This window comes from Doryrhamphus excisus, chromosome 12 (genome assembly GCF_030265055.1).
Source record: "Doryrhamphus excisus isolate RoL2022-K1 chromosome 12, RoL_Dexc_1.0, whole genome shotgun sequence".
Classification (NCBI taxonomy): domain Eukaryota; kingdom Metazoa; phylum Chordata; class Actinopteri; order Syngnathiformes; family Syngnathidae; genus Doryrhamphus; species Doryrhamphus excisus.
Genome location: NC_080477.1, coordinates 6,389,528 through 6,511,139, shown reverse-complemented (window position 1 = coordinate 6,511,139; position 121,612 = coordinate 6,389,528). Strand labels below are relative to the sequence as shown.

General features: G+C 40.3%; 5 protein-coding genes across 8 annotated transcripts; 3 read left to right on the top strand and 2 right to left on the bottom strand.

The window, feature by feature from the left end:
• Nucleotides 1-659: 659 nt before the first annotated feature.
• On the top strand, nucleotides 660-28,755 carry slc22a31 (solute carrier family 22 member 31). Of its 2 annotated transcripts, XR_009132220.1 has the most exons (10): nucleotides 660-1,131; nucleotides 4,352-4,455; nucleotides 4,534-4,688; nucleotides 8,001-8,169; nucleotides 8,305-8,450; nucleotides 10,547-10,655; nucleotides 10,776-10,990; nucleotides 12,317-12,428; nucleotides 15,004-16,105; nucleotides 28,591-28,755. XR_009132220.1 is itself a non-coding variant. In XM_058088762.1 (9 exons), exons 1-9 carry the CDS (start codon nucleotides 742-744, stop codon nucleotides 15,428-15,430), a joined length of 1,827 nt encoding a protein of 608 aa, XP_057944745.1. In that variant the 5' UTR covers nucleotides 660-741; the 3' UTR covers nucleotides 15,431-20,862. The 2 variants fall into 2 exon arrangements, 1 of the variants encoding a protein (XP_057944745.1); XM_058088762.1 differs by lacking the exon at nucleotides 28,591-28,755 and having other exon boundaries at nucleotides 15,004-20,862.
• Nucleotides 21,269-34,888, bottom strand: dpep1 (dipeptidase 1). The gene is made up of 12 exons (XM_058088767.1): nucleotides 34,812-34,888; nucleotides 34,271-34,506; nucleotides 28,113-28,356; nucleotides 27,897-28,023; nucleotides 25,896-26,028; nucleotides 25,673-25,823; nucleotides 25,503-25,572; nucleotides 23,429-23,605; nucleotides 23,247-23,331; nucleotides 23,104-23,179; nucleotides 22,900-23,035; nucleotides 21,269-22,617 (listed from the first exon to the last, which is right to left on the bottom strand). The coding sequence occupies exons 3-12, from the start codon at nucleotides 28,223-28,225 to the stop codon at nucleotides 22,429-22,431; spliced, it is 1,257 nt and encodes a 418-aa protein (XP_057944750.1). The 5' UTR covers nucleotides 28,226-28,356; nucleotides 34,271-34,506; nucleotides 34,812-34,888; the 3' UTR covers nucleotides 21,269-22,428.
• Nucleotides 31,355-35,747, top strand: sult5a1 (sulfotransferase family 5A, member 1). Its single transcript, XM_058089773.1, has 6 exons — nucleotides 31,355-31,493; nucleotides 32,553-32,761; nucleotides 32,839-32,965; nucleotides 33,028-33,125; nucleotides 35,240-35,420; nucleotides 35,608-35,747. Exons 1-6 carry the CDS (start codon nucleotides 31,355-31,357, stop codon nucleotides 35,745-35,747), a joined length of 894 nt encoding a protein of 297 aa, XP_057945756.1.
• A 14,440-nt stretch (nucleotides 35,748-50,187) lies between these two features.
• On the top strand, nucleotides 50,188-62,688 carry LOC131139487 (adenosine receptor A3-like). 3 transcript variants are annotated; one of them, XM_058089150.1, is made up of 5 exons: nucleotides 50,188-50,393; nucleotides 54,748-54,813; nucleotides 56,863-57,010; nucleotides 59,712-60,075; nucleotides 61,756-62,688. In XM_058089150.1, the coding sequence occupies exons 4-5, from the start codon at nucleotides 59,790-59,792 to the stop codon at nucleotides 62,646-62,648; spliced, it is 1,179 nt and encodes a 392-aa protein (XP_057945133.1). In that variant the 5' UTR covers nucleotides 50,188-50,393; nucleotides 54,748-54,813; nucleotides 56,863-57,010; nucleotides 59,712-59,789; the 3' UTR covers nucleotides 62,649-62,688. The 3 variants fall into 3 exon arrangements, with proteins under 3 accessions (XP_057945133.1, XP_057945132.1, XP_057945131.1); XM_058089149.1 differs by having other exon boundaries at nucleotides 56,829-57,010; XM_058089148.1 differs by lacking the exon at nucleotides 56,863-57,010.
• Nucleotides 62,689-84,263: 21,575 nt separating this feature from the next.
• dhodh (dihydroorotate dehydrogenase) lies at nucleotides 84,264-96,904 on the bottom strand. Its single transcript, XM_058089743.1, has 9 exons — nucleotides 96,602-96,904; nucleotides 94,605-94,817; nucleotides 94,339-94,538; nucleotides 91,838-91,920; nucleotides 91,465-91,652; nucleotides 90,246-90,359; nucleotides 88,196-88,349; nucleotides 87,962-88,121; nucleotides 84,264-85,164 (listed from the first exon to the last, which is right to left on the bottom strand). The coding sequence occupies exons 1-9, from the start codon at nucleotides 96,617-96,619 to the stop codon at nucleotides 85,092-85,094; spliced, it is 1,203 nt and encodes a 400-aa protein (XP_057945726.1). The 5' UTR covers nucleotides 96,620-96,904; the 3' UTR covers nucleotides 84,264-85,091.
• Between the last annotated feature and the right edge of the window lie 24,708 nt (nucleotides 96,905-121,612).

Sequence of the window (121,612 nt, the reverse complement as noted above, 5' to 3'; positions counted from 1 at the left end):
TTTGTTATATATATATAGGCATCTAACCACTGACTTAGTTTATCCATAATTGAAAGAAAAATGAAAAATATATTCAGAAATAAGCCATGCTGTTTTGCTGTTCAGTCAAAAAAAAACATATTTAATCATGTTTTTCCAAGCTTCATAGTTAAATAAAGTAAAATTAAAGAAATGATGAAATGTAGTATTCTACATTGGCCACTAGGTGTCAGTAATGTTCTATAATGTTCATGAGACACATGGGAATCAAACTTGATCACCAGAAAAACAGGCTTTAATCATGTCACAACTAGTCCTGAATAAAAATTCCAAATAAAAACACGAGGTGTTTACCCACACAAAGCTGAAACTCAAGTCGGAACCATTGACGTCATTTCCCGTTTGCCTCTCTTTCAGGTCCCGTAGGAAACACATTAATAGCAATACACACAAGCATGAGTCATATCTCATTTTATTGACTATATTGGGTATTATCAGTGTAAAGGTGATAATTAGGTGATTTATTATCATTTATAATAAATGAATGATCTGCCCACAATGTCGCTGATTGATCCAAAATAATACAGAGTTAAATACAAAGTTGTATTCCCGAGCACGATCGGGATCCAGCCCCGTGTCGTGACGTCATCGCCCTCCTCTGACTTCCGGCGCCTGTCACCTGTACTCAGCAAGTGTCTGACAGGCGGCGTGTGCGATGCTCGACGCTCCCCGCTGCGGTCAGTCAGTCAGTCAGTCCTTCCGATGGATTACGACGCCAAGGTGTTCCCTTACTCGGGCGGCTATGGACGCTACAACCGAATCGTGGTCACGTGCAGCTGGTTCCCCAGTTTCGCCGTCATGGTGAACCTGTTCAGCGACGTCTTTTATACCGTCATCCCGGACACGTACTACTGCAAACCGGACCCGCAGCTTCTTCCGTCCTCGTTCCACCTTAGTAACTTCTCCAAGTCCGCTTACTTGAACCTGACGGTCCCCTGGGTCAACGGTACCGGGCTCAGCCATTGTGAACTTTACAAGTACCCGCCAAACTCCTCGGACTTTTCCGAAAGTGTACCCCGGGAGAGGGTGAGCTGTACCCGGGGGTGGGAATACGCGCATGTGTCTGGGCTCCGAAGCAACTTTGTAACCGAGGTAAGACTTGAGAAATAATCTAAATAATTACTTTTTTTTTTTTTTTTAGACTTTTTAGACTGTTTCCACTGGATGTGGAGATAGCTAGAAAACGCTTCTATCAATATTTGCTCTGGTTGAACAGTTCCAACTGTTTACAAACTATTAAAATACACCTTTTAGTCAATTATTTACTTAGAATTCGTACTAAAACATTTTGGACAATTGTATGCTTCAATCATGGGAGCACTTTGAGGCAGGTCCCTGTTTCTTTTCCAGCCATGTTGTGTAAATACACTGTAACTGTAAATAAACAATGTAGCAAACATGACGTCAGCACGGCTACAACTGCAGTCAGTCCTGAGCGATATTTTTTGTCAATATTATAGAGAAACTGATTGACCTATATCAGGGGCCTCAAACACGCGGTCCGTGGGCCAAATGTGGCCCGCAGGACACTAGTTTGAGGCCCCCGCCTTGATATGAAAGTTTAATGTTAGTGCGGCCCCCGCAAGTTTGATATGGATGCTGTATGGTATCATGTACCCAGAAAAAAATATTACGTTTGATTCATGTTCATGTTAAAGGTTAAATAACTGTTAATAGTTATCCTCCCTATCTGTGTGGAAGTGGTTAAGTTTTTGGCTTTTTAAGTTTAAAGGAAATAACTTGAAGGCTACCGTTTAGGTCGCTAGCTCTCTAGTTTGCGAGTTAGCATGTGTCTCAAGACCCTGCAGTTGCGCAATATGTTGTAAATAAAAAGAGTATAAATGTGACTATAGTCGTGTTTTGTCATGTCTACAGGGCTCTAATAATGCTTTGTTCATTTTAATCTGAAAAAAATAATTTGTCTACCCACCAACTATATGTGGTTTCTTAAGTTTTTATTATTTGCCGTTTTATTATTATTATTATATTTATTTATTTATTACTGATTGATTGATTTATTTTTTTGATTTATTCTTGATTTTTTTATTTATTTTTCATCTTATTTTGTGTAGAAAAATAAAAATTAAGATATTTGAGAACAGTGGAATGTTTTATCAGAGCTTTTCTTGTAGAAAATCGAAACCAAAGCAAAGTTTATTCATTTTTCTGTTTTTAATAAATGCGTTTTTTGTTGTTGTTTTTTTTTTTGGAAAACCTGATGCGGCCCAGTCACGCCCAGACCCTAACTCCAGTGGCCCCCAAGTAAATTGAGTTTGAGACCCCTGACCTAGATGAAGCTTACTAGTCGAGGTCTGACTCCCCTGGTAGCCTCGCACACCTACATTTTGTTTCAGTGAATTTGAAGCATTTCTCCATCACAGTCATTTTTGGGGGTTTGCATGTGTTTTGACATTTGGTGCATTTTTGTACTTCAGTACAAGGTGCATTATTAAAAAAAAACACCAAAAAACCCTAAACTGTATTATGGAAAGCAGGAAGTGAACAAATGTAACAGTTACTGATTGTAAAAGTACCAGATGGAGGGGTAGGATTTAATAAGCTTTGCTTCTTCCTACTCCTTTTGGACATGTGGAACTGTGAACTGATTATGTGATGCACTCAATTGTAATCTGATGCATGTTCAAATGAAATTAATCCATTACCATTACCATTACCATTAAATGCACTTTTTAAATGAAACCTGGCTTAAGGAAGGGCATCAACTGTCTGGAACTGATGGCCATTTTTCCCACTTCCCTTGTCATCCACCCCATCTGATTCATTCATTCAAATGAAATAAAACCATTACCATTACCAAATATCGTCACATCATTAACCAACTCTTATATGTCTGACAAAATAGGGGATGTGTTCTCTTCTCAAGCCTTTCCCCCTGAGTGATGTTGTCTGGTTGCGTAATAAGCAAATAAGCAGCATGTTTACTGTCTCCGCCATCTTTTTCACTGATGTTGTGTTTCTCAAGTGTACGCCCCAGACTGTAAATATTGATTTAGACTTCTGTCACCTGACAAAAAGGCCACTAAAAAGCTTTTTGCAGTATTCGCCAAAGTCCATGTCCTGTCCATGTGTCTGATGTTTTTATCATCATAGTTTTAGCCAACATCCTTTCCTATACTACTTTAACTCCAGCTAGAACCCATAAAAGACACAGCAATGTAAAAGGACTCATTTCCAAGAATGAAATGAGTAGAAAAAACAAACATTTTCAAGCTTTTTATTGAAAAGAATACAAATAGTTAATCTTCAAATGTCATCCAATACTTCTCTACAAGAGAGGAGAAATATGATCTCAGGGAAGAACTACATTTGAAACACTTCTATGCTAGGACTACTTTAAAAAGCCATAGCATTTCAGTATGTGGAATCAAACTATGGAATGGATTGAGTAAGGACCTCAAAAATGCACAACGATGAGCCAATTCAAGAAACAATACAAGCAGTTGATGTTTGCTAAATACAAGGATGAAGAGTCTTGAACCAGTCATGATGTGCTATATATATCACTATATTGACACTTACTATGGTACCCATTATGTCATTGGATGCTCATATCACCTTGTACTTCGGTACGAGGTACATTATTAAAAAAAAAAACAAAAAAAAAACCTTAAACTATATTATGGAAAGCAGGAAGTGAACAAATATAACAATTACTGATTGTAAAAGTACCAAATGGAGGGGTAGAATTTAATAAGCTTTGCTTCTTCCTACTCCTTTCGGACATGTGGAACTGTGAACTGATTATGGGATGCACTCAATTGTAATCTGATGCATGTTCAAATGAAATAAAACCATTACCATTACAACCAGAAGGTCCAATGACATGTGACGGCGAATGTTTTTCATTTTTCTCCCCCATTTTCCATATTTTGGTCCACCAGCCAGCTTCCAATCTCCAGTTTGTAATCAGCTGGCTTAAAGCATAATGATTGTTTGAGCTTCCTTGTAGTACTTCTCCAGATATACTTTTGTAGTACTATGAGGGCGATCGGAGGGTAAAGAATGAGTGGGAAAGAATTTCATGGCAGGCTCTATTTTGAAGACTACCGCGATGTAATGTAATAATACCATCAGCAGGCATCTTGATTCAATTAGGGTGGACATGATCTACATTCCCGTCTGCTTGCACACCGAGAGCCCTGATGGTGTCTTTGCAGGGAGTCTGTTATGTAGCTTATGATGGAGTTCAACTATGATGCAACATGCACATGTTTACATCATGCTGACAATACATGTCCATTTCATGGCAATAACCTTCACCGCTGTTCATTTTGTGTGGAACTCCCCTCAGTGGGACGTGGTTTGCAATGACTACTGGAAAATTCCCCTTCAACACATCTGCTTCATGACGGGATGGATCCTGGGATACATCTTCATCGGTTCTTTGTGTGACTGGTAACTAATCTTTTGGGTTTTGTACATTTTCATGAGACTTCAATCAATACCAATGCATGATTTTGTGTATTTTTCTAGGTTAGGTCGTCGACAGAGTTTTCTCCTGTCCATCAGTCTATCCAGTCTGTTTGGGGTGGCCGTGTGTTTCTCCAACAGTTCTGTTGTGTTTCTGCTGCTGCGTCTCTCGCAGGGTGTGATGTTAGCTGGAGTCTTTTTATCATCCTACATTGCGAGTGAGTATCACTAAGCTTCTATCTTGTATCGCTTATTGTTGTTTTCTTATGGTTGCATCTGTTAGCAGAAGCAGTCCACACATGAATGTAACATATCCTGTCATATGTGCTATAATGTATACATACGTATTACACATAACTTACCATCCATCCACTTTATATGCCGCTTAACCTCAATAGGGTCACAGGTATGCTGGAGCCTATCACAGTTGACTTTGGGCAAGAGGTGTGTTACACCCTGGACCGGTCGCCAGCCAATCACAGGGCACATATAGACAAACAACCATTCACACTCACATTCATACCTATGGACAATTTGGAGTCGCCAATTAACCTAGCATGTTTTTGGAATGTGGGAGGAAACCGGAGTACCCGGAGAAAACCCACGCATGCACGAGGAGAACATGCAAACTCCACACAGAGATGGCAGAGGGTGGAATTGAACTCGGGTCTCCTAGCCGTGAGGCCTGCGTGCTAACCACTTTCCACCATGCAGCCTGAAAAATAACATTCCACCAAAAAAACATGATGGGCTTCTGGTCATGCAAACTCCGATGGTGGAATTGAACCCTGGTCTCCTCGCTGTGCCGCCCCCTTGCGAAATTAGTATTTTAGTATCAGTGTAAATTAGTATTAGTACTAGTATTGTTTATATACCTTTTGAGTATTAAGTTGCAGTGTGATGAATCGAGTGCTGTTGGCTGAGTACCTGAAGAAAACCCACGCATGCACGGGGAGAACATGCAAACTCCACACAGGGATGGCAGAGGGTGGAATTGAACTCGGGTCTCCTAGCCGTGAGGCCTGCGTGCTAACCACTTTCCACCATGCAGCCTGAAAAATAACATTCCACCAAAAAAACATGATGGGCTTCTGGTCATGCAAACTCCGATGGTGGAATTGAACCCTGGTCTCCTCGCTGTGCCGCCCCCTTGCGAAATTAGTATTTTAGTATCAGTGTAAATTAGTATTAGTACTAGTATTGTTTATATACCTTTTGAGTATTAAGTTGCAGTGTGATGAATCAAGTGCTGTTAGCTGAGTTCCTTGAAGAAAACCCACGCATGCACGGGGAGAACATGCAAGAAAGCTGCGAGTGCCAGCAATTTAACAAAGACGGTGAGAAACACTATTTAATCCAGGAAACAATTCATGGTCAAAATGATCTTTCATGTTCAATTAGCCATTCTACATTTCACATTGTGTGTAAAATTGTCATTATTCTCGCTAAAATGTATTTGAAAATTGCTTCGGTTTTCAACATTTTGGAATTAATTAATAACAAAAATGGATGGCACAGTATTTTTATTTTTTTTTAATTTCTGAATTATCGCACCATCAGTGGCCTTTTTTTTGTTGACCAAGTTTCTTGATGAAAGGATAGGACTAATTTGTGTACTTCATGGCCCTTAGCTGTGGATCCAATGCTTCTTTTCCACTGACAACAGCAACTGTAAGAGCAACTAGGCACATGGTTAGAACACATGGTACGAGAGCATGCTGTAACAGGATCACATCAGCTGTGACGTCAGTCAGCATGCTTGTGTTCACTGTGAACTCATGAAAAGAAGTTGGTAGAAACAGTGTCATCAACATGTATCACAGTAACGGTAATTCATTGTAATCACCTGATGAACAATATGGATTCATGAAAAGGATTTCCTTTAGGATTTTTTGAATAATTGCTGTTAACGCAGGCGGTACAGTGGTCGAGTGGTTAGCGCGCAGACCTCACAGCTAGGAGACCATGGTTCAATTCCACCCTCGGCCATCTCTGTGTGGAGTTTGCATGTTCTCCCCGTGCATGCGTGGGTTTTCTCCGGGTACTCCGGTTTCCTCCCACATTCCAAAAACATGCTAGGTGAATTGGTGACTCCAAATTGTCCATAGGTATGAATGTTTAATAATATTAATAATAATAATAATATAAGTGGATCTGTCTTTTTCCAGGCGGAGTTTTCCCTTCTACGAAATTAGAGCCCAAGGTTTCTTCTGTATTGGAAAAAAAATATTGTAAGAAAACAACAGCTCTCTTTTCAAATCTTACTGGAAAAAAGAAAAACATAAATGAAATAATATTAGCCATATTAGCAAACATATCAGCTTATCCAGCTTAAAAATAGCACAAAAATTATGATGTCAGGATATTACTTCAATAAACAAAAAATATCAATATGTTTACCGGGCGGCACGGCAGTCGATTTAAAACATTTTAATTTTAATTTTAATTTTAATTTTAATTTTAATTTTAATTTTAATTTTAATTTTAATTTTAATTTTAATTTTAATTTTAATTTTAATTTTAATTTTAATTTTAATTTTAATTTTAATTTTAATTTTAATTTTAATTTTAATTTTAGGGCGGCACGGCGGACCAGTGGTTAGCGCACAGACCTCACAGCTAGGAGACCAGGGTTCAATTCCACCCTCGGCCATCTCTGTGTGGAGTTTGCATGTTCTCCCCGTGCTTGCGTGGGTTTTCTCCGGGTACTCCGGTTTCCTCCGACATTCCAAAAACATGCTAGGTTAAAACATGGCGACTCCAACTTGTCCATAGGTGAGTGTGAATGGTTGTTTGTCTATATGTGCACTGTGATTGGCTGGGGACCTGTCCAGGGTGTACCCCGCCTCTCGCCCGAAGACAGCTGGGATAGGCTCCAAAGCGAAAAGCGATAGAAATGAATGAATGAATGCCGTTAGCTCTTCACTCATGGTCTTCCATCACTGTGCTAAAATGTCTCAGGCTGGTAAGCGTATGGGGCCTGCATGGGAATGTACTGTAATATTAGCCTATGTAGTAGTACAGGGTGTTACGGGGTAGACTTTTATTAGACTTCTAATATAATCCACCCTTCTGTTTTGACATCCACACATTCCGACGAGGTCAGGCCCAGATGGAGTCCAGACTTTTGCAAGATAGTTCATGTTGGCCTCCCACAAATGTCCATGTGATGTCCTGCGGATGCAGTTTCTCCACTGGGATTTTGGAACAATAGCAGATCCAAAGAGTAAGCAGGAAGGGGGCTTTTGTCCCCATACTCACAAGAGGGGAAGAGGAAATGGAACACGAATGCAGACACTGAGGGGGGGAAAGAGGTTAAAGGTTACATACTACACAAACAAGTCAAGATACATTATCTAGTTATTGAACAGTGGATTTGTAACCACAAAGTACATGTATTAGTATTGACAGTACACAGTAGCTGTCTATGCCTCTATGGATATTGACCCGAGTTTGCTCCATGCTTGAATCACGCAGACAGTATTAGTTAATAAATACGTGATCTGTGTTGTTGTCCTCTACTCTCATAGGGTTGGAGCTATGCGACCCTCCCCGTCGTCTCATGGTTGCCATGGTCGGCGGCTTCTTCGCCATCTTTGCAGAGCTGCTGTTGCCAGGCGTCGCAGTTCTGTGTCGCGATTGGCCGGTTCTCCAGGCTGTTACCACGTTACCTCTGCTCCTGCTCGTTTCCTATTGGTGGTGAGTCTCTTAGACAGCCATGTTTAGGAGAAAATGGACAATATTGAAACGTTATTATTTCACGACACTTAAATAAAACCTGGTAGAAGCTTTCGTCAATAGCCAAATATATTAAATCATAATTGTTTTCTTCAGTTGTGCGTCACTTTTTCCTGAATCCCCTCGTTGGCTGCTGGCCACAGCTCAGATTCCTCAAGCAAAAAGGAGCCTCCAGGAATTTTCGACGAGGAATGGGGTGTGTTTGCCAGATGAGCTTTTTCCTGGTGAAACTCTGCTGTCAGGTACCGTGTGTACTCCCACCCGCACCCAGCACCACTTATACACTTATACACACACGCACACACACAGACGTCAGCGGCATGGCGATGGAGTGGTCGTCTCCCAACCTGAAGGTTGCTTGTTCGATCCTCTGTTCTCCAGTGATCATGTCAAAGTATCCTTGGGCAAGACACTCATGTAGTACAAGAATTAAACACTACTGTACCAATTTGGTGTTATCCTAAGTTCACAACAATGTACAAGATCTGATACAAAGATAATAATCATGACCTTTGCCAGCTCTCATTATGATGTATTTATGTTGCCATGCAGTTCACATAACGGTAATGGTAATGGTAATGGTTTTATTTCATTTGAACATGCATCAGATTACAATTGAATGCATCCCATAATCAGTTCACAGTTCCACATGTCCAAAAGGAGTAGGAAGAAGCAAAGCTTATTAAATCCTACCCCTCCATCTGGTACTTTTACAATCAGTAACTGTTACATTTGTTCACTTCCTGCTTTCCATAATACAGTTTAAGGTTTTTTTTGTTTTTTTTTAATAATGTACCTCGTACAGAAGTACAAGGTGATATGACCATACAATGACATAATGGGTACCATAGTAAGTGTCAATATAGTGATATATACGTATAGCACAGGGGTCTCAAACTCAATTTACCTGGGGGCCCCCGGAGCTAGGTTCTGGGTGAAGCCGGGCCGCATCAGGTTTTAAAAAAAAAAAAAACCCAAAACGCATTTATTAAAAACTGGAGAAAAAAAAATCAATAAAAAAACTATCTTCAATGCTTTTGCTTCTGCTATACCCTACACTTTTTCAGTACTTTGGTTCCGGTTTTCCACACCAAAATATCTGATAAAACATTCCACTGTTCTCAAATATCTTAATTTTTATTTTTCTATACACAAAATAAGATAAAAAAATAAATAAACAAATTAAGAATGAAGACAATAAATCAATCAATCAGTAATAAATAAGTAAAATAATAATAAAACAGCAAATAAGAAAAAGGTAAGAAACCACATACAGTTGGTAGAGAAATTATTTTTTTCAGATTCAAATGTACAGTATTAACAGTTATTTAACCTTTAACATGAACATTAATGAAACTTACTAATTTGACCCAATTAGCAAGTTAGCATCGTACTCAGTTCCATCTGGGAGCAGCGTCGTAACTTTAACAACATGTTTGATGAGATGCTTCATCTTGACGTGTATTTTCTTTTTTATTCCAAATCATTTCCTGCATTTATTTGTACCCAGCGTCATAAGCCTTTAGCTTCATTGCTAATCCAAAGCAAAACAGGGCGGGGTAACAGGGTAGGGTAACAGTATGGGCGGGGCAAAATCATGTTAATTGTGTCCGGTGTGCACACAGCTTTAAGCTGTCATTTCAACATTAAACTTTGGTATCAAGGTGGGGGTCTCAAACTCGTGGCCCGCAGGCCAAATGCGGCCCGCGAGACGCTAGTTTGAGGCCCCTGATATAGCACATCATGACTGGTTCAAGACTCTTCATCCTTGTATTTAGCAAACATCAACTGCTTGTATTGTTTCTTGAATTGGCTCATCGTTGTGCATTGTTTGAGGTCCTTACTCAATCCATTCCATAGTTTGATTCCACATACTGAAATGCTATGGCTAGCATAACGTAGTCCTAGCATAGAAGTGTTTCAAATGTACTTCTTCCCTGAGATCATATTTCTCCTCTCTTGTAGAGAAGTATTGGTTGACATTTTTAGCTAATTGGTTGTTTTTAGCCTTATGCATTATTTTAGATGTTTGAAGATGAACTATATCAGCAAGTTGAAGTATTTGTGATTTTAGAAATAAGGAGTTAGTATGTTCTCTGTAGGCGTACATGTATGGAATTTGGCTAAATATAGCAATAAACCCGACTCGGTCTTATGCAGTCCTGTTATGGAATCTTCTGTACTGCTGCAAATTACATCAATGAAGTGTTTTGTTTGGTCCAGCTACTATGGACCAAACAAATTACATTAAAGACAAATTAAATCTCATTACATTATTTATGTCTACATAAAGTTCTGACTGGTAAATGTGGTTTATTTCATTTTTTTCTGTGTGCAGAGGTAGACTCTGTATTCGAAGACGTATGCCAACCGAGGTATTATTCCATTTTGGCGCTGCGTCGGACTCGTGTCATCTGGAAGAACTGCCTCATTCTCAGCTTCACTCTGTGAGTTTCCATAGCACATATCACATGAATCCTGTTATGTCCTATTTAGCGATGAAAGGCAGAGCCGTGCTTTTGTCTGCCTGCTTGTTTCTCGGACTTGACCAAGTTTCTTCCCTCCAGTTTAATTGGAACAGGCATCCAGTACTGCTTCACCAGAAACCTGCACATGTATACCACCAACTTCTACTTCAGCTACTTTGTCAGAGTTGCCACGGGAGCCCTGGCTTGCGTTTTTATCTGCTTCACCGTCAATCATTTTGGTCGACGTGGTATGCTTCTTCTGTCCGCCATCATCACTGGACTGTCATCGCTGCTGCTGCTGGCCCTCACTCAGTGTACGTCGGACCCAGTTCTATGACACGGCACGTTTTTTTACATTGGAAAACATCTAAGTCTATAGGAGGAACGAGCTAGGTGTTGCCACACGGACCAATATTACATTGCTCTGCCAGTCTTTACACCACAGACACTCCACAGTAGCCACGTTTTTACATCACCACTTTTTCTCTTTCCGAATGACTTTTCCGAAAACAATGGTATCCATAGAAAGGAATATTCCAATCTCTTGTCTACATGCGTCGCTATAGTCAACCAGAATAGTCAATAGGGCATGCCCAGTAAAAAGTAAACATCAACATCACGTGATACCGGCTTCCCCAAGTTTTTCTTTCACTTGTTGGAATAACTCCGTATTGGCAGTTTTTCATTTTTCCAGTCTTGAAATTTAGTTTGAATCAAAAACAAACTTTCCGTAGCAGTCCGGTGCCGATTGCTGGCCTCCATTTTTAAAACTGAAGAACATCTGGAGCTGCGTGTAACGTCATATCCGAGCACGCGATATGATAAATTTAACCAGGAAAGGATCAAATTCAATCTTGCTAATATTTTATAATTCAACTCGGTACATGTTTTATATAGATATATATTTTCTTTTGACTTATGGACTTATGAATGGCGTATAGAAGGGTTTAGATTCTGTTCCAAAGATGGCGCTAATGCACACGAAAGCTGCTTGCCAACCGCCAATAAACAAGAAAAACGCACCCTGACAACTTTCCGTTTGAGCGGCTACAAGATACCTCAATCGGATTGGTTAAAGGAATATTCCACCGCTGTTAATCCGATTATATATTAATTCAGATTGGCACTATTCTTTCGGAATGAGGCGTATACAAAGGTTAACTTCTTTGAGCAAATAAACCAAATGCAATTGGAATATTTGGGTCCACGTATACGTGGATATTGACATAATATTTGCAAATGATGATTAATAAATGTTAATTATAAAAAGTGATATTGGATAATTCCTCACGGCACACCTGACAATTTCTCAAGGCACACTAGTGTGCCGCGGCACAGTGGTTGAAAATCACTGGGTTAAGAAGTGTTGAGGCGCATCTACAACAACTATTATTGCAGCATTACACACTAGCTGACCTTGTCCAGACATTCAACACTTCATGGATGAAAAACATGACTAAAATAAATACACCATAGACACTCCTCACATATTTCCACTATCATAAATTGAACATGAAGTGATCAATGTTGGGATGGGGGGAGATACTGGGGATCGCAAGGACTTGTGACTTACAGTATTTCAGCTGTCAGCACTCTATATGTTATCATTGGACTTGATGACTTTATTCTTGTGTTGTCAGACTTGCAAGGAGGCCTGGTGATGGTGCTCTCTATCTTGGGTCTGCTGTTTTCTCAGGCTCTCGCTCTGCTCAGTGTCTTCTTTGCCTGTGAGGTGATGCCCACGGTGGTGCGGTAAGTCTTTCCACGACTGCGTTAAATGTCCAGCAACCCATCCGTGGAATTGTCTGAAGTCAATCAATCAGTGTGCAATATGGTGGAAAAAATCTTAGCCACCAACCGCTATCTTTGTGTGTATTGTCATTCATATAAGTCATTGTGGGGCAGCACGGCGGTCAAGTGGCTAGCGTGCAGACCTCACAGCTAGGAGGACCAGGGTTCGATTCCACCCTCGGCCATCTCTATGTGGAGTTTGCATGTTCTCCCTGTGCATGCGTGGGTTTTCTCCGGGTACTCCGGTTTCCTCCCACATTCCAAAAAACATGCTAGGTTAATTGGCGACTCCAAATTGTCCATAGGTATGAATGTGAGTGTGAATGGTTGTTTGTCTATATGTGCCCTGTGATTGGCTGGCCACCAGTCCAGGGTGTACCCCGCCCGAAGACAGCTGGGATAGGCTCCAGCACCCCCGCGACCCTTGTGAATAAAAGCGGTAGAAAATGAATGAATGAATAAGTCATTGTATTGTCAGGGCATTGAATCAGTCTCTCCTGGACTGGTCAGGTGGTCTTAGAAGATCGGAGTAGGCTTCATCAGTTTATTGTTGGACTGGTAGGACAGCGCTAGCTAATGAAGCCTGCTTGGATTGGGGGCAAAAGCCCTGACAGTAGCCACCACTGGCGTTGTTCTCTTACCTAGAATGTGCCATGTATACAGGATTATCCCGAACACACATTTATTTCCTGTTTTATGTGCATTATAACAAGAGAAAACCACTTAGTAGGAATGAGCAAGCTAATAATGGACGTCATGGGAGGTACCTATTGTAGCAGCTAACAATAAAAAACTATATTTATCTGCCGGACGCCTTGCTAGCCGCTCCTCTCAGATGAGGATTCCGCTACAAAGATACAACAAGATGCTAGTTTGCTGTCAGCAGTTTTACCTGAGGATCGGAAAATAATCTTCTTGTGCTGGAAGACACAGCCAATGAGAGCGGACATTGTTAGTGTTGTTTCTACGCTGTTGTTGTTCACGGTAGTAGCTTAAGCTTGATGATACTGATACTAAAAGTATCACATGTTGTCAGTGTACTTGTTATGCTCATTTTCGGTCCTTTGACTCGAGTTGTGGACTCCTATAGAGCAGCTACACGCGATAACCTGCTGAGAAAGCTTTCAAGATCTTCCAGAACATGCACCCTATTCCAGCTGTATTTCCTTGAATTTACAAAACGGTGTGTTTTAATTTATTCCACCCACGGCCTGCCTCCGAGCACAGGCTTGGCTGTGATTGATCAAATTCCCAAGAGCTCCTGAGGACTTCCGGACTCCTGCCGAACCCCACTCTTTAATTGTAAATGTCGGTATAAATGAATAAACGAATAAACCTTTTGGAGAGCTACTTGAACAGTAGCTCATGAGCTCCTGGTTCTCCGGAGATCTTTGACTTAGCGTGTATGAACCCAAAGAGCGCTAACCTAGGTCCGCGTTTATTGAGTGCAGACAATCTTGGCACAACATCGGCAGTGGAAATATCGTCATTACATGTTTTTAGCGGGACTCCCTGTGTTTATAATACAGTAAACCTCGGATATATCGGACTCGGATATATCGGAAATTCGCTCACAACGGACAGATAAAAAAGAACAAATTTTTCTGTAATGCATTTCCAATAAAAATTCATTGCATATATCGGATTTTTTATAACGGATTTCGCCTATTTCGGACAAAATCTCCAGTCCCGTTCCAATGCATTTCCATTAAATTTCCCTCGCATATATCGGATGGCCGCATCGTGGCGCTCCGATTCGCTGAATCGTGACAGGCCGCCATACGACGTCATTTGCAGCGTTTGCAGCGTTGCCTGCGCGTCCAGGTACATTGGAAACATAGTCAAGGAAGTGCCTTTTATAACGGATAAAATCCGATTTACGCATATACCGGATATAAATCCGATATATGCGTAAAACGGACATTTTCCGGTATACGCATATAACGGATTTCGCTTATATCGGACAAAACCAGTGGGAACAATTGAATCCGATATATCCGAGGTTTACTGTACTCAAATAGATCTACCGATTGTGGTGGAAAAGGACATTAGCAACCCGAGACATCTTGTTTAACACAAGATACAACATTCTAACAACATTTATAGGTCAGAAAAGTGGAAAAAGCATCATAGATTCCCTTCAATGTATGACCACAGCATGTATATCAAACAGTAAAACGTTAAGGGTTTTCATAGTAAATGACGTGCATTGTAAGCTAGCTCATATTAACTTGTTATAATGCTCAGAACAGGGTAATAAATATGTGTTCATGTTTCACATAATTATTGTGGATGATGGGCAAAATTCCCAAAAAGATTTCTATTAATGAAGATCTGGATAAATGTGCATATGCAGTCATTTACCCCCCCCCCCCACGTCCATAATGATAATTGTTTTCATCAGGAAGTAACCTGCCCCGCAAGTTGATTGGACTTTTGTGAACAGTTCAACATGACATCTAGTGTAGTTTATGTGATACCGTATGATTATATGTCCTTGAAATGACTTTCATTTTTCCATCCATGTCTGCGCCAGAGGGGGATGCCTCGGCCTGGTGCTGGCGGCAGGCTGCGTCGGCATGGGCGCCTCCTCCCTGATGGAGCTCCAGAACAACGGCGGCTACTTCCTCCATCATGTGATCTTCGCCTCTTTCGCCGTCCTCTCCGTACTCAGCATCATGCTTCTGCCAGAGAGCAAGCGCAAGCCGCTCCCGGACTCCATAAAAGAGGGCGAGAACCAACGCCGGCCTCCGCTCTTCGTGTCTCAACCTGACAGGGTCAGCTTGCCGTTACTGCGCCAACGACCCCCGCTGTCGGAGTACAACCCGGACAACTACTCCCGCCTAGTCAGTGCCACCAGGAGAATGTTGACGAAAGACAGTTTGCCTTACAGGATAGCGATGCCGACTCATCGTTTGCTGTCTGACAGTGAAACGCAGGGACAGGACAGGGACGCATCTTAAATCATCATCAAAACCTCCTAAGACATTTGCCCCCCCCCTCACTTATTCTATGATACCCTCCAATTTGACAGCAGTTTGTTGCGTGACAAAGACGTGTGTAGCTAACAAGCACATAACCATGGATGTGCTGTTCGTCATGTGAGCTGCAGCGCTTTGTCCATTTATGTTTGGAACTCATGCACTTTTCATTAAGTGGGACAGTGTGACTCGCCACTGGCTCCATCACAGCCCTCACTCTTGTTTCCCAAAAGCATCTGAAGAGGCCAGCGAACACACAATGGGCCTCAAGAAGACGACTTCGCCAGTTCAAGCCGGGAACACTAGAGGGCGCCAAAGATGCACTTATATACATAAGATAGTTTACCCAGATACCTGATTCAATACACCTTGTTTTTTTTCCTCCACTAGATGGCGCACTAGCCTTCAATGCCACTAGTTTGCCTCAATGTGGAAACACAACAAACTGGATCACTTTTGATCACTTCATGTACTTGTGGAAGTGGCAAATATTCTATAAGGTTATCAGCGGGATGATGGTGCGCAAAGATACTGATAAAAGAAGAAAGAGTGGGAAATCCACACCGTCCTAACCATAGCTCATCCTACATGGGATCATGGGAACATCATCATGGGAACATCATCAGGTTTATTGCTGCTCAGAACGTCACATATGTGGTGAGTAGTCTCCATGGCATCAAACATCAGGACATTCCATAGCTAAGTCATTGCACTACATGACCATACGTGCTGCAAATATGCTTGATGGATCACCCTATTGAATAATTTATGTTATATTATGAGCATCATATAGAATTACAGATTGGAGACTCTGATGTTACATATCTGTTTTACACGATGTGACTTGATGGAGTTTTATGAAGCTGCAGTCCAGCACTGAAGAGCACAGAACTGCATTTTATGAAAACAAAAAAACGTTTTTTTAATAAGAGAATTTGCAGGTGCGTGAATACTGGATCATGATTGTTTGTGGAACCTTTGTATTCCTAGCATGCTCTTTACACATTGTGTACAGCAGCATTAACTAGTGTTTAAAATCATACGTCATATATTATATGTTACGTTTAAATGCTAACTAAATTGTCAATAGGTATGAATGTGAGTATGAATGGTTGGCGACTCTCCTCTTGCATGAATTCAGCTGGGATAGGCTCCTGCATACAACCACAACGCTAGTCAGGATACAGTAAGTGGCATAGAATATGACTGAATGTTATCTTTAAAGGCTGAATTCATTGATTCTGACTTCCTAGAATGTCAGAGTAAACATACAAATTATACTAATTATAATTATACTAACTATACAAATATCAGTTATTCAGGACGTAAGGGAGACACCCAAACACAAAAAAAGTCGGAAACAAAATTTTACATCAAACACTAATCTCCAAATCAGACCAGGTGAAAGTACGAAGGTGCTGTGGAAAATTGCTGTGGGTCCTTTGCTAAAATGCATACATGGAAAAGGTCAATAGGTCATACTGAGACAGAGTACCTACTAAATTAGAGCAATGTCAGGCCCTCAATGGTTAGCACGCAGGCCTCACAGCTAAGAGACTAGCTAGTTCTATTCCGCCCTCGGGCATCTCTTTGTGGAATTTGCATGTTCTCCCCATGCATGCGTGGGTTTTCTTCAGGTACTCAGCTAACAGCACTCGATTCATCACACTGCAACTTAATACTCAAAAGGTGTATAAACAATACTAATACTAATTTATACTGATACTAAAATACTAATTTCGCAAAGGGGCGGCACAGCGAGGAGACCAGGGTTCAATTCCACCATCGGAGTTTGCATGACCAGAAGGTTTTTTGGTAGAATGTTATTTTTCCGGCTGCGCGGTGGAAAGTGGTTGGCACGCAGGCTTCACGGCTAGGAGACCCGAGTTCAATTCCACCCTCTGCCATCTCTGTGTGGAGTTTGCATGTTCTCCTCGTGCATGCGTGGGTTTTCTCCGGGTACTCCGGTTTCCTCCCACATTCCAAAAACATGCTAGGTTAATTGTTAATTGTCCATAGGTATGAATGTGAGTGTGAATGGTTGTTTGTCTATATGTGCCCTGTGATTGGCTGGCCACCAGTCCAGGGTGTACCCCGCCTCTCGCCTGAAGTCAACTGGGATAGGCTCCAGCACACTCCGCGACCCTTGTGAGGATAAGCGGTAGAAAATGAATAAATGAATTAATTAATCAAGCCCTCAAAAAACACAATTAGTCACAATTAGTCACAATTAGTCACAATGGCTTGCTGAAAGAAACAATAAAACAGCTTTAAAAACGGGCTAAATAGGGCAGCTGTACACAGTAACTGCTAGTGGTGTGTTTATGGGAGCTGTGGGACTCTAACCCTTCTAAACTAAACCACCCTGTTACACGTGTGTCAAGCTCAGGCCCGGTTACCAAATCCTGCAAAATGTGTAATTTTCCCATTCTATAGTTCCAAACGATATAAGATACTGTAGCTTTTACTGGGAGGTGGTCCATCAAAAAATCACTTTACCGAAACAAACAACCACGGCAAATGTCAAGTTCGGCCATCAAAGTACACATTGAGTTTTTCAGTTTGACACCCCTGCTCTAGTAAATCTGATACCTGTGAGATCTCAACAGGAATGTCCCTTCCTCTCCTCAGCACAAAGTACACCACCCACAAAATCATGACTACAACGTACCTAACCTTGGCTGCTGGTAGCAAACATGGAAGGGGGTCAAAGGTTAATGTCTGTCATGACATAAGTGTCTTCCCGCTCACAAATCACATCCTTAACCCAGGATTATGGTACCAATTGACTGCACTGATACACCCCCGAATGGCACCGGCACCAATAAAATACATGACAACACAATAGTACATAATAAGGACCAAAAAACTACAATTGTGGTTCCTTTTATTTAACTGAAACAATCATGGCAACACGGTGGGCGAGTGGTTAGCACACGCAGACCTCACAGCTAGGAGACCAGGGTTCAATTCCAACCTGGGCCATCTCTGTGTGGAGTTTGCATGTTCTCCCTGTGCATGCGTGGGTTTTCTCCGGGTACTCCGGTTTCCTCCCACATTCCAAAAACATGCTAGGTTAATTGGTGACTCCAAATTGTCCATAGGTATGAATGTTTAATAATAATAATAATAATAATATGAGTGGATCTGTCTTGTCTTTTTCCAGGCGGAAAATTAGAGCCCACGGTTTCTTCTGTATTGGAAAAAAATATTGTAAGAAAACAACAGCTCTCTTTTCAAATCTTACTGGATAAAAGAAAAACATAAATGAAATAATATTAGCCATATTAGCAAACATATCAGCTTATCCAGCTTAAAAATAGCACAAAAATTATAATGTCAGGAATGAAGATATTACCTCAATAAACAAAAAATATCAATATGTTTACCGGGCAGCACGGCGGTCGATTTAAAACGGTTTAATTTTAATTTTAATTTTAATTTTAATTTTAATTTTAATTTTAATTTTAATTTTAATTTTAATTTTAATTTTAATTTTAATTTTAATTTTAATTTTAATTTTAATTTTAATTTTAGGGCGGCACGGCGGTCGAGTGGTTAGTGCACAGACCTCACAGCTAGGAGACCAGGGTTCAATTACACCCTCGGCCATGCGTGGGTTTTCTCCGGGTACTCCGGTTTCCTCCCACATTCCAAAAAAAAAACATGCTAGGTTAATTAGCGACTCCAAATTGTCCATAGGTATGAATATGCGAGTGTGAATGGTTGTTTGTCTATATGTGCCCTGTGATTGGCTGGCGACCAGTCCAGGGTGTACCCCGCCTCTCGCCCGAAGACAGCTGTAGAAAATGAATGAATGAATGAATGAAACAATCATAAAAGTCAAGCAAATATTTAAAAAATATATTATATTACTTTGTATATATACAAATATAATATAACATATAATATAAATATTTACTTTGGCCAGACATTTAAATCAAAATTCCATTTGCTTATTTGATAATCTTGGAATACGGAATGCCACATCAACGGATGACCTTTCCTTTACTTCCATTAACAAAACATCAAGAAAACCAGAAAATTCCTGCCACTACCAGATGTGACCTCCAGGTTGGATTATTGTAACTCAGTTAATAGGTTACCCGAAGAAATCTTTACAGATCCTTCAGTTAGTCCATAAATACCAAATATTTCAGAAGTCGTATTTTGCTGTTCTTCATGAAGTGAACAGGAGGTGACATGGCAAAGATTTCACTCATCAATGAACGGCGTTTAAAGTCTCAGCTAACATTTCTTTACGTTTTCACAAACGATTCCTCGGTGCCTCTAAACTGCAGTTTTAGCAATAATCGTCAGTGATATAGTCAAGTCGTCTCTGATTATAGCTTTGGATGTCATAAACTGCACAGTAGCTTAACTTCCTGACTACGTCTGCAGCTGTAAAACAATACATGTTGGTTAATGTTTAGCGATGCTTTGGGCTAAATGACCCATTTGAGGACATAAGGACAGACAAGGATCTCACATAACAACATCCGTCTGTTACAACCACTCAAATACTGATTAAGCTCCTTTTTCATGGAAACAAATTTGCCCTGGAACCAGGAACTACCTGTGCATATGAGGTCCCCGGCCGCATTGGTGGAACCAAATTTTACCCAGTTCTAAGTTCCTGGAGTCTTCAGGTGGGGTTTGCAGTGTTGAACATATCTGATTGGATGACTACTTTGATATGTGCAACTGCAGACCAAAATAGGTTTCAGGAAATATTGTATAGCAGAAAAGGGCTTTGGTCTTAACATCCTGGCCCAATAGTACCAATATTCAATGAGACCATAATTTCATAATTTCAGACCATAATTCAATGACAACACTACAGATTACTACAGAAAGTTTAACTTTTTAGAAGGTGTGTGTGCCAACTACAATTGGTGTAAAAGTAATGCCACATTGTAACAAAAAAGTCAACCAACAGTAAAATATGGTGGTGGTAGTGTGATGGTCTGAAGTTGTTTTGCTGCTGTCAGGACCAGTAAGACTTGCTGTGATAAATGGAACCATGAATTCTGATGCTTACCAAAAAACCCTGAAAAAGAATGTCCTGTCCTGTCCTGCCATACTGTTTGTGACCTCAAGCTGAAACCAACTTGGGTTCTGAAGCAGGACAATGATCCAAAACCAGGAAGTCCACATCTGAATGACTGAAGAAAAAGAAATGAAGACTTTGGAGTGACCTAGTCAAAGTCCTGACCTTGAAAAGGTGGTTCATGCTGGAAAACCCTCCAATGTGGCCGAATGACAACAATTCTACAGTTAAGTGGGCCAAAATAAGAGACTCGTTGCAAGTTATAGCAAATGCTTGATTGCAGTTGTTGCTGCTGAGGGTGGCCCAACCAGTTGTTAGGTTTGAGGGACTTTTTTCCACACAGTGCCATGTAAGTCTTTTATTATTTCCCCCTTAATAATAAAAGGTTTCATTTAAAAACTGCCTTTTGTGTTCATTTGTGTTGTCATTGGCTAATATTAAAATTTGTTTGGTGATGAAACATTTGTGTGCAAAAAATGTGCTAAAAATCAGGAAGGCCTGTACTGGCGACCAGCCCAGGGTGTACCCCGCTTCTCGCCCAAAGACAGCTGGGGTAGGCTCCAGCACCCCGTGACCCTTGTGAGATTAAGCGGTAGAAAATGAATGAATGAATGAAAATTAGGAAGGGGGCAAACACTTTTGTAGTTTTGTAGTTTTGTAGTTCCGTCTCATTTATACTCTACCATACTATGCAACACAATCAATCAAGTAACTTTGTGGATCATTCATGATTATGACATTTATTATTTTATACCTTTTACAATTTCAGCACAAAGTTGGTTCTGTCACAGACACGAGTTCTAAAGTTCTAAAGTGATAACAACATCATATTTACTTTGTAGGCTGTTGCTGCCAGACATTTAAATCACCTACCTTAGGTATTTGGTAATGGTAATTATTTATTTTATTTGAACATGCATATAAGTTATGTTGAAACACTTCACATAATTTGATTCACAGTTCCATGTGTCCAAAAGGAGGAGGAAGAAGCAAAGTTGATTTAATCCCCTTATTTACCCCTTTACTTAATCTGTTCCATAATCTGAGTCAGATCAGGTCAAGTCTTGCAAGTCAAATCAAGTCATGCAAGTCAAGTCATACAAGTCATGTCAATGTCAATACAAGTCAAGTCATGCAAGTCAATACATGCAACTCAAGCCAAGTCATGCAACTCAAGTCATACAAGTCATGTCAATGTCAATACAACTCAAGCCAAGGCAAGTCATGCAACCCAAGTTAAGTCAAGTCATACAAGTCATGTCAATGTCAATACAAGTCAAGTCATGCAACTCAAGTCAAGTAATGTCAATGTCAATACAAGTCAAGTCATGCTAGTCAAGTCATTGAAGTCAATTCCTGCAAATCAATTCATGCAAGTCAAGACAAGTCATACAAGTCATGTCAATGTCAATCAAGTCATGCAATTCAAGTCATGCAACTCAAGCAAAGTCATGCAACTCAAGCAAAGTCATGCAACTCAAGCCATACGAGTCATGTCAATGCAAGTCAGGTCACGCAAGTCAAGTCATGCAACTCAAGCCAAGACAAGTCATGCAACTCAAGTCAAGTCATACAAGTCATGTCAATGTCAATACAAGTCATACAAGTCATGTCAATGTCAATACAAGCCAAGTCATGCAAGTCAAGTGCAACTCAAGCCAAGCCAAGTCATGCAACTCAAGTCAAGCCAAGACATGTCCATGTCAATACAAGTTGAGTCAAGTCATGCAACTCAAGTCAAGTCAAGTCATGCAATTCAAGTCTAGTCAATTCATACCGCTGAAGCTGGCTTGGCTTCATCAGTGTTCTAAGCCAACCTGAACATTCCAGTTGCGATTGATTCACTGCCCTGAGAAGATACTTAAAGCAGCCAAACAAAATTGACCACTTTTCATCAATTCAACTTGTCCTTGTGGAAGTGACAAACATGCTATGGGGTTATCAGTGGGACGATAGTGTGCAAAGCCACTGATAAAAGAAGAGACATAACGCTCAGTGAGTGGGCAATTCCATTGTTTCCATCGTCGTCATAACCGTAGCTTGTCCTACATGGGTTCTTCACCTCACTATTTGGGATCGGGACATCATCAGGTTTATTGCTGCTCAGAATGTCACGGACCTGGTGAGGGATAATCGGGGTGTTAGTCTCCATGGCATCAAACTTCAGGACATTCCATAACTAAGTCATTGCACTCCACGACCATTCCTGCTGCATATATGCTTGATGGATCACCTCCTTGCATGTTTTATGTTATATTATGAGCATCATATAGAATTACATTTACATAAGTTACATACGTGTTTTACACAATATGACTTTTTGGACTTTTATGAAGCTGCGCTTCTGCTGACGGTCCAAAACATGACATTTCCATTTTTTCAATATTCATCCATCACAAACCTCTTCAGCTCGTTTGAGTACACGTAGCAAGTTGTTTCCAAGAGCGGCTTTGACCTCATCATCAGACCAGCCTCTTCTGAGCAGCTCAGCTACCAGATTGGGTACCTTGGACACGTCCTCAAGACCCTCTGGAAGTCTGACATGATGGGTTGGACAACTCATTTTGACTCATGTGAGATCTACTCTGAAGTGCGCGTGAACTACCTGGTAACGCCATCATAGTCCCCACCGAAACCGATGATGCCGGCCCCGCCCACTTTCCTGATGTGGTCAAAATGATCTAGATGAAACGATATTTTTAAACAGAATAATAAAGCTTGTGGTTGCATGATTGTATTATATTATACCGGCAACATTGGACATGGTGGCGGTCTGGCTACAGGTCACGTAGTCGTTGTAGAAGTTCACCATGACTATTCCTCCACTTTCATTCTGGACACACAAAGGATGTCACATGACAATAAAACTTTGGTCCGTATCATGTCCATGGTATCTCTCCGTGGATACATTTTCCTGTTCTCACACTCACCACTCTTCTGAGAACATCATCAGGAACGTTCCTCTTGTGTGGACAGATACTGAATGCGGAGGAGTGGCTGAAGATGACGGGTGCCTTTGACATGTCCAACACTTGGTTCATCACTCGTACAGTCACATGAGCCAAGTCGATCAGCATTCCCAGACGGTTCATTTCTGCAATCACTTGCTGGAGGTGCACAAAATTATTTTTCATTTTACTATCGATTCATTCATTCATTTTCTACCGCTTATCTTCACGAGGTGCTGGAGCCTATCCCAGCTGTCTTCGGGCGAGAGGCGGGGTACACCCTGGACTGGTGGCCAGCCAATCACAGGGCACATATAGACAAACAACCATTCACACTCACATTCATACCTATGGACAATTTGGAGTCGCTAATTAACCTAGCATGTTTTTGGAATGTGGGAGGAAACCCACGCATGCACGAGGAGAACATGCAAACTCTGATGTTGGAATTGAACCCTGGTCTCCTCGCTGTGCCACCCCCTTGCGAAATTAGTATTTTAGTATCAGTATAAATTAGTATTAGTATTGTTTATACACCTTTTGAGTATTAAGTTGCAGTGTGATGAATCGAGTGCTGTTAGCTGAGTACCTGAAGAAAACCCACACATGCACGGGGAGAACATGCAAATTCCACAAAGAGATGCCCAAGAGCGGAACAGAACTAGCTAGTCTCTTAGCTGTGAGGCCTGCGTGCTAACCATTGAGGGCCTGACATTGCTCTAATTTAGTAGGTACTCTGTCTCAGTATGACCTATTGACCTCTTCCGTGTATGCATTTTAGCAAAGGACTCACAGCAATTTTCCACAGCACCTTCGTACTTTCACCTGGTCTGATTTGGAGGTTAGTGTTTGATGTAAAATTTTGTTTCGGACTTTTTTTGTGTTTGGACAATTTGGAGTCGCCAATTAACCTAGCATGTTTTTGGAATGTGGGAGGAAACCGGAGTACCCGGAGAAAACCCACGCATGCACGGGGAGAACATGCAAACTCCACACAGAGATGGACGAGGGTGGAATTGAACCCTGGTCTCCTAGCTGTGAGGTATGCGTGCTAACCACTCGTCCGCCGTGCCGCCCACATGAGCTACCAGTAGCTCCTAAACACTTTCCAATTAGCTTTATTAAGACTTTATTCATTTACTATCAAAGCTTATACCCACTAAATTATAAAGTGTTGTTCGTAGTTGTCAGAAAGTACTTTGGGTGTGTGACCAATCACAGCAGAGTAGGCGTGTCTGGAGGCGGGCTGTTGGTGGAATAAATTAAAACAGACTGTTTTGGTGGGAAGCACAAATCCAAGGAAATACAGCTGGAAAAGGTGCAGATTCTGAAAGATCTAGAAAGTTTTATGTGTGGGTTATTGTGTGTAGCTGCTCTATAGGAGTCCACAACTCAATAATACAAAAGGGCTGAAAAATGATAATGTAATATTTTTAATATTTTTTTAAAACTAAAAAAAATATTCAAAAAAATATCTTTCTAAAAAATGTATTTTCATAATATCAAAATAACTAAATAATATGATGATAATATAATAATGTAATATTTAGATTTCTTTCATTTTAATTAGTTTTTCAAATTTAATTAAGTTATTTATTTTTATTTCAATAATCATTTTTCCCGATAATGTTATGACTTTAGTCTTGCAAAAAAATTCTGATAATGTGACTTTATTGTCCTAACTATTTTTTAAAAATTAGTGTTATTTTTTTTCATTTTGTCTCTTTTTTATAGAATGTACTTTTTCGTTCAATTATATTTTCAGAATATAAATAAACAAAATTGTATTGTATCGTTTTCAGGTCAAAACAGCAAAGTATTTTGTCGTTCTTAGTTAGGATAAAATTGCAGGACACACATCCACTCACACACACATTGACACATACACATAATTTATAGTAATTATTTATAGTAATTAGCAATCAGTATTAACCAAACATGCATGTTTTAAGACAGTGGGAGGAAACCAGAGTTCCCCATACCTCTTCTATATGTAGGAACATAGAAAACTAGATCTTTACATGTACCTTATACAGTATATTCCCTGTAGACTGACCTTGCCAAATGGAGATAGGCCATTGTGTTGAGATGGTTCGACTCCAGTGTCCACACGCCAGTTATCGGCCCTGATAGTGAAACCATTTCCAACATGTAAAAGCAAAGCAGCCAATGAATGGAGAAGATGAGACCAGACAAATAAGTCCATACATGATATTTCCAACCTACCAGGGTGTGTTGCAGGAGTGTGTGAGTGTAAGGTAGCGGACCCCCAACTGGTACATGGTACGCAGTGTGCCCAGACTGCTGTCAATGGAGTGGCCCCCCTCGACCCCGATCAGACTGGCCGTCTTGTTGAGCTTGAAAGCTTCCATGATGTCTGCATGTAAGAAAGAAAACAGACTAATTTTCCATGTGGATTGTCATGAAAGTTGAGGACAACGTTCCGAACCTTGGCTGCTGGTGGCAAACATGAACTGGTTGGGGTATCTGTGACACATCCTGTGGATCACATCAATCTGCTCCAGTGTTTGTCTGACGGCGTCTTTGTACTGAGTGTCACAGGGTACATAAGCCGACCAGAACTGGAAGAGGGTCAAAGGTTGATGTCATTATGGGCAATCATATTCCGTCATGACATAAGTCTTCCCGCTCACAATCACATCCTTAATCCAGGATTATGGTACCAATTTACCGCACTGATACACCCCAAGTAGCACCGGCACCAATAAAGTACAACACAAAGTACACAATAAGGACCAAAACTGTAGTTTCAATGATAAAGGTCAACATCCCCATGAAAGTGGCCATGAAACTTATTTCACTCAGTTTTGATTGACACATTAGTTTCATATGTTTAATATTCATTTTTCATTTTCTACTGCTTTTCCTCACGAGGGTCGCGGAGGGGTGCTGGAGCCTATCCCAGCTGTCTTTGGGCGAGAGGCGGGGGTACACCCTGGACTGGTCACCAGCCAATCGAGTGGTTAGCGCCTCACAGCTAGGAGACCAGGGTTCAATTCCACCCTTAGCCATCTCTTTGTGGAATTTGCATGTTCTCCCCTTGCATGCGTGGGTTTTCTTCAGGTACTCAGCTAACAGCACTCCATTCATTACACTGCAACTTAATACTCAAAAGGTGTATAAACAATACTAATACTAATACTAATTTATACTGATACTGAAATACTAATTTCACAAGCGAGGAGACCAGGGTTCAATTCCACCATCGGAGTTTGCATGTTCTCCTCGTGCATGCGTGAGTTTTCTCCGGGTACTCCGGTTTCCCCCCACATTCCAAAAACATGCTAGGTTAATTGGCGACTCCAAATTGTCCATAGGTATGAATGTGAGTATGAATGGTTGTTTGTCTATATGTGCCCTGTGATTGGCTGGCGACCAGTCCAGGGTGTACCCCGCCTCTCGCCCAAAGACAGCTGGGATAGGCACCAGCACCCCCGCGACCCTCGTGAGGAAAAGCGGTAGAAAATGAATGAATGAATGAATACATTTTATTTGTATAGCGCTTTTCAAAATACTCAAAGACACTTTACAGAAGAATGGAGTTGAATAAAAGCAAGTAAACAGAGTAAAAGATGCATTAAAATACAGCATTCATTCATTAATACACAGTTAAAACATGCGAAAAAGCAGGGCGGGGCCAGCAGTCAGGCATAAAAAGTTAGACATAAAAAAAATAAATAAATTATATTATACCGTCCAGGGTTCAATTCCACCCTCTTGCATCTCTGTGTGGAGTTTGCATGTTCTCCCCGTGCATGCGTGGGTTTTCTCTGGGTACTCCGGTTTCCTCCCACATTCCAAAAACATGCTAGGTTAATTGGCCACTCCAAATTGTCCATAGGTATGAATGTGAGTGTGAATGGTTGTTTGTCTATATGTGCCCTGTGATTGGCTGGCGACCAGTCCAGGGTGTACCGCGTCTCTCGCCCGAAGATATGAGGAAAAGCGGTAGAAAATGAATGAATGAATATTATGAATATTATGAATATTATGAATATTATGAATATTATGAATATTATGAATATTATGAATATTATGAATACTATGAATATTATGAATATTATGAATATTATACCGTAGATACCAGCGAGAGGTATTACATAAATTATAAGTAAAAAAAACACAGATTGTTATGAAACTTTGTGGGTAGGTAGTACATGTGTACAGGAAGTACACATAAAATTTTTGTGCACATTAAAATGACAATATGGATAAAGTAGTTTCAATGTTTGTGTGGTACCTTAGTAGGTTTTTTGTGTACTTTTTACCGCCACCCACGCACACATGTGGAGAACATGCAAATTCCACACTGAGATTCAAATCCAGTGTTTCCCTGATCTGGTGAACGGATGGATGGCCAACATGCTAACCACTCCTCCACTGTGCGGCCAATGAAGTACAGTTAAAAATAGTAAATATTAGAATATACCTGCGCTCCCAGACGTCCTTTCTTTATCTTTGGGATGTTGGTGTGTGTTGTTTCCAGAGTGTTTAGATCGACTTGGTTGAGTTGGTTGTTGAATAGTTTCCGAAGTTGCCAAGGCAGGTCGTTGTGGCTGCAAAATAAGAAGAAAAAACAAATAACTTCATGTGTGTATGAATATATATTTCATAACAGCGCTGACATGGAAAACAAAGATCTCACCCATCGATGAGCGGTATTTCCGACATCAACTTCAAAGCTCTGCTCATGTACAAGTCCTCGGCCGAGGTGACGACCCAACACATGAGAACCAAGACCAGTGACTCGGCGAACATCTTTTTTTACTTTGAGTTTCCGCTACCAAGCTGGTCGGCGATTGATTTCTGTGTTTTTCTCGCATGTACTCATGTTATAACCTTTAAGTATGGCCTCACTGCAAAGCTCCTCCTCGGGTTTGTCTTGTCAGCTGTTAAACGCCACATGTTGGTTAATGTACAGTGAAGCTGCTGGCTGAACCAAATACATGAATTTGAACCAATGAACCTGACACACCCGCGGAAATAAACATCTTGTCAACATCATGTGATCTTGATAACAATACACATTTCTGGACTTGTTTATTTTTAAATGATGAATTGAAAATCAATTGATTTGTATCCAAGTATTCAAGATATTTAACAATATTATTTTACATCACCAGGCCACCTCCTCCAGTTCCAAGGCGTTCCCAAGTCAGTTGTGAGACATAATCCCTCCAGGGTGTCCTAGGACGGCCTTTTCCCCGGGTGGGAATACCCGGAAAACATCACCAGGAAGGCGTCTCGAGGTCTAGACGGGATGCCGAACAACCTCAACTGGCTTCTCTCGATTCTGAAGGAAAGATGTCTCGACTCTGAGCCCCGCCCACACGACCGAGCTCCTCATCTCTTAAGGTTAACCATATTTTAGTAGAATGTTTTGTTTAGAATGTTTGATGCCGCCTTTGTGCGGCACTTTTATATTTTTCCTTTACATTTCCTCCTAATAGTCAAAGCAGAACAGAGTCAAAAGTCAAATGATTTCAGGGGTTCATTTCATACCAAAAGGCCTTTTAAGGACTTTTTTATTTGCTGACTAGGGTGTGACGCCAGTAGTTTACAATATTCAACTGCAGTACTTGAATTAGCAGTTATTCCAGTCATTACATTAAATCATTATCATAGAACTACTATATGAAAAAAATTGTGATATTTTCACTCTTTGGGAAGTAAATCTATATTCATATATATATCTACATATCTATAGTCAATGTTCACTACCCTAATTTACTTTATTTGATCACTTTAATGCCTGATACAACTCAAGGTACATTTGTTAGGACAGCTGTAATAATGGGTTGCACGGCGACCAAGTGGTTAGCGCGCAATTCTCAGTTCAATTCCACCCTCGGCCATCATTCTACCCGTGCATGCGTGGGTTTTCTCCGGGTACTCTGGGTTTCCTCCCACATTCCAAAAACATGCTAGGTTAATTGGCGACTCCAAATTGTCCATAGGTATGAATGTGAGTGTGAATGGTTGTTTGTCTATATGTGCCCTGCGATTGGCTGGCGACCAGTCCGGGGTGTACCCCGCCTCTTGCCCGAAGACAGCTGGGATAGGCTCCAGCACCCCCGCGACCCTCGTGAGAAAAAAGCGGTAGAAAATGAATGAATGAATGAATGGATATGATTACCTTGAAAAATGTTTATCAGGTTCTAAAAACAAAACATACACAAATGAAGCCCTCTAAAAATATGTATGTATATACTTGTTGTGATCATGCATTAACACGTACACTCATGATAACATGTAATAGTTGTAGTATCTTGCCCTATTTTGATGATTTAAAACACTACCCAAACCTATTTTCTGAACGTATTGATACATATACTTATGCTAGTTCAACAATAGCATAGCATAAATACATTGACAACATTTACGATGTCCTCTCTCCTTGGGATGGTTGTGTCTTCCAGCACAAGACCAGTCCTCAGGTAAAAAATGCTGACGGCAAACCAGCATCCTGTTGAGTCTTTGCAGTGAAATAGAGAGCTAGGTGTCCACTCTTTGGTATGTAGCGCTGAGACTCACGATTTCATGTTAGCTGCTACAATAATAATATTGCTGCAGCTTGGTTAATATACAAGTTAGTTATGTAAATGGAACACTGTTGCCATTTTTTAGGGTTTTTTTTAGGGTAATTGTGTCAAATTAGGTATTTCCCAGGACGTCCATTGTTAGCTAGCTCATATTAACTTGTTTTGTCATGCTACAATGCACAGAAAAGGGAAAGAAATATAGAGGATTGTGAATGATGGGACAAAATTCCCCCAAAAGTGTAGTTCCCCTTAAAAGGGCTAAATACGTTTGGCTTCACTGTTAATGTGAATTTGAGTATTTTAGTATTTTTAGTATACACGATCTGACCACCAAATTTCTCACAGACCTGCTCCATCCACAAAATCCCCCGTGTACCCTTCGCTCCTCAGACTCCAACCTCCTGGCACTCCCCTGTAAGACCAAGCTCCGAGCCTGGGGAGACAGAGCCTTCTCCATCGCTGCCCCCACCCTCTGGAACTCTTTGCCCCATTCACTCCGTGCTTGCCCTGACCTTCCCAGTTTCAAAAAACAACTAAAAACCCACCTCTTTAAATTTGTTTTTAATGTCTAACTTTTTATACCTGACTGCTGTGCCCCGCCCCGCTTTTACTCATGTTTTAACTGTGTATTAATGAATGAATGTTGTATTTTAACGTATCTTTTACTCTGTTTACTTGTTTTTATTCAACTCATTTTTTTTGTAAAGTGTCTTTGAGTATTTTGAAAAGCGCTATACAAATAAAAATGTATTATTATAATGATTATTGTATGGTCATATCACCTCGTACTTCAGTACGAGGTACATTATTTAAAAAAAACAGAAAACAAAACCTTAAACTGTATTATGGAAAGCAGGAAGTGAACAAATGTAACAGTTACTGATTGTAAAAGTACCAGATGGAGGGGTAGGATTTAATAAGCTTTGCTTCTTCCTACTCCTTTTGGACATGTGGAACTGTGAACTGATTATGGGATGCACTCAATTGTAATCTGATGCATGTTCAAATGAAATAAAACCGTAATTACCATTACCATTACCATTATCATTACCATTACCATTATTAGTATTTGTCAGCTGTAATACACTGTAGTATTGACATCCTAAGTTGGGGATAATCACACCTAAAGTTCGTGTCAGGTACTTGAATTTCATTGGTGATTTCAGGAACTACCACTTTGTGTTTCATTCACACTTCCTCCTTTGTTTGGTTTATGTAGTCCTTTGGCAGTCTCTCTGAGTCGCACACAGAGAGAGAGAGAGAGGAGTGAACGCACAGCATCAAGACAGTAAGAACTAGTAAGCTAAGAAGAGTAGTTGACAGTAGATCAGTCATGGAGTCAGATATGTCCAGGTTGGAAGTCACAGAGACATTTCATGGAGTAATATATCCTGGATATCTACACAACCAGGAGTCTTTGCAACACGCTGTCACGTTCAGTTTTCAGGACACTGATATCCTCATTGTCTCCTATCCAAAATCAGGTAAGGACACACGAAACCTGAAATTGATGTAGGAACCAGCGTTGTGTAGTACTCATGTCTTTTACTGGTGTACTTTTTATGGTGGCACAGAAGTGCAAAACAGTTTAACAAACTGTAAAACACTTAAAAAATTTACATTTCCGAAAATAAATTGAAATTAAATCATCAACAAAAGGAAAAAAAATGAGAAAATATTAACAAAATAAGTGGGAAAAAATATAATGAATATATTAAAAAGATGGTTTAATAAAAGTAGATGATACTTGAACCTAAATAAAACTAAAATAATGAAAATACTGACATTCATTCATTCATTTTCTACCGATTTTTCCTCACAAGGGTCGCAAGGGTGCTGGAGCCTATCCCAGCCCACTTCGGGCGAGAAGCACCCTGGACTGGTCGCCAGCCAATCACAGGGCACATATAGACAAACAACCATTCACACTCACATTCATACCTATGGACAATTTGGAGTGGCCAATTAACCTAGCATGTTTTTGGAATGTGGGAGGAAACCGGAGTACCCGGAGAAAACCCACGCATGCACGGGGAGAACATGCAAACTCCACACAGAGATGGCCGAGGGTGGAATTGTACCCTGGTCTCCTAGCTGTGAGGTCTTAGCGCTAACCACTCGACCGCCGTGCCGCCCGAAAATATTGACATGTACGAGAAAATACAACTAGATGGAGTGAACATTGAAAAATTGAATGCAAATACATTATTGGGGATCATAATAGATAAAAAAATATGAGCTGGAATACTTCAATATTAAATAAAGTAAAGTTTGTTCTTGATGAAAAAACATTCCATACTCTTTACTGCTGTTTTGTTTTACCATAACAAACTTATTACTACTAACTATGTCGTAAAATTATTAAGTATTTCACTGTAACTTGTATGCATGTTCAAATAAAATACAACCAAATACGATGGTCACAAATATGTATCCTTGCAGATAGACAGATATACTAGCACTATACTTTTGATCATAATCATTTATATATGTCTTTTCCAACATTTTGGTTGAATAATTTGTGTGAATGTCTTCACTCCCAGGCACCACATGGATGCAGCAAATGGTAACTCTAATCTCCAACAGAGGAGATCCACACGTGTCCCAAACGGTCCCAAATTGGGCTCGTACTCCCTGGCTGGAGCATCATTACAGCGCTGATCTTCTCCAGACTTTAAGCGGACCTCGTATTATCACTACACACCTCTTTCATGACATGCTGGGCCACGCCCTCCAGGGCTCCAAAACCAAGGTGTGGTTAACATTTATACACCAATTTGAAGAATAAATCACACAATGTGTACAGTTTGACTTTGTGTCACTCCACAGGTGATTTATGTAAGCAGAAACCCAAAGGATACTGTGGTGTCTTTTTACCACTTCCACAAATTGGCCAACTTCCTACCTGATGGTGGCTCCTTTCAAGAGTTTTTAAACCAATTTCTGGAAGGCACAGGTAAGATCCTATTTGTGTCCTACTGGGAGTAGTTGACGCTGACGATCTGTCAACTGTTTCAGTGCACTTTGGCTCCTGGTTTGATCATTTTAAAGGATGGACGAGCCAGTTAGGAGCCATGACTAATCTACTTCATGTCACCTATGAAGAGATGTCAAAGGTAAATCCATCATTGTCTTAACCCTTAGATTAGCACGAGTGACTGGACCCTACACTCTTCCATAAGTGGGTCAAAAATGACCCATATTAGAATCAATCAATCAATTTTTAAGCCATTTTTGCCATTTTGGTTAGGAATAATCACTTGTATGATATTTAGTATTATAATTAGGACAGGGGTCTCAGACTTGCGGCCCGCGGGCCAAATGCGGCCCGCGAGACGCTAGTTTGAGGCCCCCACCTTGATACCAAAGTTTAATGTTGAAATGACAACTTAAAGCTGTGTGCACACCGGACACAATTAACATGATTTTGCCCCGCCCATTACCCTACCCTGTTACCCCGCCCTGTTTTGCTTTGGATTAGCAATGAAGCTAAAGGCTTATGACGCTGGGTACAAATAAATATCTGATAAAACATTCCACTGTTCTCAAATATCTTAATTTTTATTTTTCTATACACAAAATAAGATAAAAAAATTAAACAAATTAAGAATAAAGACAATAAATCAATCAATCAGTAATAAATAAGTAAAATAATAATAAAACAGCAAATAAGAAAAATGTAAGAAACCACATACAGTTGGTAGAGAAATATTTTTTTTCAGATTCAAATGTACAGTATTCACAGTTATTTAACCTTTAACATGAACATTAATGAATGTATTAATAATAATTAATAATTTGACCCAATTAGCAAGTTAGCATCGTACTCAGTTCCATCTGGGAGCAGCGTCGTAACTTTAACAACATGTTTGATGAGATGCTTTATCTTGACGTGTATTTTCCCTTTTATTCCAAATCATTTCCTGCATTCATTTGTACCCAGCGTCATAAGCCTTTCGCTTCATTGCTAATCCAAAGCAAAACAGGGCGGGGTAACAGGGTAGGGTAACAGTATGGGCGGGGCAAAATCATGTTAATTGTGTCCGGTGTGCACACAGCTTTAAGCTGTCCTTTCAACGTTAAACTTTGGTATCAAGGTGGGGGCCTCAAACTAGTGTCTCGCGGGCCGCATTTGGCCCGTGGGCCGCGAGTTTGAGACCCCTGATTTATTGCATAGGGGAAGCGTGCATCACAAACCCAGAAGATCTTTAGGGTATACTTGGCTGGCTTCCTTGGCAATATAAAAAAAACTTGCACCTACCCCTGAATGGCACATGTTGTCACTGTCACTGTCCACAGTGACACAATCACTAGTTGACCAGGAACAGGTCCCACACATAGCGGAAGGCCACGTGGTCTCTTTCTAGTCAGAAGGCTCTGGTCCGCTTCTCATCGAAGCACAAGGTACGACGAATGTCTTCAAATCTTCCAACAGCCACAGAGGCCTTCTACAAGGGATTATGTAGAGGACTGATACGTCCTAGTTCTTCTAACTTCCTGGAAGCAGGATTAATGGAATAAATGAAGGCCATGAATTCTTCTTTGATGACATTTTTCCATTCTTTTCCTCCAGCTTTTGCTACTCTCCGTCCTTCCAAGTTTGTGCGCTTACCTATACTGCATATAATATTTTACGAAAACTGTGCTAGTGTTAGCTATTGATAAAGTATGTCCAACAATACATAGTATAGCAATGTTAGCTAGCTAGTGTCAGCTAGTTATAAAGTAGGCTAATTTGTTGATAACTTATGCTAACAGTCATGAAGGACACGCACACAATATCATAAGAAGATAATACTTACATGTATTAGCACTTGAAGTGTAAAATAATCTTTCTGAGGGGTGACACTTCTGATATAGTCTGTGTGGTACAGTTAATTTATTCCTGACAGACAAAGTTGATAGGAATCAAAGGTTCCTATTGGATTCCATAGAAAATGCATGCGGGTCATTTTTGACCCACTTATGGAAGGTTGGGGTAGGAACAAAAAACAAAAATTTCTTAAAATGTATAAAAGTTAAAAATTTGAATGGCATGATATCAAAAACATGTATTTTGAGGAATACCTGGAATATGAAATAATAACAAATTTTCATTACGAACATATTTCAAGAAAACAACCTGACCGGGTCATTTTTGACCCACTTATGCATCTAAGGGTTAAGATGGATTTGGAGGCAACGATGGCTTATTTAAATGCTCCTTTGCTGACTTCATGCTGTCTGTTAGGATCTGCATGGTGCCATCAAGAAGGTGAGCTCTTTTCTCCAGTGCCCCCTAGTGGAGGAGGAGGTGAACAGCTGTGTAAGGCACTGCCACTTCAGCAGCATGAAGGAGAACAACATGATCAACTACACCCTCATTCCTCATGAGATCATGGACCACAGCAAAGGCTTCTTCATGAGGAGGGGTGAGACTTTAAGAGAGACAAATGCTTTAGTGAGATGAATTGCCCAAGAAATACATCCAATGGGGTCCCTAAATGTAACAGGTACCATGCACATATGCCCTCTAGTGGACAATATGAGCATGATGTCACCTGGATGCTAATAGTTGCTTTGAGTCTTCATCCTGTTTATACATACTGTATCTTCTAGGTGAGGTTGGGGACTGGAGGAGCATGTTCACAGAGGAGATGAATCAACAGTTTGACAAGGTTCTGCAGGAGAAGTTGAAAGGTTGCTGTATTGCGTTTGTATGGGAAGTGGAAGAAGAAGAAATTGATGAACATCATTAAGTTTGGCATTTTGAGCTTTTAGCTGACATTTCTCTAAACCTTTGATTGCACATTGTCCAACTATTCAGTCTTTTAGTACTTTTTGTACAACTTGTTCTCTATTAAGGAGCTGAACAGATGCATATATATATATATATATATATATATATATATATATATATATATATATATATATATATATATATATATATATATATATATATATATATATATATATATATATATACACATATATATATTAATATAATTTATAATTAATAATAACAATAATAAATTTTATTTGTATAGCGCTCCACCCTCGGCCATCTCTGTATAGAGTTTGCATGTTCTCCCCGTGCATGCGTGGGTTTTCTCCGGGTACTCCGGTTTCCTCCCACATTCCAAAAACATGCTAGGTTAATTGGCCGATTAATTGTCCAAATATTCCGTCTTTTAGTACTTTTTGTACAACTTGTTCTCTATTAAGGAGCTGAACAGATGCATAATAATAATAATAAAATATATATTAATATTATTTATAATAATAATAATAATAATAATAATAATAATAATAATAATACATTTTATTTGTATAGCGCTCCACCCTCGGCCATCTGCGTGGGTTTAACTCCGAGTACTCCGGTTTCCTCCCACATTCCAAAAACATGCTAGGTTAATTGGCGACTCCAAATTGTCCATAGGTATGAATGTGAGTGTGAATGGTTGTTTGTCTATATGTGCCCTGTGATTGGCTGGTGACCAGTCCAGGGTGTACCCCGCCTCTCGCCCAAAGACAGCTGGGATAGGCTCCAGCACCTCCGCGACCCTCGTGAGGAAAAAGCGATAGAAAATGAATGAATGAATGAATGAATGTATAGCGCTTTTCAAAATACTCAAAGACACTTTACAGAAGAATGGAGTTGAATAAAAACAAGTAAACAGTAGAAGTTACATTAAAATACAACATTCATTCATTAATACACAGTTAAAACATGAGTAAAAGTGGGGCGGGGCACAGCAGTCAGGTATAAAAAGTTAGACATTAAAAACAGATTTAAAGAGGTGGGTTTTTAGTTGTTTTTTGAAACTGGGAAGGTCAGGGCAAGCACGGAGTGAATGGGGCAAAGAGTTCCAGAGGGTGGGGGCAGCGATGGAGAAGGCTCTGTCTCCCCAGGTTCGTAGCTTGATCTTACAGGGGAGTGCCAGGAGGTTGGAGTCTGAGGAGCGAAGGGGACGCGGGGGATTTTGTGGATGGAGCAGGTCTGTGAGATATGGGGGGGTCAGATCGTGGAGGGCTTTGTAGGTTATGAGAAGAACTTTGAAGTGAATGCCTTGGGGAACGGGAAGCCAGTGGAGATTTTGGAGGACAGGGGTGATGTGTTGACGGGAGCGGGTGGAGGTGAGGAGGCGGGCAGCGGAGTTCTGAATATATTGTAGTTTGTTGAGGGTTTTGGAAGGTGTACCGTAGAGAATACTGTTGCAGTAGTCCATTCTGTTTGATGTGGGGTTCAAATGAAAGGGTGGGGTCCAGGCGGATACCAAGGTTGCGGATGAGCGGAGATGGAGTGTCAAATTGAAGATAGAAGTTATGGTGGGTGTTGTGATGTTTTTGGGACCGATGATGATAATATCTGTTTTGTCACTATTAAGTTTAAGAACATTTTCTTCCATCCAAGATGATCCACGAATGGTAATAAATGTTCTGGTATGTTCATAATCGGTATTTAACAGTCCTCTTCATCATGCTGTTCACATTTTAACATCATGAGAACAACAATTGATCAACAGTACCTCACCATTGCCAGGTTTCAGATAGGGAAGGGGCCACTGAGTAAACATATGAGCTCATTCATCCATCTATTTTCTCCAGCGTTTGCCCTCACTGGGGTCAGGGGTATGTTGGAACCTTTCATGTCTTAAGGCAGGAGGCGGGGCAGACTCTAGACCCATCTATTTCCTAAACAAATATAATGAGGATATAAGAAAAGTGGCTCTATTATACGAGGGGAGAGGTCGCATCACTTAGTGGCAAATTTGAAACAAATGCAGCCATGTTGAAAATAAGGTATTAGGGCAGGAGTGTCCCAAATGTGGCTAATTTGCCACCAGTACATTTTTTAAATAAAATGAAACACTAAATAGAGAGAAAATAGAGTACAAAGGCACAACTTCAAGAAAAAAGCTGAAATGTTGATAGAGGCGGGGTACACCCTAGACTGGTCGCCAGCCAATCACAGGGCACATATAGACAAACAACCATTCACACTCACAGTCATACCTATGGACAATTTGGAGTCGCCAATTAACCTAGCATGTTTTTGGAATGTGGGAGGAAACCGGAGTACCCGGAGAAAACCCACGCATGCACGGGGAGAACATGCAAACTCCACACAGAGATGGCCAAGGGTGGAATTGAACCCTTGTCTCCTAGCTGTGAGGTCTGCACGCTAACCACTCGAACGCCGTGCCGCCCTACCATATACTATCACCATATTGACACTTACTATGGTACCCATTATGTCATTGTATGGTCATATCACCTCGTACTTCGGTACGGGGTGCATTATTAAAAAAACAACAAAAAAACCTTAAACTGTATTATGGAAAGCAGGAAGTGAACAAATGTAACATTTACTGATTGTAAAAGTACCAGATGGAGGGGTAGGATTTAATAAGCTTTGCTTCTTCCTACTCCTTTTGGACATGTGGAACTGTGAACTGATTATGGGATGCATTCAATTGTAATCTGATTCATGTTCAAATGAAATAGAACCATTACCATTACCATTACCATTACCATTACCATTACCATTACCATTACCATTACCATTACCATTACATTTATATTAGGGCATACTTGCTGTATTACCCCCTCCCCCAACTCACACATAAACAAGTGAGAAGCCACTTTACACCTTGATGTACGTATATCAGGGTTCTGCTGAAGGGAAGGGGACAAGAGGGTAAGTGTTACGTAAGTGTTAGTGTTAATTTGAGAGAGAAAAACAGATGGTGGAGCTTGTGTTTTTGTTTAGAAGGTCAAGCTCGGAGGAGGGAATCAGCATCAAGCAGGAGGTTTGGAGGGCTTACATCACATTTTATGTAAAAGGGTATACATTTCGGAAATAGGGGCCATTATTTAAAACAATATAGTCAGCAAACATATTTTTGTATGACTATTTTTCTTTACTCCAAATTGTCCATAGGTATGAATGTGAGTGTGAATGGTTGTTTGTCTATATGTGCCCTGTGATTGGCTGGCGACCAGTCCAGGGTGTACCCCGCCTCTCGCCTGAAGACAGCTGGGATAGGCTCCAGCATACCCCGCGATCCTTGTGAGGAAAAAGTGGTAGAAAATGAATGAATGAATATTTTTCTTTATTATTACCATATTGGGGGCTGCACGTTGGTGATTAGCATGCAGGCCACACAGCTAGAAGAGCCGAGTTCGATTCCACCCTCAGCCATCTTTGTGTGGAGTTAGGTTAATTGGTGACTCCAAATTGTCCATAGGTATGAATGTGAGTGTGAATGGTTGTTTGTCTATATGTGCCCTGTGATTGGCTGGCGACCAGTCCAGGGTGTACCCCGCCTCTCGCCCGAAGACAGCTGGGATAGGCTCCAGCACCCCCGCGACCCTTGTGAGGAAAAAGCGGTGGAAAATGAATGAATGAATGAATAAATATTTTTCTTTATTATTAGCATATTGGGGACTGCACGGTGGACAAGTGATTAGCATGCAGGCCACACAGCTAGGAGAGCCGAGTTCGATTCCACCCTCAGCCATCTTTGTGTGGAGTTTGCATGTTCTCCCCGAGCATGCGTGGGTTTTCTCCGGGTATTCCGGTTTCCTCCCACATCCCAAAAACATGCTAGGTTAATTGGTGACTCCAAATTGTCCATAGGTATGAATGTGAGTGTGAATGGTTGTTTGTCTATATGTGCCCTGTGATTGGCTGGCGACCAGTCTAGGGTGTACCCCGCCTCTCGCCCGAAGACAGCTGGGGTAGGCTCCAGCACCCCCGCACTCCTCCTAAACTCGACTTTGGCATCGTTTAACACGAGAATACAACATTCTAACTACATTTATAGGCCAGAGAAGTAAAAAAAGCATAAAAGGTCCCCTTTAATGAATCAATTCATCAATACAGTTCTGAAGTTGTTGTTTTGATTTGGCAGATTTCTATCAATTGCTATATGATCTAAAAGGAGATTTTTGTAAAGGGCCTTCTTGTTTCTTTTGAAATACATTTAACATGTGATCATCTATGCAACAGTCCATTTTTAGGTAGATGTTGTTAATTTCGACATTGCCATGAAGGTTGACAGGCTGACAGTTCCCAGCCATCGGTCATGCGTCCTAATGAGCCCCAGAGAGTTGAAGGTTGTTATGACAGCCAGAGAAAGTGTGACCAGCATCCATTTGCATCCTTTTATTACCTCCATCACAGCCGTGTCATTCATACACGTTGTGTGAAAATCTTACATGAGACTGTGTTGAAAGAATATTATATTAGAATTATTAGACAAAAAAATAACCATCAGAGCAACTTGGTAAATATTGGACCAAAACTGGAAGAAGATATTCCAATTATTCTGCACAATGGAGAAAAGGAATGAAATTATAGACAGGAATCCAAATTCCATGTTTCTCACTGATGAGACAAAACATGAAATCATCGATATTGTCAACAATTGTAAAGCAAAAACATCAACTGACTGTAATGGAATTCAAATGGGATCGATAAGATGGCGCCCCCTCACAGTCCATTATTGCTCCTTTTGGCCAAAACTCCCAGCCGGATCCTTCTTCTGGTTTGGCCCCCACCTGGAAGTCAAGATGCAGGGGTTGCTGTAACAATACACACAAGACACAGTCTCTTCTGCTGCTTCATTGCTGTCACATCAGGTGGACGAGACACCAGCTCCTTGTTCAAGTCACTTCCTGCCACTACTCCATGCCACGCCAACCAGAAGCCCATGCTTCTTCCTACTCCTTTTCAACATGCGGAACTGTGAATTGTACTACATATGTGATGTATTCCAATGTAAAATTCAACCATTACCCTTTTTCCATGTTGTTCTGTTGCCACAACAGCACATGTACATCTTGACTTTACATTTCAGGCAAAGTAATAAAAAACATTTTTTTTTCTCGAATGAAACCAATATTCAAAAGGTAAGTATTATTTATTTATTATTATTTATTTATTTTAACCCTACACTACATAATTCTGCTTTCAACAGCAGCAAGAGACTGTCAGTGTTGAACGCTCTACAGGAGTGATGGAGCCACAAAAGTCCACTCTGAAACTGGTCCAAAGTAATGGCCTTTGACAGGAGTATTAATATTTTAGGAGCCGTGGAGGCAAACCTCCTACGCTCTGATGTAGAGCTGTTAAAAGACGACTTCTTACTTCTTTATTGGTTCTGGAAACTGATCTAGAAACGTCAATAGATCCAATAATATTGACGGCCTTTAAGCAGCAGCACGACTTGTAAGTCATAAAGTCACCTATGTTGAAAAGATATATATATATGTAGTTTTTATATTTTTATTTCAACGGCAGATGAGTAGTTAGGGCGAAGGCCTCACAACTAGGAGACCCAAGTTCAATTCCACCCTTCCATGCCATCTCTGTGTGGAGTTTGCATGTTCAATGTGAGTGTGAATGGTTGTTTGTCTATATGTGCCCTGTGATTGGCTGGCGACCAGTCCAGGGTGTACCCCGCCTTTCGCCCGAAGACAGCTGGGATAGGCTCCAGCATACCCCTGCTCCCCTGGTGAGGATAAGCGGTAGAAAATGAATTAATTTATAGGGCTGCACGGCGGATGAGTGGTTAAGGCAAAGGCTAGGAGACCAGGGTTCAATTCCACCCTCGGCCATCTCTGTGTGGAGTTTGCATGTTCTCCCCGTGCATGCGTGGGTTTTCTCGGGGTACTCCGGTTTCCTCCCACATTCCAAAAACATGCTAGGTTAATTGGCAACTCCAAATTGTCCATAGGTATGAATGTGAGTGTGAATGGTTGTTTGTCTATATGTGCCCTGTGATTGGCTGGCCACCAGTCCAGGGTGTACACTGCATCTCGCCCGAAGACAGCTGGGATAGGCTCCAGCATCCCCTGCGACTCTCGTGTGGAAAAGCGGTAGAAAATGAATGAATGAATGAATTTATAGGGCTGCACGGTGGTCTAGTGGTTAGGGCAAAGGCCTCATAGCTAGGATACCCGAGTTCAATTCCACCCTTCCATGCCATCTCTGTGTGGAGTTTGCATGTTCTCCCCGTGCATGCGTGGGTTTTCTCCGGGTACTCCGGTTTCCTCCCACATTCCAAAAACATGCTAGGTTAATTGGCCACTCCAAATTGTCCATAGGTATGAATGTGAGTGTGAATGGTTGTTTGTCTATATGTGCCCTGTGATTGGCTGGCGACCAGTCCAGGGTGTACCCCGTCTCTCGTCCGAAGACAGCTGGGATAGGCTCCAGCACCCCCGCGACCCTCGTGAGGAAAAGCGGTAGAAAATGAAACGAGTGGTTAAGGCGAACGCCTCACAGCTAGGAGACCCGAGTTCAATTCCACCCCTTCATGCCATCTCTGTGTGGAGTTTGCATGTTCTCCCCGTGCATGCGTGGGTTTTCTCCCGGTTTCCTCCCACATTCCAAAAACATGCTAGGTTAATTGGCGACTCCAAATTGTCCATAGGCATGAATGTGAGTGTGAATGGTTGTTTGTCTATATGTGCCCTGTGATTGGCTGGCGACCAGTCCAGGGTGTACCCCGCCTCTCGCCCAAAGACAGCTGGGATAGGCTCCAGCACCCCCCGCGACCCTCGTGAGGAAAAAGCGGCAGATGGACTCGTTGGACATGTTAGCAGTTAGCACAGCAGCGTACTTCCTGGTGGCTATTGTCTCATCAGTGTAATGTAAACAAGATAGCTGCTATGCTTGCATTGACACGAACAAAGAAAGTAGTTGTGATTTTTTTCAATATTGCATTAATTTGCTGAAAGAACAAATGTGCTCATATCAAGACTTCCATATCTTATGGTATTTATTATGCGGAATTACTTACTGTGCATATTAAGATGTAACATCTACTGCAGAGCCACTGAACTCAATGAATAAATCAATCGACAAGAATCTCCAAGGAGCTTTAGTTTGCAAGGCAAACCTCTCGGGGTCTCGGCGTCACAAATTTAATCAGCCGCCTTCTTTGGTTGAACCCAATCATTTTCCAACTTTCAACAATGTTTACAACATTTGAAGGACAGAATTAATCAGCATGGCGATGTGTCATCGAACAGCCTCAGCGTATAATGAAGGGGTTATATCTTTTTTTCGTTAGTTGTTTTCAAGCTTTTAAATGTCATCTCATCTGATTTCCCGAGTTCCTTATTTGCCACATTTTTATGACTGATTTCCGCATTGTCAGTTATATTGTTTATCTCGCTAATCTATCTCTTTTGCTTATGGCAACGTGGCGCCATGCCACATGGAAGATTAAGGTCTTCAGAAAAAAAAAAAACGTCCTGTCTTCTGTTAATTAAATGCACCAGTGGAGCTTTTATGGCGTCTTCTATCACAGAGTCTCCACTTGCAGATCTTGTCACTACATGATTAAAAATATTCAACAGCGTTAGAACAACACGTGCGAGAATTTGGATGCAGAGCAAAAAGCTAGTGAGCTTCACTTTCCTCATTATGAAGTCAGTAGCAGTCGGACGGATATTGAACACTTTTCAGTTAAGTTGGCTTGGCTTCCAAGTGTGGGAAGCGGGGGTGTATCAATCCGTTACAGTATGTCATTCATTCAAAATCAAAGACTGTATAGATCTTTGTGGTAATTGATGCCCTGAGACATATAGGCTACTGTATGTTTCCATATGACATGTTCTGACAACCTGCAGAGATCTTTATTGAGGTATTGTGACGATCAGATGAATATTGCATAACATTGTAATGCTGTTTTCTTGATTGGTGATTTTACCCCTGCAAAAAGTACACAAAAAACTTTATTGAGTGCCCTCGATAGTAATTGTAATTTGCCATGGAGGTCATTGTTGATGTTCCGGAAAATACGAACACAATTTCTGCTAAATGTTGATAAAGTACGTTGGAATCCAAAAAAAAAAAAAACAGTCACCACCACCATGCTTATTAATTAGCGTGGGATGGGGCCAAATTACTCCATGTAGGTAAAACGTCATTAAGTTCATTCATTTTTTACTGCTTTTCCTCACAAGGGTCGCGGGGGTGCTGGAGCCTATCCCAGCTGTCTTTGGGCAAGAGGTGGGGTACACTCTGGACTGGTCACCAGCCAATCACAGGGCACATATAGACAAACAACCATTCACACTCACATTCATACCTATGGACAATTTGGAGTGGCCAATTAACCTAGCATGTTTTTGGAATGTGGGAGGAAACCGGAGTACCCGGAGAAAACCCACACATGCACAGGGAGAACATGCAAACTCCACATAGAGATGGAATGGAAGGGTGGAATTGAACTTGTGTCTCCTAGGCTGTGAGGCCTTTGCCTTAACCACTCGATCACCGCGCAGCCCTATAAATTCATTCATTCATTCATTTTCTACCGCTTTTCCTCACGAGGGTCGTGGAGGGTGCTGGAGCCTATCCCAGCTGTCTTCGGGCGAGAGGCGGGGTACACCCTGGACTGGTGGCCAGCCAATCACAGGGCACATATAGACAAACAACCATTCACACTCACATTCATACCTATGGACAATTTGGATTCGCCAATTAACCTAGCATGTTTTTGGAATGTGGGAGGAAACCGGAGTACCCAGAGAAAACCCACGCATGCACGGGGAGAACATGCAAACTCCACACAGAGATGGCCGAGGGTGGAATTGAACCCTGGTCTCCTAGCTGTGAGGTCTGCGCGCTAACCACTCGTTCGCCGTGCCGCCCCGTCATTAAGTTAATTATCTATTAATATCTAAAAATGATGCACTGTCCAATTATTATGATGGTCATCACTGACGTACAGTCAAGGGAAAAATTATTATTATTTTAATGACTGCTACTACTACAAGTGTGTTACCTGAAGAATACAATGAACACGACAACATGGAATCCTTAAAAGCACTAGTTTTTGCAGCACAATGTTCTAGCTGTTGATGTAAGAACTTACTTGGTTTTGGTTCACACAGAGCTGAAGCGCATGCTTCGCAACGTGCAATTGGGAAGTTTAAAAAGACACAGTGTTTGTCACAACACCTCCACTTTATTGGGTTTTCTTCGGCTCATCGCTAGTTTTGTTTATAGACAGTGTGGACATTGAAAGGGTGAACAAAAATACATTTCTGGGGATCACAATAGATGAAAATATCAGCTGGAAACATCATATTACAAATATACAACATAAGGTGGCCAGAAATATTTCAGTATTGAACAAAGCAAAATTTGTTCTCAATCAGAAATCACTCCACACTCTTTATTGCTCTCTGGTTCTACCATATCTTACTTATTGTGTGGAAATATGGGCTAATAACTATAAAAGCAATCTTCACTCGCTAAATGTACTGCAAAAAAAGGTCAGTAAGGATAATTCATAATGCCGCCTACAGAGAACATACTAACTCCTTATTTCTAAAATCACAAATACTTCAACTTGCTGATATAGTTCATCTTCAAACAGCTAAAATAATGCATAAGGCTAAAAATAACCAATTAGCTAAAAATGTCATCCAATACTTCTCTACAAGAGAGGAGAAATATGATCTCAGGGAAGAAGTACATTTGAAACACTTCTATGCTAGGACTACGTTATGCTAGCCATAGCATTTCAGTATGTGGAATCAAACTATGGAATGGATTGAGTAAGGACCTCAAACAATGCACAACGATGAGCCAATTCAAGAAACAATACAAGCAGTTGATGTTTGCTAAATACAAGGATGAAGAGTCTTGAACCAGTCATGATGTGCTATATATATCACTATATTGACACTTACTATGGTACCCATTATGTCATTGGATGCTCATATCACCTTGTACTTCGGTACGAGGTACATTATTAAAAAATATATAAAAAAAACACGTAAACTGTATTATGGAAAGCAGGAAGTGAACAAATGTAACAGTTACTGATTGTAAAAGTACCAGATGGAGGGGTAGGATTTAATAAGCTTTGCTTCTTCCTACTCCTTTTGGACATGTGGAACTGTGAACTGATTATGTGATGCATTCAATTGTAATCTGATGCATGTTCAAATGAAGTAAAACCATTACCATTACCATTACCAGACCTGCATTGACTGGCCATAACATTAGGTACAGGGCTGCATTAAAGCATTCTACATTTATGGCTAAAATATTACACAGCTCTCAATACTTTGCAGTATGCACCTTGCAATCTTAAACTAATTTCATCATGTTTTTAGCAGGACAGCGGGCACGATTGTGCATCAGTCACAGACGGCGTTATTTTTTTTGTCTGCTTGTTTTAGGTGGTGGCTGGTTATATAAAGTCAGCTCAAAAACCGCTTGTAATACTGAACGCTGTGTTTTTTTATTGTAATTTTGCCCATCATTTACAATTTTTTGTCTCAAATGCGCCTACCTCATTATCTTAAACTTTGGCATCGTTTAACACGATAATACAACTTTCTAACTACATTTATAGGTCAGAAAAAGAATTATAGGTCTCTTTTAATATTGTATAGTTATTTGTTTACATGTTTTCTATGATGTGTGCACCTACACTTTGAATTTTGACTCCCTTGTCAGGTTTTTAGTCAGCAAAGGTTTGGAAAATCAACATATACTAATGTCTACCACACCTTCACATTTTTAACTCACCAAAGATACCACTACAAATGAAGCTGTCAGTGAAAGCATCATGTTTGCAATATGACAGACGTACCATGCTGATTTTAACAACGTACTGCTAGGAGTCCGAGACGTATGTCAAGAGGGGCTGTGCTGTTTTTTTGGGATCATTCATAAGCTGCATTCGGCTCCCGGGCCACCAGTTGAACGTGGGTGATTTTTATACTTCTTTCAACTTTTTACATATTACTATCAAAATGTCATCATAACATGGGTGATCGCGCCTGAACGCTTTGCAGACTTTTTGATCATGTTGGCATTTATGGTGTGCACTGAAACCTTTCAAAGAAAACAGGAACAAACACACTGACCTTTTCTTTACCCTGATCTATTTACATACCATTCAAATTCACTTCTCTTCATTGAAGATTGTGGAATTTACGCTGTGGTTTTACTGATGGCACACATGCCTATCATTTATTGATTTAAGGCTTCTATCTTTGTTGTTCAAATAAAGTTTTAATGTCATGATTAAATGACAGAACTTATTAAAATGTTTATTAAGCACTATACTATAATATATATATATTTGTAAATGTACTTTCTTGAATTTTGATATTGTGCCATTCATAGAAAAAAAAATTAATTAAGTAGACCTCACAGCTAGGAGACCAGGGTTCAATTCCACCCTCGGCCATCTCTGTGTGTTTGCATGTTCTCCCTGTGCATGCGTGGGTTTTCTCCGGGTACTCCGGTTTCCTCCCGCATTCCAAAAACATGCTAGGTTAATTGGCGACTCCAAATTGTCCATAGGTATGAATGTGAGTGTGAATCGTTGTTTGTCTATATGTGCCCTGTGATTGGCTGGCCACCAGTCCAGGGTGTACCTCGCCTCTTGTCTGAAGACAGCTGGGATAGGCTCCAGCGGTAGAAAATGAATGAACGAATGAATGAATGAATGGATTTGGATGAAATTTTCCGGAATTGGGAATGGGATTTTGAAGAAGTGATTCAATCACTGATTAAAATCACTGAATGTGAGTATGAATGTGAGTGTGAATGGTTGTTTGTCTATATGTGCCCTGTGATTGGCTGGCAACCAGTCCAGGGTGTACCCCGCCTCTCGCTGGGATAGGCTCCAGCACCCCCGCGACCCTTGTGAGGATAAGCGGTAGAAAATGAATGAATTAATGAATGTTAAAATGACGGGCGGCACGGCGGTCTAGTGGTTAGCGCGCAGTCCTCACAGCTAGGAGAACAGGGTTCAATTCCACCCTTTGTGGAATTTGCATGTTCTCCCCGTGCATGCGTGGGTTTTCCTCCCACATTCCAAAAAACATGCTAGGTTAATTGGCGACTCCAAATTGTCCATAGGTATGAATGTGAGTGTGAATGGTTGTTTGTCTATATGTGCCCTGTGATTCCAGGATGTGAGTCCAGGATGTACCCCGCCTCTTGCCCGAAGACAGCTGGGATAGGCTCCAGCACCCCCGCGACCCTTGTGAGGATAAGCGGTAGAAAATGAATGAATGAATGATTTTTCTATACTGCTGGAGCCTACCCCAGCTGTCGTTTATTGAGAGGCGGGGTACACCCTGGACTGGTCGCCAGCCAATCACAGGGCACATTTAGACAAACAACCATTCACACTCGCATATTTTTGGAATGTGGGAGGAGTTAAATGCCAGAGAAAAGCCATGCACGCATCAGGCAGACATAGAAACCCATAGCTTCCAGATCTTCTGTGCTAACATGCTAACCACTAGGCCACAATTAAAATTAATTAAATTATGTTAAAATGACACTTAATAACCAAAAGGTTACCAATCCCTGGTAGAAAGGTTTTGATTCAAAAACAAATAAAATGTGACTGTGATTTCCTATACTTTTATTGCTATTTTTTTATGACTCTGCTGGGTTTCGATTGGGTCGTTGATGAGGAGACGCACCTATAATTAATTAATCCTCAGGTCTTCTTAAGCCTGTCTTTTGTTCTTTTTCCTTGCAAGTTCCTCCTCCTCAGAACTATTGGCTCTACCAAGGTATTCCTCATTTCCAGTAGCGTTATTCCTTTTGTCTCCAGGCGCTTTTTATTTTCCTTTTGTGTGACAATTTTTATCAGGCCCGTCACCTCACCCTTTTTTGCCTCGCCCTGCTGTGGACTGTTTTCCCACATCTGCCTCAAGCTTTTTGGGTTCCACCTTCACTGAAGATACAGTAACAGTGACATACGATATGGCCTTAAACCTCACCAACTAGTATTGCTGAAAATGGATTCTAAATTGCAATCTATTGGGCACTGAGGCTGCTTTTCGGAGCCATGATTCTATCGCATAGATTTAGCTTCATTCCAACATACAGTAGATGCGTTTGAGTTTCATTTGAACAGCAGGTGGCAGTAGTGAGTGTTCCGGTACTGGTGGTGTCAATCAAAACTAAACCTTATCATTAGGACTGTCAAAAATATATTATTGTATTGTTTTAAATAATAGCCCATAGTTCTGAAATTGATAAAATTTGATGGAATTATCGTTGTAGTTTTGCTTACCTCAATGAGATTTCCTCTACTTATTATAGAGAAAAACTTATTCTATTAATTTATTCATTCATTCATTCATTATCTACCGCTTTTCCTCACGAGGGTCGTGGAGGTGCTGGAGCCTATCCCAGCTGTCTTCGGCCGAGAGGCGGGGTACACCCTGGACTGGTGGCCAGCCAATCACAGGGCACATATAGACAAACAACCATTCACACTCACATTCATACCTATGGACAATTTGGTGTCACCAATTAACCTAGCATGTTTTTGGAATGTGGGAGGAAACCATCATCAACAAAAGGAAACAATTTAGGAAAATATTAACAAAATAAGTGGGAAAAAAAATTATAATGAATATATTAAAAAGATGGTTTAATAAAAGTAGATGATACGTGAACCTAAATAAAACTAAAATAATGAAAATATTGACATTCATTCATTCATTTTCTACCAATTTTTCCTCATGAGGGTCGCAGGGGTGCTGGAGCCTATCCCAGCCCACTTCGGGTGAGAGGCGGGGTACACCCTGGACTGGTCGCCAGCCAATCACAGGGCACATATAGACAAACAACCATTCACACTCACATTCATACCTATGGACAATTTGGAGTTGCCAATTAACCTAGCATGTTTTTGGAATGTGGGAGGAAACCGGAGTACCGGAGTACAGGAGTAGTAAATGGTCTTGCACTTAATTAATTAAATGGGAACTGACTTTTTTCTTGTGTTTGGGAGGCGAGACTCTTTCCATCAGCACAAAACACATGGTACGTTCCTTTTCTTTCATTTTTTATGTCAACTTCTGCTTGTATGGTTATTGTTCTGGCCTCCTTCTGTGGTGGCATAAAAGACATCATAAAGTCTTGCGAGATGTTCACTGAGCTGAGGTCTCATAAGATATGCTGAATAGGCATATTTTCCCTGCAATGTGTTTGTTTTAATTGAAGTGCACCAGATTTGGAGATTGCATTGCCTGGAGAGGCGAGGAGGGGGGCTGGGAAGGAGGAGGCACGTCGGAGAGCAAGTGCGGCTTTTGAACTCGGGAGCTGTGCTGTAAGAGCTGTGTGAATGCGTTACGCCACGCTGAGCCGGGCTGAGTGGAAAAGAGAGGGCGTCTGTGGAGTACGGACATGCATGCACCAGCACATCGAGCGAGCGAGCGAGGATGGATGGAGAGGGGGAGAGAGAGGGAGAGATGCTTTGCACTTCAAGAGTGTTTTTCAGGCGCTCCGACCGCGGCGCCATTCACTGCTTCAGTGGAGCTGCTTTTTTTCCCAATGTTCGATTCTTTTTCTCATTTTTCTGTGCTTCATACCAGTCAAAATGCAGGTAAGAAAATATTTTTTTTATTAATTAATTTTTTTAATTAGTTAATTGGGAGGATTTTTATTTAGTGTAATTATCAATTGAAAATAAATTAGGAATGATTTGAACTCATCATTTACTCTTTCTTTAAACAAATCAAGTATCTTTGGGGTAGTTATAGTGAATAGTGAATTATTGAAGCTACTTTGTTTATTATTTTTAATTAAATAAGGAAAACACAAAATAAAATTTACTTACTAGGAATTTATCTATATATTACTTAGTATCATGATTTGCATCTATATACATGTTTAAAAGTCTCTACAGTTTCTATTGATGGTATTGTTTCAGTCTTATTATACATAAAGTAGGCAGTACTTCTGAACAAGTAGGAATTATTTCCAGAAGTGACATATAGAAAGCATGATTTTTTACTATGGTATTATTAGTGTGATGGACACAAACGTTCTGTGCATGAGATGACGTCCTGCAGCTTTAAAATCCTCCAAACATGCTCCATCAAGTCAATCATTGACCAAAGGCCAGTTGTTTTGTACTAGCCAGTACTAGAAGTACATAACACGTACATATACGTATACAGCGCTATACAGTAGTGGTACAACATGACAGCTCCTCACTTCACAAAGCAAGGTCCATAGACCAAGGCGGGCTTGGTGTGGTTTGGTGTTGAAGGACCTGAGAGCCCTCACCTCAACGCCATAAGGCAGGTGACAGGCCTTCTCGTGTGTAATAATTATGAATTTTAATCTTTGCTTTTCTGTTACATTTTTTAAAAAATTGTGTTTTCCAAATGTTTCAACTTTCTTCTCGCAAATAGTATATTTATTCCTATAATATTTTGACTTTATTCCCATAATGTCATGACTTTTCCCCTACCTAATTTTCGAAAATTTATATTTTTTCTTAGTTTTGTTTGTTTTTCATGACATTATGATGACAATATTATTATTTAACATTTCTACTCTATGCTACTGCAATAACATTATTTTAATTACATTATTAGTATTACAAGTTCATTTTTTAAAATGCTTTTAAATGGCAACTTTCTTCTTTAAAAAATATTTTGACTTCATTTCCATAATATTATGACTTTTCCCCTACCTAATTTTTGAAAATTTATTTTTTTTTCTTTGTTTGGTTTGTTTTTCATTACATTATGATGACAATATTATAACATTATTCAACATTTCCACTGTATGCTACTGCAATTACATTATTTTAATTACATTATTAGTATTATAAGTTCATTTTTTTAATGTTTTTAAATGGCAACTTTCTTCTTCTAGAATACTATTTAAAAAATATTTTGACTTTATTTCCATATTATTATGACTTTTCCCTTACCTAATTTTTGAAAATTAGTTTTTTTCTTTGTTTTGTTTGTTTTTTATTACATTATGATGACAATATTATAACATTATTTAACATTTCCACTCTATGCTACTGAAATTACATTTTTTTAATTACATTATTAGTATTACAAGTTCATTCTTTTAAAATGGCAACTTTCTTATTCTAGAATACTACTTTAAAAAATATTTTGACTTTATTATTGTAAAATGACAGCTGTTTTAGTTCCACTTCCGTTTTTGATTTCCAAATTGTTTCTTGTTAATTTTAAAACCTTGTAAATAAATTGAATTCCCATAATATTTGGCTTTATTCTCATTACAGTACAACTTTTTGCCTGAACCTAATTTTCCAGAAATTCCAACCTTATTTGTTGTTTTGTATGTTTCTCGTCTACATTAAGGTTTGGCAATATGGACCTCAGCATATATCACAATATTTTGGGTCTGATGATATAAAATGATACAACATTTAAATAAGTCTCGTATAAAAAGCTACAAACCTTAAGAAATACACTTGGCTAACTTTTAAGGCCGGGGGTTGGTACACTCTAGAACGGGGAGATGCGTGTAGCGGCGTAGGTGAGTGTGTTGTGGGAGGTTCAGGGACCACAATGCAGGCTGCTGGTGGCAGACGCAGCGGATGGCGGCCTCTAGGTCCCGGTTGGCCCGCTCCGGGCCATTCGACTGAGGGTGATATCCATATGATACGCTGGGGGAGGCTCCCAGGGCCTCGCAGAACGCCTTCGTTCAACGGCAGAGGAGAACTGTGGCGCCCTGTCTGAGACCACAACCGCAACCGAAAGACATGAAGTACCAGTAGATGGGCCGTCTTAAGAGCCAAGAGCAGCTTGGCTGATCTTGACCACGGACTTTAAGTTGCCCTGCTTCCACTATAAACCCAAGGAAGGGGACAGAGGTTTCTCCGCTTTGACAAAGACCCCATTTTCTTGGAGGCTTTGGAGGACCAGCCTGACTTGCTGGATGTGCTCTTCCAGCGTGCAAGAGAAAATTTGAATGTCATCCAATGAAACAAACACAAAGAGACCAAGCATGTCATGAAGGATGTCATTGACTCTGAAAAACCGGTGCGTTGGTGAGCCCGAAAGGCATGACCAAGTACTCGAGATGGCACAAAAAAGGCACCATGAGCAGTTGAAGCCGTGGGTGCATCACCTGGAAGATGCTGGCAAAGGCTAGTCCACGATCGGAGGGGAGAGGTTAGACCAGGCGAGAGGTGGGGTACACCCTGGACTGGTCGCCAGCCAATCACAGGGCACATATAGACAAACAACCATTCACACTCACATTCAAACCTATGGACAATTTGGAGTGGCTAATTAACCTAGCATGTTTTTGGAATGTGGGAGGAAACCGGAGTACCCGGAGAAAACCCACGCATGCACGGGGAGAACATGCAAACTCCACACAGAGATGGCCGAGGGTGGAATTGAACTCTGGTCTCCTAATCTGTGAGGTCTGCATGCTAACCACTCGACCACCGTGCTGCCCCCAGTATTTTATTCATTCATTCATTTTCTACCGCTTTTCCTCACAAGGGTCGCAGGAGATGCTGGAACCTATCCCAGCTGTCTTCGGGCGAGAGGCGGGGTACACCCTGGACCGGTCGCCAGCCAATCACAGGGCACATATAGACAAACAACCATTCACACTCACATTCATACCTATGGACAATTTGGAGTGGCCAATTAACCTAGCATGTTTTTGGAATGTGGGAGGAAACCGGAGTACCCGGAGAAAACCCACGCATGCACGGGGAGAACATGCAAACTCCACACAGAGATGGCATGGAAGGGTGGAATTGAACTCGATTCTCCTAGCTGTGAGGCCTTCGCCCTAACCACTCATCCGCCGTGCAGCCCTATAAATTCATTGAAATAAAAATATAAAAACAACATATATATATATATATATATATATATATATATATATATATATATATATATATAGTCAACATAGGTGACTTTATGACTTACAAGTCGTGCTGCTGCTTAAAGACCGTCAATGTTATTGGATCGTTTGAAATCTCCAGATCAGTTACTCGAACCAAATCGTCGGCAAATAACCTAGCATGTTTTTGGAATGTTGGGAGGAAACCGGAGTACCCGGAGAAAACCCACGCATGCACGGGGAGAACATGCAAACTCCACACAGAGATGGCCCAGGGCGGAATTGAACCCTGGTCTTCTCGCTGTGAGGTCTGCGCGCTAAATACTCGTCCGCCGTGCCACCACTAATAAATGATAATGTAACATAATCAATGAACAGATGGAATCGGAGTCACGGTATGAATTTTACATATCAATTTTATTTATGAGTATCACAGGAACTATGGACTGCCCAGCAAAGTGAGAAATTGCAGCAATGAAGCATAAAGACATTTTTTTTAACAGTAGTACATGAACACTGTACCCAAATGAAGATAAGCGGCATAGAAAATGAATGGATGCATGAAGTCTGTACATTTTACCCCCCATATTAATGAAGTATTACTGACTGAAACACAGCCTATTTTTGAATCACAAATAAGGGCATGCACTGTAAGTTATATTTGTACCCTTATAAATCATATATAGAGTATGTATTGATTACACACTGTTATAATTATGCATTCATTTTTGGGTTTTTTTGCCCATAGCTGCCTCTTGACCAAGTTATCATTACAGATTATACTTTGTTCTCATTTTACTTGGAAAAAAAAGGTTAAATATTTTTTTTTTTTAAACAAGCTGGTTTGTGCGAGATTGTGTACTTTCCCTCCTTGCTATGTCTGACATGAATGCACTTCATACACATAATTCATAAACACCCAGAGATGAACCTACACATGTAGTGCAAAGGTGTGAACAGAATTTAAATTGATCAACACACAAGGGAACTCCTTTAGCATGCATATTTTTAACAACAGTGTTTGTGTGTGTGTGTGTGTGTGTGTGTGTGTGTGTGTGTGTGTGTGTGTGTGTGTGTGTGTGTGTGTGTGATTTCAGCTGCTGGTCTCACTGAACTGGAGGTCTCGCCAAAGGGAGGACTTTGACCTGTCATCTTCACTAAAGGTAAAAAGCCCTCTAATGAGTTGTTTTGTCCCTGTAGTAAAGGTCCAAGTCTGTAATTGTCATTTCATCTGTATACAATGTACACAGTGGAATACATGAACAGGCTGGATTATTGTACAAGGGCTTGAAGTGACAAACTTAATGCAAGATCACATGAAAAATGTAATCATAAAAAGGGCAGTCACGGTACTTTAGTGTGTGGGCAGCATGAGAGAAGAAAGCAGTTAATTGGAAATTGTTTTGTTCCCTTCATGTTTTTTTTTTTTTGCTTTTTAAAATTAATTATGCATTTAATGTATTAATGTTAAGTGATGCTAGACATGAAGAAGAAAGAATGGAACTGCCGACTGTATTTGCAGTAAATAATAAGACATGAACTGTGGAGGAAAAATATTAAATAAATACAATGTCATGTCACGCGTGATTGAACATAATTTCAAAAAACAAAGATAATTGAAAAAAAATGTAAATACATGGGGGTGAAATAATTATGTTGGCGGCATTTCTATGTTTGTGTTGTTTTTGTTGAAAATAATTTGGAAAGGATTGGATTTAGGGCTGCACGGCAACCAAGTGGTTAGCGCACAGGCCTCACTGCTAGGAGACCAGGGTTCAATTCCAACCTCGGCCATCTCTATGTGGAGTTTGCATGTTCTCCCCGTGCATGCGTGGGTTTTCTCCCGGTACTCCGGTTTCCTCCCACATTCCAAAAACATGCTAGGTTAATTGGTGACTCCAAATTGTCCATAGGTATGAATGTGAGTGTGAATGGTTGTTTGTCTATATGTGCCCTGTGATTGGCTGGCCAACAGTCCAGGGTGTACCCCGCCTCTCGCCCCAAGACAACTGGGATAGGCTCCAGCACCCCCTTGAACCTCGTGAGGAAAAAGCGGTAGAAAACGAATGAATGAATGGATTGGGGCTGCACGGCAACCAAGTGGTTAGCGCACAGGCCTCACAGCTAGGAGACCCGAGTTCAATTCCACCCTCGACCATTTCTGTGTGGAGTTTGCATGTTCTCCCCGTGCATGCGTGGGTTTTCTCCGGGTACTCCGGTTTCCTCCCACATTCCAAAAACATGCTAGGTTAATTGGCGACTCCAAATTGTCCATAGGTATGAATGTGAGTGTGAATGGTTGTCTGGGATAGGCTCCAGCGGTCGAAAATGAATGAACAAAAGAATGAATGAATGAATGGATTTGGATAAAATTTCCCAGAATTGTCGGTAATGGGATTTTGAAGAAGTGAATCAATCTCTGATTAAAATCATCGTCTGGATTCAGGAATTTTTACACAGCTTTTTTAACATTGCGAGGATCGTTTTTTGTATTTGTGCTTAAAACTCCACAAAAATTGTTCAGAGCACTTGGAAAAATGACATAAGACAAATTTCCAACAGGTTCTAAAAATATCAAAGACTGATCCAAAAAATGTAGGATTATTATTTTAGTACAAATCACAATATTGGGAGAACTATGACTAATTATTTTCTTATTATTGACATATCCTGGTTCCTGTGGTTGTTTTGAAGGAAATGGTGCACCTGATGGAAAAATGGAAGGTTCGATATCGGTCTGTAGTAGGCAAAGACATGTGGATCAAGGTTTTTTTAAAAAAAAAAAAAAAGACGAGTGAGGATGAAACACTGAATATATTAGCTCAACCTCAAATGGAGGCGACGTCTTAATAACATACATTTAAATGAACAATGTCAGCACTTGATCAAGGCTCACGGGAGTCTTGATCAATGCGGTTAATCAAATGTAATTGTAGCTTCCGCCTCGTGTACGCAGACGGCCGTGAAAGCAGAATTAATTTGTGTGAATTCAACAAAAACAGCCTCATCAATCCTGTAAATGTTCAATACGCTAACGAACACATTAAAAATACCAACCGATAGTGTGGTTTCAGCAGGTTGAAACGTCCATGTTTTACCGTATCTGCGCCTGCAGCGACATAAAAACATTGTTTTTTACCGTTTTTTTTTTTATGTGTCCCTTTTTTTGCTTTTTCAGTGAATGTCGTAAATGATTGAAGCCTTGTTGTCAGCCCACAGAACAGAACTTAAGATGTTCTGAATAGGGCATGACAGCACTGAGGCACTCCAAACAATGTCAGACAACAAGAACCGTACGGCGAGGACACGCTGATTAAATAAAGGAAGGCAGGTTGTACCCTGGATGGAAATATTTCAAAGGTGGGTTGTTTGTGTGTCTATGATTGCATAAAAAGAATAACATACACGGTGTAGAAGCTGCATCATTTACACACCACCTCTTTGTCTGTACTGCATTTCGTACATTTCGTACATTTTTTTTCCTGTTCAAGTAGTACCGGCAAACAACATTATACTGCATTATACTGAGAGGTGCCTCTTATGTCTCTTATGTAGTTACATTGAAAAAATAACACAAACACATCTCAGTATACTGCGGTGTGCTTCTAAACCATTCCAAACTACTACCACACAAAAATATGCCTGAATATAAAGTATAAATTATAAATAATATATAAAATATATAATAATATGAAAACATTTCTGTGCATTGCAACAACAGAAAACAAGTTAGAATGAGCTAGCTAACAATGTACCTATCTACGCGTTAGTTCCAATCAATGGGCTCTGTGAAATGAATGCAAAGTTATGGCAACGTTTTAAATAATCAAAATAGAGTAATATACTGTAAGTATTACATGTTATCATCACTGTACTTGTCAACACATGATCACACCATATACGTATATAAATATAAAATCATAAAATGTTGGTGGAGGTTATTTTTCGAGGGCTTTATAGTCCCAATCGTGTGCATTGTTTGCTAGCTCATTCTAACTCTTTTTCTGTCATTGCTATGCACAGAAAAGTTGTGTTCAGGTTTCATGTTGTGTTCATGTGCGGCACGGCGGATGAGTGGTTAACGCGCAGACCTCACAGCTAAGGAGACCTGGGTTCAATTCCACCCTCGGCATCTCTGTGTGGAGTTTGCATGTTCTCTCCGGGTACTCCGGTTTCCTCCCACATTCCAAAAACATGCTAGGTTAATTGGCGACTCCAAATTGTCCATAGGTATGAATGTGAGTGTGAATGGTTGTTTGTCTATATGTGCCCTGTGATTGGCTGGCCACCAGTCCAGGGTGTACCCCGCCTCTTGCCCAAAAGACAGCTGGGATAGGCTCCAGCACCCCCACGACCCTTGTGAGGAAAAGCGGTAGAAAATGAATGAATGAATAAAATATTAGGTGCGGCACGGTGGTCGAGTGGTTAACATGCAAAACTCACAGCTAGGAGACCTGGGTTCAATTCCACCCTTGGCCATCTCTGTGTGGAGTTTGCATGTTCTCCCCGTGCATGCGTGGGTTTTCTCCGGGTACTCCGGTTTCCTCCCACATTCCAAAAACATGCTTGCCCAAAAGACAGCTGGGATAGGCTCCAGCACCCCCTGCGACCCTCGTGAGAAAAAAGCGGTAGAAAATGAATGAATGAATATAAAATATTAGGGCTGCCAAAATAACTAAATTGTTTTCTTACTTATGCTAACATGTTTTAGGAAACCACATTTTTCTGTTATGATGACAGATGGAGGCACAGTGTGGCATCCTGACAGAGGCACAGAGTCTGATGCTCTTTTATAACCAGTGGTGGACTTTTAGAGGCAATTTAGAGGTCAAAGGTGAACACAGCCAGGAGCCCTCTTCATATGTTCTCCATCCATCCATCTACTGGACTGGCCCACATCATTTCCTGGCTGCTTGGCTTTTTGCCATCATGGAACAGTCCATTGCAGTGTGTGGAGATAGGGGGGCAGATAATTATAATAATTTAATTTTCGGATTTAGCTTTAGCTTTTCTTCTTCTGTTATTTGTTTGTTTAGTATGCTAACATAATCATACATGAATATGAGGTGCTGCTGGCTGTGCTGGGCCTGGTCCTTACTGGTTGGAGTGGCGACTTCTGGTGCTTATCCCAGCTGTCTTAGGATGAGAAGACACTAGTGTTGAGCAAATACAGTTTCAGACTTGATTAAAATTTTCAGTTCATTTGGAGCTGTGAATACATATAAAAATATATAATCATATCATGTAATTTATCTTTCTGTTGATAAAATATAGTAATAATGGGCAAATGTTGTATTTTATTCATTCATTTTCTACCGCTTATCCTCACAAGGGTCGCAGGGGTGCTGGAGCCTATCCCAGCTGAAAACAGTCCTCGCAATGTTAAAAAAGCTGTGTAAAAATTCCTGAATCCAAACAATGATTTTAATCAGTAATTGAATCACTTTTTCAAAATCCCATTTCCGACAATTCCCGGGAAATTTCATCCAAATCCAGTCATTCATTCCTTCATTCATTCATTCGTTCATTCATTTTCAGGCGAGAGGCGGGGTACACCCTGGACTGGTTGCCAGCCAATCACAGGGCACATATAGACAAACAACCATTCACACTCACATTCATACCTATGGACAATTTGGAGTCGCCAATTAACCTAGCATGTTTTTGGAATGTGGGAGGAAACCGGAGTACCCGGAGAAAACCCACGCATGCACGGGGAGAACATGCAAACTCCACACAGAGCTGGCCGAGGGTGGAATTGAACTCAGGTCTTCTAGCTACGATGCCTGTGCGCTAACCACTTGGTTGCCGTGCAGCCCCAAATCCATTCAGAACTTTCCAAATTATTTTCAACAAAAACAAAACATAATTATCCCCCCCCCCCCCCCCCCCCCGTATTTACATTTTTGTTCAATTATCTTTGTTTTTTGAAATTATGTTCTATCACGAATGACATTGTATTTATTTAGATGGCCGAGGGTGGCATTGAACCCTGGTCTCCTAGCTGTGAGATATTGTATTTTAATCATGATGAATTAATTGTAAAACTTTTTCCCAACAGGATTATCTCTGAGCTCAGGAGATGGTCTCCTGACTGACCCCACCACACATCAAATTGAACATCGGAACATCCTGGGCAATGACTGCTCTCCTGACCCAAACCGCTACTGCTGGAACTGCAGCGTTTCTGCTGGCGAGCACAGACTCGCCCTTTAACCTGACTCTCACCTCGACACGGACAGAATTCGCATCAGGCCGCCCGCTGGCACCTCTTTGTACCGTCTGCTGCTGCGGATTTCTCAATCGCACCTTTGCGGTGGTCTTCATGGTCAGCCTGGCTTTTGCTATCGTGGTCGGGAATGTGATCACTCTGACCGTGTTTGTGCAGACGAGACAGTCCAGAACACCGCAAGGCTACCTGAAAGGTAACTGATACTAAATGAATGCATTAAGGTGCTTTATAATATTGTGTGCTGTGTTCAATCAATATTGGTGAATCAAATCAAATCAACTTTATTTGTATAGCACTTTTCCTGCAAAGACATGCGACATAAAGTGCTTTACAGAATTAAAAACAATTACCACAATAATTCTTCCCTGAGATCATATTTCTCCTCTCTTGTAGAGAAGTATTGGATGACATTTTTAGCTAATTGGTTGTTTTTAGCCTTATGCATTATTTTAGCTGTTTGAAGATGAACTATATCAGCAAGTTGAAGTATTTGTGATTTTAGAAATAAGGAGTTAGTATTTTCTCTGTAGGCGGCATTATGAATTATCCTTACTGGCCTTTTTTGCAGTACATTTAGCGAGTGAAGATTGCCTTTATAGTTATTAGCCCATATTTCCACACAATAAGTAAGATATGGTAGAACCAGAGAGCAATAAAGAGTGTGGAGTGATTTGTGATTGAGAACAGATTTTGCTTTGTTTAACACTGAAATATTTCTGGCCACCTTATGTTGTATATTTGTAATATGAGGTTTCCAGCTCATATTTTCATCTATTGTTATCCCCAGAAATTTATTTTTGTTCACCTTTTCAATGTCTACACCGTCTATTTGTATTTGCTGGTGTGTGTCCTTTCTGCTGTTACCAAACAACATGATTTTAGTTTTATTTAGGTTTAAGAACAATCTATTATCATCAAACCATCTTTTTAGTGTGACCATTTCTTATCTGACCTTTCTAATGATTTCGTCTGTACTCCCTCTAGAACAGGGGTGGGCAAACTACGGCCCGGGGGCCACATCCGGCCCGCCAAGTGTTTGAATACGGCCCGCCCAATCTTTCAAAAGTATTTAATTTAAACTCAACATACAACCTGGCATCATGGCCTGAGCCAACCTTTTGATGGTTGTATCAATTTCGTTGTTTGACATGGTCTGTTGTTTACAAAGTGCTCCTGAAAAAAGAGACACAAGCACATAATAATAATAAAAATTAAAATAATAATTATTATATTATTATTATAACTATTATGATTATTATATTTATTATATTAATGCTAATTATTATATTAATTATATATAATAATATTGTTATATTTGCATATTTTACATAATAATAATATAATAATTATTATTTTAATTTTATTTTAATTATTATAATATTTTATTATTTTTAAAATATTTAAATATAAATATAAAATTATAAATAATAATTGCATGACAATTTTACAGATACAATAATACCAGGTGGACTTTTACGTGTAAAATATATAGTCTGCCCCCCCCCCCCCTGGAAATTTTGTTTGCCCACCCCTGCTCTAGAACAAAAAGCAGTGGTATCATCCGCAAATAATACCAACTTTAAGTCTTTCGTTACTTTGGAGATATGATTGATGTACAAGTTGAACAATTTTGGCCCCAGTATTGACCCCTGGGGAACTCCGGGTTTTGGTATTGTTAAAAGGATAGTGCCGGAGGACCGCAGGGTCCGCGGGAGTTGATATGGTAAAAACACAGTGAAAAACATGGTGAACACAGCAAGCATACATCATTGGCGACACTCACAGCAATTGGTCAAAACAATCAAACCCCACGGCACACCAATATCTTCCAAAGAATATTTTTCCTGTTCCTAATATTCCTCTTGTTTGACAGTGTCTCTGGCCATAGCGGACATGATGGTTGGCGTCCTTGTGGTCCCTTTCTCCATCTACACCGAGATCACATTGATGGTCACCGCGGTGCCTCCCATTTGGTATCAGGGGGGTTCTACGTCTGCATCCTTTGGAGCGCTGGGAAGCTCATTCCAGCCGTGCATGCTGATCGGACCCGTGTTTGCCGGCTGCACCTTTGTCTCCATCAGCACCATCTTTCTCATGACACTGGAGCGAAGCGTAGCCATCTTGCGACCGCTTCACAAGGACGCCTTGGTGACACGGAGAAGAACTCTGCTTCTCATTCTGCTCTCCTGGGCCACCAGCTTCCTGCTGGCGCTTTCTCCACTCATCTTCAGCAGGAATTTCACTTTGGAGTACAACGAGTGCAGCCGAATGTGCAACTACACCCCGCGGATGCTCGGAAAACAGCTGCCGCTTGAATCCAACATCTTGCTGTTGTTTCCGGCATTTGACTTCACTCTTCTTGGTGGAACCCTCGTAGTTAACATTGTGTCTTTCACAAGCATCAGGGAGTACTCCAGGAAACGCAAACTGCTCGCAGAGGGCAGTTTGAGTGATGGAGGTGGAGGTGGAGGTGGAGGAGGAATGGCTTGCCCACACAGACCCTCATTTTCGGACATAAAGGCCGCTAAGACAATAAGCATATTAACATTTGCCTTCACCGCCTCCTTTTCCCCCATTGCGGTGTTTGTGCTCGGGAATGTGGTCGGATATACTTGGTGCAACTTCTCCTTTGTTGCCTTCTGGATTCTAACAGGAAACAGCTGCTGCAACGTCATCATCTACAGTGTCAGGGACCACCGCTTTCGGAAGGGAATGACCCTTCTCTTTCAGCGTGAACACTTCCCCCCACAGGGGGAAAAAACATGAGGCATATTGTGTTATGTATGGGAGATTTCTTGATGTTGTCATACAGCCGTAGATAGGCTAGATCAGGGGTGGGCAAACTTTTTGACTCGCGGGCCGCATTGATATGACAAAATTTACGGGGGGGGGGGGGGGGGGGGGGGCAGACTATATATTTTACACGTAAAAGTCCACCTGGTATTATTGTATCTGTAAAATTGTCATGCAATCTGCTATTATTATTTATTATTTTATATTTATATTTAAATATTTTAAAAATAATAAAATATTATAATAATTACAATAAAATTAAAATAATAATTATTATATTATTATTATGTAAAATATGCAAATATAACAATAATATTATATATAATTAATATAATAATTAACATTAATATAATAATTATAATAATCATAATAGTTCTAATAATTATTATAATAATCTAATAATAATAATAATAATTATTATTATTATTATTATGTGCTTGTGTCCCTTTTTTCAGGAGCACTTTGTAAACAACAGACCATGTCAAAAAACGAAATTGATAAAACCATCAAAAGGTTGGCTCAGGCCATGATGCCAGGTTGTATGTTGAGTTTAAATTAAATACTTTGGAAAGATTGGGCGGGCCGTATTCAAACACTTGGCGGGCCGGATGTGGCCCCCGGGCCGTAGTTTGCCCACCCCTGGGCTAGATGTTCCTATGTTCCTCTCTGTATGCAGCGTATAGTAGACCAAGTCAGTCAAGATTCTTTTCTATGCATGTTTTGGCTTTGTACAGACAGGACAGACACACTTACTGTAGATCCCGACGGAGAACCATCCTGAATATTTATCAGTTTCTGCTTTACTGCCACATTGAGATGGCCTTGACTTCTTCTGCTGCCCACATCTCAGGAACAAAACCTGGAAAGGCCACAGTGGGATCAAGTGAACAACAAGGCATGTCTTCTAAACATAAATAATAAGCTTGTTATTTGTTGTATTTCTGATTCTAGTACTTATAAACATCAATTATGTAGCTATTGTTACTAGCCTTGGTACATGAATTAAAGGGATGGTTGGGATTTTTTGACATGAAGTTGTATGACACCCCCGTAAGCAGTGAAGTCCGTCAACAGCGACTTACTCCCCACTTTCTGTCCTGAGCTGAGTTTTGGTCAGATTTCGGTGCTGAGGAAAGTAATGGTAATGGTAATGGTAATGGTAATGGTAATGGTAATGGTAATGGTAATGGTAATGGTAATGGTTTTATTTCATTTGAACATGCATCAGATTACAATTGAATGCATCACATAATCAGTTCACAGTTCCACATGTCCAAAAGGAGTAGGAAGAAGCAAAGCTTATTAAATCCTACCCCTCCATCTGGTACTTTTACAATCAGTAACTGTTACATTTGTTCACTTCCTGCTTTCCATAATGCAGTTTAAGATTTTTTTTTTTTTTTTTTTTTTAATAATGTACTTCATACCGAAGTACGAGGTGATATGAGCATCCAATGACATAATGGGTACCATAGTAAGTGTCAATATAGTGATATATATAGCACATCATGACTGGTTCAAGACTCTTCATCCTTGTATTTAGCAAACATCAACTGCTTGTATTGTTTCTTGAATTGGCTCATCGTTGTGCATTGTTTGAGGTCCTTACTCAATCCATTCCATAGTTTGATTCCACATACTGAAATGCTATGGCTTTTTAACGTAGTCCTAGCATAGAAGTGTTTCAAATGTACTTCTTCCCTGAGATCATATTTCTCCTCTCTTGTAGAGAAGTATTGGATGACATTTTTAGCTAATTGTTTGTTTTCAGCCTTATGCATTATTTTAGCTGTTTAAAAATTAACTATATCAGCAAGTTGAAGTATTTGTGATTTTAGAAAAAGTAGTTCTAGCTAGTTGCTGGGGACAGTTAAGTAAAGAGTTTGGCTTCTCAAAAGCATAATACATTTGCATCAGAAAAAAAATCATATCTCACAAATCGCTCAGCGTTATTTTCTCTTTGAGCTCCCGCCTGTCCATTGTTATGCACATTTGCTTCAATCGTTTTGCAGTGTTTACTGCTGGGATAGTGAAAGTAAACATGGCTACGAAACAAGTGATGATGACAATCCTTTTAGCACAAAGTCAAAGGGATGTCGAACTTCGTCAAAAATTCTTACCCGTGGTACTGGAACACCGAAATCTGACCAGAACTCGGCTCAGGACACTTAAGTGGGGAGTGAGTCGCTGTTGACGGACTTCACTTTTTACGGGGGGGTCATACAACTTCATATCAAAAATCCCAAGTCTCCCTTTAAGGATAGTTTTATCCCTTTTTAAGGATATGTTCATAATTTTCCTGCCCTTTGAGAAACATTATACACATAGTGAGTCTTGCCACAACACACTCCCCAAATACACAAAATACTATATTTGGCAACAATTTTTATAACAGGTAGATTTGTACCGTTATTATTATTTTTTTTTACAGCAGGCTCTAAATTGATATAAGGAAAGATTGAAAAAGGGATTTTGCCCAATAGAAATCAAATATAATAAATAGAATCTGCGCAATTTACAATTTGTATCAACATACAACTCCATATATGAAGATAATTATATGCCTCACGTATCAGAAATACAATTAGGTTCAATGTTCCATCATACTGAATAATGTAAAAACAAGTGTTTTTGTATATGTAATAAACAGATACATACTATGAATGAAATGGCAGCACAGTGGAGTAGAGGTTAGCGTCTGCCAACATGGTCAGGAGATCCAGGCTCAAATCCCTGGTGCATGTTTTACCTGTGCTTGTGTGGGTTTAATATTCTCCCACGTTACAAAAATAAGATGTGAGTGAGTAGTGGATGGATAAATAAGATGGCAACAACAGACTTTCTATATAAACATTGAAACATACCTCAGACTGCATATGTTTTTCATTTTGTGTATTGATTATTCTTTTAAATTTTGATAAATTCAATTCTTTCAACTTTAATTGTGGATTATTCATGGAAATTCCACATGGACAGCAGCTCATTCGATCTATGTGACCTGTGCGAACACATTTACTTTATGTACAACAGATATTATGTGATCTTTTCATTGTATTTCATAGCAATTATGTTATTAAATCTACAAGATTATTATTCATTGTGAGAAAATGGGCTGTATGCTATAGGCATAAAAAGAAATGTAAAGGCTGAAAGGTGTGAGAACTGCTGTTGCAATGATTACCTCTTCTTTGAAGGCCCTTGTGGTATTTTCATGTTTTTAGAATGTCAAAAATGGCATATTAAAAAAAAAAAGTGTTTTAGTGCTTCTGTTGGCATGTCAACATAAAAAAAAGAAATGTGTCGCAATAGATGCACAAATGGAAAACATAATTGTTGGTTGTTTGAATAAACGTGATTGATATTATTATGCTGCCACTTATGGCAATTGATGTACAGTGTAATAATAAATGTGATTTGTAATATTTCACGTGTGAACTTGATACGGTTCAGCTCCTGCTAAGCAATGGAAGTCATTTTGATTTGTTTAGTTTTTACTTACAGGAACCAGTGGATTTCAGGGGCAGCACAGCAGCCTGAAAAAACAAAGCAAAAATTCATTTTTAAGATTAAGCGTTTTGGGGATTAAGGGTTCCCCCATTGTATTATGCTCCAAAAATATATAAATGCAACAATATAAATGTTTTTGCTCCCATCTTTCATGAGCTGAACAAAGTAAACTTTATTATAATAATAATTATATCATATAATAATTATATCATATCATTAAATATATCATATAGCAGACAAACACACTGATAGATGAGAAGTGAAATTAAGTTTATAGGATTTACAGAAAGTGTGCAATAATTATTTATTAACTGAAGTAGGCAGGTGCATAAATGTGGACACCCCAACAAAAAAAAAATGACATTAATATTTACTAGATCCTCCTTTTGCAGAAATAAATGCTTCCTATTGCTTCCAATGAGGGTCTAGATTCCTGGATCATTCCTTTTTCCAAAACATCTCCAGTTGAGTCAGGTTTGATGGTTTCCAAGCATGGACAGCCTACTTTAAATCACACACCACAAATATTATATAATAATAATAATAATAATAATAATAATAATAATAATAATAATAATAATAATAATAATAATAATAATAATAATAATAATAATAATAATAATAATAATCATTAAAATAAAAATAAAAATAAAAATAAAAATAAAAATAAAAATAAAAATAAAAATAAAAATAAAAATAAAAATAAAAATAAAAATAAAAATAAAAATAAAAATAAAAATAAAAATAAAAATAAAAATAAAAATAAAAATAATATATTTAGAGGGCTGCACGGTGATCGAATGGTTAGCACGCAGACCTCACAGCTAGGAGATCAGGGTTCAATTCCACCCTCGGCCATCGCCATCTGCGTGGGTTTTCTCCGGGTACTCCGGTTTCCTCCCACATTCCAAAAACATGCTAGGTTAATTAGCCACTCCAAATTGTCCATAGGTATGAATGTGAGTGTGAATGGTTGTTTGTTTATATGTGCCCTGTGATTGGCTGGCCACCAGTCCAGTGTGTACCCCGCCTCTCGCCCGAAGACAGCTGGGATAGGCTCCAGCACCCCCTTGCGACCCTTGTGAGGAAAAGCGGTAGAAAATGAATGAATAATATTCAAATATTCAAAAAAACTTTTGTTTAAATAATTATTGCACACATTCTCTAAATCCTATAAAAGTCATTTAACTTCTCATCTATCAGTGTGTTTGTCTGCTATATGATATATTTCACTGAAATGGCCGATCCCAACAACCAGGGATTTATAAAGGAAAATATGGAAAATTAACAGGGGGTGCTCAAAACTTTTCATACCACAACGCGCTTCACAGCATAAACACATCATAGTACATATTCCAAATACAATCCCCTAAGTCAGTGTAAGTTAAAATGTTTATGTAAACCAGGGGTCAGCAACCTTGGAAAGAAAAATAAGAAGAAAGAAAAACGGGACTGGAGCCGCAAAACATCATTTAAAAACAATGTCTTAAAAACTGAAGGGCCACATGCAGTTCTGGAGCCGGGGGTTGCTGACCCCTGGTCTAAACAAATAAGTCTTTAGATCCTTCCTAAAGGTATCCACTGAGTCCAAAGAACGCAGGTCAGAATGATCAATCTCCTCGAGTTTTGGTGTTAGTTAAGAGCCTCCCAGCTCCTTGGACTGACTTTGTTGTTCAGACATGTTGGACATGTTGGACATGTTGTCCAACCGTGAGGACACAAATGCATCAATTATCATTGCAAGTTCTTTCTTAGAAACCATAGACCTACTAAGCTTAGCAATATTGCCCAACTGAAAGAAACAGTTCTTAGCCACCAGCTACCTAGAATGATGTTCTAGTGACAGGCTCTCATCACAGATCACCCACAGGTTCCTCGGTTTTGTTTTAGCCAAGATGCTCAAACCACCTAAATGCTGTTTAACAGTAAAGATAGCAGTATCTGGGGCAATAACAAGTAGGGATGAGGCGGATACTCACATCAAGCATTCTGCATATATGGCTGTCGTAAGCTGTCATTCACTTGCGTCAGGTCGTTGATTAAAGAGGTCACTTTGTGGGCCTCAGAATGTACAACCGAAGATCTATATTGTTCACAAATCTAAATCTGTTTTAGTGAGCACTTCTTTGCTGACGGAATCCATCCACATCACAAGGGTAGCACATCCAGATGCTGATTAGACAGCATGGTAATTCCACAGGCACACTATACGTAGGTTGGCCATGCCAAAGTGTGCAGTGTGAAATTCCCCATTTTATGCCATATGGGGGGAAGAGCAATAGGGCATATCTGAAAGGCATATTTATATATAAATATTTGCATTAAATATGCCATGAAAGTGAACAGTGGTTCTTAGCTACTGTGAAACACTGCAAATGTAGGCGAGGGAAGCTGAAAATAAAGATGAAAGCATATTGTATGTAAAAGCCGCTCATTCACTCGATGATAAATGGATTATATTCTTCACAGACTCTTAAGGATTTGCTCTTCATTAGCATTCACGGCCTACTCTATTTAACATGCAGCTAAACTGTATGGCAAGCTAAGAAATCACATAACTAGGACATTATTTCTCATTGTGTGCAAGTGAAATGTTGCTATATGATACACAGGAAGGATATTTATTCATTCATTCATTTTCTACTGCTTTTCCTCACAAGGGTGCTCAGGGTGCTGGAACCTATCCCAGCAGTCTTCGGGTGAGAGGCGGGGAGAGGTTGACAGGGCACGTATAGACAAACAACCATTCACACTCACATTCATACCTATGGACAATTTGGAGTGGCCAATTAACCTAGCATGTTTTTGGAATGTGGGAGGAAACCGGAGTACCCGGAGAAAACCCACGCATGCACGGGGAGAACATGCAAACTCCACACTGAGATGGTCAAGGGTGGAATTGAACCCTGGTCTCCAAGTTGCGAGGTCTGCGTGCTAACCACTTGTCCACCGTGCAGCCACATAGGAAGGATATATTCATTCATTCATTTTCTACCGCTTATCCTCACGAGGGTTGTGGGGGATGCTGGAGCCTATCCCAGCAGTCTTTGGGCGAGAGGCGGGGTACACCCTGGACTGGTCGCCAGCCAATCACAGGGCACATATAAACAAACAACCATTCACACTCACATTCATACCTATGGACAATTTGGAGTGGCCAATTAACCTAGCATGTTTTTGGAATGTGGGAGGAAACCGGAGTACCCGGAGAAAACCCACGCATGCAAACTCCACATAGAGATGGCCGAGGGTGGAATTGAACCCTGGTCTCCAAGCTGTGAGGTCTGCGTGCTAACCACTTGACCACCGTGCAGCCACACAGGAAGGATATAGTCATTCATTCATTTTCTACCGCGTTTCCTCACGAGGGTCGTGGGGGTGCTGGAGCCTATCCCAGCTGTCTTCGGGCAAAAGGCGGGGCACATATAGACAAACAACCATTCACACTCACATTCATACCTATGGACAATTTGGAGTCGCCAATTAACCTAGCATGTTTTTGGAATGTGGGAGGAAACCGGAGTACCCGGAGAAAACCCACGCATGCACGGGGAGAACATGCAAGGAAGGATATATATTATATATATTATATATACATAATAAATCACATAACGAGCGTAGGTCCATCACAAAGTAAAGCTGAGTCAGCATTTAGTGGAGGCGTATGAGTGAACCCATTGACTGAAGCTGAATTCATCTGGGTTCAAGCTGAACCCATTTGTTTAAATGGACTAAATTAAGCAAAAATATCCATGAAATACGCCATTGTATCTGAAACACATCTATTACCGTGTACTGTACTACCTCATTCATGTCCCGGTGCACATTGCTTTCATATTGCTGATTGCAGAAAGTGTCACTCAAACAGCATCTGGGTGCAGAAACAGGTGTCGGGTGAGCACCTTGTATGTCACAGTACACGGGGGAGTGAGATGTGACAGCTACTGTCAGCAGAGAAGTGATAAAAGTGTACTCGGTGACCTGACAGCTGCTCATGTGACCACGGCTGAGAAGTATGTGATGTACACAGACAAAAACATGTTTCATCTAAAATATCTCATCACAAATCTGTGCACTTGTTAAATATGAAAACTAAATAAAATAAATATGATGATGTGATGAATGAAGGCAAAAAAACAAACAAACACATGGGGTATTTTCCAATGTGTGTATCTCCACAATAACAACACAACGCTTAACACATAATAACACACACAATATATATGCCTGATAGAGAGCTTGTTGACAAAGAACGGGAGGTCAGTGCCTCAGCAAGGTTACATATTGCTGTCTGCCACTGTGTGCCCTTTTCAGCCCCTCTCATTTCATTGTACTGATGTATTTTTAATTGTCTCTCCAAGCACTTAAGGCAAGAGATGTGTGTCACAACCAATAAAGTGCAGAGACCACCTGTGGCTGGGCTCTGTTTTTGGCAAAGGCAGAAATGGCTGACGGGGGGTGAGTCTTGGAAGCAGTGCAACAATGAACCACGTCATGTTTTCAGCAATGGAAAAAAACTCTAATTAAATACTAGATACTAAAACAAGCAGGAATAGCTCGACAAAGAACAATGAATAAAACTAAAATAACAAAAACTAAATAACAAAATAAAATGGACATGGAGAAATAAAAAAATAAGAGCATTCCCTGATGCTATTATCCATCTATAAGAGAGATTGATATATAGTTGATAAAATATGTTAGAAAATCATAGAATATGTAAGGCTGCACGGTGCACGAGTGGCCACACAGCTAGGAGACCCTTGTTCGATTCCCCCCCTCAGTTCTCCCTGTGCATGCGTGGGTTTTCTCCGGGTACTTCGGTTTCCTCCCACATTCCAAAAACATGCTAGGTTAATTGGCGACTCCAAATTGTCCATAGGTATGAATGTGAGTGTGAATGGTTGTTTGTCTATATGTGCCCTGTGATTGGCTGGCCACCAGTCCAGGGTGTACCCCGCCTCTCGCCCGAAGACAGCTGGGATAGGCTCCAGCACCCCCCGCGACCCTCGTGAGGAAAAGCGGTAGAAAATGAATGAATGAAGAGCATTCCCTGATGCTATTATCCATCTATAAGAGAAGTTAGAATATAATAGAATATGTAAGGCTGCACGGTGCATGAGTGGCCACACAGCTAGGAGACCCTTGTTCGATTCCCCCCCTCAGTTCTCCCTGTGCATGCGTGGGTTTTCTCCGGGTACTCCGATTTCCTCCCACATTCCAAAAACATGCTAGGTTAATTAGCGACTCCAAATTGTCCATGGGTATGAATGTGAGTGTGAATGGTTGTTTGCCTATATGTGCTCTTTGATTGGCTGGTGCCAAAGACATCTAGGATCGGCTCCAGCACAATAAATGAATGAATAGGCCGAAGTTAAATGCTTGAGTGCTTCGTGCTTGAGTACCTAGCTTATAGGTCTTCTTATATTACGATATTTGGAATATAACAAAGAAAAAATTGTATTAAAAAAAAGTGAAAAATGTTGTCCGAAAACACATCACACACAAAACACTGCTACCTGGTGGTCACACAGGCAACAGCATTTGCAAACAATATTCACTATTTCTCTATTTCAAAGATGAAAAGACAGTTGTTGCTGCAATGTGTTTATTTTGAAAGTGTTAATATGTCAAAGTAGTGCAATGTTGAGCGTTGCTCATAGAATAAAATGACACAATTGAACGATGCGTGTGAATTCTGAAAAGCTGACACAAAACAGAAACGCTTTGAAAAGGTGCGGAAATCAATATTTAGAATAAACACAGGAGACATTGGGAAGCTGAAGCTGGACTGAAATGCTGTGGAAATATGCTAAAATGTCAAATGAAAGTAAGCGTGAACTGGTAGTTTGAGCTCCATTCAGGAATTGAACCAACCATCTCTGGGTCTGGATCCAAGCACTATTCCAGCTGCCCAATACAGCTTTTACTACTTTGCGACAATTGGGGTAGCAGTAGGGTAATATGGATGGATGGATGGGTGGATGGGTGGGTGGGTGGATGGATAGAAAAATTCACAGATCACAGAACACGGGGAAAACACATTGTACAGCATATTGATTTAGCCATTGGGAAGCTGAAGCTGGACTGAAATGCTGTGGAAATATGCTAAAACGTCGAATGAAAGTAAGCGTGAATTGGTAATTTGATTTCCATTCAGGAATTGAACCAACCATCTCCGGGTCTTGATCCAAGCACTATTCCAGCTGCCTTATACAGCTTTTACTACTTTGCCACAATTGGGGCAGCAGTAGGGTAATATGGATGGTTGGATGGATGGATAGAGAGAAAAATTCACAGATCACAGAACACAGGGAAAACACATTCCACAGCATATTCACGTGCATATTGATTTAGCCATTGGGAAGCTGAAGCTGGACTGAAATGCTGTGGAAATATGCTAAAACATTGAATGAAAGTAAGCGTGAATTGGTAGTTTGATTTCCATTCAGGAATTGAACCAACCATCTCCGGGTCTTGATCCAAGCACTATTCCAGCTGCCTTATACAGCTTTTACTACTTTGCCACAATTGGGGTAGCAGTAGGGTAATATGGATGGATGGATGGATGGATGGGTGGATGGACAGAAAAATTCACAGATCACAGAACATGGGGAAAACACGTTTTACAGCATATATGTGCATATTGATTTAGTGCAGTGACAGTTAGAGTACACAAGTGAAGTGAACACACTTAGAGTCCATCATGTAGATGTGTGTGTATGTGTATGTGTGTGTATGATGATAGTCATAGTGCTTGTGAAGTGCATGTGTGTGCGTTCCAAGGTGATATATTATGTGTTTAATGTTGTGTATTAGCATATTTATTATTCCATGTGCATATTTTTAGTTTTTTGTCATTCTATATACATAAGTAAAGACACAGTGTGTATTTAAATACAATGTGTGTATTTACTCATTTGTTCTCATCTATTTATCTGACACCATGACGACAGCGTGTGTGCAGTTGTCAACCCTTCTCCCCCTTCTGTTTAATGTGTGATAAGCATACACTTCAGTAGGCCGTCTGTATATATATAACGTGATGGATGTATACATAAGAGGGAAATGAACCAAGTACTATTTAAGTTGGACAAACGTACTTTATCAGCCAAACCATACCATCGTTAAAGTCACAGTGATTCACTAATGGAGAATTTTGTGTGACTTTTCAGTATTCACACAATAATAACATGGCAGGATGTGAGGATTAGGTGATGGATAGCGGGGTCTATTGAAGGGGTCACGTTGCTCTGGGATTGGTTGGACCTGAATCCATGTCTGCTCATCCTGGCATGGTCTTTAATTAAGCCTAGACACTCTTGTTTTGGATTGGTTGAACTGGAGTGTTCAAAACACTAGGTGAAATCCTCACAAATAGAACCCAGTATGTCAGAGTGGGCAACAACACATCCAGTGTCATCTCCCTGAACACCGGCACACCCCAGGGATGTGTTCTGAGCCCCCTGTTGTTTACTCTGATGACCCATGACTGTCGCCCCACTGAAACACCTTGTGGATTGGTGCAAGGCGAACAACCTGGTCCTGAATGTTGACAAAACAAAAGAGATCATCGTCGACTTCAGGAGATGCAGACCCAGCCACACTCCACTCTGCATCAACGACACAGCCGTAGAAGTTGTGAGCGCAACCAAGTACTTGGGGGTGCGTATCACGGACAGCCCTGGCTGGTCACTCCACGCCTCCTCTCTGGCAAAAAAGGCACAGCAGCGACTGCACTTCCTGCGGCGGATGAAAAGCACCTCCCTCTCCCCTCTTATCCTGACCACAGAGGGACCATCGAGAGCCGCAAAACTTTAAATTATTATTATTTATTCATTCATTCATTCATTCATTTTCTGAATGAATGCATACTATTCTAGCCTACATTGGTATAGCTTATATAAAATTACATTGTTATCATTATTTAACTTTAGGCTTTAGACTAGGGGTCTCAAACTCAATTTACTTGGGGGGCACTGGAGCTAGGGTCTGGGCAAGACTGGGCCACATCAGGTTTTCCAAAAAAAAAAAAATGCATTTATTAAAAACAGAAAAATATACAAACTTTTTCAGTGCTTTGGTTCCGATTTTCTACAATAAAAGCTCTGATAAAACATTCCACTGTTCTCAAATATCTAAATTTTTATTTTTCTGCACAAACTAAGATGAAAAATAAATAAACAAATCAAGAATAAAGAAAATCAATCAATCAGTAATAAATAAATAAATATAATAATAATAATAAAACAGCAAATAATAAAAACTTAAGAAACCACATATAGTTGGTGGGTAGACAAATTATTTTTTTCAGATTAAAATGAACAAAGCATTATTAGAGCCCTGTAGACATGACAAAACACGACTATAGTCACATTTATACTCTTTTTATTTACAACATATTGCGCAACTGCAGGGTCTTGTGACACATGCTAACTCGCAAACTAGAGAGCGAGCGACCTAAACGGTAGCCTCCAAGTTATTTCCTTTAAACTTAAATAGCCAAAAACTTACCACTTCCACACAGATAGGGAGGATAACTATTAACAGTTATTTATCCTTTAACATGAACATTAATCAAACGTAATATTTTTTTCTGGGTACATGATACAATACAGCATCCATATCAAACATTAAACTTTCATATCAAGGTGGGGGCCTCAAACTAGTGTCCTGCTGGCCACATTTGGCCCGCGGGCCGCGTGTTTGAGACCCATGCTTTAGACTGTTTATCTGTTTATTAGTGATTGGACTGAAATCCTCAATCCACCATCTATCCGAGGAACACATCAAAATGATATTCTCCATGGTGTGATTGGGAAAGGGAATTTTAAATGGGTGAAGCTGTCCCTCTTTCTGCTGCTCGTTGCTTGCTTTATAAAAAGGTAACACTCACTTTTCAAAAGACTAGTGAAAGGAATTACAACTGTTTTTTTTAAAAGGTGTGAAAGATGTGATGTGAGGGGTGGGTTCCTGCGTGATGGTGAGCGCTCTCAAGCATGTGGGTTAGATGTCCCAGAGGGAGTGGAAAGGGGCACCGATGGTCTTCTCAGCTGCTCTGACTATGTGCTGCAGGGTCTTTTTGTCAGAAGTGGTGAAGCTTCCGTGCCATATGTCGATGCATCTAGATAGGAAGCTCTTTGTGGGACAACGTTCTTGTTTTGGACAACGTAAGGCAAAAATCATGCTGTATAATAAGCATCTTGATAGAAGAGAATTGATTGTGCTATCTTTCTGGTTAGCGCGCAGACCTCACAGCTAGGAGACGAGGGTTCAATTCCACCCTCGGCTATCTCTGTGTGGAGATAGCTGTTCTCCCCGTGCATGCGTGGGTTTTCTCCGGGTACTCCGGTTTCCTCCCACATTCCAAAAACATGCTAGGTTAATTGGCGACTCCAAATTGTCCATAGGTATGAATGTGAGTGTGAATGGTTGTTTGTCTATATGTGCCCTGTGATTGGCTGGCGACCAGTCCAGGGTGTACCCCGCCTCTCGCCCAAAGACAGATAGACTCCAGCAACCCCCGCGACCCTCGTGAGGAAAAGCGGTAGAAAATGAATGAATGAATGAATAATATTTAGGTCTTGGACCTGAGATGGCCATTCCAGAATGTTGTACTTGTTCCTCTGCATGAATGCCTTAGTAGAATTAGAATTAGAGCAGTGTTTAGGGTCATTGTCTTGATGGAAATATCCAGCCCTAATGCAAATTCACTGATTCTTGATACTGACTGGAATCCATGCGGCCTTCAACTTGAACAAGATTTCCAGTACCTGCACTGGCCACATAGCCCCACAGCATGATGGAACCACCACCAAATGTTACTGTGGGTAGCAAGTGTTTGTCTTGGAATGCGCTGTTCTTCATCCACTATGCATACCGCCCGTAACCCTCGATAGAAAGCAGTCGAAAATGAATGAATGAATGAAACTTTCTGAGGTTTTCATGGAGATCCATTTCCCCAAACCACCTGATCAGGAGCACCAGAGAGAACGCAAGTAGGAAATTAAAAGGCTTCACTTAAGGCGTCTCTCTCTCTTCTACCCATGGACACTTGAAAAGCTATTTTGTCTTTTCCACTATACATGATCCAGGCTCGTCTGGATTTTTTTTTGCAATGCAGGACCTTTCCATTTCAACCCATGACAAGAGTGAACATTTCGGTCTTAAAATAACACACCATCATTATCTTATCTTTTTTGGCTGTGCAAAAGCATGACATGTCTGCTTATGTAAGAACTCTTCATGCATGTCAGTTGAAGGGAAAAGCCAAATCAGAAAATAAAGCCTGCTCCTCTGCAGTCTATTGTGGCTCTTTTTGAACATCTTATCTTGGACTGTGCGGGTTCCTTGTACAAAATCAGATTGGAAGTACTTTCTCACAGTCATATGTTTGAGCATCAGATATCCAACTGCCTACCCACTCTTGTCTATAACAGCTAAAGGCATTGTAACAGTTCATTTCAATATTTAGTATCAGGGTGACTGTAAGATTTTAAGTTGGAAAAAATGGCCTCTACTAGCACAGGATAGCTTATAGCAGCTGAAATCCACACCAGACCGTGCAACACCCCCCCAGCACACACAACAGGCCTCCTCACCAACAATTCACCCAGCCCCTTTTACCCGTGAAGAGCCAACCATAGTTCCCAATGAGAGGGTGAGGCAATACGTCTAAAAGGTACCCTATTTACATTTATAACACCCTTCTTTTATGTTAAAGTCTTTTAATAGTACCACACTGAACTTTCACTTCCTGTATACATTAAGCACTCGATTACACATAACTTAGATTACCCAACTACCACCCAGTTAATCCCCCCCTCCTCCAGGTGACACTTGGGAGAGTCCAATCAAGGTGATCAGCATCTGGCCTGCACTCACATGGGCGCGCCTCCATGTTTGTGCCCCGACCAATCACCTCAAAAAAAAGGAGAAACTGATGAGAAATTAGGAAAAAAACAATGACTTCAATGAAAAACTAAACTAAAGTGGCAAACAAATATAATTAAAGTACTAACCAGAATATAGTATGTAAATAACAAAAGCCAACTATAAACACAAATAGAAACATGACATTGTGTAGGTGGGGCATACACCTGATTAGTGAGGGATGATTGGCAGCTCCCTCACAGTGACCCAAGGATCCAATATTCTATCACGTCAGTGTTATCTGTTAATGATAACTCATAACCATTCCTCAGCCTATAGCGTGCACAGTTTCAAACGTTTAAGTCTCTCCATGTACAGTAAACCTCGGATATATCGGATTCAATTGTTCCCACTGGTTTTGTCCGATATAAGCGAACTCCGTTATATGCGTATACCGGAAAATGTCCGTTTTACGCATATATCGGATTTATATCCGGTGTATGCGTAAATCGGATTTTATCCGTTATAAAAAGGCACTTCCTTGACTATGTTTCCAATGTACCTGGACGCGCAGGCAACGCTGCAAACGCTGCAAATGACGTCGTATAGCAGCCTGTCACGATTCGGCGAATCGGAGCGCCACGATGCGGCCATCCGATATATGCGAGGGAAATTTAATGGAAATGCATTGGAACGGGACTGGAGATTTTGTCCGAAATAGGCAAAATCCGTTATAAAAAATCAGATATATGCAATGAATTTTTATTGGAAAAGCATTACAGAAAAATCGGTTCTTTTTTATCTGTCCGTTGTGAGCGAATTTCCGATATATCCGAGTCTGATATATACGAGGTTTACTGTATTTTGCACTGAGCTGGATCGAGATGCAGTCGGTGGTGGCAAAAATATGTGTATTGATTAATGCAATCCAAAAAGCGTTAACACAAGACAATTGGGGAGAAGGCACATCATGGAGCAGTCCAGAAACAAAAGAACTCCCAATCACAGCTTAAGAAGGCCGCGGTCCACTGGGCAGTAGTCAGAGGACCAAAAATAGCGTTGGGCTCAAACTACAAGAAAAAAAGCAACGGGATTAAATGGTGGAATAGCTTTACATACCAAAGAAGTATGGCTGTCGGAATGCCGTGGAAGACAAAGGAATAATCCAGCAAAACTCAAAGCTGACAACAATGAGCCTAAGTATAGCATTCAATTCCAGGTGTGCACAGTAGAAGATGGAAGATCATCACAGCAGGTGACACCACACCCCACTACTGTATTAGCCTAGCTGCTAGTGCATTCATATTAGCAGTATGTTTTATGAATATAAACAAACATTGATTGCACTGTTGAAGGTGTCACTTTAACTTTGTTGTTGCAGTAATTATTGTTTAATTGTTTTACTCCAAGCGCACAGGCCTCACAGCTAGGAGACCAGGGTTCAATTCCACCCTCGGCCATCTCTGTGTGGAGTTCGCATGTTCTCCCCGTGCATGCGTGGGTTTTCTCCGGGTACTCCGGTTTCCTCCCACATTCCAAAAACATGCTAGGTTAATTGGCCACTCCAAATTGTCCATAAGTATGAATGTGAGTGTGAATGGTTGTTTGTCTATATGTGCCCTGTGATTGGCTGGTGACCAGTCCAGGGTGTACCCCGCCTCTCGCCCGAAGACAGCTGGGATAGGCTCCAGCACCCCCCACGACCCCCGTAAGGAAAAGCGGTAGAAAATGAATGAATGAATGTTTTACTCCATCACTGAACCACTGTTATTGTAATTGCATAACCGATGTGAAAGAGTGAGGAAAGTCATTTATGAAAAGTGTTTGCTGTTTTAAGATGGCAAAAAGAATGCTCAAGAAGTGGTGTATAGTAAAAATATTTGATATAGTTGATATTTTTTTAAAAAGATTAAAGACGGACCTTTTTAATCACGTTTTTAAATAATATATTTAAACTTTTCTGTGGAACTGTGAACTGATTATGGGATGCACTCAATTGTAATCTGATGCATGTTCAAATGAAATAAAACTATTACCATTACCATTACCATTACCATTACCATTACCATTACCAAAACCCAGAACAAAAACCCACGGTGAGGCAGCATTTAGCCACTATGGCCCCCACTTGTGGAACAGCCTGCCGGAGAGCCTCAGGACTGCAGAGACTTGATATTTAAAAAAAAACAAACATTAAAGACACACCTTTTTAATCAGGCTTTTAACTAATATTTTTAAACTTTTCTTATGTTTTTATCTTTTTAGTCGTATTTTATGCTCTTAGTCTTTAGCTTTTAACTCCAGTATTTCTTCAGGGGGGGTCCTCCACACTGGGGGCTGTGTTGGGTCTGCTGAGGAGTGCCATCCTTGGGTCCCTTCGACCCGGCTGGCTGGGGGTTCCTCCCTTTAATGTGGGGGTCCACCCGTCTGTCGGAGTCGGGGGGGCCCGGGTGCTAGTATCGAGGGTTGGAGGGAGGGGCTTACTTAGTAATTGTTTTTCCTTTTAATTGTGGTAATTGTTTTTAATTCTGTAAAGCACTTTGTGTTGCATGTCTTTGCAGGAAAAGTGTTATACAAATAAAGTTGATTTGATTTGATTAGTAGAATACTGCCAAGTGCCTAGAAGGAATAAAGCTAAATCCTTTTTGTAGGACCATATTGAATTCCATTTTTTTTCCCTTTTGCTTATTTGCATCATGTTGAATTGCATCATATCGCAAGAAATTGCACCATATCAGATTGCATTGATTTGAAATGAGGTTTTCTCCGGGTACTCCGGTTTCCTCCCACATTCCAAAAACATGCTAGGTTAATTGGCGACTCCAAATTGTCCATAGGTATGAATGTGAGTGTGAATGGTTGTTTGTCTATATGTGCCCTGTGATTGGCTGGCCACCAGTCCAGGGTGTACCCCGCCTCTCGCCCGAAGACAGCTGGGATAGGCTCCAGCACCCCCTGCGACCCTCGTGAGGAAAAGCGGTAGAAAATGAATGAATGAATGAATAATATTCAAATCAATCAAACAAGGGTGTCCAAATCCATGTACCTCCCTACTTTTGTTCAAATAATTATTGCACACTTTCTGTAAATCCTATAAAAGTCATTTAACTTCTCATCTATCAGTGTACTTGACTGCTATATGATATATTTCACTGAAATGGCCGATCCCAACAACCAGGGATTTATAAAGGAAAATATGGAAAATTAACAGGGGGTGCTCAAACCTTTTCATACCACAACGCATTTCACAACATAAACACATCATAGTACATATTCCAAATACAATCACCTAAGTCAGTGTAGGTTAAAATGTTTGTCTAAACCAGGGGTCAGCAACCTTGGAAAGAAAAATAAGAAGAAAGAAAAACTGGACTGGAGCCGCAAAACAACATCAATGATTATCGCATCGTATTGTGCATGCTGCATGCTGTGCATGCGGGAACATTTCCAAATGCAAAAAAACAGAATCTGATTTTGAATGACAGACCTTCAGAATCAGATTCATATTCAGAATCAGAATCAGAAACAAAAAACAGACTGTGTACATATATTTATACTGTTTACTCTGTATATTTTGTATTTTTCATTCTTTTTTAATCGATGTGTCTGCACCTACTTCACCAAAACAAATTTCTAGTATGTTTGATCATACCTGGCAATAAACCCTTTTCTGATTCTGAGGGTGAATCGTATCGCCAGAAAATTCCATGTATCGTTAAAGTATCGTATCGCTGGCAGTGCATCGAGATGTGTATCGAATCGTCCTCAGTGCTGAGATTCACACACCGACATTTCAGGGGAAAGAAAAAAGTACAATTTCAACAAGATCCCAATCATTTAGTTACATTACCAGAAATGATTGGAGTATCAAAAGTGTGAAGAAGTCATCAAAAGATGAAGTCGGAAGTTGATCTTTGAGTATTGCTCTACCCATCACTACACCACTGGCACAAACAAGAACCGTGTTTGCCGTTTTCCTCAAACACTTGCAGAGTCTTCCAAGATGAGGTCCTCTGGAATTTCCGAAGCAGCTGCATCTGTCCATCCATGGCGTCCCATACCTTACAGGCATGTCAGCTAGATTATTCATCTAGAATCACAGACCTGACTGGAGTGATGTCACCTGTCCAGCACAGCAGACTAGCATGTGCTTGAAGCAGGTATACTTGGAGTCCTCACTGACGTTCTCTATAAATAAATCCATCTTCACAGTTCATCCAAATGTCTCTTCAATTCAAACTTGCACTCTTGCACTTAACTTGAGTGGTCGCGCCACTGCAGCATGTCTGCAGGGAGAGGTGTTTCTGTAATATTTATCACAGAGCAATGGCGACTCTGCATAAAATATTTTTGAGGTCATTGTTGCGCAATAAAGTGATGTATAAGTGATCAGCAGCGTCAGCAAGAAAGGGGATCTTTAGCAGTTAACAGTCACTTGTGTCTTCACTAAAATACTACGTACACACTTATGTCTAATATTTCAATATTGAACAAAAAAAAAATTGTTCTCAATCAGAAATCACTCCACACTCTTTATTGCTCTCTGGTTCTACATATCTTACTTATTGTGTGGAAATATGGGCTAATAACTATAAAAGCAATCTTCACTCGCTAAATGTACTGCAAAAAAGGCCAGTAAGGATAATTCATAATGCCGCCTGCAGACAACATACTAACTCCTTATTTCTAAAATCACAAATACTTCAACTTGCTGATATAGTTCATCTTCAAACAGCTAAAATAATGCATAAGGCTAAAAATAACCAATTAGCTAAAAATATCATCCAATACTTCTCTACAAGAGAGGAGAAATATGATCTCAGGGAAGAACTACATTTGAAACACTTCTATGCTAGGACTACGTTATGCTAGCCATAGCATTTCAGTATGTGGAATCAAACTATGGAATGGATTGAGTAAGGACCTCAAACAATGCACAACGATGAGCCAATTCAAGAAACAATACAAGCAGTTGATGTTTGCTAAATACAAGGATGAAGAGTCTTGAACCAGTCATGATGTGCTATATATATCACTATATTGACACTTACTATGGTACACATTATGTCATTGGATGCTCATATCACCTTGTACTTCAGTATGAGGTGCAAAAAAAATTGAAATTTTGGAAAAATTTTTATTATGGAAAGCAGGAAGTGAACAAATGTAACAGTTACTGATTGTAAAAGTACCAGATGGAGGGGTAGGATTTAATAAGCTTTGCTTCTTCCTACTCCTTTTGGACATGTGGAACTGTGAACTGATTATGTGATGCATTCAATTGTAATCTGATGCATGTTCAAATGAAATAAAACCATTACCATTACAGTTATTGCAGTGGTTTTCTACCTAAGATTAAGATTGGATCTATCTAAGATTTATGATCTCATGAGGAAAAAGCAGTAGAAAATGAATGAATGTTTAGAAGTTGCTATATGCATTGTTTATTATTCAGCTATATGTGTATGTGTTTGTATGCGTGTAAGTAATCTTTAGTTACTTTTAATGAGCTGTGTGAAGTTGATTCATGCAAACATGGTAAAAAGGGAAATAATCTGACTACCTTGTACTACAAGTAGTTTTCCAACTGACTCTATTCTCACAGACTATTATGCCCGCTGTCTTGTTAAAAACACCCTGTATTTTATGAAACAAGTTTAAGATTGCAATGTGCATACTGCAACGTATTGAGAAAGATGTAATATTTTAGCACGCTTATACCAGCCATATACGCAGTTACTGTGTGCGACTGGCCAATCACAGAACATGCAGTGTGAATACATAATGAACATTTTGTCGCGCTCTTCCGCGACACAGGTCAGTCTCTCTGATTGTATTCTTGTGTTTCTCCATTTGTTTCGTGTTGCTCGCTTTACTTCTGTGTTCCCTGTTCAGACTCTGACACCTCCTGAGCTGGGTGGAGCCACTGGGACCTGCAGCTGTTGCTAATTAGCTCCTTTCTTATCCTCCTCACCTGCAGCCAGCCAGGGCTGATCCCTAATTACTACCATCAAGCCATGCGTTTTCAATGCCGCTTATCCTCATGAGAGTCGCAGGGGTAATCACAGGGCACATATAAACAAACAATCATTCACACTCACGTTCATACCTATGGACAATTTGGAGTCACCAATTAACATGTTTTTGGAATGTGGGAGGAAACCGGAATCCCTGGAGAAAAACCCACACATGCACGGGGAGAACATGCAAACTCCACACAGATATACCCAGGTGGAGATTCGAACCTGAGCTCCTGTGTGGCCACCATACAGCCATACGTATACGCAAATCACAGCAAACACACCCAAAGTTGGTGATATTTACAAAAGCAACTAGTTGTTGCTCATACCACAATATGAACATGAATGCACCATTGAATTATCTTCAATATTTCAAGTTAATTAACATCTTATGGATTATGTTTTTGAACTGTGCATGAATAGGGAGTACATGGCTTCAGGTCAAATGTCTGAAGGGGTATATGACCGTAGGGTTTTAAAGAGAACCACTGATCGTGAGCCAACCGACCATGATAAACGAGGGATTCCTGAATTAAGACAAGTGAAATATCAGTGTATTTTTTTTAATGATTCAGTGTGGCGTGATTGAATCACTCATTTGGAAACAATCCAAAATCTATACAGCACAAGGCCAAAATACATAAACCTTTACGAATGACAAATAAATGTTCTGCACGCTTGTGGGCTTAAGATGAGTTCACAGACCTGCAGCTCTTTTAAGTTTAAATGGGAATTTGTGTTTGCTGGTTACTTTGGTCTTGCCTCTTGTTTAAGCTTCTTTGAAATCATTACATGTAGAGCAGGGGTCTCAAACTCAGTTTACTTGGGGGCCACTCAAGGTCGAGTCTGGGTGAGAGTGGGCTGCATCAGGTTTAAAAAAAAAAAAAAAACGCATTTATTAAAAATAAAAAAAAATAAAAAAAAACTTTGCTTTGGTTCCAATTCTCTACAAGAAAAGCTCTGATAAAACATTCCACTGTTCTCAAATATCTTACTTTTTATTTTTCTACACAAAATAAGATGAAAAATAAACAAATCAAGAATAAAAAAATCAATCAATCAGTAATAAATAAATATAATAATAATAAAACTCCAAATAAAAACTTAAGAAACCACCTATAGTTGGTGGGTAGACAAATTATTTTTTTTCAGATTAAAATGAACAAAGCATTATTAGAGCCCTGTAGACATGACAAAACACGACTATAGTCACATTTATACTCTTTTTTTTATTTACAACATATTGGCAACTGCAGGGTCTTGAGACACATGCTAACTCGCAAACTAGAGAGCTAGCGACCTAAACGGTAGCCTTCAAGTTATTTCCTTTAAACTTAAATAGCCAAAAACTTACCACTTCCACACGGATAGGGAGGATAACTGTTAACAGTTATTTAACCTTTAACATGAACATTAATCAAACGTAATAATTTTTTCTGGGTACATGATACCATACAGCATCCATATCAAGCAGCATCCATATCAAGCCGCACTAACATTAAATTTTCATATCAAGGCAGGGGCCTCAAACTAGTGTCCTGCGGGCCACATTTGGCCCGCGGGCCGCGTGTTTGAGACCCCTGATCTAGGGACTGCCACTTGGTTGAGTATAAAATGACAGAGTGAAAAATAAAACATGAAAGATTAAGACAGTCACGTCATATACAGACTGGATGGATGATGTCCATGGGTGGAATACGTGCACTGAGTCGTTCTGTAATTCATTCGAAATGATACAGCATAAAGAAACAGTAGTTAGAACTGCATGGCTGTTTAAAAGCGAGAGTTACTTGGGATAGGCTCCAGTTTACATGAACATGATACCAACCAGGCAGTAAGTCATTATTTATATACAACAACACACATATGCGTGTGTAAAACCAAGCGCTAAGTCTGTATAAGTGTGTCGAGTTAAAAGCACTCTGTTGATTGCTGTTACACTGTAACAAAAGATAAAGTGAAGTTGAGGACGGAAGACTTGACTTCTTCTGACTTCAGTCCGTCTCAAAAGGCTGTGCTATTGGTTGGTCATACGTTCCTCTCTGTGATCTGCTCCAATGGCCTCAGAAACACTCCGAAATCCTTGTTCTCTGTTCAAGGAAAAAACACTGTCACTGTCACAGGCTAAAATTTCAAAATGTATCTTAAAACACCACTATGTACATCTGTGCAATACTTTGTTTTTTTTACATTCAGTATAGTTACTCCAGACTCCATTCACTGTGCAATATCTGATCAACCTCCATGTGCAATATTAAGGGCTCTAAATGCAATATACTAAGTTCTATGTGAAGTATTTCCAGAATGCCTCATATTAACTCACTAGCAAGATCTCAGTGTATAGACTGGTCATATATTTCATCTTCTGTCATATTATCTACATACTGTATTGTATATAACTCTGGGAAAAACTGTTGATTTTGTTAATACTTGGGTTGTTTATATTGTTTATTTTTCTATATTGTGTATTTTTGTACTGCTTAACTGATTCTGGACTCTTGCTGCTGTGCAATGCAAATTTCCCCACTGAGGGACGAATAAAGGCATATCTTAATCTTAATATTAAAACAATCGTTTTGTTTCCGGAAAACCACTCCATGTATGTTACATTGTAGCTGATACATGGCATCAATTATTAAGCATGTTTAGAACTGTCTAAATTCCAGTATCATGGCTAGATTTATTATGCATACATTTAATTATATAACACAAGCCCTTTAAAAGACCGAAAAAGCTGAGCAGTGTGTAGTGATGCATTGTTTCATAGTGGGAGCTGTTTTTATTTTGGGTGGCTTATACTGTACATCAGCACCGCAAGGGGCATCAAATGTAGAATCAATAATGGAATGCACACACAATACGGTATGAAACTTACCTGTTTTCTACTACTGATTACTAAAGAATGGAAAAAAGGTAGAAAAACGTAGATGAAATATGAGAATCTAATCTTTCTTACTTTTTTGCCCTGTGTACCTCGAAAAATCAGTCAAAATTGTGATAAATGACTGATACTGAGATGTCTTTTGGAAAATGGCTGGGATTGAATGAGTTGATCAATGATCAGGGCTCTACATTAAAAACAAAAATGACTTGCCCATGGGGAATCCTTAAGGTGAGAACTACTTGCCCGAACTTGCCCCATGTAAAATGAAAAGACTGCCATAATGATATCATAAAATTTTTGTGGCATCACATGAGAATCTCAAATAAAGATGAAATGATTATCATTTCTTGTGGTTGTTTTCCTACATAGATCATGACGTTGCATGGAAATCTGGATTGTCAAGAGACTTCTACGCACTTTTATAAGTTGTTGCACCACAATGAAACATTATTGAATAGACACATTTGTGTACTAGTAAAGTGTTTTTCATCCAGAAAAAAAAAATGCTCAATGGTCAAACAATAATTTGTGAAGCAAAGGTGAGAAAAATACACAGAGAAATGGAAGCGCTAGATTTTGTAGCTTGTGCAAAATCAGCACTTGGTACTGGATCTAATCGGTGGTGTTTCATTGTGACCACTTCAAATTGTCACAGCAATGTGATTCACTCACCTGTGCCATCATTTGATTTGCTGCCGCTAATAAAATACTTGTTTAGGAGGCACTGGTTCATCACTTTTTGCTGTTTTCCTTCACAAGTTGTTGAAGAATTAGACCATGTTGGCAGGGACGCCATGATAGATGTTTTCCTAGTCAAACGATCGCTGATTGGTTGATCGAGAACAAGAACGGGTGTGGGTAAAACGCGGAACGCGGTCTAAATAAACGATTCTGATTGGTCCATTTCAAGATTTGCAAGGATTGGTTTGCAAATTACCAGCGGAATTACGCAGTCCGTGTTTTACCAACACCCAACAAGAACCGCTTTTAAAAAAACTCTTGGCAGTATGGCATGCCAAAGTGCACTTGCCCGACGGGAATATCACTGATACATCGTTATTATTGAGCCCTGATGATCAACCTGCATTAAAATAAAAAAAAAAAACAACAAACTCCCAAAACAATCAGTGCTTCGCCAGCCGTGAACCTCACCGCATGTTACAACAAATGATTCACTTGTTGTATTATCTATTTTAAAATAGGAGTTACTTTTAAATCATTCTGTATAACTGCCTTATTTCCCCAGTAACTATTCTAATTATTAGTTCCTCAGTAAATACCATATTTTGTGTACCTTATTGTAAGGTGAGACCATTTTATGAATACAGTAAACCTCGGATATATCGGATTCAATTGTTCCCACTGGTTTTGTCCGATATAAGCGAAATCCGTTATATGCGTATACCGGAAAATGTCCGTTTTACGCATATATCGGATTTATATCCGGTATATGCGTAAATCGGATTTTATCCGTTATAAAAAGGCACTTCCTTGACTATGTTTCCAATGTACCTGGACTGGGCAATGAAAAGAGACGTAAGGTAATGAGAATTTAACTTTATTGGACTCTGAGCATAACAAATTGTTAATTAAGCTAGGCCCTGTTACGCCCGTCAGGCCTACGTTAAGATCTCATTCACTGCTGTGCTAGTATTATTGACGTCACTCACTTATATTTGTCCTAAAACTGGAGCCAGGAGAAAGACAATAGCCAGTGACATCGACAAGATTAGCATAACGATGCGGCCTGGAGACTGGAGATTTTGTCCGAAATAGGCGAAATCCGTTATAAAAAATCCGATATATGCAATGAATTTTTATTGGAAATGCATTGCAGAAAAATCGGTTCTTTTTTATCTGTCCGTTGTGAGCGAATTTCCGATATATCCAAGGTTTACTGTATTATCATGCTTATATGCATGAATATTAATGTCAGGAACGACACAGGAACAACATTATTGGAGATGACAGTATCATAACAGTTATCAGGTCAGAATACTCACTTGAGAATGTGTTCCAATTCCCGCTTTATCTTGGTGACTACAGGTGGACCCTGGTATGTGAAAGCGGTATAAATCTGGACTAGTGATGCTCCAGCACGGATTTTTTCCATTGCATCCTGTCCACTGGCCACACCGCCAATTCCAATGATTGCTACTTTACCTAGAAGAAGACAATGATCACAGGTCAGGGTGATGTTTTGGTTGCAACTTGCTGAGATGAATAAAATTGTGTACCTTTGGTGAGGCTGTACATTTCTCTGACTGCGTTTGTGGCGATATCTTTGAGAGGCCGCCCACTAAGTCCACCGGCCTCACACCTATGAGGATCTTGTAGCATCTCTGGTCGACACACAGTGGTGTTGGACACCATTAAGCCATCCACTCCAAGCTGGGAACACAAAATGCACAAGTGTGTGTGTGTGTGTGTGTGGAGGGAGTGACAAACATGCTTCTCTCTGACGTAAGCGGCCAACCAAAGGCCATCTGGACTTTCATGGAGCTCTAATGTGAAGTCCACCGCCCCAAAAAGGAGTGCTGTAAAAATATTTGCCTTTTCCATTAAGGTTTGTCTTTTATTCGCTCCATTGAACAAAGAACACCGCCGTGTACTTTCTAAAACCAACCAGCTCAAGTACTGCTAAGGTCACGGTGAGAGGAAAAGTAAGTTCCGGTAACAAGGAACTTAAATGTACTTGGAAAAAAAAAAAAAAGACATCTTGAACAATCTTACAACCAAATTGAATGCAATGCAAGACTCCATGCTGCACTGACTCCCTCCCAAAACATGCTTTCATTATTCCATTTTGAATGGGATTCGATTTTTTGTTTTATTTACTGTGAATATTCCCGCACCGGGATATTGTTCATGTGTACGTCAGTTGTAATGCTGGGTTGGAAACATAGGGGGCAGTAGCTCTAATGGCACAATTGTGCTGTTAGTTCTGTGCCTGTTAATCTGGTTCACAAGATGGTTGGTGGGCGGCATGGCGGTCTAGTGGTTAGCGCGCAGACCTCACAGCTCAGCCACGTCTGTGTGGAGTTTGCATGTTCTCCCCGTGCATGCGTGGGTTTTCTCCGGGTACTCCGGTTTCCTCCCACATTCCAAAAACATGCTAGGTTAATTGGCGACTCCAAATTGTCCATAGGTATGAATGTGAGTGTGAATGGTTGTTTGTCTATATGTGCCCTGTGATTGGCTGGCGAACAGTCCAGGGTGTACCCCACCTCTCGCCCAAAGACAGCTGGGATAGGCTCCAGCACCCCCGCAACCCTAGTGAGGATAAGCGGTAGAAAATGGATGAATGAATGAATGAGTTCTCCTCCTATTTTGTGTGGAAGTGGTAACTTTTTGGCTTCTTATTTTGTCTTTCCCCACCCTCGACCATCTCTGTGTGGAGTTTGCATGTTCTCCCCGTGCATGCGTGGGTTTTCTCCGGGTACTCCGGTTTCCTCCCACATTCCAAAAACATGCTAGGCTAATTGGCGACTCCAAATTGTCCATAGGTATGAATGTGAGTGTGAATGGTTGTTTGTCTATATGTGCCTTGTGATTGGCTGGCGACCAGTCCAGGGTGTACCCCGCCTCTCGCCCGAAGAGAGCACCCCCTGCGACCCTCGTGAGGAAAAGCGGTAGAAAATGAATGAATATGGTTAGTGATATAGCATCATCAGGTCTTTTAGCCAGCATCTGGTGGGAAGACCAGAATTTTGCTAAATTGCCAGAATATTTGCTTTATTTTCAAATGGTGACAGGTATGATGTAATTTCATGCTGATATAACATAATGCCATTTATTCAAAACCTATGTCTACAATTATTATAATGGCACAACATTCAGCTTTATTTGTTCAAAAAAGGCAAAGAAATTGATCTTCTATGACGCCAAATGTCTTTTTTTAAATGTTTTGTTTACATTAATGACCCCCAAAAAGTTTGTAAAAATGACCCCAGTTAATTCATTCATTCATAATAATAATTATTCATTCATATGGAACGTGTCTACCTTCAAATACTTTCCAAGTTAAAGTTTCTTGAAAAAGTTTGCTGCCGAAAGTCAAGGATTGACATCAGTAGAAGTTGGTTAAGAAAAAACGTCTTTCAGGGCTCCCTTCCAAATGTGCAGTCCTCATTATTTGACGCGTTGGCGTCATTTCACACATGAATAAAACATTGTAACATTAGTAGGTCAGAAAAGTGCAAAAGCATAACTGGTCCCCTTTCACAGTATATAAAAAAACCAAAACAAACAAAAAAAAAAGTATCAGAATAAAATCTAACTTCTTACCTCAATAACAACATCAGCAATGTCCTTTTTGTCCTGTGTGGTGAGGTCAGGAGCGATCTTGACCAGGACAGGAGGCTTGTGTTCTCCCTGCAGGCCATCCCGCTCCTTCAACACCTACAATTAATGGTATTATATTATAATTAATTAATATTACCCTATCTTAATAACATGAAACAACTCTTTTCAACAGTCAAGGAGCAAGTAGAAAGTATCTAAATGGTGGCATTTTGTGACCGGTGTGCATTATAGAGGCCGCATACAGGGGGCGGGGTCCAAATTACGAGCTCAACGATGTCTGAAAACCGAAGTTACGACTCTTTGAGTTCATGCACGGTAAGTCACGGGTCTCCAGTCAGTAGCTCGTGACCTACCAGTAGCCTAACCACTTTGGTAGCTCTCCAAAAGGATTATTCATTTATTATTATAAATACCGACAAAATGTGAAAGTGGGGTTCTGTGCGGGTTATTGTGTGCAGCTGCTCTATAGCAGTCCGCTCAATACAAAGGGTCGAAAAATTAGTTATAATAGGTCCCCTTAAGTCTTTACAGGGCACTCACTGAAATACTGAAATGTAAAAATGAAATCCTTAAGTGTTATTAGGGGCTATAAGAAGACATTTTTTCTCTTTTTACTTTTTAAAAAAGTTTCAGGTTTTGGGTGCAAATCAAGATCAAAGAAGTTACCATATACAGTTTCTCGCCCTTTTAGGGCATGGAAAAGGGACAGGTCAAACTGCACAAGGTCACTTGGGGTGTGGCTACGTTGTCCCCATACAGGCTTGGGGACATCAACAGAGGTACTGTAGTTATCTGTAGAGATATTTCGGCCAGGAGTGTCGGGCCCACTAGCGTCAGAAAACTGCAATTTCCGACGTCTGAATGAAGAAGGAAGTTTGATACTCTCTGGCTCACTCCTGATTGATCACAACCCATGACATCGCTTCCTGTGACATTGTCTGATCTTGGCTGATTGGCATGAGAAAGTCACATGACTCTGTTGCCTTGCTGAGACATGGGGAAACCCTGTTTTTAAACCATGCACAAGTTACCATATATGGTTTCTTGCCTTATATTAAGTCTGTTTGATTGGTATACATTTATAAATAAACCATGCACTAGAAGAAAATGAATTCATTTAATCTGTACAGTCAGTCAGTTTCAAGGAGCCTTGGTGGAAATAATTATCATAATTAAAGATAATCTTTGATTTCAAACATACCGTACACAGGAGCTGGTGGAGCTCAGCTTTGCCTTGTAAGCTGCGGAGGCCTGGCGTATTAGGACTGCTGACATTTACCACCAGGTAGTCAGCCAGGGGGCCCAGCACTCTCATCCCTTGAGAATAATCTGCCTTTGCATCCTGGGACTGCTTGTTCTTCCCTAGGTTGATACCCAGGGGAAGGCCGACTATAAAGACATGCACACACACCACCGAAAAGACAGAACAACACAAACAGACTGTGTTGAATCATCACACATGACTCAACCAGGACACAGACTGTTAATGAGGTCACTCAAGAACTAAAAGCAAATAAGCAAATAAGGTTGAGGTGAAGAAAGGCCTCTCCGTCAAAAATAATGTAAGAACAAACCTTTTGTTTGCTCCTGCTGAGCTGCCTGGCGCACCTTCAGCCTCTGCTGCGCTTCTAGCAGACCACAGCTGTTGAAGCCATATCTACAGAGGACACACAGAACATCTGTCAACACCAACTTATGAATTATGTAGTTAAGTGGTTCCTGGACATAGCAATAGAATTCAGAAGTGTAGATGGTTTAACAAAAAAGATTTCTTAAATATGTACTTAGATCTAAAACAGCATAACTTGCTTAAACAATCTAGGATCCTTTGGCTTCCTGGACCTCATCATTGTTATTTCACCTGCCCTCCAGCTTGATACAGTGCAGGATACCGCATCACCTGATATATGGCAGGGCTCGACAATAACGATGTACCGATGGCCCGGGGCAAGTTAAAACAAAATTGGGGCAAGTAAATCCAATCAGTGATATTCCCGTCGGGCAAGTGCACTTTGGCATTCCATACTGCCAAGAGTTTTTTTAAAAGCGGTTCTTGTTGGGTGTTGGTAAAACACGGACTGCGTAATTCCGGTGGTAATTTGCAAACCAATCCTTGCAAATCTTGAAATGGACCAATCAGAATCGTTTATTTAGACCGCGGTCCGCGTTTTACCCACACCCGTTCTTGTTCGCGATCAACCAATCAGCGATGGTTTGACTAGGAAAACATCTATCATGGCGTCCCTGCCAACATGGTCTAATTCTTCAACAACTTGTGAAGGAAAACAGCAAAAAGTGATGAACCAGTGCCTCCTAAACAAGTATTTTATTAGCGGCAGCAAATCAAATGATGGCACAGGTGAGTGAATCACATTGCTGTGACAATTTGAAGTGGTCACAATGAAACACCACCCATTAGATCCAATACCAAGTGCTGATTTTGCACAAGCTACAAAATCTAGCGCTTCCATTTCTCTGTGTATTTTTCTCACCTTTGCTTCAAAAATTATTGTTTGACCATTGAGCATTTTTTTCTGGATTAAAAACGTCATGATCTATGTAGGAAAACAACCACAAGAAATGATAATCATTGAATCTTTATTTGAGATTCTCATGTGATGCAACAAAAATTAGATGATATCATTATGGCAGTCTTTTCATTTTACATGGGGCAAAATCGGGCAAGTAGCTCTCACCTTAAGGATTCCCCATGGGCAAGTCATTTTTGTTTTTAATGTAGAGCCCTGTATGGCATCAAATAATATATACTATGTGGTGTTGCTGGTCAGTAGCCAAAAAGTAATAACTAAATAAAGGAGCTATGAATATTACTACTGTTTAATATATCAGGTTTATGATATAAGGGTAAACTTGAGAACACGTGACACAACCAAGAAGTGTGAGGAAGGCTGAACTGTCTGAATTCACAGCTGGTTCACGGCTAGAAGAGGAGTCACTGAACATCTGACCTCCGTTGACTGGGTAGGCTACTGGCCTAGTAGGAGGCAGACCCCGGATTCAGACACAGCCATAGTGTCTGCATGCTCCTAAATCTTTACTCATACTTCCAAGTACAGCGGGTTGGGACCGGGGTTTTAGCCGCTGCCTGACTGATGATCACATCGTGAGCCTATAAAACTCGCCACACCCTGCCCAGCGCTTGCTCCCCAAATGCCGCACCAATGGTCCGCAGTGGTTGCGGAGGGGATCAACAATATTAAGTATTGGCTAATACCGATCGGTGCACCCCTACTGCATACTGCTGTCTAATACTAGAATGACAAGCGTAAACAAAGTAAGATAAACCAATAAAGATGATACTTTTTTTTTAATCACTTTGTTTGGAATTTTGCCTCTCATCCACAATCCTTATGTAAAACATGAACACAAGCCTTTCCCTATTCTGTGCGTTCTAAAGAAAGAAAAAAGTTAACACGAGGGAGCTAACAATGCACCGATTTCAAGTATAAAGCTCTCACATCAAGTGCATGTCTGTGTGCTACTACAGTAAACCTCGGATATATCGGACTCGGATATATCGGAAATTCGCTCACAACGGACAGATAAAAAAGAACCAATTTTTCTGTAATGCATTTCCAATAAAAATTCATTGCATATATCGGATTTTTTATAACGGATTTCACCTATTTCGGACAAAATCTCCAGTCCCGTTCCAATGCATTTCCATTAAATTTCCCTCGCATATATCGGATGGCCGCATCGTGGTGCTCCGATTCGCCGAATCGTGACAGGCCGCTATACGACGTCATTTGCAGCGTTTGCAGCGTTGCCTGCGCGTCCAGGTACATTGGAAACATAGTCAAGGAAGTGCCTTTTTATAACGGATAAAATCCGATTTATGCATATACCGGATATAAATCTGATATATGCGTAAAACGGACATTTTCCGGTAGACGCATATAACGGATTTCGCTTATATCGGACAAAACCAGTGGGAACAATTGAATCCGATATATCCGAGGTTTACTGTACTACTGATCATGGCGCCGAATACTACTTTCACAAAAATGAGGATTCAGCAGAGAGCATGATGGGAAAGTTACTGACAAACTACCTGTTGATGACGGCATGATCGGCTGCCAATCGAAACACACGTGGTTTGGGATTCCCCTCTTGTGGTTTTGGCGTGATGGTTCCAACTTCGACAAAGCCAAAGCCCATCTTGTACAAACCGTCCACTGCCTCTCCATGCTTATCGAAGCCGGCCGCAATCCCAACAGGGTTTTTGAACTTTAGGCCAAGGACGTTTACCTCCTATACAAACAAGAACAGGTTTACAGAGGATGCGGTATTCTCTTTAAGTGAGAGCGGTGCACTCACCAGTGACTTGGGATCCTGGTAGCGGTTGAGAGGAACCAAACCCAGACTGATCATTTTCACCGCTAACAGGTGGGCTGTCTCTGCCTCTACAACCCTTTGTAGCAGAGGCATCAGCTGGTTGGCATAGAAGCGTTCATCTCCGACCACGGTGAGGTACGAGGCGAAAAGGAGGCCACCTGAGCTGATGACCTTCACCGCCTCTTTGAGCTGCTTCTGTTGAAACACAAAAGAAAAGATGGTACTACCGTGAGTTTGGAGTTTGCATGTCCAACCCGTGCGTGTGGGGGTTTTCTCCGGGTACTTCGGTTTCCTCCCATATTCCAAAAACATGCATGTTACGTTAAATTGTCCATAGGTATGAATGTGAATGGTTGTCTATATGTGCCCTGTGATTGGCTGGCGACCAGTCCATGGTGTACCCCGCCTCTCGCCTGAAGACAGCTGGGATAGGCTCCAGCATACCCGCGACCGTTATATTTTTAAAAGACACACCTTTTTAATCAGGCTTTTAACTAATATTTTTAAACTTTTCTTATGTTTTTATCTTTTTAGTCCTGGTTTATGCTTTTAGTTTTTAGCTTTTAACTCCAGTGTTTCCTCAGGGGTGGTCCTCCACACTGGGGGCTGTGTCGGGTCTGCTGAGGGGGTGCCATCCTTGGGTCCCTTCGACTCGGCCGGCTGGGGGTTCCTCCCTTTGATGTGGCGGTCTGCCCATCTGTTGGGGTCGGGGGGGGCCCGGGTGCTGGTCCCCCGATGGCACGACCTGCGGCTCCTCCCAGCGTGGACGGCCCCAAAGGTGGTGTTTCCTTGATCCTCAGTGCCATGCCATGTCTCCCTACTGTGTGTGATTGTGTGTGTGTGTTTCTAGTATGGAGGGTGGCAGGGAGGGCCTTTCTTAGTACAGTAAACCTCGGATATATCGGATTCAATTGTTCCCACTGGTTTTGTCCGATATAAGCGAAATCCGTTATATGCGTATACCGGAAAATGTCAGTTTTTGGATTTTATCCGTTATAAAAAGGCACTTCCTTGACTATGTTTCCAATGTACCTAGACGCGCAGGCAACGCTGCAAACGCTGTAAATGACGTCGTATAGCGGCCTGTCACGATTCGGCGAATCAGAGCGCCACGATGCGGCCATCCGATATATGCGAGGGAAATTTAATGGAAATGCATTGGAACGGGACTGGAGATTTTGACCGAAATAGGCGAAATCCGTTATAAAAAATCCGATATATGCAATGAATTTTTATTGGAAATGCATTACAGAAAAATTGGTTCTTTTTTTATCTGTCCGTTGTGAGCGAATTTCCGATATATCCGAGTCCGATATATCCGAGGTTTACTGTATTTGTTTTTCCTTTTAATTGTGGTAATTGTTTTTAATTCTGTAAAGCACTTTGTGTTGCATGTCTTTGCAGGAAAAGTGCTACACAAATAAAGTTGATTTGATTTGACCCGCATGAGGATAAGTGGAAAAAGTTGGATGGATGAATAGAACATTTATGTACAGGTGTGTGTACACATACACATTGATATGAGTCTAAGAGCTTTTTAAATATTAGTCTAGTAATACAACACAGAAACTACAACAAAAACATATATTCAACATATTGTTAAACGCATACTGTTATTGCAAAGAGAGTCATTTGCATATATTGTACTCTTATGGGTCATTTTATAGTACAGTGGATTATATTATGACTTGTGTTTGTTATACAGCATGCACTGTAGTTTCTAGTTTGCCAGATCACAACAGTTCAGGAAATACGAAAGTTATTCCATTTTAGCTAAATGTGTGACTTCAATGAGTGCTCACGTTTCCAGATAGGGACAATGATAAGGAACAGCAAGATGATTAAACTCGCCAAGTACTAGCTGCAGAGACACCGAGCTAACTGATTTAGCAGCCTTCACAACAAACTGCCTGGCGTTAGCTCGTGTTAAGAGTTCGTGGTGACGGTCTCCCGCCAAGGGCAAAATAAATATAATTTACCTTGAAATGTGCCGCCATGAGTCCGCTCTGACTTTGAATGGAAGTTTACGAAAGCGTCACACAAGTGGCCTGAGCATGCGCGTTATTACAGTATGTTCCTAAAGCATGTATTCAGTTGCAAAGCGTTTAATTCGCCCAGCAGAGGTTGTACTTTTCATGTCAACCTGCGCCAGGAGCTGCTGATCATTACTTGGTTATGTATAAAGTTTCTTTAAAACAAATAAGGAACTGCAGATCAAGGAGAGTTATGTCACTACGCAAGCCATGCTGGAAATGCAATCGGTGCCGCGCATGTGCGAGGACAACTTCACTTCCTCCTTTAGCAAAATTACGACAGAGCTTGACGTCACGCGCTGTTGTCGTTATTGTTTTTTAAATGTACGGACATAAATGATCAATAAGCATGTTTCATATGTAATATATTGGAGGTTATTTTATTAGTGTCTATTATTAAAATAGTTCGTTAGCATACTGTGTTATGACATCCACCGAGACTGAGCTACGTAAAAACGTACGCAACGTACGTAAATGACATATCCGGATAGGTCTAACAAACAATGGGCAGTGTTTTGAATTCGTGTCTGCATCCTAAAAGTGCGCATTTGTAGGCTACATGACGTCAATGTGGTAAGCGAAGGCTCCTCCAAATGCCGCCGACAAATGTATCCTCCTTGTACATTGAGACGAAGTCTGCATTCAAACCAACCTTCGTGACGCATCATTTACCCAACATTCTTTGCGCGCTTCCGTTCAGCCCTTAAAAAGTCAACATAACGGTGCAAAGCTGAGAGAACCAAGCATAAGTGTTTAATGACTGTTAATTTCTTCGTAAATCCTAATTATTTACTTGATGTCCGCAGCCTTTAAATGTAATGTCTTTTTTAAACGTTTCTACAACGTGGAGAGATTTGAGCCAAAGGACGGGACTCCCTAAAAATAGCTGAAATTTCCATCACTACTATGTTACAATCATTCTGTTTATTTTGTACACACTGTGTGGTTTTGATCTGCAACCAAACAGGACAAGAGCAGACTTCAAAGACCATTAAAAAGACCATTAAATCCTGTCCCTATCACCCGCTTCCTGGGTACCATCATCTCCCAGTACCTCAAGTGGGAGCCGAACATCAGCTCCCTCATCAAGAAGGCACAGCAGAGAATGTACTTCCAACAGCAGCTGAAGAAATTCAGCCTGCCAAAGACAATGATGGTGCACTTCTACACCTCCATCATTGAGTCCATCCTCACCTCTTCCATCACCATCTGGTAGGCTGCAGCGTGTCATTTGGTCTGCAGAGAAGGTGATTGGCTGCAATCTCCGGTCCCTCCAGGATCTGGCCGATCCCTCTCACCCCGGACATAGACTCTTCGAGATGCTCCCCTCTGGCAGGAGGCTGCGGTCCATCAGGACCAAAACCTCACGGTACAAGAACAGTTTCTTCCCGTCTACTGTCAGCCTCATCAACAAGGCCCGGAACCCCACCTGACACTCTTCACACCCCACCTCTGCCTCATCCTGCTACTTTGACACTTTCACTATATGCGTTACATTGACGTTCAGTTTGGACTCTTAGGAAAAACAATCAGACTGCACTTCTGGAATAACAAACAAAAAACAGACTGTGTACATATATTTATACTGTTATTCTGTATATTTTGTATTTTTCATTCTTTTTTAATAGATGTGTCTGCACCTACTATACCAAAACAAATTCCTAGTATGTGTTTGATCATACCTGGCAATAAACCCTTTTCTGATTCTGATTCTAAATTAAACTAAAATTAAATTAGCAGGAAAATAATTGATTGGCCTTCCCTCCATATGTAACCTGTATCGGTCCAGGGCCAGGAAACATCACTATAGGCCCCTCAGGACCTGGACACAAACTGTTCAAAATACTCCCATCACGACCTGGCTCTTAGGCAGCGACAACAACAAAGGAGGGAGCCCGGACCTGACCAAACAATGCCAACATTTATTGCCTGCACCAATTGCACAACATAGGCTTCAACTACGTCTGTGCTTAGGTCGAGGCTTTTAGGCTCCCAAGGTCTCACCCGGGCCCAGGTATAGGGTGTTGACCTAATTACCTACAAACTACTCCAGTCCTGCAGTAACCTGTAGAGAGAGAGGGCAGGAGAGCACCAACACAACCTGGTGGCAGGGGTCAACCAGGGAGTACTCACTCACTACTAGGGGGGTACAAGGCCCTTCAATGTACTCCAAAACTTTCAGGTACAGATACAGTTTCTTCCCGCAGTTGAAAACACTTAAATGTAATTCCTGTTGTGTTTGTGTATGTATGTACAGTGAGTTTGTGTAAGCATACTTGCCCAATTAAGCTAATTCTGATGTGCATATCATTACCCTCAGATGTCTCAAAATCCGACACAAAACTCCTGAACATGTTGCCAGGACTAGCGTGATTCAGGAACATGCCCCTAGATGTCAGCAGATGCCCCAGTTCTGACTTTTTCTAACATTATTCAGTTTACACATTAAAAATAAAATCTGTTTGGGAAAAGCAGAAAGGACACGCACTAAAAAATACAAATAGACAGTGTAGACATTGAAAGGGTGAAGGAAAATATTTTTCTGGGGATCACAATAGATGAAAATATGAGCTGGAAACCTCATATTACAAATATACAACATAAGGTGGCCAGAAATATTTCAGTATTGAACAAAGCAAAATTTGTTCTCAATCAGAAATCACTCCACACTCTTTATTGCTCTCTGGTTCTACCATATCTTACTTATTGTGTGGAAAAAAAACAATCTTCACTTGCTCAATGTACTGCAAAAAAAGGTCAGTAAGGATAATTCATAATGCCGCCTACAGAGAACATACTAACTCCTTATTTTTAAAATCACAAATATTTTAACTTACTGGTATAGTTCATTTTCAAACAGCTAAAATAATGCATAAGGCTAAAAACAACCAATTAGCTAAAAATGTCTTCCAATACTTCTCTACAAGAGAGGAGAAATATGATCTCAGGGAAGAAGTACATTTGAAACACTTCTATGCTAGGACTACGTTATGCTAGCCATAGCATTTCAGTATGTGGAATCAAACTATGGAATGGATTGAGTAAGGACCTCAAACAATGCACAACGATGAGCCAATTCAAGAAACAATACAAGCAGTTGATGTTTGCTAAATACAAGGATGAAGAGTCTTGAACCAGTCATGATGTGCTATATATATCACTATATTGACACTTACTATGGTACACATTATGTCATTGGATGCTCATATCACCTTGTACTTTGGTGCGAGGTACATAAATAAAAAGAATATTTAAAAAACCTTAAACTGTATTATGGAAAGCAGGAAGTGAACAAATGTAACAGTTACTGATTGTAAAAGTACCAGATGGAGGGGTAGGATTTAATAAGCTTTGCTTCTTCCTACTCCTTTTGGACATGTGGAACTGTGAACTGATTATGGGATGCACTCAATTGTAATCTGATGCATGTTCAAATGAAATAAAACCATTACCATTACCAAAAAAAGCACAAGTTTAATGAACAAAATGTAATGTAAAGACAAACTAGATTTCACTGATTTATTATTATATCAAAATGGTAAATGCAAATAAATGGATGAGATAAAGATGGAACCCGATTTAACATTATATACCATCGCAGGGGATATAAAGTCAGTTGGAAAACTGCCTGTGCTACTGAACGCGGTGCTTTTGAGAAAAATACAGTCAACAAGGCTGAGACATTATTGTTATGTTCATTGCCATGTTTGCATGAATCACCAACTTCACAATAATTATTCATTCATTCATTTTCTACCGCTTTTCCTCACAAGGGTCGCGGGGGGTGCTGGAGCCTATCCCAGCTGTCTTCGGGCGTGAGGCGGGGTACACCCTGGACTGGTCGCCAGCCAATCACAGGGCACATATAGACAAACAACCATTCACACTCACATTCATACCTATGGACAATTTGGAGTCACCAATTAACCTAGCATGTTTTTGGAATGTGGGAGGAAACCGGAGTACCCGGAGAAAACCCACGCATGCACGGGGAGAACATGCAAACTCCACACAGAGATAGCCGAGGGTGGAATTGAACCCTGGCCTCCTAGCTGTGAGGTCTGGGCGCTAACCACACGACCACCGTATATAATATATATAAATTATTATTTATATATATATATATATATAATATAAATTAAAATAATAATAACTGAAGAATTATTATGAGAAAAGTCTCAAGGATCACTTACACACATAGCTGAATAATAAACAATACATATAGCACCTTGTGATCAAACCAAATCAATTTCAGAGTTAAAATAATGTACTGCTTTAAGTGCCGCCCATTTCCAGTTAAACACGCCCACGTCTGGTTTATGCCCCGCCCACCAATAGCACGGATGCAATCCAGATAAATTAGATGGATGAACAGATAAAGATACAGATACTAGGGATGACCGAGTGCACCATTATCTGTATCTGTTCAACCCTCTAAATAATCTGTCTTAAAAAAAAATCACTGTCTCACCCAAATCACCTCTAACCCAAAGACAGCTGGGATAGGCTCCAGCATACCCGCGACCCTAGTGAGGATAATCGGCATAGAAAAAGGATGGATGGATGTATAATAAAGTGCTTGCTGAAATGTGAAGTGCACTTACCTTTGTGAGGTACTCCATGTTGAGGTGTAGACTGTAGACTGAAAGTTGCACACAAACTCTAATACTTCCTCTTTGGCAGAGGTAATACAGTAAACCTCGGATATATCGGATTCAATTGTTCCCACTGGTTTTGTCCGATATAAGCGAAATCCGTTATATGCGTATACCGGAAAATGTCCGTTTTACGCATATATCGGATTTATATCCGGTATATGCGTAAATCGGATTTTATCCGTTATAAAAAGGCACTTCCTTGACTATGTTTCCAATGTACCTGGACGCGCAGGCAACGCTGCAAACGCTGCAAATGACGTCGTATAGCGGCCTGTCACGATTCGGCGAATCGGAGCACCACCATGCGGCCATCCGATATATGCGAGGGAAATTTAATGGAAATGCATTGGAACGGGACTGGAGATTTTGTCCGAAATAGGCGAAATCCGTTATAAAAAATCCGATATAAGCAATGAATTTTTATTGGAAATGCATTACATAAAAATCGGTTCTTTTTTATCTGTCCGTTGTGAGCGAAATTACGATATATCTGAGTCTGATATATCCGAGGTTTACTGTAGATACCATATGCTGTATGCAAGTTTTTACTTGTTATTCCTGCTTAATTACAGTACAACATATTTAGTTGTCATATTGCATATTGCATATTGATGTCATAAAATCCTGAGCAGATGTCTCACTATATCCATGAAAGACCCCTATTGAGCAATAATGTATTTACTACCAGATCTGTCTTATCTTCATTGTAGGGGGTCAGTGGTGTGTACGTGGTGTCAGTTATTTTTTTTTACAGATGTCATTAGTGTGATTCTTCCAGTCAAAAACACCATTATAACAATTAGTATATATATCATAATAATTATAATTTATAATATATAATGAATAGTCATGCAGGTCTTCCACAACTATTTGTGTAGTTTGGACTTGCTTTTGAAGTTTCGATTAAAATACTGGAGACTCAAATGAGTAGGATGTCACTGTATCTGTGTCCCCAAGGGGGATGGCCCTGACCACAGGAGGCGGTGCCTTGTTACACTTGCCCCATTGAGTCAAGGGAAGGAGGACAATGCTGCTGTTAACAGTGCTAGCGGAGACCTTTGGATCCCCTCAATGTTTAATGTGACTCTGTGTGCGACCTGCACTCACTGAGGTCAGAGATGAACCCGGCCCAGCATTGGTCCAGGTCGCCCTGTGTTGGTGCAGTTGAAACCAAATGCCATCAAGGGGGTGGAGGGACCATCAGGCCCTGGACCTGTTTTGTCCTCTCTGACATGGATAATGAGGCATCTGTCTTCATGTGCCACACAGAGAAGTGAGGCTCCCTGTTCCAATGGAAAAAGAGCACAAGTTACCTGCCTGATTTGTTGTACGAAGCCCAGAGACACGATCAGAGCCAATTGTGGTGCATTTTTGTGGTGCAATAGATTCTTGATGAGAATCCCAGTCAGAGTATAAAATTGCATATTGTTGTGTTAGAACCAGGTAGCTATTTATCTGACACAAGCCAATCTTGAACTATGAAAAAACTAGTCAACCCATTGGAAATTGCAGGAGGTCATTCCTTGATATGACTAAAGACGAAAAAAACGCTAAAATCATCACTTAACACTAAAAAGGTACGTACATATGTATACGAAATATACAATACAAATGCATTGCATATTTAAAATAAAAAAATTTCCCATAATGCATTTTGCCCCAGTATTAGTTATTCCTGTTGGGGAGCTGCAATGATGTCAGCCTCACTCTGGCCTCCCCTGGCTCGCTCTAGTAAACAGCAATGCAGCACCTCAACAGGAGTAACCAATGAAATGCATTGCAGGGTCTAAATCAGGGGTCTCAAACTCAATTTACTTGAGGGCCACTGGAGCTCGGGTCTGGGTGAGACTGGGCCGCATAAGGTTTTCCAAAAAAAAAAACAAAAAAAAAGCATTTATTAAAAACAAAATTTTTTTAAAAACTTCGCTTTGGTTCCAATTTTCTACAATAAAAGCTCTGATAAAACATTCCACTGTTCTCAAATATCTTACTTTTTATTTTTCTACACAAAATAAGATGAAAAATAAAGAAACAAATCAAGAATAAAGAAAATCAATCAATCAGTAATAAATAAATATAATAATAATAATATAACAGGAAATAATAAAAACTTAAGAAACCACATATAGTTGGTGGGTAGACAAATTATTTTTTCAGATTAAAATGAACAAAGCATTATTAGAGCCCTGTAGACATGACAAAACACGACTATAGTCACATTTATACTCTTTTTATTTACAACATATTGCGCAACTGCAGGGTCTTGAGACACATGCTAACTCGCAAACTAGAGAGCTAGCGACCTAAACGGTAGCCTTCAAGTTATTTCCTTTAAACTTAAATAGCCAAAAACTTACCACTTCCACACGGATAGGGAGGATAACTATTAACAGTTATTTAACCTTTAACATGAACATGAATCAAACGTAATAATTTTTTCTGGGTACATGATACCATACAGCATCCATATCAAACTTGCGGGGGCCGCACTAACATTAAACTTTCATATCAAGGCGGGGGCCTCAAACTAGTGTCCTGCGGGCCACATTTGGCCCGTGTGTTTGAGACCCCTGGTGTAGACTGAACTGTCCAATTGTAACTAACCTTATCTACGATGTAATTGCAAACTGTTTCGCCCCTTGTCTCATGATTTTGCTACTTGACTCAATAAATAGCGAACGAGGACAGCAAAGTTTCAACAGTTTGGAGGAGCGAGCACGGAAGTGTGAGCTTTGCTTGTCCCTCGCGAGCAGAAAAGACAATCTTGGCTGGTTCTTTGTTCCCGCACTTACAGTCCTTGGCTTGTAGTGAGATTTCACCAATTTCCCTGACAGCTTGTTCTGTAAACAGAGTAGCAGAGCTCAGGGGAGGGCAGAGACTTTATATACGTATAAGGAAATCCACCCCTCTGTGATGTCACAAAGGGCCATTCCAAACTTCTTTCAAGGCTCTCTTCCAAATGCACAAACCTTAGCTGAAACTTTGGTATCGTTTAACAGAAGAATACTACATTCTAACTACATTTATAGGTCAGAAAAGTGGAAAAAACATAATTTATAAATTTATAATAATAAACACACACATTGACTTGTTTGGTTTGAAATAAGCTGTGAAAATATTCATTCATTTTCTACCGCTTTTCCTCACGAGGGTCGCGGGGGGTGCTGGAACCTAACCCAGCTGTCTTTGGGCGAGAGGCGGGGTACACCCTGGACCAGTCGCCAGCCAATCACAGGGCACATATAGACAAACAACCATTCACACTCACATTCATACCTATGGACAATTTGGAGTCGCCAATTAACCTAGCATGTTTTTGGAATGTGGGAGGAAACCGGAGTACCCGGAGAAAACCCACGCATGCACGGGGAGAACATGCAAACTCCACACAGAGATGGCCGAGGGTGGAAATGAACCCTGGTCTCCTCGCTGTGAGGTCTGCACGCTAACCACTCCACCACCGTGCCGCCTGCTGTAATAAATAAATGAAAATGTGAAAATAAATTAATTCAAAATCTGAACAAATTGAGAGTTGAAAACCATCCAGGAACAGATTTTGTTTGATATTTTGATGCACAATGTCACGATCGGGTAAGTCGGCGTGCATTGAGACCCAAGGATGCAGAAAGCAAGACTAAAATGCAGATTAAAAAATTGTCTTTTAATGATACTTGAGCTATGCAGCAACTACCAAACAAGCCAAACAAATGACAATGAAGCCACAAAAGAGCACACACCTGAACTAAATAGAGTATGAAATTAGAGGCAGGTGCGTGAAATGAGTACGAATCGGGAGAACGGAAGGGAACAAGAAAGGAAGTTGTTACGAAATAAGTGCATGGACACCGAAACAGAGGCAAAGAAGGAAACTAAAAGCGCCGTCACGAGGGGGGGTAACGCCCACATCATGACACACAAACAAAAAAAGCATCAATCTGTGATTTTGATGACTAGTTTGGATTCTATACTGGTGTGTATGTGACAAAACCCGACAACCCCATCAGCCTCCCTCGGCGGACCTCATGGAGTTTGTGGCCTTGGACATGAGAACGAAAGGTGATCTTGGAGGTGTTTTGTGTTGGTGTAATCAGACAGCGACATCATCAATCATGAGGGGGGGAATTACAGCAGGTTACAATGAGATAAGATAATGAGTAGTGCTTGTGCGACCTGGTGAGAGACAGCTCAAGTTCCCAACCCCCATTACACTGCAGCAGCCTGCCCTCCTGCCTGCCTGTCTGCTCACCCACTGAGGACACTGCATGTTCGAATCCTAAATGAAGGGGAACATGAGTGATATAAAATAAAGTTTAAGTGAAAGGGTATAATATTTGCAGGTGATTGGTCCCCACTGGGCGGCACGAGTGGTTAGCGTGCAGACCTCACAGCTAGGAGACCAGGGTTCAATTCCACCTTCGACCATCTCTGTGTGGAGTTTGCATGTTCTCCCTGTGCATGCATGGGTTTTCTCCGGGTACTCCGGTTTCCTCCCACATTCCAAAAACATGCTAGGTTAATTGGCCACTCCAAATTGTCCATAGGTATGAATGTGAGTGTGAATGGTTGTTTGTCTATATGTACCCTGTGATTGGCTGGCCACCAGTCCAGGGTGTACCCCGCCTCTTGCCCAAAGACAGCTGGGATAGGCTCCAGCACCCCCGCGATCCTCGTGAGGATAAGCGGTAGAAAATGGATGAATGAATGAATAAGTTCTCCTCCTATTTTGTGTGGAAGTGGTAACTTTTTGGCTTCTTATTTTGTCTTTCCCCACCCTCGGCCATCTCTGTGTGGAGTTTGCATGTTCTCCCCGTGCATGCGTGGGTTTTCTCCGGGTACTCCGGTTTCCTCCCACATTCCAAAAACATGCTAGGTTAATTGGCGACTCCAAATTGTCCATAGGTATGAATGTGAGTGTGAATGGTTGTTTGTCTATATGTGCCCTGTGCCCTATATGTACAACCGCCTCTCGCCCGAAGACAGCTGGGATAGGCTCCAGCATCCCCCGCGACTCTCGTGAGGAAAAGCGGTAGAAAATGAATGAATGAATGAATTTATAGGGCTGCACGGTGGTCTAGTGGTTAGGGCAAAGGCCTCATAGCTAGGATACCTGAGTTCAATTCCACCCTTCCATGCCATCTCTGTGTGGAGTTTGCATGTTCTCCCCGTGCATGCGTGGGTTTTCTCCGGGTACTCCGGTTTCCTCCCACATTCCAAAAACATGCTAGGTTAATTGGCCACTCCAAATTGTCCATAGGTATGAATGTGAGTGTGAATGGTTGTTTGTCTATATGTGCCCTGCGATTGGTGGTAGAGAATGCATGAATGAATGTTGACCTATTCAGTGGTACAGGAATGATAGGAGTGCCAGATACCTAAAACGGCCTCTCATGGCTAACAATATGGAAAAAAACATATATAAGTCACTCCAGAGAATAGGTCTCATGACCAGACAAACCATGACAAAAGTGTGATTTCCTCGCATGTTTAATAATACAAATGTAATGCAGGGTGGTGATGCAAATCTGCACCAGGTCCGTTGACTCTGCATACATCCCAAGGCACACACATCATTATGACAACACATCCATCCACCTATATACCCTGGACGGGTCGCCAGCCAATCACAGGGCACATATAGACGAACAATAATTCACACTCACATTCATACCTATGGACAATTTGGAGTCGCCAGTTAATCTAACATGTTTTTGGAATGTGGGAGGAAACCGGAGTACCCAGAGAAAACTCATGCACACTCGGGAAGATCTCCTGACTGACTGACTTCTTATATAATTGCAATATAAATTGCAATAATACAGTTTTTTGTCGTGTCGTGTCACATGCTACAGAGCAGTGTCCATGTGGGCCGGCGCAGGGGGATTCACACCGACATCCGCCACGATAGAAAGGGCCTAGTGTAAGAGTGTCCCATGACAAGATTATGTATTAGCATTTATCGTAGGTGTTGTTTACCGCTTAATCCCAATAGCGTCACATGTGTGCAGGTGAGCGTCTCATGTGCGCAACCAGTCTGTGTTGTATCATAATCTGCTTTCTGTGCATCTGTGCTGCGATGAAGCGTGTTGAGCCGTGTGTTTGCCGGTTCTGAGCCCCATGAGGAGCCAGTCTGTCTTGTAACGCTTGGGTCCACACTCTCACTCCCTGACATGTGCCGCTACTTGATAATCCCCCACTGACGCCTCTGTGACAATAGAACAATAAATGACCACTGCGGCGACCCCGGCGTGGCAGACGGCTCTCCTTGTAATCAAAAGGGGATATTTTCCTGTGTTTTTATATATTGGTCTTATATACTGTACATAATTCATAGGAGCTGTTGCAGATCTTTTGTAATATACAGTACTGCTGCTGAATGGAAATGAATTATTTGTTCAGGACTAAGACGGTTACCAGTTAAAAAGAAAGGATATACGTAGATACTATTGTAATCGTGCCTGAGCCGATTATATAAAGTGATTTATTTGTTTAGAAAAGGCGGGAAAAGTGTGCCCATGCAGAGCATCTGTTTGATTTAGTAGTTGTAAACTCCTACCTCATATGGAGCAGCATCTGTGTCCGGGCTATGTCCGATATTGGTCAGTCTACCATGAATGATGAGACTAATCTGATACAATACAATCCAATATGGTCATATATTCAAGTTTGGTTTGAGGGAGATTATCCCCACATTATCAAGTATTAGACTGTACATCACCAGTATATTTTCAAAACACAATATAATCAACATTAGAGATTTTTAATGGATAAGGGATCCAGTTTACCCAGGATATGTTCTGGCCTGTTTTTCATTAAAATTAGGGGACTCTGCAAATTTTAAGTAATCCCTGAGAAATTAAGTTAAATTGCACGACGTAGGTTCAAATTTGTGCATTTAGAGGGCACACTTGCAAGTTCATATATTACGTGCGGAGTTCCCCAGCGGTCAATACTGGGGCCAAAACTGTTAAACGTATACATCAATGATATCTTCAAAGTTACAAAAGACTTAAAAATTGTATTATTTGCAGATATTACCACTGCTTTTTGTTCTGGAGGGAGTACAGACGAAATCATTAGAAAGGTCAGAGAAGAAATGGTCACACTAAAAAGATGGTTTGATGATAATAGATTGTCCTTGAACCTAAGTAAAACTAAAATCATGCTGTTTGGTAACAGCAGAAAGGACACACACCAGCAAATACAAATAGACGGTGTAGACATTGAAAGGGTGAACAAAAATACATTTCTGGGGATCACAATAGATGAAAATATGTGCTGGAAACCTCATATTACAAATATACAACATAAGGTGGCCAGAAATATTTCAGTATTGAACAAAGCAAAATTTGTTCTCAATCAGAAATCACTCCACACTCTTTATTGCTCTCTGGTTCTACCATATCTTACTTATTGTGTGGAAATATGGGCTAATAACTATAAAAGCAATCTTCACTCGCTAAATGTACTGCAAAAAAGGTCAGTAAGGATAATTCATAATGCCGCCTACAGAGAACATACTAACTCCTTATTTCTAAAATCACAAATACTTCAAATACTGGAATTGAACCCTAGTCTCCTAGCTGTGAGGTCTGCGCGCTAACCACTCGTCTGCCGTGCCGCCCCAAATTAAGTCCATTCAAATTAAATTGATTGAAAAGGAAGGATGCCAACATCTGAGTGGAATAAAATATATGTGGGATGAAACTTATCTAGGATGCATGGTCACTGAGTGGTTAGTGCGCAGGCCACACAGCTAGGAGACCCGAGTTTGATTCCACCCTCGGGCATCTCTGTGTGGAGTTTGCATTTTCGTGCATGCTGGGGGTTTTCCGGGTACTCCGGTTTCCTCCCACATTCCAAAAACATGCTAGCTTAATTGGCGACTCCAAATTGTCCATAGGTATGAATGTGAGTGTGAATGGTTGTTTGTCTATATGTGCCCTGTGATTGGCTGGCCACCAGTCCAGGGTGTACCCCTGCCTCTCGCCCCAAGACAGCTGGGATAGGCTCCAGCACCCCCGCGACCCTCGTGAGGAAAAAGCGGTAGAAAATGAATGAATGACTGAATGTAACTTTATAAGGTTCATCTGAAACAGATGAACAATTACCATTCTGATGATGTAAAATTATGTAAAAATGATGTAAAAATGATGTAAAATGATGTAAATGATGTAAAAATCCTGTCTATTTCCTAATTCCATGCGTTTGCACAGTTGCACTGTGAGCAACTATTCAATCTCTGATGTTTGGTCACGAGTTGATTGATTGGACATAAACGAGAGTACAAACACAACATACTCCTAAACTGCTAAATGATCTTAAATGCCTATGATATTTACTCAGGTGATTGATTTCCTCACTCTGATTATTATGATTTGGATGGCAGATGGCGAACCCGTGTTAATCCCAGATGCCCATTGGTCTGACCCTTTGCACTCCGCCCCCTCCCCAAAAACCCTAACGAACCAGCTCAGCTGCACAGCCAAAGAGCTGCTTTAAACTGGTGAGTAATGGCTGTGTCAGCAGTCAGTAGATGAGCCAGAGGGTGGGGGTGGGGGGTGGGAGGGGGGGCAGGTGGATGGGTATTAGAGCGCCACTGAAGCCAAGTGGTCTTCATTGTTAAGAAGATAATGTAAGGAAAACACTGCAGCTACTGTATACTCCACTGCAGTGGTACCCAAACTTTTCACAGTACCATAACTCTTTACAGATTTGACAGAAAATATTTATCATGGAACTGCTACCAAATGTGCCTATTCTAATAATAATTTGAAATTTTTTAGCATGTATTATTATTATTGTTATGTATTTATTATGTATAATTGCACTACAAATTTTATATTTTTTTATATGATTATTTATTCTTATTCTATTTTCTTATTTTTCTTGTCTCCCGTCTTGCCTTGGTTGTTTTATCTTGTTATTAAAGGGGACCTATTATGCTTTTTTCACTTTTCTGACTTATAAATGTAGTTAGAATTTTGTATTCTCGTGTTAAACGATGCCAAAGTTTCAGATAATGAGGTTTGCGCATTTGGAAGTGAGAACTGAAAGAATGGCTCAAAAAGCTCGGTTTCAAAAGGCGTGGTAAAACTCCTCCATTGTGATGTCACAGAGGGACGGACTACAGACACGCCCTTCTGTAAGTCAGATAAACACTTTGCACTCCCTAGCAAAGTCTCGAAAGGGAACGCCACCTTTGTTTACAATTAAAACAAAACACATTACACGGTACCGGTGCTGTAGACTACCTAATGCTAAAATGCTAAAGCTAATAGACGTCTTGAAGTAACCTTACTTCTTGACAACATTTGGCTGTATGTTAAAAGCGGACATTTTAAAAAGATAAATAGCTGTTTATTATCAACTCCTTTAGCGTTGATCGACTCCTATAAAGTTAGCGGCACTAACCGGAACTCTTTCTATGCACTCGGGAGTGTGACCAACCACAGCAGAGTGGGCGTGCCTGGAGGCGGTCCGTGGGTGGAATACATTAAAACAGACTGTTTTTCTCAGGAATCCACGAAATCCAAAGAAATACAGCTGAATAGGTGCAGATTCTGGAAGAACAATAAAGCTTTCTGTGCTGGTTATTGTGTGTAGCTTCTCTATAGGAGTCCACAACTCAATACAAAGGGCCGAAAAATGAGCATAATAGCTCCTCTTTAATATAATTAAGCTCATTATGATATTTTTGCAGAGCTGCTGGAAATGTGGATTTCATTTGGAGAAGAATAAAGTATTTCTTTCTATCTATCTAATGAAGTTAAAGTGAAAGGTTGTTAATTGCCGGAAATATTTCTGTGGCGGCCCTTTTTGGACCTAAAGCCATTGATAGACATGCCAGTTAGAAGTACAATGCTCTCCAAAGTGCTACCATCTGTTGAAGCAAAGCATACGCATGTATCATAGCTTACATAAATGTAACAATGGTCATTTCAGTTAGCTTATTTGTTATAATCTTCTTGCTTCCTCTGCATTTCCACGGGGGCCCTATAATCTAATCTAAAGTCACGGCTGCTAATCCACCACAGCAACAGCGGCAGCAATGGTCGAGGTAAATTGGGTCTTTGAGTGATAGCCATCTGCCATACGTGTTTAATTAGTTTGTTTTACTCATCTAATTCAAAAATACTTGATCATTTAGATGGATTTAAACACATTCACTTTGCAGGCTACATGTTTTCTTGCAGCTTTTCTCCGGCTATATTTACAATTTACTTTTTATTTTAGTTGAGGACACTGAACAACTTGATTTTCCTCTGTGCACCGCTTAATTGTTTTCACACAAAACCTGAAGACTCACAACAGCATCAAGAACTGAGATGACTGACACTTCTTTGTTTCCATAAACCAGGTGCCAGCCTTGTGCCAGTAAACCAGGGGTCTCAAACTCAATTTACTTGGGGGCCACTGGAGCTCGGGTCTGGGTGAGACTGGGCTGCATCAGGTCCCCCCCAAAAATGCATTTATTAAAAACAAAAACATTTAAAAAACTTCGCTTTGGTTCCAATTCTCTACAATAAAAGCTCTGATAAAACATTCCACTGTTCTCAAATATCTTACTTTTGATTTTTCTACACAAAATAAGATGAAAAATAAATAAACAAATCAAGAATAAAGAAAATCAATCAATGTAGACATGACAAAACACGACTATAGTCACATTTATACTCTTTTTATTTACAACATATTGCGCAACTGCAGGGTCTTGAGACACATGCTAACTCGCAAACTAGAGAGCTAGTGACCTAAACGGTAGCCTTCAAGTTATTTCCTTTAAACTTAAATAGCCAAAAACTTACCACTTCCACACGGATAGGGAGGATAACTATTAACAGTTATTTAACCTTTAACATGAACATTAATCATTCATTCATTCATTCATTTTCTACCGCTTTTTCCTCACAAGGGCCGCGGGGGTGCTGGTGCAGTTGCGCAATATGTTGTAAATAAAAAGAGTATAAATGTGACTATAGTCATGTTTTGTCATGTCTACAGGGCTCTAATAATGCTTTGTTCATTTTAATCTGAAAAAAAATAATTTGTCTACCCACCAACTATATGTGGTTTCTTAAGTTTTAATTATTGGATGTTTTATTATTATTATATTTATTTATTACTGATTAATTGATTTTCTTTATTCTTGATTTGTTTATTTATTTTTCATCTTATTTTGTGTAGAAAAATAAAAAAGTTAGATATTTGAGAACAGTGGAATGTTTTATCAGAGCTTTTCTTGTAGAAAATCGAAACCAAAGCAAAGTTTATTCATTTTTCTGTTTTTAATAAATGCATTTTTTTTGTAAAACCTGATGCGGCCCAGTCTCGCCCAGACCCCAGCTCCAGTGGCCCCCAAGTAAATTGAGTTTGAGACCCCTGGTCTAGAACCAAAGTACCGGGTTAAGCATTGTAAAGATATTCTTTGAGAGATTTGAAATCATGAAAATCAGCATTGTATTGGTGCCTTAACACCACAATTATTCATGTCTAACACGCACAGTCAAAAGCAAAGAATACGTTTAGTTCCTTCTTAACCCAATCAACAATTCAATCACACAAAAAAAGCAAGAGAATATAAAAAAAACAACAACCCAGCAGCAGCAGTTAGCTGCCAAGTGTTTTAAGAATCACCTAAACAAACTGCAGGCCACTGAGCTGCATCAAGAGGCTCAGCTAGGGTCCAATCTGACATTTATCTCTCCTGGCCGTTTTGCTGATGGCAGCACGACGTCGCTTTAGGAAGCAGCTGTTGACTGTCAGAGATCTAGGTCAGGATATAGGGATAGTTGCTTGGACAAGGCGGGCCTGCACATACAGTACAATCACTGGGGTCTCTGGTTGTGGACCTGAGGCATGGAACATTATAGGGATTACTGACAGGATAAATATTGTGAATACAGTATAGAATTGTTGACAGATCATTGTGCTTATCCTTCAATAGCTTATTTGGTAGTGCGGACTGTAGGATCTATAAGCAGAAATCCTTAGGTCGCTGGTTCAAATCTGTCCCAAAGGACTTTTATTGAAGTTTTGTGTATATAATCCTCAATCTTGACAGTCAAATCCATGCATTCATTCAGCAGAGCATAAAAATAGTTTGATTGCAATTGACTTTCTCCTAACAACAACCTCTATGGAAGAACAGCCGTGACAAGCACCTTGCAGCACACCTGACCCCTTCAGGATGCAGCGGTACTGCAAGTCTCTCCTGTATGATATTTCTATGTATTTTATTGTCTGATTAGCAATAATAATGATGTCACACTTACATTAAATATCCAATCCAATCAACTTTATTTATATTGCACGAGTAAACAAACACAGGTTTCCAAAGTACTGCACAAGAAGATTAAAAATACAAAGCACAATAAAAATGAAGTCAGTATGGTAAATTAGAATAAAATAAGATAAAACAAAATATAAAATTGATATAAAATAAAATAAAATAAAATAAAATAAAATAAAATAAAATAAAATAAAATAAAATAAAATAAAATAAAATAAAATAAAATAAAATAAAATAAAATAAAATAAAATAAAATAAAATAAAATAAAATACATTCATTCATTCATTCATTATCTACCGCTTATTCTCACGAGGGTTGCGGCGGTGCTGGAGCCTATCCCAGCTGTCTTCAGGCGAGAGGCGGGGTACACCCTGGACTGGTCGCCAGCCAATCACAGGGCACATATAGACAAACAACCATTCACACTCACATTAGCATGTTTTTGGAATGTGGGAGGAAACCGGAGTACCCGGAGAAAACCCACGCATGCACGGGGAGAACATGCAAACTCCACACAGAGATGGCCAAGATTGGGATTGAACTTGGGTCTCCTAGCTGTGAGGTCTGCACGCTAACCACTCGACCGCCGTGCAGCACTACAAAAATATCAAATTTATAAATAAGGAATCAATTTGGAGTCCAATTAACCTAGCATGTTTTTGGAATGTGGGAGGAAACCGGAGTAACCCACGCATGCACGGGGAGAACATGCGGGGCAAAAAAACAGCCCACACAAGAATATTGAAAAAAAAGAACCTTAACAATTATAATTTTGGTGACAATTTTCACTGTCCAATTTTAAGGATTGACTTAATTTCCCAAATGTGACTCTTGCGCAATCAACTGTTTGCCTCATTTGCGCCCATAAAGCATGTGTCTGCTCATGTTGACATCCACTGAGCTGATTGATGTGTAAGATGGAGATCTGCTGTCAGACACACCTGACATACTACGTACACATAAGAGGCTCAGTTTCCACAGTCAGATCCCAAAGGCAGATTTATCATAGTGTTATATAACACACACACACACACACACATACACACACACACACACACACATACATGAGGATGCAGCCACAATGCTTCAGTCAGCACTAGTCAGATCAGATTTAACACCCCTTCATCTCCACACACACACACTCATCCTTGAGTTCCCTCTCTGACTTAAGCAACACTTTTGTCAGTGTGTGTCCTATAACGCTGATTGGACTTTATCTCTTTGTACACATATTCTATGTTGATATGAAAGTCATTCAAAGTCATTGTACACATATTCTATGTTGATATAAAAGTCATACAAAGTCATTGTACACATATTCTTTGTTGATATAAAAGTCATTCAAAGTCATTGTACACATATTCTATGTTGATATAAAAGTCATTCAAAGTCATAGAAACATGAGTGTTGATCCTCTTTGATAGTAGATTAGATAGTAGATAGATTGTAGTGACATAATCACAGTATCCACGGTATCCACGGTATCCACAGTATCCACAGTATCCACAGTATCCACAGTATCCACAGTATCCACAGTATCCACAGTATCACTGATGTCTTTTGTCACGAGTGATCAAACATTGCAGTCAACACACAAACAGGCTTGTTGATGAAATTATTTCATTTATTTTCCTTTTTTTTTTGCAAAAGTCATAGCATCAGCCTGTTTTAATAATAATAAGACATAGGCATAGACATAGACATAGACATAGACAAGACATAGACATAGACATAGACATAGACATAGACATAGACATAGACATAGACAAGACATAGACATAGACATAGACATAGACATAGACATAGACATAGACATAGACATAGACATAGACATAGACATAGACATAGACATAGACATAGACTTTCTTTATTGTCATTGCACAATAACACAGCAGTGAAATTGCCAACAAAATGTCGTTGCCTGGCTCCCGTGTAATAAAAAAAAATAATAAAATAAAATAAAATAAAATAAAATAAAATAAATTTAAAATTTAAAATTTAAAATTTAAAATTTAAAATTTAAAATTTAAAATTTAAAATTTAAAATTTAAAATTTAAAATTTAAAATTTAACATAAAAAATAAAAATATTAAATAATAAATAAGCGGCACGGTGGTCTAGGGGTTAGCGCGCAGACCTCACAGCTAGGAGACCAGGGTTCAATTCCACCCTCGGCCATCTCTGTGTGGAGTTCGCATGTTCTCCCCGTGCATGCGTGGGTTTTCTCCGGGTACTCCGGTTTCCTCCCACATTCCAAAAACATGCTAGGTTAATTAGCGACTCCAAATTGTCCATAGGTATGAATGTGAGTGTGAATGGTTGTTTGTCTATATGTGCCCTGTGATTGGCTGGCGACCAGTCTAGGGTGTACCCCGCCTTACGCCCGAAGACAGCTGGAATAGGCTCCAGCACCCCCCGCGACCCTCGTGAGGAAAAGCGGTAGAAAATGAATGAATGAATGAATGAATAATAAATAAAAAATAATAAATAATAAATAGAGAATAAGAATAAAGAAGAATGGAGAATAAATAGATGACATCAAATATGAACAATGTACAGTGTAAACAGTAATTTGTACAAATAATAAATAATTTAGAATAAATAACAATAATTTAAAGTTTTGGTTGTGCGTGTGGGCAGGTAGAGGGGCTTATTTGGCATTGAGCAGTCTGATGGCCAGGGGGAAGTAGCTGTCTCTAAACCTGGTTGTTCTACAGCTACAAAGCCAGGCGAGAAAACAGTCCATGCTGGGGGTGTGTGGGGTCAGAGTAGATAATGAGATGAGATATGATAATGAACAATTAATAATATGATATGATAATTAATAATAATAATATGAATGAAATCCACCCTCGGCCATCTCTGTGTGGAGTTTGCATGTTCTCCCCGTGCATGCGTGGGTTTTCTCCGGGTACTCCGGTTTCCTCCCACATTCCAAAAACATGCTAGGTTAATTGGTGACTCCAAATTGTCCATAGGTATGAATGTGAGTGTGGTTCCGTCCATGTGGGGATTACCGCCGCCTCAATGATGCTACCACGCCTGACCGCTACCCTGTTCCCCATGTCCAAGACTTTTGCGGGCTGCACCATCTTTTCGAAGGTTCTATACTTCAAGTTAATTAAAATACAAAAGGTGTATATTTTCAAAGTGTGCAAGATTAGGGGGTGCATGGCTTCAGGTCAACTATAACAAGTTTGGGAACCAGTGAACTATGATACAAATCATATGTTAGGGTGCAACTTACTGCAGAATTGTCAGGCATCGAACTGTTGATGTAGAACTTACCTACCTCATTAGATGTCTTCTCAAAGTCTGATATGAATTAAATCATCATTACATAACACAGCTCCTCTAATCATTCTTTGAATCCTAATATTAGACTGCTCCCATGCTAATCTATTTGTCTTGGCATAATCTATGGCCTGCTCGTGTAAGCATGTCTTCACCTAAAACTGCTTGGTGCTGTCACTGTCTCCTCCAGCTTCCATTCTATTCTTAATATATTCTTAATATATCAACATGTTTTTTTCATTCGTACATGTTGTGGGTATGCTTTTGTATTTTATGATGTGTTCATTTGATGTCCTCCAAAATAATATTCAACGGATAATAGAGGTGATTTTGATGAATATTAAAGGAGTTATATGCTCACTCATAAGAGTTTGTGTAGGATATTAAAAGGCATGACCAGTAAATATTAAAGGAATTATGGCTGCATAATGCATGACTCCAGAGATTCTATTCCGCTGTTGATATAGATTGTAGCTCTGCATTTTAATCTGGTTTAATCCTTTTATTGGCACCTATTTTTTTTTACAAGTGGTTTAATGCCAGACTGCAGTGTCCAACAGTTGCTCTTCTAATTATTTAGATTTTCCTCATAGTATAACAGTTAATGTCAATATTCTAATTATACTCGGGGTGTCCGAGTACAGAGATTGGTATAATTTTAAAATTGTATAAATTAATTATTAATCATGTTCATTATTAATATATTACACAAATATATTAATAATGCAATCACATATACAACACAAAGCAAAGATGTTGATGTTTTGTTCCGATAGCTTTGCATGGAACATTAGCTTGGTTTTAGCATTTTTAATGCACAAAATGTTCCTTCAGTTTTTCCATATGCATTACTCATTGGAAAATATGTGCACATTATCTATACCATAAAAAAACATACTTGTGCCATGGATACTGCAGCCTTTTTGATAATTTTTCAGCCGGCCTGTTCTGTTAAATTAGAGATTATTAAATGAAAACATATAAAACATATAAGCAGGTCAGAAAAAGTACTGTGTTAAAACTATTTGCTCCACTTTAAATGCTGAATGTTTTCATTCATTTTTGAAATATTGTTTATCTGAGGCTTGTATATGTCAATAAATTATCACAACTTTGATTGTGATACATTATTATTTTGCATTGTTACAGGTATTTTTACATTTAAAGAAACTCATGCTTGGGGTCCGTGCACTAGAAGTGCCATAAAAATATTTTTTTTTCAAAGCTTTGACCTTCAAAAGTACAAATTAATGAATTTATGTTGCAACTTTATTATCTCAGTAACTTTATATTACAGTCTTTTTTTTTTTTTTTTTTTACATTTTGCCTCTCGCATTCATGTTCATGTGCCACTTTTATTATAATCCTTTATGTCCGACCTTTGGGTTCCAATTACACGGATGTGCGACTTTGGACAGAAACACTCACACACACGCACACGCACACGCCCACCCACTCCCAGACACAATTTCTCATGAACATTTGCAGCTCACTTCTTACCTCACGACCAACCCACCCAAAATATTTGCCTTGTAATCATTTTTTTGAATTTCAATAATACAACAAAAACAACAAAGGAGCTCCATTGCAATTGCATTGTGGTTAACTATGTAACTTCATTAAAAACAATGGCAAGAAATATAATTTTCAACCCATAAGGGTATCACCCTATGTGATAGAAATTACAGAATATGGTTTGAATGGCTGTAAAAGTCGACCCTTGTGACCCGTAATTCACGGTTCAACACAGTGTACATGTAACTTGTAATAGTGACATTTGCAACCTTGATTCATAACAGCCAAGATCCAAAATCTCATATTCATGACCATTAATACAAGCAAAAATACCATAATTTCTGGACTATTGACACATCAGGATATTAGCTGCACTCACTAAATTTAAGGAAAAAAAATGCTACATCGGTCTAACTAAAACCACTAAAGTCATTCTCATCTTCACAATTGAACAGCTTCATAATTCCTTCATCACACACGTTGTCAGTCACTTTCTCTTTCGTTGTCAATCTCTCAAATTTCGCTTGAATTGCCTTCTTCATCACACAGTAGTCTAACCTTTTGAAACTGATTCGTGATACCTAGTGTCCGAGGTGTAGGGCGTCTAAAAGTACTCACAAACTTGTACTGTTTTGGAGCAGACGTGCTGGCTCCGCTTATTCAACTTAACAGTTGCCTTTATATGACATCATCCATGCACCCCACACTCCAGGCATGACCAATCAAGCTACGCTAAATCACACTGTTACAAAGGAGATGGTTGGTGGTCCCAGCAGTCCAAACAAAAGCTACAGTAATTTTACACTTGATCAAACTTACTTAAGATTTGTCAGATCAAAACCCGATTGCCCATTCATTGAGTTTATATTATCTGAATTGTATATAATCAGGTTAGAAGAACAATATTGTGCTGTTATTAATATGTGGCATATTTAATCATATGTCATATATTTCAAAAATACATTCATTCAAGTACAGAATTTGTCTTTTTCCCGATCTGTACTTGAATGATACCCCCGTAATACATCAGTAATCTGTGTGCAATTAGATGAATCCATGCAGAAAGTCTTTAGAAGGCCATCTCAGAAGACTAATTAACTGGTAAATCTCACAAAGGTCAACAGTGTGGCAGCCAAGGATGAAAAGAGTAGTCACCATATGGCTAAAGATGCCCTCAAGAAGTGTGTCTTCATTGCTCTTTTAATCTTTTGAGCTAATTGTGCCTCTTCTCCCCCCCCCCCCCCCCCCCCCCCCCCCCGTCCCCCCGTCTTCTATTGACTGCGAGTGGTGTACGGGCAGACAAAATGTGGTCAAGCCTTAATCTACTTAACTGCTTTCCACCTTGTTTTTGCAGTTTTATTCAGGCCTTGTTATTGGGCTGCTTGAAACTTGCTGACGCCAACATCAAATTTGCTCTGCATGCAGTTTTAACCATGGGGTGGTGGACACATGTAAATAATCTTCCCATTTATATGTTTCTAAAGCAACAAGTGATCTGCTCTGAATTGAATTATTCTCACACCAATCAATATTTTCACAGTAACCACACACGCCTCGCTGACCTACTGACGTACTTTTTCAAAAGAACACATTCATTCATTCATTTTCTACCGCTTTTTCCTCACGAGGGTCGCGGGGGGTGCTGGAGCCCATCAGCCCATTCGGGCGAGAGGCGGGGTACACCCTGGACTGGTGGCCAGCCAATCACAGGGCACATATAGACAAACAACCATTCACACTCACATTCATACCTATGGACAATTTGGAGTCGCCAATTAACCTAGCATGTTTTTTGAATGTGGGAGGAAACCGGAGTACCCGGAGAAAACCCACGCATGCACGAGGAGAACATGCAAACTCCACACAGAGATGGCCGAGGGTGGAATTGAACCCTGGTCTCCTAGCTGTGAGGTCTGCGTGCTAACCACTCCACCGCCGTGCCACCTCAAAAGAACACATATCGCTGGTGATACGCCTTCTTTAAGGAGACTTTAGGTGATTGAATACATTGGTGGAGCTCTAGCAGGACTTCGAGTAGCACGTAGGTGGGTTCCATGGAGAACCAGAGAGCAGCCAACAAACCCGGTATCTTCCACCGCTGACAAAGGATGGTCATCTTATCTAATGAATTCAGTTATTTTGGAGGATTCTGACTGTTACACACATACGGGCGGGTATCAATTGTTTCGGATATATTCCAATATTTCCAGGATGTTGGGATTATCAGGACATTCAGTGCTGTTCAGTTGTCTTACAAGACATTTCGCCTCTCATCCGAGCAGGCTTCATCAGTTCATGCTCAAAGACGAGGTGGGACATATCTAGTCCACATCAGTCAGACTACCATGACAGGCTGCTTCCACTTTCTCATTCATTCATTCATCATTTTCTACCGCTTTTCCTCACAAGGGTCGCGGGGGTTGCTGGAGCCTATCCCAGCTGTCTTCGGGCGAGAGGCGGGGTACACCCTGGACTGGTCGCCAGCCAATCACAGGGCACATATAGACAAACAACCATTCACACTCACAGTCATATCAATGGATGAATGTCTGCTTCCACTGTTTGTTATTGTTTCTTGAATTGGCTCATCGTTGTGCATTGTTTGAGGTCCTTACTCAATCCATTCCATAGTTTGATTCCACATACTAAAATGCTATGGCTTTTTAATGTAGTCCTAGCATAGAAGTGTTTCAAATGTACTTCTTCCCTGAGATCATATTTCTCCTTACATATTTCTCCTAGTATTGGATGACATTTTTAGGTAATTGGTTATTTTTAGCCTTATGCATTATTTTAGCTGTTTGAAGATGAACTATATCAGCAAGTTGAAGTATTTGTGATTTCAGAAATAAGGAGTTAGTATGTTCTCTGTAGGCGGCATTATGAATTATCCTTACTGACCTTTTTTGCAGTACATTTAGCGAGTGAAGATTGCTTTTATAGTTATTAGCCCATATTTCCACACAATAAGTAAGATATGGTAGAACCAGAGAGCAATAAAGAGTGTGGAGTGATTTCTGATTGAGAACAAATTTAGCTTTGTTCAATTCTGAAATATTTCTGGCCACCTTATGTTGTGTATTTGTAATATGAGGTTTCATCCTGTCATCAAACTCAGTCATTTATCGATTAAGAAATAAACAAGACACAGCCACCTTGGTTTCACTTGGATCCGTGACCACCATTACATCTGAATGGGA

What these genes read in the sequence shown, in the direction of transcription:
- slc22a31 (XM_058088762.1), top strand. Translation starts at nt 742, where the DNA reads ATGGATTACGACGCCAAGGTGTTCCCTTACTCGGGCGGCTATGGACGC. An exon ending in GAAGCAACTTTGTAACCGAG is followed by an intron (nt 1,132 to 4,351) that starts GTAAGACTTGAG and finishes AACTCCCCTCAG; the next exon opens with TGGGACGTGGTTTGCAATGA. An exon ending in TGGTGAAACTCTGCTGTCAG is followed by an intron (nt 8,451 to 10,546) that starts GTACCGTGTGTA and finishes TTCTGTGTGCAG; the next exon opens with AGGTAGACTCTGTATTCGAA.
- dpep1 (XM_058088767.1), bottom strand. Translation starts at nt 28,225, where the DNA reads ATGTTCGCCGAGTCACTGGTCTTGGTTCTCATGTGTTGGGTCGTCACC. An exon ending in CACTCCTGCAACACACCCTG is followed by an intron (nt 25,573 to 25,672) that starts GTAGGTTGGAAA and finishes TTTCACTATCAG; the next exon opens with GGCCGATAACTGGCGTGTGG. An exon ending in GACTATGATGGCGTTACCAG is followed by an intron (nt 23,036 to 23,103) that starts GTAGTTCACGCG and finishes CCATCATGTCAG; the next exon opens with ACTTCCAGAGGGTCTTGAGG.
- sult5a1 (XM_058089773.1), top strand. Translation starts at nt 31,355, where the DNA reads ATGTCCAGGTTGGAAGTCACAGAGACATTTCATGGAGTAATATATCCT. An exon ending in TGTCTCCTATCCAAAATCAG is followed by an intron (nt 31,494 to 32,552) that starts GTAAGGACACAC and finishes CTTCACTCCCAG; the next exon opens with GCACCACATGGATGCAGCAA. An exon ending in CCAATTTCTGGAAGGCACAG is followed by an intron (nt 32,966 to 33,027) that starts GTAAGATCCTAT and finishes CAACTGTTTCAG; the next exon opens with TGCACTTTGGCTCCTGGTTT.
- LOC131139487 (XM_058089148.1), top strand. Translation starts at nt 59,790, where the DNA reads ATGACTGCTCTCCTGACCCAAACCGCTACTGCTGGAACTGCAGCGTTT. An exon ending in ACCGCAAGGCTACCTGAAAG is followed by an intron (nt 60,076 to 61,755) that starts GTAACTGATACT and finishes CTTGTTTGACAG; the next exon opens with TGTCTCTGGCCATAGCGGAC.
- dhodh (XM_058089743.1), bottom strand. An exon ending in TCAGCAGGAGCAAACAAAAG is followed by an intron (nt 91,653 to 91,837) that starts GTTTGTTCTTAC and finishes ATGTCTTTATAG; the next exon opens with TCGGCCTTCCCCTGGGTATC. An exon ending in TTGCTGATGTTGTTATTGAG is followed by an intron (nt 88,350 to 90,245) that starts GTAAGAAGTTAG and finishes TTGTGTTCCCAG; the next exon opens with CTTGGAGTGGATGGCTTAAT.